The sequence below is a fragment of the Monodon monoceros genome, unplaced genomic scaffold, assembly GCF_005190385.1.
Source record: "Monodon monoceros isolate NGI ecotype Baffin Bay Population unplaced genomic scaffold, NGI_Narwhal_1 Super_Scaffold_10, whole genome shotgun sequence".
In the NCBI taxonomy this organism is placed as follows: Eukaryota; Metazoa; Chordata; class Mammalia; order Artiodactyla; family Monodontidae; genus Monodon; species Monodon monoceros.
Window position 1 is genome coordinate 41223870 of NW_021703766.1, and position 142324 is coordinate 41366193.

The 142324-nt window shown below is 51.2% G+C and overlaps 2 protein-coding genes across 2 annotated transcripts in view; both read left to right on the plus strand.

Annotated features, from left to right (window-relative positions):
- The first annotated feature begins 24894 nt into the window (after positions 1-24894).
- Positions 24895-110853, plus strand: CHST8 (carbohydrate sulfotransferase 8). The gene is made up of 4 exons (XM_029210841.1): positions 24895-24971; positions 44594-44809; positions 108701-108738; positions 109278-110853. The coding sequence occupies exons 2-4, from the start codon at positions 44680-44682 to the stop codon at positions 110382-110384; spliced, it is 1275 nt and encodes a 424-aa protein (XP_029066674.1). The 5' UTR covers positions 24895-24971; positions 44594-44679; the 3' UTR covers positions 110385-110853.
- Positions 110854-137510: 26657 nt separating this feature from the next.
- KCTD15 (potassium channel tetramerization domain containing 15) overlaps positions 137511-142324 on the plus strand; it is a 15098-nt gene continuing 10284 nt past the window's right edge. The window contains exons 1-4 of the mRNA XM_029235147.1: positions 137511-137657; positions 139298-139393; positions 140938-141030; positions 141679-141854. Of these exons, the coding sequence (XP_029090980.1) occupies positions 140965-141030; positions 141679-141854 (242 nt within the window). The 5' untranslated portion in view covers positions 137511-137657; positions 139298-139393; positions 140938-140964. The remainder of the gene's footprint in view (positions 137658-139297; positions 139394-140937; positions 141031-141678; positions 141855-142324) is intronic.

The window sequence follows — 142324 nt, forward strand, 5'->3', positions numbered from 1 at the left end:
CTGAATGGAGACAAGGTGTTGAGGCAAGGAATACGACTTTATTCAGAAAGCTGGCAGACTGAGAAGATGACAGACTAGTGTCTCTGAAAAACCATCTTATCGGGGTCTGGATACCTGCTTCATTAATAGAATCAGAGAGGGAGAGGCGGTGAAGAAGTAAAGTAAAAGGGCCATCAGTCTTGCAAAACATCTGGAATGACCAGCCTCGGTGAGGGGATGTGTTAGTTTCTTTTTTCTTGCAGCCATTCACAGGTGGGAAGGGTTCCCTGAGGCAGGCCATTAGGTATGATTATAATAACAAAAGCAACGAAAAGCAAAGGTTAAAGTCGACCAGATCCAATGTGGAGTCCGATTTACCTCTTCCCTGTTACAATGCCAGTAGAAATTTTCTCCAAGATCATGGGGCAGGGGCAGTGTGAGCTAAATACCAATCACTTTAAAATAGGGCGACAAAGAGTCCATGACACATACATTGTTTATGCCGATGTGGCGGCGGGTGTGCAAAGATGGAAGAGCTAAAAGCAGTTTGGGAAAAACAACACCTTTTTTTTTTTTTTTGTGGAAAGACAGATTAGAAAGGTTTATGCTCTTCTGTGATAACTAATATGAAAAGTTTATCAAAGTTAAAAAAAAAACCTTTGACACTTTCTCCGAATTGATCTGAAGACTTGGCAGATTTGAGGAATCGTTCAGTAACGTTTTATGGGTTGATGCTAATTTGATGCAGCAGACGCATGCATCGTGCCAATTTACTGCCAAACCAACATTAAGCATGGACCTTTCATGCAAGGTTTATAGGCGGACAGCTCATAAAGATGCATGCTTGACAAGGATTCTGCTTCTCTTAGGATGTGCTATATGAAGTGTTTATCAAAACCCAACTAAATCACCCACGCCTTTTACTAATAAACAATCTCTGGGGACTTCAGGCCTGAATTCCATACAGTATTTCATTCAGTGTTTCCTATGCAGTATTTCATGCAATATTCCACCACTCCAGGTCCTGGAACATGGGGAACCTATGTCTCTAAAAGCCACGGGTACTGGGTAGTGGTAGAAAAGGGAGCCCTTTGGGGTGGAGGATGCCTAAGGGACCACTTTGGAAATGACTTGTTACCCAGGTCCTGGGAAAGCTGGTGACACTCTTCCTAATGGGGTCTCCTAAAACGAATCAAGGGCTGCACCTAAACGAGATCTGTGGCCCCAAGGAAATACATTTCATGCTTTCGTTTCTGTTTCCTGGACTGATGTGTGATGGATCATCGCTGCCTGTCTCTCTTCATCCAAATACGCTGTCAGAGCCTCGTCAGTAAGGAGATCGCCGCGCCTTGGCACTTTGTTTTGCCTGTTGGAAAGTGTTTAACAATAAATATTATCAAAACTCCTGTCTTCCACCACTGAAAACCGCTGCTTTTGTTTTCCACAAAGGAAAAGTTGGCTTTCATGGTATTAGTCTAGTCTGCACCACTCCAATCCCTCGGTTCCTCCCATCCAGTGTTAATTACCCAGGTTTAAATGGAGAAGGTGGCTGGAGGGGGGCAGGAAGGCCGACCGCTGTCAGCACAAGGCCTCATGGGGTTTCGCAAGGGGAGATTTGATCTTGGGCAAATGTCAAGGCGTTTTTGAAATCTGTGTTACGGTATCAGCTCATTGCCAGGGTAAGGCTTCATCTGGATTTCATAAATATTGTAGGGGGCTCTCTTCCTGCCACTCGGCCCCCTGAAGACCACAACAGCCATTCCCCCCCCCCCCCCCCCCCCCCCCCCCCCCACAACCCATCGCAGTTGCAGGCTATTGCAGAGTTGTCATGAAAAGCCAAGCCGTGATATTTCAATCACAATATCCCTGTAACAAATTCCATTCACAGTCCGCTGGAAAGGGAGTTCAAGCTTCCTCCTGCTGCTGGGAGAATCATATGCTAAATGTAGCTTCCTGGGGCCCTGGCAGCTAGCCAGGGCTTTGTAATTTATAGTTCTCCTTCCCGGTTCTCCAAGTGACCTTGGAACCTCCCTGCCGGTGGATTCCTTAGGTTCACTCGTTGCCCTCTCTTGTCATCCTCTCTCGTGAGAATGGTCCTTAAGCCAAGCGAGCGCTCCCAGCACCCTTCAGGCTGGAGCTTGAGAGAAAGGATGTGAACAGAGGCGCCCAGGGAGCTCGTGGCAGGTGATTGGAAGATTGCTTGTTGCTGCTGACCTTTCCTCTGAAATTTATGTCAGCCGTGAAACAGTCCAATATTGTGTTTAAAGGCAGCCTGCAGGTGACAGGAGCCTCTCTTGGGCACACAGCAGGTAATCCTTGGAAAAGAAGGGGAGGGACAATCTGCAATTACATTCATCAGCTATTTTTGGTTGAGGAATAAACAAAATGGCCCAAACTGCTGCTGTTACAGATTCTAGCAGAGGAGTGGCGTGTAGGAAAGATTAATGTACAATTAAAACCCGTGTACGGGTAAATTACAGGGTGACAGCTATCTAATGCAAACACTGCAGACGTGTAATTAAGAGGAGTTACGAGCTCTCGAGGGTGGATTTGCTGAGGAAGGTGCTAGGGAGCTGTCGGTGGAGCTGGAAGGGCAGGGACGCATGCTGGGGACAGGTGGGGGCTGTGCAGGTGGTGAAGAGGAGTGCCCCACCCCCCTGCAGCATCTGGGATGTGATGGACCGCAGCTCCTTCAGGTGGCAGCGCCTTCAGGTGGCGCAGCCTGCCTCTCCAGCGTCCCCCGGTTCCTGTTCCAATCTTCCAGCCCTTTCTGGAGCAATCCTGTTCTCCCCTTCCTCACCTTTGGCTTTGGGGCAGTGAGCGCCCCTGGATGTCTTTTTTTACGTTTTTAATTTCTCCTGCTTTGTCAGCTTTTTAAGGAATATGTTACATTATGTAGCAATTGGATGCTAACAAGCTTTGTATGAATAAATTAGACTCTAAACTTTTAATGTTATTACAAAATTGAAATGGACTCTAATGACAGTCAGAATTAATGTTCTGTTTCAAATAAATGCCGGGATGTGACTGAATTCTCAGTGCACTCTCCTCTCACGTCTCTAGCTCTTCCTAGAAGGGCTTGCCTGAGAGAGCACTCAGGCTGGCAGCACCCCTCCAGGGCGCTTCCCTGGCCACTCCCAGGTGCTGCTCTGCCCACAAGCTCCCATGGGGATTGCTGGGAAATTCTGCTACTGATGCTCCCAGCCGTACCCCTCCTCACCAAATAAGAATTGCCCTCGACCTCTGCCCAACCCCATCTGCATCCGATGACTGGCAGTGTCCGTCCCCGCTCCGGAGCCCCCTGTGGGACGGGCTCAGGCCTCAGTTGTGAGGCATTGCGTCAGTTTCTCTGGCTGCCCACTCCTGTCTTCCTCACTTCCTCACAGGGGCCTCTTCCAAGAGCCCTTCCCAATAATCCCCAGAGTTTCCAGGAAACGAAGCCCACAACACTGGCTCTTAGGGATTTTGCTTTTCCTAAACCAGCTGTCTGCCAGGTGAGTATCTTCTGCCAGCATCAGAGTCCCCGAGGACCAAGATCCTTCTTTTTGCTCTGTGTTCCCTTCTTGAGCCCAGGGCTGGGGTGAGGCAGTGACCAGGTCTTGGCCTCAGTCCAGGTCCCCCTGGGGAGGGTTTGAGCAGCAGAAGGGCCAAAGGGCTCCCTCGGATCTGAGCTGCCACACCACGCGGCTCTGGGTGGGGGGCAGACTTGGAGAGGTTTTCTGCAACAAAAACCCTAATGTCCCAAAGGGGCAGGTCAGAACAGGGGCTGAGGGCACTGGTTCCCACAGCCAATGGTAGGAGGGAAAAGAGGCCTGGTAAAGTGGGGAGAGGGCATGATGTAGCCCAGACATGAACAGCCCCGGGTGGAAAATTCAGCCCCCAGTGCAGCCAGGCTTCCTGGAAAGAAGGTGGTGCGGTTTGGGATGCCTGGGGACACTTGCCCCTTCGGAAGTGGGGAGGGGAACTCAGATCCAGCTGTCATCGCAGGCAGGGCTAGGGGTTCGGTATAGCCAGGTATTCGAATATTCAAGAATGGGTAGATTTTTATATGAAATCTCTCCCCTTGTGAAATCTGGAGACTAATTCAGAATTTAAAATCCAAGTCCTACACTGACCAAACAATATGCCTGTGAACTGCATTTGGCTTCTGGGCTGGAGGAATTTGGACCCTAGAGCTTCACTAGCAAGGTGAACAGTTCCCCACTTGGAGGGTGGGGGCCAGAGCCCCAGAAAGGGGCAGTAACCGCCAAGACTGCAGGCCATGCTGAAGAACTGCCGGGCTGCACCAGCTGTGGCCTGCCCAAATATGGCTTCCATCCTGGGACCGCCCCCCCCTTGCCCAATCTGCTAGAAGGGGGTCCTTGCCACTGTGGCTGCGGCCATCGGGCTGCTGCCTGGACCCTGAGTGCAGCTGGATCCTGGCAAGTCCAGCGCTGGCCGGTTGGTCCACTCAGCTTGGGGTTTGGTGGATGAGTGAGTAGCAGAGCGGCCTGTGCAGACTCCCACCCCACTTCTGAGGGACCTCACCTTAGCATTCCTGCCTTCACCTTCACAAATCTTAGTAACTCCCTGCCTTAAGAGCAGAAAGAAGAAAATAAAAGTCTCATCACCCAACCTACCCTCTGGATCTGGGGTTCCCATACATTTTCACAGGGTGGGAAGATCTTACATTTAAATCACTTTATGTACATAAACTCGTAAGTCGTGTTCGTTTTCTAAAAAGTGCAATAATTTTTATGCCTACTGCACATAACCTGTTTAATCACTCTATACATCACGAACGCCTTTGCCTGCTAATGGATCTCTTTCCATCCCGCTTTTGACACCTGCACGGCATTCCTTCCTATGAATTTATCATAATTTATGTAAACCGTTCCCTGTTGGACATTTGGGGGGATTTTCATTGTTGTTTTTCAATTTTAAAGAATGTCAGAGTGAACGTTGTTGCTGTATTCCTTTGTGTCATTTCAGGATAAATTTCTAGAAGTGGAATTGTTGGCTCAAAGAGTATGCCTGATTTTTAAGACTTTTAATACTTCCCTACAGATCACCTTACAGAAAGACCCAGTGGTGCATGAGTGTGCCTTTTTTCATACCAGCAAATCTTCATTTTTAAAATCTTGGTTAACTTGACAGATTAAAGAGGGGCATGCTTATTGCTTTTTTAAAATAACTTTTATTTTCATCAAGGTAATATGTATGTGTCATTTTAAAAGCATAGATAATAAAAGGAGTGTAATAAACCCAGCAATCCCCCGCTTTATCCCCCCCCCACCTCTCCCACTCCTGCTCCCCAGAGGCAACCCCCCAGGACTCTGAGCTATTTCCCTGGCGTGTATTACGACTTCTATATTTATTTCCACATCACATGCATATACTGCAGGTGTAAAATGGCCAACCAGTTGTCCCAGCTTTATTTATTAAGCACTCGCTCTTCGCTTACTTTTTTTTAAAATGCTAGCTTCATCCTTTGCTTAATTCTTGTATTTCCTGGGGCCACTTTGGGACTCCTCTGTTTCAGGCTGTCTATTCTAGCACCAGAACCCACTATTTTAATGATTGTAGCTTACGAATACATTTGTAATATCTTAGAGTGGAAGCAAACCATCTCATTATGCTTGTGTGATATCACATTCTTATTCTTTTAGGTACGCTCGTGGAAATGTTGGGTCAAATTTCAAATACTATTTGATAGTGAGCTGTATTGGGATTGTGTTTCATTTGTAGATAAATTTAGGATAAGTTGGCAGATAAATTGACCTTTTACTTTATTTATTTATTATGTTTTGCCATATTGAGTCTTCTGATTCATTTATGCAACAAATATTTATTGAGAACCAGTTGTGTGTCAGGCGGTATTTGAGGCATTGGGGATACGTCAGGAAACAAAGCAGAGGAAGATCCCAGTCCCCCATGAAGCCAACATGAGAGTTGCTTTGAAGAGCCAAGCAGGGTAAAGGGGATTGGCAGTGGGGGGTGGGGAAGGAGGGAATGTGGGGGTCAGAGTAGGCCTCATTGTCAAGGTGAGATTTGGGGGAACGGAGGGCGTGGGCCATGCAGGTGATCTGGGACAGTGGTTCTCAACCTGGGGCAATTGTGCCCCCCCAGGAGAATTTGGCAACAGCTGGAAGATGCTATTGGTATCTAATGGGTACCGCCAGGCAAGGGATGCTGTTCCACATCCTACAATGCACAGAACAGCCCCCACAGCAAAGAATTGTCTGGCCCCAAATGTTAATGGTGCCAAGGTTGAGAAATCCTGATCTAGGCAAAGGTATTCCTGGCAGAGGGGCACTTAGTGAAAGGTCGTAAGGCAGGAGTGAGGAACGGTAAAACGGTGGAGAGATGCAATGGGAGGGCAGCTGGGAATGAGGTCACTGGTCAGAGGGCAGATGGGAAGAGGGCTGACAATTTGGGTCGTGCAGGGCAGGATAAAGAATTTGACTTTACTCCATATGAGGTAGGGAGCCACTGTGGGATTTTGAACAGAGGAGTGCCGTGATCAAATTACGTTTTGAGAGGATCATTCTTTTCTTGCTGCCATGATAAAGGACAAAGAGAGCTGACAGGCTGTTGCAGTGAGAGATGGTGGTCTGGGCCAAGACAGTGGCAGTGACATGGAGAGAATGGGTCGGATTCCAGATAGATTTTGAAGGCAGAGCCAACAGGATTTCCTTATGGCTTAGATGGGGTGTGAGGAAAAGAAAGCTTTTGTCCGAGCAACTTGAAAGATGGAATTACCCACAACTGAGATGGGAAAGGCAGTGGGCAGAACAGGTGTTGGAGGGAATTCAGTTAAGAACACACTGTATTTGAGGAGATGAGGAGGGACCAGCCAAAGAGACCAAAAAGTGACCAGTGAGGTAGGAAGAAAGCGAGAATGTGGTGTCCTAGAACCAAAGTGAAGGAGGTACCTCCTGAAGGAGCGTGTGGTCCACCTGTGTCAGATGCTGGTGGCAGGTCAGGTAAGATGAGGACCAAGGATTGACTAGTGGATCCACTATGTGCCCTGGCAAGAGGGGCTTTGGTGGAGTGGGGGAAACAACGTTCTGATTTAAGTGGGTCTATGAGACAATGGCAAGAGATGAGATTGTGAATATGGGTAGCATGTTTTTCTGTGAAAGAGAGTAAAGCAATGGAAAGCAAAAAGAGTTGAGAGAGGTTTTTTTGTTGTTGCTTGGTTTTTCTGATGGGAAAAATAACAGGATATTTTTTTAAAATAAATTTATTTATATTTATTTTTGGTTGCGTTGGGCCTTCACTGCTGCGCCCGGGCTTTCTCTAGTTGCAGCGAGCAGGGGCTACTCCCCGTTGCGGTGCATGGGCCTCTCACTGCCGTGGCCTCTCCCGTTGCAGAGCATGGGCTCTAGGCACACGGGCTTTGGTAGTTGTGGCACACGGGCTCAGTAGTTGTGGCCCGCGGGCTCAGCTGCTCCGCGGCATGCGGGATCTTCCCAGACCAGGGCTCGAACCTGTGTCCCCTGCATTGGCAGGCAGATTCTCAACCACTGTGCCACCAGAGAAGTCCATAACAGGATATTTTTATGTCGATGGGAATGATCCAGTAGAATGTGGAAAATTCTATAGGCTGTTTCGAAGTCCCTGAGAAGGTAAGAGAGCATTGGAGCTGGTAGAAGTGGAGGGATTAGCCCTTGGAGTACAGACACGTAACCTCTGGCAAAGCACAGAGAAGACTAAGAAGGCAGAATAGTGGGTGCCAATATGGCGATTGGAATCTGGAAGTTCTCTGTTTCTCTGTCTTGCTGTCTCTGCCCACCTCTCTAGTATAATCACATACTGTACCATTCACCCATTTAAAGTGTACAGTTTAATAGTTTTCAGGACATTCTCTGAAGGTCTACGCTCTCATTGCCGAAGGCCCGGGTTCAATCCCTAGTCTGGGAACTGAGATCCTATGAGCCTCGCAGTGCGGCCAGAAAAAAAAAAAAAAAGTTTTCAGGATGTCCACATAGTTGTGCAACCATCAGCACAGTCAATTCTAGAACATTTCCATCACCTCAAAAAGAAACTGTGTACGTATTAGTGGTCCCTCCTCGTTTATTCCTCCCCAATCCTATGCAACCACTAATCTACTTTCTGTCTCTGTAAGTTTTCCTATTCTGGACACTTCATATAAATTGAGTCGTATAGTATGTGGTCTTTTTTTTTTTTTGGCCTTTCTTCACTTAGCATAATGATTTCAAGTTTCATCCATATTGTGGCACTTCATTCCTTTTTATGGCTGAATAATATTCCCTTGTAATATATATACTACCTTTATTATTTTATCCTTTTATCAGTGATGGGAATTTGGATTGTTTCCACCTTTTGGCTATGATTAATGAAGCTGCTGTGTACACATTATGGGACAAGATTTGTTGTGAACGTGTGTTTTCATTTTGGGGGGCATAGACAGAGGAGTGGAAATCATGGGTCATTTGGTAACTCTATGCTTAACCTTTTGAGAAACTGCCAGGCTGCTTTCCAAAATGGTTGTACCATTTTACATCCCCACTAGCTGTGTATGGGTGTTCTCATTTTTCCACCTCCTTGCCAATTTGTTATTGTCTGTCCTTTTGATTTTAGCCATCCTAGTGGGTATGAAGTAGTATTTGATTTGCATTTAGTATTTGATTTCATTGTAGTTTTGATTTGCATTTCTCTAATGATTAATGATGTTGAGCATCTTTTCATGTGCGTACTGGTCACTTGTACATCCTTGGAAAATGTCTATTTAGATCCTTTGCCCATAAATTAATTTTTTTTAATTATCAAATTGCAAGAGTTCTTTGTATATTCTGGATACAAGTTCCTTATCAGATATATGATTTACAAATATTTTATCCCATTCTGTGGGTTATCTTATCACTTTCTTGATAGTGTCGTTTGCAGCACAAAAGTTTTTAATTTTTATGAAGTCCAGTTTATCTTTTTTTCTCTTTTGTTGCCGTGCTTTGGTATTGTATCTAAAAAGGCCTTGCCTAACTCAAGGTCATGAAGATTTACTCCTTTCTACTTTTTATTTATATATGTTTTAAATTTAATTTTCCTTTCTAATTAAATTGACAAATCTTCCCAGGGCAATATTAAATAGTAGCTGGCTTCCCTTGTTCTATTCCTGACTTTAATGTTTCATTATTAATCATTGATGCTGTCTATGAGATAAGATTTTCAGAATTTAAAAAAACAAAGTATCTCATCTTACTAGTGTTTATATGTAATCAAGGGCTTCCCCCTCCCCTGCAAATGTATTTAATCTATCTATGTAGATAAACACGGTTTTTATCCTTTGACCTATTGATCAATAAGTTATATTATAGATGTCCTAATATTGAGTCATCTGTAATGCATTTCTGGATTAATCCTAATTTGTTGGGGTACATAATTATTTTATTATACTGCTTGTTCGATAGCCAGAAGTTTTATAATTTCCTTTGTGATTCTTTGTCTCATGAGTTATTTAGACTCTTAAGCATTTCCAAGCCATATTTTTCTGTTCTGCTTTCCAATTTTACTGTACTGTAGCCAGAGATTGTGGTTTGTGTGCTATTGATTCTTTAACTTTAGTTGAGAATTGCTTTGTTTCCTGGTTAGTATATGGTCATATTTTGTTCCATTATGTTTGAAATAATACATATCCTCTAATAGTTGGGTGCAGAATTCTATTATCTATAACTATATACATTCTTTAGCTCAATCTTGTTAACTGTATTATTTGTATCTTCTGTATCTTTAAATTTTTGTCTTTTTAATTATCAATTTCAGAATGAGATGTATTAAAATCTCCTAATATGATTATCAATTCATTGATTTTTTCTTTGTAATCTTATCAACTTTTACTCTCAATTTTTTTAAAAGCTATATTATTGGGTGCATACAGGTTCAAGACTTATATCTTCCTAGTGTGTAAGAACTCTTTTAATCCCCATTGATGCTTTTTTGCCTTAAATTTGGTTTAACCTTATATTAATATTGTAAAAAACAACTTTGTCTTTTATATGGTATAGCTTTATAGTATCTTGATTTTCAACATTTCTGAATCATGTTTTGGAAGTTTCTTGTAGCAAGATTAATCTGTGTGTGTGTGTAGTTACTGGTGTATTTGCATTCTTTTTTCTGTTTTGTTTTGTGTTTTCTACTTTCCTTGCTTTTTTATTGTTTCTTTTTAAAAAATCTTTTCTGCTTTCTAAAAGGTTAATTGTATTTTCTTTTTTCTTTTTTGCTCCCTCTATTGATTTGAAAGTTATACATTCTGTTTTTTATTCTTTCAGTGATTACCTTCAAATTTTTAATATGCATACTTGGCTTAACACAGTGTGAATTAAATAAAAGTTTCTCTCTTTTTCCAAAGCAACACAATGACTGTAGAACATTTTAATTCTGATTATATTCCCATCTCATATCTTTTGTCTAATTTTAGCACCATATTGTTGACAAACTCCCCAATTTTTAGATCATTATTACTGTTATTATTATTTACAGTTAGTGATTATTTAGGTTTACAACTGTTTACCAACTTTTTGCTTATTGCATCTTACTCCTTCTCTCTGGGTTCCATTTCTAACTGCCCCCTCATAACCCTTTAGTAGTCCTTTCAGGGAAGACCTGTGTGGAAGACCAAAGACTCTCTGGGACTTTGTTCATTTAAATACGATTTTGCCCTTAATGGTTAAACCGGGTATAGAATTCTTGGATGATAGTTATATTTCTTTAGCTCTTTGAAGACTTAGTCCATTGTTTTCTGGTGTCCACTATTCTTCAGAGAAGCTGGGAGTTAGTCTGTCAGTAATTTGTGGATAATATCTTTATCTCCAGTAGTTTTTGTGATTTTTCTCTTTGTTTTGATATTCCTCAGCTTCATTCGGGTATATCTACTTATATAATTTTATTTCTCCTGCTTGGAAGTTGAAACACTTACTTATTCAATCTGATGACTTTCTTAAATTCGGAAAAATTTTCAGTCATCATCTCTTCCAATAGTTCTTTTCCTTCATTCTCAATGTTAGCCTTTGAAATGCCAACCACATGTATGGGGACAGTATAGCATGGTGGTTAAGAATATGGACTCTGCACATAGCTACATGGATCTGACTCTACTTCAGGGCATAACAGTTGAGGAGAATTATATAAACTCTTTCTCAGTTTTCTCATCTACAAGTTGAGCATAATAGTATTACCAAACTCTTAGTTAGGTTGTTGTGATAATAAATGAGTTAATGTATGTAAAGTGCTTAAAATAGCTCCTGGAACATGGTCATTTCTTTGTAAGTCTTAGTTATTAGTGTTCTCTGGAATGCTCCAGAGACCCTACACTGACACTAACACGTTTGCTTCAAGATCATTATTGTAAGTTTTCCAGAAGGATCTGACTTTCTTTTAGTCCCTGGGGATGCATTTCTGCCAGAGTCTCTATGGTTATTAGTTATGGTTATCAGTATTATCTGGGACCTTCTCATTCTGTTCTCTTCCTTGTAACCTCAGTCTCATATTTTCTATGTATGAATTTTGGGTGATTATGTCAGATTTATTTCCTAGATCACTACATCTCCTGGTTTACTAATTAATCTATTATTAAACTCTTGTACTGTGTTTTTAATTTCAACCATTATATTTTTTATTTCTAGAAATTCTATGGAGACCTTTTAAATCTACGTGCTTGTTTTCGTAGTTTTTGTTCTTTCATTATTTTAAGTCTTTCTTTTACTCACTTAATAATTTAAAACATCATTATAGTATCTTTTGGGGTTTTCCTTATTGCGTCATGGAGTACTAGTCCTTCTGTTTATCAGCTGATTTCACTCACAGTGAATCATTTCCTTGAGCAGATTATAATTTCTATATGATATTCTAGGGAAACAAAAACATTATCCAAGCTAATTTAAGATTGGTGATTTCTTTCTCTTTTTTTTTCAATGGTAGCCCTATGCTTCCTGGGTTGTAAAAGTGTTGCTTCGGTACATTTCAAAAATTGTTTCTGCTGGGAGTTCCATGGATGCACCAGTTGGGACCCATTTTCCCCATTATTTCTACATGCGGGGATTCTAACACCACAGCCATAGTGTAAATTTGGATTTCATGACCATAGTGCAGGGATGGGATTTCCTTTCTTTCTGGAAACTGCCGCCCTACAAGATCTTTTGTATTTCCCCAGACAGAGGTTGAGTGTTCCAGGCCGCATTTCACTGAGGTGAGATCCCCTCTAGAGCAAGAGCTCAGTTTTAGCTCCTCTTCTTATGAGAGGTGAGAGCCAGGCTATATCTCCTGCCCCTTGTGGACACTAACGCCCCAGCTCTGCCCTCTTCTGTCCGCCATCTGCTATTCAGGGCCTCAGGGGCACCAGCTGACAGTTTATCGCTCCAGTTCACACATCTCTCTATTTTTTGCACCCAAGGATTTCCCTTTTTTCCCTTAAGCCTGATTATGTATTTAATTATTTTATATTATATTTTATCCAGCATTTCCATACATTTGGAACTGGGGGTGGTGATGGTGGGGGCTGTGTTTCTCTGTCATGATCTTTTATTTAGGATCTTTACATCTAGAGCGACAAGCAAGATTAATCTATGATTTTATTTTTGTTTCATCTTTGGCAGGTTTTGGTGCCAGGGTTATGCGTTATTCATAAAATTAATTAGGAAGTTTCTCTCCTGTCTTTATCCTCCGGAACATTTTAAATAGCACAGAAAATTTCTGTTCCTTGAAGTTTTGAAATGTTCCAGTGAAATCTGTCTGAGGACAACGCCTCTGGGGGTGGGGATGATTGTTTTCCACACTTACTTTCTATTCAGCTTTTCTACTTCTTAAGTCAGATTGTGTAACTTCTGCTTCCCTAGACTATCATACATTTAATCAAGATTTTAAAATTTATTAGCATAGAATTCCACGTGGTATTCTTATATTTTAATAGCTTTTTTTTCCATCTCTGGTTATAGCTCTTTCTCTTTAATGTTTTTCTCTCTTTCTTTTCTTGATTAGACTTACCAGAGATACGTATATTATATTGACCTTTTCTAAGAAACAGTTTTATTGAATTTATTCATCATTTTAAATAAACATCTATTTATTTAAATTTATTTATTTATTTAAATTTATTTATTTAAATAAATAAAATTTATTCATTCATTTTATTCTTAAAAATCTGTAGTTTCTTCTTTCATCTTTAATCCCCTTTTAAGGTTTATTATCTTGTTCTTTTTCTAATTTTAAGTTGAATGTCCAGTTCGTTTATTACCTTTTTTCTTTAAGAATAAAACACTTAAAGTATTAAAATTTTCCTCTGAGTACAGTTCTGGCCACATTCCATAAGTTTTGGTGTGCATAAGTTGCCATTATCATAATTTTTCATGGTCTAAAAGTGCTGTTTTTATTTTCTCTTTGATATGAGGGAGGTGTTCAGGAGAGTATTTTAAAGCTCTTTATTTTTTCTTCTGTTATTAATTTCTAGTTAGTATTGTATCCCATACATTTTTTAAAAACTACCATATTTACGTGAAATTTAAATTGATGCTGATTTTAATGCATACCACTATTTTATATGCCAATAAGCAGAAAAAAACCCAAAACACTGCTAGTTAAACTCTAACATCCCATCTATTGTAAGATGTATCTTGGTTTCATCAATGTTATGAAAAAGTAAATCTTAGAATGTATGAAATACGGAGTTTATCATTTATTTTATAAAAATTTTTTTTTATTGAGGTATAGTTGATTTACAATGGTGTGCCAATCTCTGCTGTACAGCAAAGTGACTCAGTTATACACATACAGACATTCTTTTTTTATATTCTTTTCTATTATGGTTTATCACAGGATACTGAGTATAGCTCCCAGTGCTATACGTTAGGACCTTGTTGTTTATCCATTCTAAATGTAATAGTTTGCATCTACCAACCTCAAACTCCCAGTCCATTCCTCTCCCTCCCCACCTCCCCCTTAGCAACCACAAGTCTGTTCTCTATGTCTATGAGTCTGTTTTTTGTTTTGTAGATAGGTTCGTTTGTGCCATATTTTAGATTTCACATATAAGTGATATCATATATCATTCATTTTAAATTGAAGTACATTGTGGTCAGAGAATGCGATCTGTAGTATATTAGTTCCTTGCAACACATTGTAACCTGGTATGTGGTAGGTGGTCATTTTTTATATATGTTTACATGTTCTTGAAAATAATGTATCTTCTCTATCTGCTGGCTATAGGAATACACACACACATTTATATTTGCATGTTCCACATATGCACACATTCATACACATGCATATCTAAAATCACTCTTGAAACGGTGCTTTTCAAATTTTCTGTACCCTTGCTAATTTTTTGATTGGTTTGGTCTTTCCGTTTCTGAGTGAGACCTTTTAAAATCTCCCACTCTGGGGGTAGATTTGTTAATTTTCCTTGTGGTTGTCACCTTCTGCTTTATGTATTGTGAGGTTCTGTTGTTAGATGCCTACAAGTACCTAATTGTTACGCCTTCTTTTTCAGATTGTTCTTTTTCTCATTGTGTTGTGCCACTCCTTACCTCTATTAATTCCTTTTTTGCCTTGAATTCACTTTTATTTGATAATAATATCAATAACATCATGTCAGTTTTCCTTTGGTTAGTACTTCCTGGCATTCCACTTTCCAGCCACTTCCAGCCTCTCCGTATTGCTTTTCAAAGGGTTGTACCATCAAGATTGATGGTTTTCATCTGGCTGGCAGTAGGCCAGATGAAAGCACCTGTTTCTGAAGGCAGCGGAGAACATGAGAAAGTGCATAGGCTGGGGATCCTGCGTGTGCACGTCCGTATCCTGGCTCTGCTCTCCAGCAGCGCGGGTGATGCACACATTCCTTTAACCTCTAGGGCCTCAGTTAGCCCATGTATAAAATGTGATCATAACAATACCTAGCTCATGCACTTGTTTGGAGGATTAAATAAGCCAATACAAGTAACAGGTTTAGTTTGGCATATAGTGAGCATCGCTAAATGTTAGATGGGCTTCATCTCTTAATATTTATTGTTATCACTAATATTTTGGATTTATTTCTATCAGCTTATTTGTGGCTTCTGTTTACTTTCCTTTCTTGTTTTCCGTCCAGTCAATACAATTTTCTTTCTTTTTCTTTCTCTCTGTTGATTTGAAAACTATAGATTTTTTTCTATCATTTGAGTACCCTCAAAATGTTAACATACATATTTAACTATAAATTTTTTAGCAAGTCTAAAGTTATTATCTTTGTCGTCCTCCAAAACAATCAAGGATCTTTGCACATAGGGACTGTACACCATACACTTTCTCCCTCCATCTTCCTTGTTGTTATAGTTGAGAATTTTTTGGTACCTTAATGCAAAAATAGTATTTTTAATATGTACGGTTGATAGTTAATTAAATTTGCCAACAAATTTTACCAATGTTCCTGTTTTTTAAATCCCACTCATTCTCTCTGAGTTCATTTTTCTTGCAGAAATGTATCCTTTAGTAATTCTTTTATTTTAGCTGGCACACCCTCAGCTTTGGGTGTCTGAAAATGTCTTTATTTTGCCCTCATTCTTGAATAATTGAATAGAATGACCTTTATTTCCCTACAGCACCTACAAAAAATAATATTCCTCCACTGTTTTCTGGGCATCTCTTGATGCTAAGATGTCTGCTGTGGTCTAACTGTTGGTAGATAATCAGTCTTTTCTTTCTGGTAAACTTTAAGATTTACCTTTTTGGTATTCTGGAGTTTTACCAAGATGGGTGAATTTTAAAAATTTTTGCCCAGATTTTAGCATTGTGTGTACATTTTCAGTACAAAAAAACTATGTTTCTTCCATTCTGGAATATTCTCAGCCATATTCCCTCAATTTATTGCTTTTTCTACCAGTACCCCATTCTCTTCTGCAACTCTGTATTAGATGAATGAGGTGATTCTTTTCAGCAGTTGTATAGGATTCCAGAGTTTGGAAGGACCAAAATTTAATTAAACATTCTTCTACTAATGGGAATTTATATTTTTTGAAATTTTTTATATTGAAAACAATGCTGTAGCCAACATTTTTATCTCTCTTTTTTCGTTAGAGTCTATTTTACTGCATCATGGTAAAGCAATGACTTTTTAAAAAAAAAAAAAAAAAAGATTTATTTATTATTTATTTAATTTATCTTTTGGCTGCCTCAGGTCTTAGTTGCTGCACGCAGGATCTTTCGTTGCAGCACGCGGGCTTCTCTCTAGTAGTGACATGCGGTTTTTCTCTTCTCTAGTTGTGGCGCGTGGGCTCCAGAGCGCATGGGCTCTGTAGTTTGCAGCATGCGGGCTCTCTAGTTAAGGCACGCGAGCTCAGTAGTTGTGGTGCGCGGGCTCAATTGCCCTGCGGCATGTGGGAATCTTAGTTCCCTGAGCGGGGATCAAACCCGCGTCCCCTGCATTGCAAGGCGGATTCTTTACCACTGGACCACCAGGGAAGTCCCAGTAATGACTTCTATTGAGATTTTTTTCTGTAGTCTAATATAAGCCCATATTTCTAAATATTCTAAGAGTGGTTGAGAGAACTGTATCCTGTTTGCTGAGCACAGAGCTGTGAGAGAGAGCGCCAGATTTTATTAGTCAAGCCTTTAATATTCTCACTTAATTTTGTTTGCATAACTTATTCATTTAAAAAGTGTTAAAACCTTTATGACTGGCTATTTGTCAAGTCTCCTTTTGCCTTTAATCGTTTGCTTTATGGACTCTGAAGCTATGTTGTGAGATGTATTGGTGCCCATCTGTGGAGGGCACTCCATGGGGCTGACCCTTGGCGTCCCCCTGAAGCTTTCGTGAACCTCCTTTGTGGCTCTTGGACTCTGCCAGGCACCCTGACCTCCCAGAGGCTGCCCTGTCACCCGTCCTGTGCCCGCTGCACCGGGCTTGCTAGAATTCCTGGCTGTGCCTGATTTCCTGCCCCGATACCTGACCAACTTTCCTCCATGGATACAGGCTCCACCCCCCCACCCCGCCCATTTCTATATTTATTTGATTCTTTCAAAGTAAGCTTGGAAGGAAAGAAGTTAGACAAATGGTGTTTGTTGTCATTCTTAACACAGAAGTCCCTTTCCTTCCGACAACTGCTTTTCCAGGCATGAATGTTCTTTCCTTGCTCAGCTTGACCACCTTCCTTAGCCCCAGCACCCTCAGGTGTCCATCTGTACATGTGTTCATGGCAGGAAGGAAGGTTTCTAACAAACATCCCAGCCCCACGTGAGGGCATGGAAGCTGGGTGGAGCTGGCAGCCTTGTCTTGATTCCAATCAATGAATGAAAAGGGACCCAGGGTTGAGCCCCGTGTGTGTGGTCATCCAGCCGGTCAGTAGTCCAGTGGGGTTTTCACCCGGGTCCTCTATTCCTGGCTGCTTCATGAATTTCAGCTGGAGAGAGCTCAGCACCCCCTGGAGCCCCTCTCTCCTTCCCCAAGGAAGGGTCAGTCTGGCGCCCCATGGTTGGACCAACACGGCTGGACCTTCAGGAGAGAGGCAGTACCCACCTCCCAGCCACAGTCTTCCCTGCAGCCTGCACAGCCCCTGCACAGTGTGCGTGGGACCCCTGCTCCTTTGGCCGATGTTTACCCAGCGCCAGTCAGGCTGCCCTCGGGTGGGTGGAGCAACTCCCTCCCACAGGTCTGTTCTCCATCAGCAGCCGGAGTGCGTCTTCGTAAAGAGAAAATTGCACATATTTGGTGGGAGAGGTTCATACCCCTCCCCCATCCCTTACCTGCCCTGCTCCTCCTTCAGTTCTCACCTTGCACATCCTTTTGCCCAGGCCAGAGCCACATGCCATGGTCCCTTGCCTCAGAACTGTCTTGGCATCACTGGCAACTCTTTGAGGGCAGTATATACAAGCTGGCACATAGCGTGTGCAGTGCTCAGTGAGGGTTTGTGGAACAAAGGGAGGAGATAAAGGTGGGGGGGATGATGAAGGCGGGGGGAGGTGCTCATGAGTCAAGTTCCAGGCTCTGCCTGTTCCCAACGCCCGCCTTTGCTGCACTGTTCCCAGTGGGTGCCAGCTCTGAATGCCTGTTTAAGTCACTCCGCGAAGCTCAGCTTCTCAATCTGTTTTTTATTTGCAAGGGCCAGATTCATCTTCCTTTTTTAAAAGTCAAGCTTCTGAGAAAGTCATTTAAATTCATAGTGATTCTCCTTTCAAATAGCTCGTTCGAGTGGTGTTTTTGGAGTCATGGTTCTTAGGGACTCTGCCAGGAGGGGCTGAGGGTCATGCAAAGACTTCTTGAGGGGGCACAAGTTGTAGACAAGGACCAGGGCCTCCGGGGGTGGGGAGTGCCTTCAAATAGATGGCGGGGGTGTGTGTGTGCCAGGGGCCTGCAGTGCATCAACTGAAAGGTTGCTTTCTGACGTGACCCAAGGACGTTGGCTCCTCTTTCCTGGGAAGAGGGATAGCTGGTTATGCTAAGCTCAGCGGGCACTCCAGACGTTTGTGTGCATTGAGATTAGAGTTTGCAACACCCAACCTTCAGATATTCTAGATGGTTAAAAAGCATGTATGTACTGCCTCGGAAAAATGTCCAAAATGTATTGTTAAATTAAAAAGCAGACTGTGAACAATATGTACTTATATACCATTTATGGCTTAAGAATATGTGCATGCAAAAAAAAGCCACAACTGTATATTCTCTATTTACATAATTGTAAATACATAGCTAGAAAGAAGTCTGTAAGGAATTATGCCAAATTATCCCAGTGTGGAGTGGATTGGATTGGGGTGACTTTCAAAGGGATCTTTAATTGTACTGTTTGAAGTTTTTTCCTATGAGAATATATTCCTGTGTGTATGTGTCATTTTAAGAGATGTATGGATTTAGAATTGAGATTCTATACGGTTTACCTTGAGCTTCTGGGATTTTCATTTTTATATCTTTGAGTGATGGTGTTGAATGGCTTACTCAAAGTTTATTGGACATCCCAAAAGTTTATTTGACTGCTGATTTATAAGTGAATTATATTTGCAGTTCAGGTGAGAGGTCAGCAGACTTTTTCTTAAAGGGCCAGGTAGCAAATATTTTAGGCTCTGTGGGCCGAAAGGTCTCTGCTGAAACCATTCAACTCTGCAGTCGTAACATGAAGCAGCCGTAGATAATAGGAAAACAAATGAGCATGTCTGTGTCCCAATAAAACTTTATTTACAGAAACAGGTTGCCGGTGAGTTTTGGCCTGTGAGCCGTAGTTGGCTGACTCTTAGGGGTTTAAGACACAGATGGGTATGAAAGTAGAGAAAAATATCAAATGGAAATATTTTAGGCATCTAATCAGAACCATCATATCGAAAGAATTGTTTGGGGATCTGCAAAAACTGAAGGAAAAAGAAAAAAACATTGCTTTTCTTAAGCACTGTCCTACAGCTTCTTCCAGGGTGAAGCTAGGCTGCCAGAGCCCAGGAAGGAGAGGCAGGACTTCTCCTCTGTGGCTCTGGGGGAAACAGCCCCTCTGAGAGGTGCTTCCCGACCCTGTGCTGGTCTGGGAGGGACCTGAACTTGCACACGGTGGCACTCAGTAAGCTTTGTTTGCCTGAAGAGGACTCTGAGTGGCCCACCCAGCCCTGGGGAGGTGGTGGACAGGGTCAGATTGGGGCCGAGGAGCCCCTGGACCACCCTCGGCCCTCCTGACTGGGGCCTTTCTCCCGGGCCAGGGGGCTGAAGTTAAAGCACCATGAGCTGCAGGACAGGAAGGACCTATTAGCGCCCAGCTACGTAGGCCACATTAATTAGACACATGGCTTAAGATGGAGCACTTGTTTCCGGGACTGAGCACCTTACACCCCATGGGACCCAAGAGTATGTGTGTCTTCTCTCCTTCATGGTAAGTGAGCATGTGTATGTGTGTGTGTCCCCGCACATACACATGCAGATGCCTGCAGAGGGGTGTGGCTGGGAAACAATCTCTAACAGGCGAGCACTTCAGCCTCCCCTCCTCCCAGCCTCATAAGGAGAATTCTGTCTTCCTGGTGTTTCCCATGCCTTTGTGTAGTCAGGGTAATGAGAAGAAGAAAGACAGATCCCATTGGTCCTGGAAGGAAGAGGGAACAGGGTTACCCAGGAAAGAGCAGAGTTACCACAGCAAAGAAAAGAAGGGAGTGGAAGGTGAGAGGGGCTGGGTGGGCTATGGAGCTCAGAGCTGGGTGTGAGGAGAGAAGGGGTTTGGGGCATTTGGGCAGAGGGAGGAGAGGGACAGGGACAGCTGGTGTGCATACACGCAAGATACCGAAGCAGGATGGGGACAGAGGGCTCTAACAGGCAGCTGGGCGTTACCAATGGGATCCCTTTGTTATCTTAGTGAGCTTTGGGGATAGATTTAATTAGAGGTTGGTTGTAAAGTGGGTATTTTTTTTTTACAAATGTATTTATTTTTGGCTGTGTTGGGTCTCTGTTGCTGCACACGGGCTCTCTCTAGTTGCAGCGAGCGTGGGCTATTCTTCATTGTGGTGCGCAGGCTTCTCATTGCAGTGGCTTCTCTTGTTGCACAGCATGGGCTCTAGGTGTGCAGGCTCAGTAGTTCTGGCTTGTGGGCTCTAGAGCACAGGCTCAGTAGTTGTGGTGCAAGGGCTTAGTTGCTCCGCGGCATGTGGGATCTTCCCGGACCAGGGCTTGAACCCGTGTCCCCTGCATTGGCAGGCGGATTCTTAACCACTGCACCACCAGGGAAGTCCCTAAGTGGCTATTTTTTAAATTCAATTTATTTAAACTAAAAAAAAAAAAAAACCCCACAAAACAGTTCACTATTTCTCCCACCCCCCACCCCCTGCCTCTGGCAACCACCAATCTGTTATCTGTATTTGTGATTTTACTTTTGTTGCTTTGACTTTCAGTGTCAGATTCAAAAAATCATTGCCAAGACCTATGTCAAGGAGCTTACAACTTATGTTTTCTTCTAGTTTTATGGTTTTAGGTGTTACGGTCTTTAATCCATTTTGAGTTAATTTTTGTGTATGGTGTAAGATAGTGGTCCAGTTTCATTGTTTTTACGTGTGGCTGTCTGGTTTTCTCAACACCATTTACTGAAGAGACTTTGATTTCCCCATTATATATTCTTGGCTTCTTTGTAATAAATTGATTGACCAAGTATGCATGGGTTTATTTCTGGACTCTCTATTCTGTCCCATTGATCCATGTGTCTGTTCTTCTGCCAGGCCCACACTGTTTTAATTACTATAGCTTTGTAATATAGCTTGAAATCAGGGATCATGGTGCCTCCAGCTTTGCTCTGCTTTCTACGATTGCTTTGTCTATTTGTTGTCTTTTATGGTGCCATACAAATTTTAGGATTATTCTATTTCTGTGAAAAAGTGTCATTGGAATTTTATTAGGGATTGCCTAGAATCTGTAGATTGCTTTGGGTAGTATTTTAACAATATTAATTCTTCCAATACGTGAACATTGTATATATCTTTCCATTTTTTACCTGTCTTTTTCAATTTCTTTCATTAATATCTTATAAGTTTTCAATATACAGGTCTTTAACCTCTTTGATGAAATTTATTCTTATTCTATTTTTAATGTATTTGTATAGGATTGTTTTTCTTAATTTCTTTTTCTGATTGTTCATTATTAGTGTATAGAAATGCAACAGATTTTTGCATATTGATTTTGTATTCTGCAACTCTGCTGAATTTGTTTATTCGTTCCAACTGTTTTTTGATGGGGTCTTTAGGGTTTTCTATGTAATATGTCATCTGTAAATAGTGACTGTTTTACTTCTTCCTTTCCAGTTTGGATGCCTTTTATTTATTTATTTTTCTTGCCTAATTGCTGTGGCTAGGACTTAATACTATGTTGAATAAAAGTAGCGAGAATGAGCATCCTTGTCTTTTTCCTGATCTTAGAGGAAAAGCTTTCAGCTTTTCACCGTTAAGTATGATGTTAGCTGTGGGTTTGTCATATATGGCCTTTATTATGTTGAGGTATGTTCCCTCTACACTCACTTTGTTGAACGTTTTTGTCGTAAATGGATGCTGAATTTTGTCAAATGCTTTTTCATCTATTGAGATGATCATATGATTTTTATCCTTAATTTTGTTAATGTGGTGTATCACACTAACTTGCAGATGTTGAAACATCCTTGCATCCCTGGAATAAACCCCATTTGATTATGGTATGTGATTCTTTTAACGTCGAATTTGGTATACTAATGTTTTGTTGAGGATATTTGCATCTATGTTCATCAGAGATATTGGCCTGTAGTCTTTTTTTCTTGTGGCATCCGTGTCTGGTTTTTGTATCAGGGTAATGCTGGCCGTGTAAAATGAGTTTGGAAGAGTTCCTTCCTCTTCTGTCTTTTGGAAGAATTTGAGAAGGATTGGTATTAATTCTTCTTTGAATGTTTGGTAGAATTCACCAGTGAGGGTGTCTTGTCCTGGACTCTTGTTTTTCAGAAGGTGTTTGATTACTGATTCAATCTCCTTACTAATAATTAGTCTGTTCAGGTTTTCTATTTCATCATTATTCAGTCTTGATAGGTTGTATATTTCTAGAAATTTATCCATTTTTTTCCCTAGGTTGTCAAATTTGTTCATGCGTAATTGTTCATAATAGTCTCTTCTGACCCTTTGTATTTCTGTGGTATCAGTTGTAATGGTTCCTCTTTCATTTCTGATTTTATTTGAATCTTCTTTTTCTTGGTAAATCTAGCTAAAGGTTTTGTCAATTTTGTTTATCTTTTCAAAGAATTAGCTCTTAGTTTCATTGATCTTTTCTATTGTCTTTTTAGTCCCTGTTTCATTTATTTCTGCTCTAATCTTTCCTATCTCCTTCCCTCTACTAATTTTGGGTTTCATTTGTTCTTTGTCTAGTTCCTTGAGGTGTGAAGTTAGGTTGCTTATTTGAGACTTTTCTTTATTCTTGAGTAGGCATTTATTGCTATGAACTTCCCTCTTAGAACTGTTTTTGGGCATCCCATAAATTTTGATATGTTACATTTCCATTTTCATTTGTCTCAAGTATTTTTTATTTCTTTTTGATGTTTTTCTTTGACCCTTTGGTTGTTCAGTAGCATGTTTTTTAATCTCCACACACTTGTGAATTTTTCAGTTTTCTTCATGTAATGAATTTCTGTTTTCATACCATGATGGTGAGAAAAGATACTTGATATGATTTTAATCCTCTTATTTTTATTAAGACTTGTTTTGTGGCCCAACATATGATCTGTCTTGGAAAATGTTGCATAAGCACTTGAGAAGAATGTGTAATCTGTTGCTTTTGGATGGAATATTCTGTAAGCACACTTAACAAAGTCCATATAATCTAATATGTCATTTAACGCCAATGTTTCCTTATTGATTTTCTGTCTGGATGATCTATCCATTGACGAAAGTAGGGTGTTGAAGTCCCCTGCTATTATTGTATTGCTGTCTATTTCTCCCTTTAGGTCTGTTAATATTTGCTTTATATATTTAGCTGCTTCTATGTTGGGTGCATTAATGCTTACAAATGTTACGTCTTCTTGTTTGATTGACCCCTTTGTCTGTAATGCCCTTCTTTGTCTCTTATTACCGTCTTTGTTTTAAAGTCTATTTTGTCTGATATAAGTATAGCTACTCCAGTTTTCTTTCGGTTTCCATTTGCATGGAGTATCTTTTTCCACCCTTCACTCTCAGTCTGTGTGTGTTCTTGCATCTAAAGTGAGTCTCTTGTAGGCAGCATAGGGTCTTGTTTTTTTTAATCTATCACCTTTCTATGATTGGAGAATTTGGTCCATCTACATTTAAAGCAATTATTGATAGATATGTGCTTATTAATCGTTTTCTGGCTGTTTTTATAGCTCCTCTCTGCTCCTATCTTCTCTTGCTTTCTTCATTTGTGATTTGATGTCTTTCTTTACAGGTATGCTTTTATTCCTCTCTCTTTCTCTTTGTGTATTTACTATAGGTTTTTGCTTTGTGGTTACCATGAGGCTTACACATAACAACTTATATCTATAATGGTCTATTTTAAGTTGATAACAACTTAATTTTGATCCCATTGTAAAGCTCAACATTATTACCCCCCCATCCCCCATGTTTTATGTTTTTGATGTCACATTTTACATCTTTTAATCTGGTGTATCCCTTAACTAATTGTTGTAATCATAGTTACTTTTACTACTCTTGTCTTTTAACCTTCATACTATCTTTATAAGTGATTAAAGTGGGTATTTTTCTGAAAGGGACCTCAGGCATGCCAAAGCCAGCCTCATACGGGCTAGGCCCTATGTGGTCACAGCTGTGTGTGTGCGCACGTGTGTGCACTCCTAGGTTTGTACATACCGAGGCTAGACCACATAGGTGCAGCCAACATCATTTTAGCCTTGAAGAGTAGGGTTTGTAGAAGGAGGGTGAACAGTGCATTCATTTTATCTGTGTCCTGGCAGACAATAGTCAGCCCCATGTGGATGTTGCCCAGAGACCCTTTTCCTGGGTCTGGGCCTGGTTGTGGGAAGGGCAGAGGGAAAAACAACGTAGGAGAAAGCCTTAATGCAGCGCCCAAACGGAATTTCCTCCCCCTGCTGAAAGTTAGATCCAATTCACACCCTCGCACAGCCTGAAGGCTGGTGCTGACTCTGTTTGGTAACATCACAGCAAACGGCCTCCTTGTCTCTATTTTTGTTCTTGCCACTGCTGCTTCTCTCTGCACCTTTCAAGAAGCGTTCCTTCCTTCTGGAAGGCTGGGGTGCCAAGCTCCCCCAGCTCCTTCCCATTTTGGTAAATTAAGGGACAAATCGTGCCAAATTGTTCTCGTCTCTTTCACGAGGTTATTCGTAACCGGCTTATTTTCTTTTCCTCCATTGAGTGAACATATTAAAACTAAAATTAAATCATCACCCGAAGCACAGACAACGATCCCCTTCATAATTACATCCTCTTAATTGGCATCTGAGGACCCAGCTCATTTTTATGCTTGCTGGAAAATGTCTCAGGCACATTTAATTTTTTTAGGTTTAAAGGTCAACAAGAATATCTTACCTTAATTTGACAAGTGTGCAAGAAATAACGCAAGACTGGTTTATGTTCAGGTAATGCACAAAGAAATCCATAAATCAAGCTGGGGGAGTATTAGATGATGCCATATCGGAACCATCTGCCTTCGATCTGAGAAGAATCGATACCACAGAGAAAGCACCAAAGATGTAGTGATTTATGCCTTTGTGTCGGGGGAGAAATATTGGCCATTTTTAGAGTTACTTCATATCATCCTAAAACAACAGGGCCTGAGGGAAAGAATGAGAGTGGCCATAACGCTGCACATGTCAGAGAGCAAATCTGACGCTTGGTTTTTAATTGTCTCTGCTTGAGAAAGGATGATTCTGAGGTCCCTTCATGCCCACCACTCTGCCCCCTCTGCTATTGTATGCAGGAAGGCTGCCATGAGTGCTGAGTCATGCGCAGAGATGGTGTGGAAGGGAATTAACTAAACTGCATCTGAGCGATTGTTGCCAGGGGATAGATAGAGGCTTAGAGCTTGGGGACCCTGGGTTTTCCATGCTAGGCACGCTGCTTAAACCCCTGCCTTCCTTTTGAGAACCTCCACTGGTCTTCATCATGGGGCTGGGAGAACACACAGCCTCGGGGAAGTCCACCCTCTACCGTGCTGGGTGTTGGGGCTTGGTCCTAACCAAGATGGGAAGAGGTGCTGTGGCTTTGTGGGGAGGGAAAGAAAGTCTCTGAGCAATTAGGGCTTGGAAAGCAAGTGGCATTGTTTCACCACCTTCCCCAGAGGTGGTCGTTGACAGCAGCACTTCTCCAGGGAGGTGGGAGGAAGAGGGACAGGCAGATGAAGCTCAGGCAAGTGTATCAGTATCTGGGGAGGGAGAGGAGGATTTGAAATGCTTGAAAAAGGATATTTCATAATTGGAGAGGTGTTTTGTGGGGAGGGTTCAAAGTATAAAATTATATTTTCATAATCAAACTATAGAAAGGAAAGCTTTTTACAATTCTTCTGGTGGGTGGGGCTCTGCAGAATTTCGAACAAAAGAGATTTTGCTCTATGACACTTGTGTATATTGTGGACCGTCATTGTGTGCTTATGTTGCCGTGTGCCCTGTGGTTCCCATTACATGTCATAAACAGAAGCATTTTCTGTTTTAAAGTGAGGATATGCTTTGAGGAAAAGTTTGATTTTTGTATTTACTAGAGAGTAGCACAGAAAAGGGACTGTGAGCTTGTTACATCTTCAGTTTTATCCATTCCAAGAGTTGAAGTTGGTCCTAACACTACACGAGCTGGAAATCAAAGTAAGATCATTTCCATCACCACAGGCGCCACTACACTGTGCTCACGACTTTTTATGTGAAACAAACCACAGCCACGTTCCTGCTTCTTGGAGCCTGGGTGTGGATGGATGCCGGGCCTGCCCCACTACCCTCTGGCTGCTGGCCATGGAGGTCCCAGTGCCATCTGCAAATCAAATTTGAGCATCAGGACTCAGGTTTTGCTTTCTTTGTCCCTTTTGAGGTAGCTGACGATGACGACACATGAGGCTGGTATCAAGGGTAGATTTATGTCTCTTGCAAAGATGGGGTCACCTTCCTTGAGGCACTGGAAAATCTGGGCAGTCAATGCCAAACCACCCTCATATCTTAAAATATTTTGGACCAAGATCACATGAAATTTATTCTAAAACCTGTGGGTCTAATTTTTTTTTCTGCAAAACGTCATTCTCTATGTCACATGAAAGAAACTAGCATCATCAGGATCTTGTCACGAGTCTGTGCAAAACTCTTGCAATCCTAAAGGATACAGAGTCTCACCTTACTGGAAATTCCCATGAAAACTACCTTGACGGCAGCCAGACCTTGCCTTAGTGAAGAAACTGAGAACTTAGCCCGGAGGAATTCATTACAAGGGTGGAAGGCTAAAAGTTTTGCAAAAGGTCAGATCTATTATTTGGCTATTAGCTGTGCTGAATGGGTGATAAAGGAAACCATGCATAGCTACCTAGGTGTGTGTGATCCATGGCTCAGGAGGTGGTCAGAGAGGAAATGCTGTCTTCCTAAGCCTTGGAGGCTACCAATAGAATTGATTATGTCTCTGAACTGGAGTCAAATTTCCTCGAAGTAAATGAGCTGAATTGAAAAATAATATTAGACTTCCATTAAGGGTGTTTTTGCAATGCCAAATTCAAGACAAGGACTGTGTGTGTGTGTGTGTGTGTGTGTGTGTGAATACAAGGGAAAACCTCACAAATATTTTCAGAATATACTCCATCATTCCCTGCCAAGCTTCAGCATTTGCCAGGTTTTTTTAGAAGACTTCAACCTTGCTAGTAAAGTAATTATGTCAAAACAAAAAAAAACAAAACACCTCACAACAACCAAAAACACCCACCCAAACCCAATGCATTGGATGCCATGCTGTTCTCTTAATTCTCTGAATTTGGACTGCATACTGGGTTCTCTTGGTCTGAACTGAAATTGTCCAAAGTGCTTGGTGAGTAAACAGGCTGAAGGTAGACGTTACCATGTTTTTGATCATCAGCGAAAAGAACAACTGCATCAGACTTTTGAAATCGATCATTCTGAAGTGTCCGGCATACTCAGCAGACGTGATTGAAATAGTTTTGCAAACACAGTACTTTGAAATATATACCAACCCCGTTGCTCGTCATGACACACGCAGTAGAGGTAGCCCAAGGCCAGTGCTGGCTGCAGAGGCATAGTGCTTGGAATGGCTGCTCATTTTCCCTTCTTGAAGACATGCTCAAGGGCCAGTTTCATGGAAGCCCTTTCCAGGAGCGTCACATTTTTCTGTGGGTCTGCCTATTAGCCTGAGTCCCTGAGACATTTCTCGTAGACCCCCGTTGGAAGCTTCCACAACTCCCATTTCTTGCTGTCATTCAGGCTTTGCTAGAGGGAGTTGTTTCTCCAGGTCCAGGTTGATGAATTTGCTTGAGAGAGGAATGCTTCGGGGAGCCCTGTTCGTTTTCCCCAAAGCACCTGCTAACATGATGGAGCACTCCCTGTGTGCCAGGCACTTCCCATTTAATCCTTATAACAACTTTGGGAGGTAACCATTATTACCCCCATTTTGCAGATGAGAAAACCAAGCACATAGAGCTTAAGTCACTTGCTCAGGGCTACACAGTTGGTAAGTGATGGAGCTGGGATTTGGACCCAAGCAGCCTGGCCACTCCTTCCAGTCATCACTATGTGTCTCATTATCTCATTTCCATTTCATTCACATATACCAGGCAACTGAGTTTCCTGCACTTCTAGGTATGAAAACCAGCTGGGAGGGCCAGGCTTGACATGAAGAGTAACTTACAGTTTTCTCAGGATCCAGAATATTTACATGAGAAAAGCTCAGCAAGTGGACCTGAGATACACATTAATATCAGAGCATTAAAGTAAAAACATATAATTTTCAACATCATAATAAAGCCCTCTTCTAAGAGTGCCAATTCTCATGAGAATGGCAGACGCAGATTTTCATGTTACAGCTGAAATTTCTCACCTGGATTATTATGGTTGCCTGTTCCCTGACCCACCTGCTTCTGCCCTTGCCTATCTACATGGCCAGAGGGGTCCTGCTGAAATCCAAGTCATAATATCCTTCCACTGTTCCCCATCTCACTCAGAGTCAAAGCCAACATCCTTTCAACAGCCCACATGATTGGCCCCTCATTACTTCTTTTACCTTATCTCATTTCATCTTCCTTATGTTCACTTCTTTGCAACATACTGGGAGTCAGGAATGCTCCCACTCCAGGGCCTTTGCACAGGCTGTTCCCTAGATACCCACATGGTTCAAATGTCACTTCTCAATGAGGCCTCCTCCCACATGCTTAGGTCTTGAGACTGCCTCTAGCCTCCAGCTCTCCCATCCCCATCACCCAGCTGTTATTCTTTTCTCCATAGCGTTTATCACCCTCTAGTGTTATTTGTAATTTACTCATTTATCATGTTCGTAGCACTATCTCTCTCCTGGTTGGAATATAATTCTACAAGGGCAGGATATTTGTTTTGTTCACCAGTAGATCCTAATTGCCTAGAACAGTGCCAGGCACATAGTAGGTGCTCATTAAGTATTTAACACACGTGGTTACCTCTAGGGGGGAGGGAGGGGTTAAGTAGTAGGAAGGGGTACAAAAGAGACTCCAAATATTGGTAATTGTTTTATTCTTTAAGCTAAGGGTAAGTGCACTGGTTGTTCCTTATATTATTTTAATATTTTTTTGTCTATCTGAAATGTTTCACAATGAATTTTAAAGAATCAAACTGGGAGGGACTTCCCTGGTGGCACAGTGATTAAGAATCCACCTGCCAATGAAGGGGACACGGGTTTGAGCCCTGGTCAGGGAAGATCCCACCTGCCGCGGAGCAACTAAGCCCGTGCGCCACAACTACCGAGCCTGTGCTCTAGAGCCCGCGAGCCACAACTACTGAAGCCTGTGAGCCTAGAGCCCGTGCTCCGCAACAAGAGAAGCCACCGCAATGAGAAGCCCACGCACGAAAACAAAGAGTAGCCCCCACTCGCCGCAACTAGAGAAAGCCCGTGTGCAGCAACGAAGACCCAACGCAGCCCAAAAATAAATAAATAAATTTATTTTAAAAAAATCAAATTGGGTCAAAAAGTAAGATTTATATACGGTTTGTATCAGTAGGACAAGTCCCCTTCCCCACCCAAGTGTACTGGCTCACTTTTGTGTACTATCCTGTGTCAGTGGCTGAAAGCGCAGGTTCTTAGGCAGTTGCGTTTGTAACCAGGAAATGTGGAGGGACAGTAAGAGGAAGTGGGCCGAGGGCTCTGACCATCAGGGCAGCTTGGGTTGGAGGGTGAATGAAGTGAAGGGATCCCTGAGCTGACTTGCAGAGCTGACCGTCAAAACATGTTGAGAACAGATGAGGAACAAAAGCCCAGCTGCCCTGGGTCAGCTTCCGAGAACAGCATGCTGGGAGCAGGGTGGGGGGAGGGCGGTGAGGGATGTGTCTGAGGACCCTTGGCAGAAGGGCTCGCATCCCTTCTGTTTGCCAGAGAAGAGGCAGAAGAGAAATGACATTTCCTGAACCACGAGGATGGTGGAAAGGGCTCAGCTCGGGGACCTGGTAGAAGGCTCAGATGGGACCTCCTCTGGGTGGAGACTGACCTGAGCAGGACAGAACTCAGATCTCGGGCTCCATGACTTCCTGTGGACCCATAAGATCCCCAAATCCAAAAAAGGAGAGCCAGTTTTGGCTGTGTGGACACCCGGGCCCAGCACAGGGCCAGTGGTCTGCAGATGAAGTGAGCTGGTCGTGGCCGGGAGGACACATCTTGTCCCCACGCACGCCGGGCAACTTCCCAGGTGTCGATCAATGCTTCTGGCGAGAACAGTTCCTTCAGAGGAGCGCCATTGATCAGGCCAGACGGAAAACAAGTGGCGGCGATCGGGACAAGTGAATATTCATTTGGCAGTGTTAGAGGGCACGTGGAGATTATGCTTGCGGTGAGTGGCAGGGCAGGATCGATTCAGGACAAGAGGTGGACCAGATGTCTACAGGGGCTGAGACTCGGGCTGGGGGATAGGGGGCCAGAGAATGTCTGGAACAGCGAGGCTGCCATGCCACCCCACTCACAGCTGTCTGAAAGCTGACTGAAGCTGGGGCTGATGGAGTGTTTCTGGGGTGTGTGGAGGTATCCTGTCTACGGCCTTTGTCTTCAGGTGGGTCACTTGCTGCACAGCGGCCACCAGGCCTGTGTGCATGGCAGGAGTTGAAGGGACACACAGTTGCTGCGAGAGAGAAGGGATCTGCTGAGCCTGCCTCCATCCGAGGGTCCCGCTTCCCTCCTGGGCACACTGGGGGGTAAGGGGGGTTGAGGATGTCCGACTGGCGCCATCTCTAATCTCTAGCTGAGACCCTTCTCCCGCGTCGTCAGTGCATCCCGCCCTGCACAGATGGGACCCGAGCCAGGGAGACTGTGAGATTTGGGACCAGGGTCCTGTGTCGTGGTCCTCCTTGACCTGGGGGTGGGGGGGTGGGGGTATGAACATGGATCCACCCATTACACTCTGGGAGCCCTAGCCCTTGGCTAGAAGCTTCCTAGATAGAGGTGAGAGGTCATCACTGCTGGCCTGGGAGGTCAGGAGTCTCGTCAGCTCATTGCCAGGTGCACGGTCAGCTAGGTGCAGCCTGCCCCCTCCCCCAGCCCCAATCAACCATCTGTAGGAACTGCTACCGACAGGAGGGAGGGGCTCGGTTCCACTGTTCCGTGCCCGCTGCTCAGCTAATGAGGGGGTTTGTGAAATTTTTAATTATGGCTTCCATGCCTGGCTTAATTACTTGCGTATGACTTTTACAAGTGAGGAGAGGATGCCTGCATGCAGCGCTTCTCCTCAGCCCGACATTTGACTTTAATTAAAGGCAGAACCTGAGGTCTTTCCATCGCTAATGATCATGGAAAATTAGCTTCCAGTTCCCAGGGGTCGCCAGAGTGACGCACCCTGAGGCGGAAAGGGATGGAGTGGGGAGAGTGGGAGGCACAGCACAGATGGCCTTTCTGGGCTGCCACCCCTGAGCACTGCTCCCCGCAGCCCACCCTCCCGCCACCTTCCCTCCGGGCCCTGCAGAAAAGGGAGCCTTGTTCTCCTCTGCCAGGAAGGAGGCCTGACCCCAGGCAGCAGCTGGGGGTGCGGGAGCACCGCTGATCTGGGAGCGAGGGCTGCTGTGGTCTGTGTCCTGGTGGCCAGGAGCTGGGAACGGCCTGGGCTGCAGCTGGACTGCTCCCTGCTGGTGGTCACAGGGCAGAGGGGTGGGAGGTTCTGGAGCCGCCACACAGGGGCAGACACATGCACACGCATCCACTCACACACACATGTCCACTTACACACACGCTCACCCAGGCCAGGCACACATACCCGGCCCTTCACCCACTCCATCCACAGGACGGAATCACAGAGACACGTCTGCACGCTCACACATGTGTGTGCACACATGTAGTTAGAGACACTTCCACACATGAGCTGAGGGCCCTCTTAGGACCTTCCTTGCTCTCACTGTCCCTCAAGCTCTCACCAAGGCCAGTATCTGCTTGGGAGCCAGCAGGCCAGAGCTGCGGGCAGGGTGTGGCTTAGAGAGGGCTCCCGAGAGCGGCAGAGCAGCCCTGACCACCTCCCCACTGACCGACACAGGTCTGGGCTGGCGTGTACCTGGCATGTGGCTTCCTTGGTCACAGTCAGGGTTAGTTCCAGGGCTCAACAGGAGGAGTGGTGGAGAGCACGTCCTTTGGACTTAGACCTGAATTCAAATCTGACTCCACCACTTCCTAGCAGTGTGGCCTTGGGTAAGTTATTCAGCCTCTCTAAGTCTGTTTCCTCATCTGTAAAATGGGGGTTATACTTGTTCATGTGGCTTTTATATGGAGCAAAGGAGATAATTGTGCAGTGAGCTCAGTGGCCAGCTCTGGATCACCCCTCCCCAGCTCGTACCCTAGTGTCTGGGTTTGGGAGGGATTGACCCCACCCTCAGCTCCAGGGAGGCCAGTTCCATCCCACTGGCTCCAGTAACCCAGGCCTGCATCCACCAACAGAAGGCATTCCCCCAGCCCCAGAGGTGCCATTGTCTTGGGATCCAGTTGGGGACAGGGCTCCCTCTGTCCTGCTGGATGTAACGAGGATGCCTGTAAGCTGGACTGTGGCTCAGCCATCGTACAACCGTGAAGGAGCCATCTGAGGATAAAACCTGCCTGAGGACAGAGGAGTAGAGCCACAGGAAGGACCTGGGTCCTGGTGACACCATGAAACTTCGGGATTCCCACCGAGCTGGGTTTTCTATTACTCACCTCCAAACACATGCTGGTTGTCACAGGGCTCATGGCAAATGCTTAGTCTGACACTGCACACAATTGATGGCAACCACCGAACCAGGCAAGAGCTGGTCTCCTGGCAACACCCCAGCTCCTTCCTGTCCCACCGAGGATACTGCCCTATAGGTGGGGGCTGAGCCTTCTGCCACAGGAGCTGTATTCCTTTGCCGGGGCTACCATAACAGAATACCACGATGAGGGGGGCGCTTAAACAACCGAAAAATATTGTCTCACCATTCTGGAGTGTAGACGTCTGCGATCAAGGTATTTGCAGGGTTGGTTCCTTCTGGGCGTGGTGAAGGAGAATCTGTTCCAGACCTCTCCCCGAGCTTCTGAGGGATTTCTGGCAGTCTTTGGCATCTCATGACTTGTAGATCTCTGCCTTTATCCTCCCAGGACATTCTCCTTGTGTGCATGTCTGTGTCCAGATTTCCCCTTTTCATAAGAACATCAGCCCTATTAGATTAGGGGCTCACCTACTCCGGTGTGACCTCATGTTAATTAATTACCTCTGCAATGACCCTGTTTCCAAGTAAGGTCACATTCTGAGGTACTGGGGATTAGGGCTTCAACATATGAATTTGGGGGGACACAATTCAACCCATAACAGGCGCATACAAGTGTGAGTGTGTGCGTGTGTGTGTGTGTGTGTGTGTGACTGCTGGGTTGGGATACTGTGTCACTACTCCCCTGTCCTACCACAGTGACTGTCCTCCAGGTGGAGACAGATGCCCTGGGCTGGAAGGCCCTGTTTCTGCATGAGTGCCATCTGGTTACAGAGCTGTAGGAAGCAGCTCCTTACCAGCGAGGCTGCTGCAGTTTCACTCCACTTCAGCTGACTCACAAGCTTTCTCTCCCCTCAGATGATTTTGCACAAAAATTCCTTGAACTGTTAGGCATCATTTTTATCCAGAGGTTGGGTGCTTTTCCCCAATCCAGGCTATGCTTTTCATGGCAGGACTGGCAATGGGTGGACCCCGGGCCAAATCCAACTTGGACATGAGTTTTTATTGGGTCAGTTCGGTTTTTAAAATGTACATTACTTACCAATTTAAGAATCAGGAAATATCAAGTTAAAAATCCAGGTTTTCAAACCAGAAAATCTGAAGGTCTGGATCTGCTACCAAGGGTTACTTTAAAAGAATTTTCATTTTAAAATGTCTTACGGTTATTATAGGACAGGGCTGCTTTAAACAAGTGTTCACTGAAGACCATCGATTGGCCAGTCTGAGTCTCGTCATAAAAATGTGTATTTGCACCTGTGTCTTCCTGTTTTCAGCAACCATGTAAAAAGTCAAGGCTCAAGTGACCCTTTGCATGCAGAGTGGTATAGGGCATAACGTGGGGCCTGTGTTGATGCCATTCTGTTTTCAGATGCTCCCAGCTCACTGGGTGTTGCCCTCCACTCCAGCCTGGCAAACATGCCATAGAGTGCCATGTCCAGGGATCATAAAGGTTTAGCCCCTTTTCTGCCTGTGTCCTTGAAGCTGAAAGATGAGAACATCCAGGACACAGGGCAGCAGAAAAGAGACTGCAGGCTCAGGGAGAGAAGACCCAGAACCCCTCCCCCTCCCTTGTATGTTGTTCAGGGTAAGCAGAGAAGTCAGCAGAACTGTTTGGAGAGAAGGGCAAGACCAACCATGGAGAGCACGTGCCCTGCAGGGAAGGGACTGGGACTCAGAAGCTCACCCCACCTGCCCTGAGTCTCTTTCCTCCACCCCAGGACAGCATCCCATCACAGCAGGAATCTTCACAAATAGCCCTGTGGTATCAGTCCACCTGGGACTGACTTATTGGTTGGGAAAACTGAAGCTCAGAGATGTAAAATGATGATCCCCAAAGTCTCCCAGGGAGAAAATTTAGTGCTGAGAGTAGCACACACTCAGAGCCCAGTGGTCTTTTCTCTACACTCACTTCTCACTCTTACCTGTGTTGGAGGAAAGCCCAGGGGCTCTTTGGATGCCTCTCACCCAGCCTGGGGGCTGTCAGGGAATGGTGAGAGATGAGACCGGATACTCACTTGCCATGTGGGACATGCTGAGACATTTAAACTTGGACTATTCGGCAACGGGGTGCCCTCAGACGGTTTTGAAAAGGGAGGGACAGCACATGCACTGCCAGAAGTGGTGTGGAGGTGGGGAGCTGTCCAGGACCCCGGTGCTGAATCAGCCACACTGAGGGGCTGGAAAAGATAGACAGGACAGGAGCAGGGGACCAAGTGTACAGTTGGATGTCGGGGGAGAGGGAAGGGAGGGGAGGTTGGTCCTAAATTTATGTCTTTCCAACCCTGTGGTGAAAAGGGGGGAAGGCATTGAGGGGGAGGAGACTTGAAATACAGGAAGTCAAGTGGAAGGAGACATGAGGCAGAGTCTCATGGAGAAGGCAGGCTCCTACCTCATGCATAGCTGCTCATTAGGACTTCCAGGTCACTCACAGCCTTGGCCCCATCCTGATAGCCTGAGAGAGACCCACTTCTCCACGGAACAGTCAGGACAGAGACAACTTGGTTATTCTGCCATATCCTTAGTCTCTGAGCCCTTAGATTGGAAGGAACCAGCAGCCTGTTCTGAGAAGAGCTCCAGGGGAAATCATGCTGGACTAGTAGGAATCATGAATGTGGCGGTCAGCCTTGGCGCCAGTTTAGAAAGGCCAGCCTGCTCCCACAGGACACCCAGGGCACACCTGCTGGGCTCCACATGACCTCACCTCAAAGCACCCAGCCGGCCTTCGTGTGCAAGCATCCTTTCCCTTCCTCCCTCCTCCTCCTAGCCTTTCATCACTCATTACACATTGCCCGAATACCTCCTCTGTGCCAGGCACTCTTGGCAGCTGGGAGCACAAAAGCAAGTCCTCTGGGGCTTCCTTGCGCCAGCTGCAGGGAGAGGGATTCCCTGGAAGGAAGCCAAACCTCCTTGCCATTCTCTACTCCTCTGGAGTCTGTGGATTCAGTTTGCAACTTGGAGGCAGCTGCACTCTGCCAGGGCCCAGGGCATTCTGGGTTTACTCATACACTCCTTTCTGTTCATATTATACCCCAACTTTCAATTTTGAGAAGTAAATATGCAATTTTTTCCTCCCTGTAAATTTTCCCTGCTGTGGCTGTGGATTTCAAAGCAGCTGGAAAGTGTGAGTAGCTCGGTGCTTTCTAAAAGTAAAAGGAGGCCGTGCAGCTTCGTACGTCGTCTGCTGCGCTTCGCAAGATCCAGAGGCTCTACTGTGGGGAGATGCTCTCCAGGCTGTACTGTCAGGGGAACTTTTAACCCAAATAATCCACGTCCCCGCCTACCATTACCAATGAGTTAATTGCCAAGAAGTAAGCGTGTGTGTGCACCCAGACACATGCATGCGTGTTGCAGGGATGTTAGTAGTGCGCGTTGCAGGTGAAACAAAGGTATCTGCTTACGCAGTCAAACTTTCTGCATGTTCCTCTGGAGACTTTCAAACCTTCGTGCCTCAGTAATTGAAGGTCAGGATAATCTGATCTATGCTTTTGTTTGGAAGAAGCAAGACAAACAGATCTGGGATGGCTTATTTACCGTGTAACCTTGACAGTCTCTCTGGGTCTTAATTTTATCATCTGTGAAACAGAGCAGTGGACTTGGAGATGTGCTGCCTGGATCCCCTTCCAGGAAGGACTCACTGACCACCCGCAGGACAGGTGGTCAGCCGTCAGCTCCTTAGGGATCTGCAGCAAACTGCCTTATCCCGGGTCATGCCCTTCCCTGGGCACCCCACATCCAGCTACTGAGTAAGGTAGAGGCATCCAGGCGGAGCCATTTCTGCCTGCTGCAGGGTGCTCTGACAGCCAACACCTACTCCAGAGTTCCCATCCAGGCTGTGTTGGACCTGAATCCCTGACCGACTTCTGCTCACTCCCCCTTCCTCTCTTTTCCAACTTCATAGATGTTGAGCCTTGATAAACATCTTGTACCCCAAACTCCATCACAGCATCTCCTTATAGAAAACCAAAGCCTGTGACAAATAGGGATAAAGATTTTCACTTCAAGAGGTTATTGTGTGAAAGCTAAATGAGATGTTTATGTGGTATCCCACATAGTGCCTGGAACGTTAACAAAGCATGACAAATGTCTATTCCTTTTCCGTTTCCCCTAAAAACTGTGACACTAAGTCCCATTCCAGGCCTTGAGCATTTGTTCATAGCCTGTGCTCTGTAATATCGGTTTGGATAAAGACCAGAGGGGAAAGTGGCCCTGAAAGTTTGTCCCAGCTGCTAAGTTTGAGAACCTGGCAGAGGACTCTGGAGCCAACCTTGTCCCTGTGAAGTTCATTATCCATGGATCACATCAGCCCTCTTCAACGTCCCTCACTGAAAAGAAATCGAGCATGCAAATACTCTTTTATCATTGATTATGATAAAAGAGTATTATCCAGGGGGAGATTCATGAAAGAGCCAGAAATACATTGAAATTCAATATTGTTTTAGTCCAAATCAATATTAATAATTGTTTGCATTTTTAAAGTGCAATTTGCAATTGAAAAATACACAAAGATCAACCAGTAGTTGCTAACACATCAAATTTTCCCGTTAAAGGCATAGTCCCTTACCTTTAAAGTGTTTCTTATTCAACAGAGGATGGCGCTAATCCATGAAAATGGTTGTCTGTTATTTACGTGCATAACATTAGAATGTGCTTCCATTATGCGTGAGCTGAAAGGCCAGTAACTTTTCTTTTTAAGTTCTTGATTTTTTTAACTAAACTTTTTATTTCAAAATAATTATAGATTAACATACAGTTGTAAGAAGTAATACAGAGAAATACTGTGTACCCTTTATCTTGTTTCCCCCAGTAGTAACATCTTGTAAAACTACAGTCCAATATCACAGTGAGAACGTTGACATTGATACAGTCAAGACAGAGGACATTTCCATCACCACAAGGACGCCTCATGCTGCCTCTTTTACATTGTTTAAGAATTAAAGATTTTTAAATGATAAAGTTGACCATGGATACTTTCCAGTGGGGTTTAAATCATTAGCCCTGTTTAGATTTCTGCCTTAAAATGATTTTTATCATTAGGTGAGACACTGTCCCAACTGGGCTCAGTGGGTTCAAACATAGAGCAGTGGTAACCCAGGTAGAGAGTAGACCCAGGAGAGACTCGCCTCAACCAACCAAGCCTCAGGGGTAGATCAGAAAGAACCTGAGAACACATTTTTCAGTTGGACACTTGCATCAGGGTCCCTTGCCCCCTCAAATAAGGACAGAGTTATCTCGAAGAGAAACAGCTTGGCAGCTTTGGTCCATAGAGGCACAGCATTGACCCAGATTTGTGGCAAGGGATAGTCAGCAGGTGTGGGTGAGGGACCTGAAAGTGGCCTCACGCAAATAAAATTCCCAAGGTGCCTTTCTGTTCTCCAGGATAGGTGTTTGTCTCACTCCAGAGCTGCAAGGAATTTGGAAACTCACCTATAGTGCATATTTTGGACGCATCTTGATTTCAAGGTTGGGAAAATCAAGCCCTGAGGGTCAACAGTTAATTGGAGGGGCAGCCAGGCCCAGAACGTGAGCTCCACTCTGAGCCTTCTGTCCATCCCATGACATCTGGTTGCTTTTGCGGGGGCTGCCTGGGTTCGTATACTTAGTTCCTCTATGTCCTGGTCATGTTTCACACAGGTGTGAACTTGACCATTCTGGTCCTCCTCAGCTTCTGGGCCCACACCCAGTCACCTGTGGGATGAGCAAAATGATAACATAGTGATTTCTGCTCAGTTTGCTTTCATTGATTTTTTTTTTATTGCAGTAAAATTACTATCCTTACTATTATTTATATATATAATATAAAACTTATCCTTTTAACCATATTTAAGTCCAGAGGCATTAATTACATTCACATTGTTGTGTAGCCATCACCACTCTGCATCTCCAGGACTTTTTTCATCTTTCCCAACCGAAAGTCTGTACCCATTAATTAATAATGCCCCATTCCTCCCTCCCTCCCCTGCAGCCCCTGGTAACCACTATTCTACTTCCTGTCTCTGAATTTGACTGCATGGAATCGTACAGTATTTGTCCTGTTGTCACTGGCTTCTTTCACATAGCATAATGTCCTCAAGGTTCATCCATGTTACACCATGTGTTGCTTTCATTGGTTTTTGATTAGCACGTTCAACCTCCAATTTTGTCGAGTTTCCTGTCATCATACTGTATTTTAAAGGTTTGGGAATCATCCATTTTACGGCCTCTAGATTACTTGTATATTTGCCTGTGCATGTGTTACGTGTGTTAATATACGTGTATATATAGAAATAGAGTCGTCATGTACCTCTACAAGTATACGAGTCTTCAAGCCCCATGATTTGAAACCTGCCCTACCAACATGAGGATCTTGGTGGTGAGTGTGCCTTGGGTGTTTGGGAGCTGTCAGGTTCCGTTGGTTCCTTGTCTCTTCTTCAGTCATAGGATTGGACTACTCATTGGACCTGATTCCAACCCAGACCTGATCGAAACAAACCCACATCTCCCTGAAACATAAGTGACCTTTTTTAAATTCCAGGTTCATGGAGTGCCTCTCTCCAGATGGCCCAATCACCTCTGTCTATTAACTCATGCTCATTCAACGTGCAGCGAAGTTTATCGATCACCTGTGCCAGGCACTGTGCTAAGTGCTGGGAGTACAGAGATGAGCAAAGAGTCTGAAACAGGCATGTGAATGCTCTCCACACAGTGGGGGAAGGGCTGTAACCGAGGTACACATGCTCACAAGATTGGAGGTACAGCCAGGGCAGGGGTGGGGAGGGACTCAGTTTTTCTACCTGTAGAATTACTACTCCACGACCCTGTTCCATTGTCATAAAACACCCTGAAAATATAAGACGTTCTGGGCAGAGATGATACCCAGAGTAGCAGTGGAAGGCACTGCAGCCTGTGACACCTTGGCCAGGCTCTCCAGGACCCTCTTGCTGTGGCTGTGTGTTTGCAGGCTTCCGTTCATCCTCTTTGTATGCGCAGTGGTGGGAAGCTGGGCTGTGGTGTTCCTAGTGGGGCAGTGGGGATATGGCTTGGGGCTGTTTGAGCCTGATTTATGCCTCGGCCTTCACCTTAGCATCCCCTTTCTCTCCTCCTGCAGAGAGCATGGGGGATTGGAAGGACTCCGTGCCTTGTAACAGGGGGATGCATATCAGGTGAATTGCTTCCCCCAGGAATGGGGTGCTGTCATGCCTACTTGGGTGTGGCAAGGCTGGGCCCTGGCCATTTCAGGACCCAGGTCAGCACACACACACACACACACACACACACACACACACACACACACACACGTGTCAGCGGTGGGGCAGGAGTCTGCAGCCCCGCCTCAGAGTCTCAGCGCTTGCAGCCATTCGTCATCCTCACAGAGCATTGCAACTTTACGCCTAGGCATAAAAACTGGAGGGACTCGTCCCAGAGTTTGCTGCTGCTACCACCGCTGCTGTTAGAGCAGTTATAATTAGCTGCAGGATTTTAAGGACCTGAAATCAAGAAGAACCCCATCTCAGAAGTAAGCAGGAGCCATACACATGGAAGAACTCGTCTGACAAAACAGATGGAGGTGGTATTCTCAGGGGACTGGGCTGTGCGCTTTGTTTCAGCAAAGAGCAAATGAGTTACTGAGGCCAGGAGGCTGAGGAGGGAAGCCGGGAGGTCAGCCCCAGCGCCGGCCTCGGTGCGGGGCAGAGCTGGAGGCGCAGCCCCCTCTGCTGCCCTGGCAGAACGCTTGGTGCCGGATTCAAGGTGACGGCAGTGCCTGGCTCCATTCTCCTCAAGTTGCCATAGCAGCCTGTCTCCTGATGAGCAGCTTCTCCTGGAACCCTCAGCCGGGAGGGACGTCATTCTTCGCTCCTGCTTCACTCCTGCCGGTTAGAGAAGGAGACTGACTAGACAGAGAACTTTCCTGGGCCCGGGGTCTGCACACCAAGTGAGTGCACCTAGTAGGCATGTGGCTGGATGCATCCTGCTGCCTCCAGCGGGACACAGAGTCCTCTGGGTGACTGGGGTGAGTGTCTGGGCCTTGGAGCATCCACAGCCAAGTGTGTCCTTGGAGCTGTCCGTCCGTCTGCCTGCCGGCCCTTCGCCACTGGAGGTGCGTGTGTTTTGTTGGCTGAATTCCCAAGTCCTTGCTTGTGCCCTGAAGTGAATTTTCTAGAGACGAGTTTTTAAATCAGATAAATAAGGAAATAGGAGAAATCCTTGGCCCTGCCCTGTGTCCCAGGAGGTGTTTACAAGATTAATTGGATTTCTTTTTCTTACTGTAAAAATTGGTGATGCCATTCAGGCCTCAGGGAGAGAAGCCGCTGGGAGCGCTAGGAATTGTGAGAAGGGCAGGACCTTCTGAAAACTCAGCGGGCTGTTTATTTTTCTTGCCTCACCCCTCCCCCTTCCACCCCCAGTTATTTGAATTTTCTTATTGTCTGTTGGCCTTGGAAGGGAAGCAGGGAAGCAGGGGAGGGTTTTCCACTTGCCGTCGGAGCCGAGGGTGATGCAGTCCGTGCTGAGGGTGCACCCGTCCTCCCAGCTGGGGGCGGAGGCCTGTGAACGTGTTTATGGGCCCCCGGGCAGCCCGGCCCCAGCCTGTGGTAGAGTGTGGTGTCCCCTTCCCAGGCAGCAGCTCAACTCCCTGGAGAGGGAGACAGCCTTTGGACAGCTCTCCCCACGGCCTTGAAAATAATGTGTGACTTTGAAGACAAGGACCCTCACGGGAACAGTAGTGGATAGGATGTGCATACCCTCTGGAGTGTCTGGTGGTCCGCTGGTGACCTCTCAGCTACCTCCCTTTAAAGGAAGGACGTTCCTATGGATAATGTGATGTTGGCCCCCTCCTGGGGCACTGAAGACCCAGCCAGACTGCGAACTAGTCTCCCAGGAGGGGAGGCATGCTAACCTTTGATTCGTGTTCACGTGGAGCAGGGAGTTAGCCAATCAGATGGTCTCTCAGTGAGAGCCCCCACTGGGAGGAGTGTCGCGGGGGTGGGGAGGGGTGGGGGGGGGGGGGGGGGGGGAAGGCTGGGGTCTTAGGCTTAAGGGCTGGGTCTGGGCAGGGGAAGCCAAGCACAACTCTAACACCAGCTTCCCTGGGCTGGTGGGGGAAGGGGCTTATATTCTCTTGGGGGCCAACAAAAAAAAGAGTCACTGAAATGAGACACTTGAATGGTTGACGCTCCTGCCACAGTGAAGGTGCAGGTCCTGGGGCTGTGTTCTCTTCTCCCCCAGATTTGGGGGCGGGGATGTGGTCCTCATCCCGGCTCCAGGCACATGGGCTGCTGGAGCCTGGCTCCACTGGGTGGACTTGGTTTGGGCAGGTTCAGAAACAAGCGAGGACAGGTCGTGGCTGCAGGACAAGGGGAATCGATACTGGCTTGAACGGCGACGGTGTGACAGATTAGGAAGAAAAAGGGACTGACCAGCTCTCTGTACTCACTTGTGCAGGGCCAGCCACTGTACAGACAGTGCGATGATGATCACATGTGCGTCTGAGTCCCCTTTTCTCATCCAGTAGAGTCTCTGGGTCGAGATGAGGCAGCTCTTTATTAGCTGTTTAACCGGGCCGCTGTGTACACTGGCCATCAATTTGCCATCCTGTCGTCCCGCCTTCCTCTCTCCTTCCCTCTCCCCCTCCTTAGATCAGATCAGCCTCCTGGCCTCGTGTCTGACTCTGCAGGCTGGTGTGGCTGCAGGAGGTGTGCCAACACCATGGCCAGCATAAGCTGGGTGTCCTTACAGCTGCGGCCTTGCTTATAGGCTTACCCGGTGGGTCCTGCACTCAGGGCCTGTCTTCACTGAGGGAAGGGCCTGGGAGACCACAGGGTGCCGGGCATGCTGTGGGCAGCGCTGAGAGTGGCCTCGTCCTTTCCCGGCGCCTGGGGCCTGCGCTCTTGCATCTGTGTCTTTGCAGGATGATGAGCCAGGTCCCCAGGACAGTCCCATCTGGGCCAGCCATGGAGGGGGAGGCCACAGCCCTTCATGAGGGGCTTCAGGGTCTGAGCCTTTGGGGACACGTGGCTACCCATTTTCACCCACCGCAAGCCCAGGGTGGGAGTGTCTCTGGTGATGGCAGGAAGCAGCCATCTTTCTCTGTGGCAGGGGGCCACTGCAGCGAGGTCAGGGCCAGCTGGAACCCCAGAACCAACTCCAGAGGCAAACCGAGCCCGGCTCAGCACTGCCTCCCAGACATAAAAGCTGGGAGGCCGTGGGAAACCCCTGCTCGGGCCAGCCCAGAGAGCCCGGCATTCACGCACGTTCCCGTGCGTGGAGGCCTGGAGCAGGTTAATTAAAGTTAACTGAGTGAAAAAATAATTACAGAGACTGTAGGGGGGAGAAACCTAAACCTGCAATTTAACTCCTCAGCCTCAGAGCTTTGCTGAGCACTGTCTAGTCCTTGGGAATCTGTCTGGGCAGGGGAGGGAGGGGCTTCTCTTAGTATCACTTCCTGCTTCGTGCCCCCCAGGTTGGATGCAGAGGGGAAAAAGTTAGGGTTTCCTCCCCCAGCACCTGGGTGCAAGGTCGGAGATGGGTTCCCTGACCAAGATATCGCACCAAGGAGACCCCGGGCAGGGACCATCCTTGTGCCGAGCAGCACATCTGGTCTGGGGCCCCATCAGCCACCCAGCTGTGCTCTTGGAGGCTGCTGGGATCTGCCCACCTGGGCTCAGCCTCCCTCGGGCGCTGCCCTGTGCCAGGGAGGGACAAGTTCCCAAGGGCTCCTTGGGTGGAAAGAGGGTGGTATCCCTGGGCCCGGGCGGGTAGGACCCAGTGAAGGTAAGGGGACCCAGTGACATCTTACTGGGCGGATTCCCCTTCCGCACCTGTCCCACCCCACCAGGCCCCGCCCCACTGCAGAAATTTACATCCTTCCCTTGGGCAGATGGCCTTGGGGCACCCCCATCTGTTTTTTTCTGGCCACACTGCGCGGCATGTGGGATCCCAGTTCCCTAGGCCAGGGATCGAACCCACGCCCCCTGCAGTGGAAGCACGGAGTCTTAACCACTGGACCACCAGGGAAGTCCTGGGGTACCCCCATCTTGACCCACAGCCTGGCCCAACCGATGTCACTTGGTTGGTACTGGTGTATTTGCAATTTCTTCTACTTCAGGAGGAACGAGGGTTGGGACAAGCCACACAGGCATGCTCTGGGTCTGCAGCGGCCAGAGCAGTGGGGGTCCATCTGCAGGGACACAGCCTCTGAGCCTGGGGTCTGTCAGATCTGGGTCTGGCTGCCCCGTCTCAGCTCCAGGCCCCAGGGCTTTGAGAGCAGGGACAGCCGTGATCTGGCCAGAGCTTCAGCTCCTGCAGGTGTGACTATCCAGTGGAGCCTCGATCCCACCAGCCCATCCTTCAGTCTGTCAGGGAGGGAAAGCTCTGGCTGGTGGGGGTGGGGAGTCACTCAGTCCCTGACATCCTCTGGGCCTGGGAGGCTCCTCCTCAAAGCCTCCAGTTCCATGGAGACCCTTGTCCCCAGCACCCTGTAAACAGGAGCCAGGGCAGAGAGAGACCCAAGAGCTTTTCTGTCCACCAGGCCAGTTGCGAGGGAGAAGGACCCAGATTCCTGCCTGGACATTGCAGGGGTGTGACCGCTGTCCCCAGCTGTGGGTGTTGGGGCTCCATACTGGGCTCCCCTGGGCAGGAACTGGGCAGTGTCTCTCTCCATGGATTTTCTAGGGGTGCAGATACAGGAGACCCTGGCAGGAAGCTGGTGTCTTGGCCACAGGTGGTGACCGGGCTTCCCTTCACCTCCTTGGGCTTGAAAACGTGAAAGGGACGCACCTGAGTAAGGGTGGAGGGATCCAGGATTACGCTGGTCAAGTGCAGCGACTGGGGCCCTGGGCCTCAGTGATGGACCGTCTTTCTCCTCTGCTGCTCCATAGACCGTGGCCTGATGGACACCTGGTGTGGACGATGAGGGAAGAACGCGCCTCCCACACCCGAGAGGTGACCCCAGAGCAAGCCCCGGATGACCCCGCGAGCAGGAACGATGCGGCTGGCCTGCATGTTCTCGTCCATCCTGCTGTTTGGAGCCGCAGGCCTCCTCCTCTTCATCGGCCTGCAGGACCCCACAGAGCTCGCCCTCCAGCAGGTGCCAGGTGAGCCCTCACTCTCCGACCCGCCGTCTGCTGGCCCCGGCTTTCCCGCCCGAGGTGCAGGTCTCCGCGCTGCTCTGGTGCCAAGGCAGGGGTCCTGGCCTCAGGGTGGGCACACAGTGTCTGTTGTCAGACCACCAGCCCCAGGGTTCTGGCCTCTGGCCTCTGGCCTGTGCACTCTTCTGGGGAAGGACAGCCAGGCTGCCCATCACTCAGCTGCTCAATGCCTTTGGTGAAGCCCAGATTCAAGGAGGATTCTGCCACCTCTTGGGGCCTCTTCCACATGGTCTCGGATACCCGAAGATGAATGCCTTCTCCCTGAGCCCGGGCCTCCCAAATGGGACTCTGATTCTCTGCCCAGCCCTGGGGACCCCTCGAATTCAGGGAGGTCGGGGTACCTCCTGGCTTTGTGAAGCTGAGGTGGCTCCTGCTGGCCCCCCACCTGCTTCCTCCTAACGCACTGGAGGGAAGTACCCTCCCTGACTCAGAGGTGGGGTGGCAGTGAGGGGAGAGCAGGAAGGACGGTTCTGGAGCCTCGGGGTGGACAGGATGTGGAGAGGGGAGCTCAGGCCAGGCCCCTCTTGCTGGGACACAGAGAGCACGGCAGGGCTGGAGGGCATCCGGCTCGGGGCCAAGGCCAGGGATCACTCTGCTCTGGGGTGAGAGGAGAGCGTGGTTGCCAGGCCCAAGCACCAGCATTTCCCAGCAGTGGTCCCAGAGGCCCTGTTAGGGGAGGGTCCGTGATGACAGCCCTCTGCTCCAGGACACGAACAGAATGAAAGAGGTGTGGAGGCTGGGGAGTTAGGCAGAGGGATTCCTGTACCATCCTTGCCCGCAGCCCATAGCACAGGAGTGCGGGACATGGCACAGGGGCCCCTGGCCCTGAGTGCGGAGGGCTCTCAGGCCTGCAGCCTCCCCGCCCAGCACCCCCTCAGCCATGGCTCACATGCTCAGGGCAGCCTGCACCCAGGCTCAGACTGGTGGCCTGTAGGCAACACGCGGAAAGGCAGAAGAAGCATAAGGAGGCCAGAGCTGGGGCCCTGGGCCTGGCAGCTGCTATCAGAGGCCCTGGTGGGAGAGGCTGATGAGTTGATTCTCTCATCACAGAGAGTCAGCTAGAGGCAGCCCAGGCGCTGGGTCTGCAGGAGACAGTGGGTGAGTCAGTGGGGCTGACTCACGCTTGGGCCGGACCCTCCTAGCGGGTGGCTGTCGAAAGGGGTCTGGCTGCTTCCTGGCTTCTGGAGAAGCAAAAGCAGGGGCCCATGACCGAGTTGGTCCTCTGCGGAGACTTTGCAGCCTCACGTGAGCCCCAGAGTGGCCGGCTTACTGTGTCAGTGGAACCGGGCTCCACAGGCAGTGCCCGCAGGGACACTAAGAGTTGGTCTCTGCAGTTGTGGGTTATATATGCAGAAGCGAGCTCCCAAAAAAGGGCCCTCAGACAGGGCTTGGGGTTAATGGCACCGTGTATCCTCGGCACAGATCTTGGTGAGTATGTATGGTTGGAGCACACGTGGGCAGAGCATCTGCGTTCTATGGGACGAGCCTGGGAGAGAAGGCATGAGTGTGTCTGTGGTGTCCACCTGTGTATCCCATCCGTGGTGTCCTCTGGAGACAGGCGTTATTTTCCTGGGTGGGCTCAGGGTCTGGTGGCCACGACACCCCCCCCCCCACCGTGCTGTAGCAGCTGGCAACGCAGAGCCCTTGCCCCTCATTCTTCTGCAGACGTGGCTTCCTGTCCCTCCCGCCAGCCAGCACTGCCTTGCACAGCCCCCCCCTGCGCCCAGTGCATGCACGTGCGGATCTCCTTGATTACTGGTGGGGTGGGAGCCCACCGGATGGCTGGGGTTTCTGGGGTGGGCTGGAGTGGTGAGCAGGAGGGGAGCGTGGAGCCTCAGCCGGCAGGGCGTGTAGGATGGCAGGAAGCGGAGGTTCCCCTCCCGCTGCAGCCGGGGATGGCAAAGGCCTGGCAAACCCAGGCAAGGTGCACACCTGGGTCTTGAGCTCCCTTCCTCGGGCTGTAGATGGAGCTGGACCACCCCCTCGCCACATGCCAGGTGACGGGCAACCTGGATGTTCTACGGAAATCACCTCAAACACAGTCATAAAACCTTAAGTAATGCTTACATTACTTTCCCTGAGCTAAGTGTTCCTGACACAGGCTGTTTGTGTTGATTTGTTGCTATTCATTTACTCTTTCCCTGTACTTCTCACAGCAGCCTAATTGTGATTCGGTACCAAGAAAGCAATATCAAAGTAATTTTCCACAACATTAGTTACAATTTTCTTCTGATCTTTCAAGTGAAACAGTCCCATCCTGTTGGCTTCTTTGAGCATATAAACCTTGATTACATTTATCTGTTGGAAACCAGTACTTACAAAGTGTTATGTATCCAGTTGCATGGGTGGGTGGCCCCAAGGGCCCTGGACAAGTCAGGATTTCTACCCACGGGAGGGTGGATGTGTGGGGTCTGCCCTGTCATCTGGATCAGGCAAGGCCGATGGTGGGGGGCACCTTCAGAGGAAATTCCACACAGGCTACTCTGGCTTTCCCAGCAGCAGAAACTTCCCTGGGAATGGAGTGTCTGGTATCCGCTGTTGGTGGCACTGATCAAGGTGGAAGGGGGAGGGTGGGCAGGTGAAGATCCAGAAACAAGCTTGAGAAGGCGGGCAGAGCCTGTAGTTGTTTGTGGTCCCTTGGGGTTGGGGGTGTCCTTCAGATTTCTCCCATGCAGCTACCAGCTGTTAAAAGCACCTGAACTTCTCAGAGACCAGTCAGCAAATCTCACCTGGTTTGTGCATTAGATGCAGTCCTATGGGGCTGCCAGCTTTTGTAAACCAAGCGATATTTTCCAAAATGTTTGCTATATTTTATTTATTTATTTATTTTTTGTGGTACGCGGGCCTCTCACTGTTGTGGCCTCTCCCGTTGCGGAGCACAGGCTCCGGACGCGCAGACTCAGCGGCCATGGCTCACGGGCCCAGCCGCTCCGCAGCATGTGGGATCTTCCCAGACCGGGGTACGAGCCTGCGTCCCCTGCATCGGCAGGTGGACTCTCAACCACTGCACCACCAGGGAAGCCCTGTTTGCTATATTTTAAATCAAACCTCCTGGAACATAAATCACTGCTGGTTAACCTACCTTCATTCTAAGATTAGATTTTCTTGGGTATCAGAATCCACCTATCCTACTATTTTTCAGTCTCCAATATTGCCAGGCCCTGAGGCCTCAGGAAACTCACTTCTTGACCCAGGAGGCTACACTTACCCCTTCCTTAAGTGGAAGAGAGCAGACCAGAACCGGGAATAACACATCCCAATGTACTGGCCCTGCGGGTACAGAAGGTACTCTCCACGTGTGTGTTTGGGCACACTGACTTTTTATGAGCTGCCTGTCTTTATTATGAACGTTGTATTATGGAGAGCTTGGAACACACACAAAGGTAGGTTAGCATAGTGCAATGAACCCCATGCACCCAACACCCAGTAGCCTCAAGAGGGCCCCATCCACAGCCCCATTCACTTCTCTCCTTTTGAAGCGTATACCATATGGCCTGTCAATTCAACCATCAATTTTTTTTTTTAATTTCTATTGGAGTATAGTTGATTTACAATGTGGCGTTAGTTTCTGCTCTACAGCAAAGTGAATCAGTTATACACATACACATATATCCAGTCTTTCTTTTTTTTTTTTTTTTAATTATTTTTGGCCACGCCACACCTCATGCGGGATCTTAGTTCCCCGACCAGGGATCGGACTCGTGCCCCTTGCAGTGGAAGCACAGAGTCTTAACCACTGGACCACCGGGGAGGTCCCTATCCACTCTTTTTTAGATTCTTTTCCCACGTAGGTCATTACAGAGTATTGAGTAGAGTTCCCTGTGCCATACAGTAGGTTCTTATTTTATGTACTTTATATATAGTAGTGTGTATATGTCAATCCCAATCTCCCAATTTATCCCTCCCCCCCTTGCCCCGCTTTACCCCCTGGTAACCATAAAGCCATAACTATTTCAATATATTTCTCAGTTTAAAAGATAAGAACTCTTTTTTTTTTTTTTTTAACATTCAACAGTTCTTTAATCTCACCACATGACCAGCGTTCCCATTTCTATTTGTCCCACAAATACCATAAATACTTTTATTTCCAATTTGTTTTATCCAGTATCCAGATAAGGCCCGCATGTCGCAGTTGGTGGATGAGTCGTTTAGGTCTCTCTCAGTCTATAAGAGGCCCTGCACACCTTTGTTTCTCTCTTGCTGTTTATTGGAGGAAGCTGGGTCGCAGGTCCTGTGAGTTTCCCACAGCTGGGTTTTTGCCGATTGTGCCTGTTCGGTGTAGCTCAGCACAGCCTTCTGCTCTTTGTATTCCCTATAAATTAAGTAAATTTAGCAGCCTGATCAGATGCAGGTTTGGTTTCTTTTTCTTTCTTTCTTTCTTTCTTTTTTTGGCAAGAATTCACGTGTGGTCCTATGTTCTTCCGTTGGGAGACGCACAGCTGCCCGGCTTTCTTTTGGTATGTCAGTTAGCCACTGACCCTGTGCCTAGACTGTCCATTCATTTGGGGCTGTACAACGCGATGTTCTTTTTTTTAAAATTATTTATTTTGGGCTGTGTTGGGTCTTCGTTGCTGCGCGCGGGCTTTCTCTAGCTGCGGCGAGTGGGGGCTACTCTTCGTTCATTGTGGTGCGTGGGCTTCTCATTACGGTGGCTTCTCTTGTTGCGGAGCACGGGCTCTAGGCGCGCAGGCTTCAGTAGTTGTGGCACGTGGGCTCAGTAGTTGTGGCTCGCGGGCTCTAGAGCACAGGCTCAGTAGTTGTGGCGCACGGGCTTAGTTGCTCCGCGGCACGTGGGATCTTCCTGGACCAGGTATCGAACCTGTGTCCCCTGCACGGGCAGGCCGATTCTTAACCACTGTGCCACTAGGCAAGTCCAGCGGTGTTTTTGTTTTGTTTTTTTTAATTTTTTAATTTATTTCTTTAAATTGAAGTATAGTTGATCTTAATTTATTTCTTTAAATTGAAGTACAGTTGATTTACAATGTTGTGTTAATTACTGCCACACAACACAGTGATTCAGTTATACATATATATACCTTCTTTTTTTAAAATATTCTTTTCCGTTATGGTTTATCACAGGATATTGAATATAGTTCTCTGTGCTATACAGGAGGACCGTTCTGTACATAAAAGCTTACATCTGCTAACCCCAACCTCCCACTCCATCCGTCCCCCAGCCCCCTCCCCGGTGATGCTCTAATCATTATCGTTCCTTCTTCATTCTTTTAAGCGGGATGGATTTTGTTTTAATGGAGTGAGGCGAGGCATTGTTAGTGACCCATGAAGCCAAAGTGAACAGTGGATTGATTGGCTTGTTCATTGATATATTTTTAAAATGTGACCTTATGATACAGATTCTGTTGCTGGCACACTACAGATTGGTTTTTTTTTAATGTTTGGTTTTGGCAGAGTGGATTTTCTTAGAGTGAGCCGCCCCACGTTTTAGTGAAATAGCTCTCTACTTTCCCCAAAGCCATGTAGTTGTGATGGGGGGGGTCTCTGGGGACTGAGGCCAGTGCTGGGGTGCCAACGGAAAAAGGCAGCCACAGTGATGGCTCAGCGGCCCCGAGTGCAGACAGGACAGCCTCTGATGACTTGTTAGTCCATAGCCAGGCCCCAGGGCGTTCCTTCCAGGGCATCCAGGAATAATAATAATAACAAAAGTTTACCATGTGCCAGGTCTTGTGCTAAGCCCTTTACGTGTTTTAATGCATGTAATTCTTACAATAAATGAGGTCCTGAGACTTACAGGATGGACACGCAGAAAACACTGATGGGGGCTAACGCTCCCAGCCACTCACTGCGTGCCCACCACTAAGACAAGCACTTCACAAGTACTTAGCACTCATTTAATACTTTTGGGACCCCCTGAGTTAAGTACTATTACACCATTTGACAGACAAGACTCCTGAGGTGAGAGAGGTTACGAGCTGTGCCCAGGGTCATAAAGCTTTGGGCTTCAGAGCCCGGATTCATCCTTAGGCAGCCGGCTGTTGCCCACGGCACCTACTGCCTTCCCAACAGCAGTGATGCTCACTCGGTCTGGCCTGTCTGGTCCCAGAGCAGAACCTGGCAGAGAGAAGAGCGTGGATCAAAGAGGCATGAGAGAATGTGCGTGCGAAGAGCTCCCAGTGCATTAGGGGCTGGAGTGAGACCCGGGGATCGAGACTAGTGGCTGAAGACACAGCCAGGCGCTGGGCCCCCTGAGCCCTTGGAACCCTGCAAAGAGCGAGCCTTTACAGGCTCAGCAGGAAAGCTCTGGGGGTTCTGAGGGTGCAGTGGCCATCGGAGAGCCCACTCCAGTGACTGCATGTCGTGGACCTGTGGGCAGAGGGGGAGAACACAAGTATAAGGAGAGTGGCTGGGAGGGGTTGAGTGAGACTGGAAGAGATGGCAAGGCCTGGGGCAGGCAGGCAGGCACTGGAGAGGGTGGGTCAGGGCCATCGTGGGGCGGCAACCCCAGAGTTGGTAACCACATGGGTGAGAGGACGAGGAGGGTGAGGAAGGCAGCCGTCAGGGTTCAGGGTGACTCTAGCGCAGAGTGTCTGTCTCTGCTAGATGGGGGTTAGGGTGCCACTCACCGAAGCAGACACTTCAGACAGGGAGTGGTCAGAGGAGGGAGCTGGAGACCACATGTTCTATTTTGGGCAGATGGCATCTGAGATGCTGGGCAGGGTGTGTGGAGTTGCACTGTGACTCCTCCACCCAGGGTTCCAGACTCACAGACCACAAGAACAGGCGAGAAAAGCAGGAAGCTCCCACCCTGCCCATCCCTCCTCCACCTGCATCTTCATTCACACAGGTCACACACTCACGCCTTCGCTCTCACACACCCGAGGGCAAGGTCCTGGCTGGAGGAGTCGGGAGGGCTTCCTGGAGGAAGGGAGCTGTGGATTGCTTGTGGGCCTTCTCCAGGGCACAAGAGGTGACAAGATGCTGACCTCCAGCAGAAGCAGTGAAGTGGATTTGGATGAGACTCAGTGGGAGCCCGTGGTCTCTCTCCAGAGTGCATGATGCTAAGTATTATGCCCAATATCTCACAGTTAGAAATTAACAGAGCCAGAATTGACTCCGAAATTGACAGAGCTCCTGCTTTGGTCCCCTGGAGGCAGGACTGTGTTGGCTGGAGAGAGCATGGCCCTCACTCTCGATTCCATGGTTACCAGGGACACATGGCCCTGCCTGTGCCAATGTGCGGGGGTCAATGTCAGAGGGTTTGTCTTGTTCCTACAATGACTGTCTTTGCCCAGGTGTGACGCCTTGTAGCCCTGAGATACCACCAGGCCAAAAGCCCTGGGTGAGCCAGGGCCACAGGGGTAACTGCTGAGACGCTCTCAACAGCTCACCCACGTGAGGGTGATGGAGTAACCAGAAGCGCGGTGGCCGTCCCTCCTCCCCCTTCTCTGGGCAAGGTGGCCTTGGGTTAGGGGCAGCCTGCTGGAGCTGGTGTGCCTAAGCCCACACTCCTTCCCGGGCCAGGGGAGCCAGCCCCTCCAGTTTCCATGGAGCTGTCTGCTTTGCCCGGGCAGGTGGGTTTTACTAGAATCCTCTCGAGTCTGTCTCCTGAAACCTTTTTCGAACAGCACTGTGGAACATCATATATATTTCCTACAACCCTTGTGAAACTGACACCTCCTTATTGTGACTGTGAATATCAGAAGTGACATGTAATTGCAGTGATCCATCCTGTTAAGTAGCTGGCAATATATCATTGCAAAATCAGCAGGGCTGGGACTCTCAGAACCCAGTGTTTCTAAACAACGCACCTGCAAGCGTGTGTGTTCAAGCTGTCTCCACCAAACGCCGCCCAGGGCTCACGAAGGCTGCCTCGCCTGCCTCGCCTCGCCTTTCTATGACCACAGCAAAGAAAACTTAACTCTGGTTAAAGCCACCCAGTGAGTTTTCGGCTCTCTGGAATGCCCACTCCTTGTCACAGAACGCACTGGGCTCTCAAAGTCAGGGCTGCGGTCAGGATGCTTGTAGCAGTGCTCCTTCCAAGCGTGGCCCTGGGGCTTCCTGTCCCCCCCTTTCCTCTACTCCAGAGTGGCTTTGTGGGGGGTTCTTTCTGGTGCCACAGGGTGAGCAGTGTGCTGGGCCGGGCCAGCCATCACTGTGCCAGCCTAGGGAAGGAAACTGGTGGGGTCAGTGTGGACGATTGGATGGTTGGGGACCAGGGGTGGCTAGAGCCCATGGCACGATGGCTGAGCCCTGCCTTGGTCGGGTGGGAGCGTTGAGGCAGGGCCTGCACATTTCGAGGGCACTACTCACACTGCGTTCTATGCTAATTCCAGGGTAGGGTTGATTTCAACTGTGGTGTGAAGGGCGCCCCCTGGAGTTGTTTAGAGGACAGTACTGATGGAGGGGCAGACATGGGACCTCCACGGCAATTGGACAATGAGTGCCAGAAAGGGGGGCCATGTCAGAACACGCAGCCCTCAAGTGTGGGCACCAGAGCCCAGGGGGGCTGGTAGGCCCCAGGGGTGCTGGTTTTAGAGCCTTCTCTGAAGTCTGCTTTGGGGGGAGGACCCTCACAGAGCCCTCCCTGGGACGCCCTGACCTCAGGGGTGTCCACTGCAGGCCCGTCTTCAGTGGAAGTTTCTCTGCCCCCATCCTCTGTCACCTGAGACACCGCCCCGGCCTGCAGCCCCCTGGCATCTGCTTCTCTGCTGTGGCCCCCATTTCCTGGGTTCCTCCCTCCCCACTGCAGAAGACGCCCTGGAGGTCTCCAGCTGGAGCTTCACTTTTCCTTTGGTGCTTTGGAATATGCTAAGTGAAAAATAATGAGCATGTAGGAGCTAATAACAGGAATCACCTAATTAAATTAGGAAACAGACATCTTATCACTGTAATCTGAAAACTGATATTAATAGAAAATGGTCCCAGCATTGTTATGCTAAATGTTCCTAGGGGTGGGGAAATTAAAAAGGAGAGCAGAACGGAAAATGGGGACAATTGTATCCAATAAGAGCAAGACATGTTTTAAAGGAACTAAAGTAAAATGCTAAAAATAGAATACAGGATCACTGTGAGGCTCTAATGAAGTGATGGACAAAGGTGTCTTTGAAAACCACAGAGCTCCACACACGTGTACGATGATAATTTTTTAAATGAGACAATGTAATTAAGCTTCAGTGTGCATGAAACCTAGTAATAGTTATCGTTTATTGGCGCCAGGCACTGTCTCGGGTGCCTTTATTTCATCTTCCTTCACTCAGTGAGACGCAGGCCTCCCTGTCCTCAACTTACATTCAGAGAGGTTAGGTCAGTTGCCCAAAGTCCCACAGCCAGAGTGGCCGGAGCTGGGATTCGAACCCAGATCTGCCTGCTTGCAAAGCCCTTCCGAGGCTCACTTTGCCCTCCTCACCTGTTGCTGCTGGTTAATGTCACGGTCAGCAGTTCCTGTATTTTCTGTTTTTCCACCGTCTCCTCAAAGGGCATTTCTTTGCCAGCACCCAGCAGATTTCTTGGCAGCCAGACTCCCCGCCCCAACCCCAAGGCTCCTCTGGCGTCTTGGTTAATAAAACCCACACAAAGACACCTTCTGAAGTTACAGTGCAGCTGGGAAACTGGGGCTCCCATTGTGTCCGGGTCTGGGCGGGGCTGAGCGGCCTAGCTGGGCTGGCGGTTCCGATGCTCATGCCAACCCCGGAAGCCCCGGTTTCAGGTTGTGTCTCCACAGAAGCTGATTGTTCCCTCCCGCCCCCCGCCAAGCCCCCTCCTGGGAGGTGAATCAGGCTCTGTTCACCTGCGATGTGAGTCACGACTCTGGGAGCCCAGAGCGGGGCTTAGGTGTGGGGTGACCCCTTTCCCATCTGCCCGGCCCAGAATGAATAGGAGGGATCCAGGGAGGAGGACGAGGGCTCAAGATCTGTGTGTGAGATGCCCCAGAAGTACCTCGTCTGGGCCACCGTGGGGAGCGCACCTGGGCCGGCATTAGCAGGGACATGCACCCCGTACCTCCCCACCTCTGTGCCCATGCACCAACCAGGCATCTTCAGTGGGGGGATGGAGGGGGAATCAGTCACCTGACATCAGAGCCAAGCCCCCCACTCAGCCCAGGAGCTCTGCCAGGGAGAGCAGGACAGGGCGAGACTTCAATCCCAAAGTGGCACGGGGCTCTGGGGGTGGCCTCCTGCCTGGCTTGCCTCCCCACTCAGCCCCACTTGGTCTGCAGTCTCAGGGCTCTGGGAGAGAGGCTAGGGAGACAGTGAATCTCACCGCCAGCTTGGGGAAGGCTCCGGTCGGGTCCTAACGTGTGCTTATCTAGGCCCTGCCAACCTTCCAGAAGTCCTAGGTTGCTAACGTGGGCAGCAGAGAAATGGTTCTCTGCCAGAACCTGGTCTAAGGACAAGGCTGTTGCTACGATTGCCATCCTTCTCCATAGCTGGTTCTTGTTTTTTTAAGCCCCAAAAATGTCATGGTTGTAGTTATGACAACAGAAGTGCTGGAGGCTGATTCTGGAGGCCGATGCGGGTCCATGGTGAGGTGGGCCGATCAGGGATGCCCTCGGGCCAGGCCAAGGGGAGCTCTCACCTGGGCACCGACTGCCTGCCAGGTGGGCATGCTGGCCCCTTCTATCATGATGATGCCTTTCTTGTAGGCTTCGGGTCAGTGGGTCTCCTTCCCAAAATCTTTGCAGGAAGTTGGGTGCTCAGGCAGATGCCATCTAAGCCAGAAGCCCATCGTTACCTGTCTGCTGGTATTTGCATTGTAAAGCTTATCTCCCAGGATTTATGGCTCTACAGTTTTAACTTGAATCATGGTAGAACTCAGTGGACAATTCTCGCTTTTAAAAGTTTGTATTTATCTGGGAAAAATAGCTGAACTTAAATGGGTTCCATTGTCCCCAACAGCTGGCTGGCTCCTGCCGGAGGGGTGAAGAGCCCCGGGGCAGGGGGGGTCTTCCCACTCTCCATCTGGGATCCAGGCAGGAAGCTGGGGGCTGCCTCTTACCGAGCCCTGCGGCCTAGCCATGGCATTTCCCAGCCCCCCTCAGCAGTCCTGAAGACCGGCCAACTATAGAGCAGGCTCTGCCCGCCCAGGCTACCTGCTCACCCCAGCTTGGCTGTCCTCAAAGCAGGTCAAGGGTCCAGTCCCTGGCCAGTGGTTCTCAGCCCAGGTGGTTTCCAAGCTAGGTTGGACCGAGGGGGTGATCTGTGAACCCCTCACCACGTTTTGGTTGTGTGTCTGAATGTGCTTAGGTCCTGGGAAGAAAAGGCAGCCTGGAAGGAGTCTGGGACCCCCACCCTACCTCTCCAAAGGCTACAAGCATCTGTGGGTGCTTTCGACCTTTGCCCTCAGGGTCTGGGCCTGCCCCGCAGGGAGGGAGATAGGAAAGAGGAAGGGATGAGGGGGAATGTCAATTAAAAAAAATGGTGTTGAGTCACCAGGCCCATCAGAAAATGTATCAGCGCAGAGCTGCCAGGGCCGGGAGACCCCAGGGAGCGGGGTGGGGGAAGGGAGGGGGGAACAGATGGTCCCTGGCTCCTGGGGCAGGGCCGCCGCTCAGCCTTAGCCAGGAGCGCTGTGTGGAATGCGGGCCCAGCGTGGCCAGATCCTCCTTTTTATTTTTTAGTTTTTCAAAGAAACAAGGAATCTGTAACATATAATTATATAATTTCTTCTGATTTTTAAGTGGCAGCTCAAACTTTAGAAGGTGTTTTCAGAGTTGGTTGGTCACGCTTGTCACCGCCTGTTGGTTGGATGGGTTGGAAGGAGAGGCTGTGTCCACTCTCCCGCCCTCCCTCAGGCTGAGACTTGCCGCCTCCCACCCTCCCTAGCTACTCCCCCCCTCCCCCGCCCCAGGACAGAGAGGTAGTCGGTCTCCCTGGTGGGCAGGGAACTCGTTATCTTTCCAGCCCCGGCAGGACTCACTCCAAGCCAGGCCCCAAGCGAGTGCTGGGCAGAGCTTCTCCAGGTGTCTGCTGACCAACGGTGGCTTCCCAGAGCCCGAGGGGCCCCTGCCCAGTTCAGGGGGCCAGGAGCCCTGCCAGATCACTGTTCACCATTCAGGCCTGGGACCTGGGGGGCCCAGAAGATGACTGGGTAGCGGAGGTGCCAGGGAGGCAAGGGCCAGGGAGTGGCAATGGCCCTGGGGCTGTGAGTGGGACCTGAGAGTCCCCGTAGCACCCAGGGAGGTGGCACCTGGGGGTGTGTTCTGGGCAGTGACGATGGTATGAGTGCCAGGTGCCTCCTGTGTCCCAGGCACTGCACTTTACCTGCCTTATAGATATTTCCACACTGAAGCCTCACAGCCGCTTGTCTCCATTTTATAGGTAGGGAAACTGAAGCACAGAGAGGCAAAGTCACTTGCCCAAGGTTACACAGCCCGGAAGTAGCAGTGCCTAAACTAGAACCCGGGTCTTTGGATCCCAAAGACACAGGGTCTTATGGGTGACTCTGACAGCCGCTCAGAGCTGAGACACACACTGTTGGAGGACCAGCCTGGGAGCCTGCGCACAGTGCCACGCTAATGCGTGGGGTGTACTTCATTCCTGTGTGTTGCAGACACGTTCTGGTTTGTGCCTAGATCGGCTGGTGAAGGACGGGGACCTCTGTGAACGTGTGTGTGTCTGGCTCTCATCCGCGATCCTGTGTACAAGTGTGTATGTGCACAACCATGAGGTGTGTGCGCGCCTCGGGCTCACAGCTCACATGGGGAACGCTTCCCACTGAGGTTTGTGGCCGCCTCCTTGGAGGGCACACTGACGTTCCCACCTGCCACGGGCAGGCGTGGGACACACACAATCAGGGCCTGGGCTGGGACAAGCGACTTGGGCACCAGGGTGGGAGTTGTCTGCGGGTTGTCACCACAGAAGTGGGTGAGGAATGAATTGCCCTTCCAGCAGGAACTTGGCAAAACCAGTTATTGTAACCCCCTGCCCGCGACCGGGGCAGACCAAATAATGAAATTACATTCTTAATAGGTCAGGTCGAGTGACTGCTGCTCGAATTAGTTCCTTCCCAGAGCCCGGCCAGAAGTAGCAGCAGTAATTAAAGGATTTTCTGGGCTTAAACCAAGTCTGCTCGTCAAGCAGGTACAATATACAGGGCTTGCAAAATGTGTGTGGGCCTTGTCCCTTCCTGGGGACTGGGATGAAAGTCGGCGAGAGCAGGAAGGCCACTGGCCCAGAAGGAGGTGGGTTCTTACTGCAGGGGGCACTTTTCCACTTTCATTCATTCATATGAGAAATGTTGAGTCCCAACGTGGCCGGGCACTGGGATTCTGCAGCGAACCGGACCATGAGGTCCCTGCGCTCATGGAACTCAACAGTGAGTAGGGTGATGGGGAATTCCTGGTGTTCCCCGCCTGACTCCTGCCTCCTTCCCAAGCAAGCTGGTCCCAGGAGCCCTGTGATGTCGAGAACTGCCTCCTTCCGCTTGGGGACCTGTAAATTAGGGTCTGAGGCTGAAACTGTGCTGGGACTTTCCACGCACCAGAGAAAGAGAAAGGAAGGTCATTCGCGTGGCATGACCCCCCATCTGACCCATCCTGTGTCCTAGAGAGAGGGATGAGGGAGCCAGATCCAACGCTGGAGGTCAGTTGGAGCTCACACTCAGGCTGGAACATCCCTCCCCCGAGCCAGTTTTTCATTTCCTCCATTTGCTTCACGGAGAGGAGCCCACAGCCCTCCTCGGGGAGCAGAAAATGCCAGAATCCCAAGAAAGCAAACATCGGTAGTGTGGCTGACAGAGGTGATGTGCCCACCCACCCTGGGCAAAGCAGAACCTACAACTTCCTGAAAACTCCAGAAGGAGAGGGAAATCCCAGGAGCCAGAAAATGAGACGGATTAGCGAAGCAGCAGTGAGTGGCAGGGGTCGCCTGCCACCGAGCCTGCGGCTAGAGCCTTTTTCACAAAACACCTTTTTTCAGGTATAATTTACATGCCGTAAAAGTCACGTATTTTAAGTGTACACTTCAGTGGATCTTAATAAATCTACAGAGCTCTGTAATCACCACAATCCAATTTTAGGATATTTCCACTGTCCTCTGCCCCGCCCCCAATTTCCATCCCAAATCTCTCAGGGCTTTGCAGTCACTCCCTGTTGCCCCAGGCAACCACTAATCTACTTTCTGTCTTCATCGATTTGCCCATAAATGTAATCATACAATATGTGGTCTTTTACATGTGGCTTCTTTCACTTAGCATCAGGTTTGTGCTCACTTGTCATCATGTAGCCTGCATCAGTAGTTCATCCCTCTTTATTGTTCAGTAGTATTCCATTCCACGGATTCTTGGTTTACCCATTCACCAGTGGATGGACTCTTGGATTGTTTATACTTTGGGGCTGTTATGAGTAATAGTGCTATGAACGTTCACATGCTGGTTTTTTATTTCTCTTGGGCAGATACTTAGGAGTAGAATTGCTAGATTGTTTAGTAACTTTATGTTGAATTTTTAAAGCCACTGTTGCCAGAATGGCTACACTGTTTACATTCCTGCCAACAATGTATGAGGGTTCCAATTTCTCAACATTCTCATCAACACTTGTTATTATCTGTCTTTCTAATTATAGGCGTTCTAGTGAGTGTGCGGTGGTATCTCACTGTGGTTCTAATCTGCGTCCTCTAATGACTAGTGCTATTGAGCATATTTTCATGTGCTTAATAGTCATTTGAATATATTCTTTAGTGAAATATCTATTCAAATCTTTTGCCCATCTTTTAAATTGAGTTGTCTTTTTGTTGAGTTGTTATTTTTATTTTGTAGATACAAGTACTTATTAGATTTGCAAATGATTTCTCCCGTCTGTGTTTTGTCTTCATTTTCTTAATGGTGTCTTTTAAAGTGCAAAAGTTTTTAACTTTGAAAACTACAGTTCATTTTTTTTTTCTTTTATGGATCATTCTTTTGGCCTTGTATCTAAGAAATCTCTGCTTAACTTAAAGTCATAAAGATTTTCCCCAATGTTTTCCTTTAACAGTTTTATCGTTTTAGCTCTTCCATCTATGTCCATGATCCATTTTGAGTTAATTTTTGTTTTTTTTTGTGAGGTAATGGTCTTTTGCACGTGGATATCCAATTGTCCCAGCACTGTTTATTGAAGGCTATCTTTTCCCCATTGAATTATCTTGCCACTCTGGTCAAAATAAATTGGCCTTGAATGTAAAGGTTTGTTTCTGGTGTCTTAATTCTATTCCATTGATCTATTTGTGGATCCTTACACCAACAGGACAATGTCTAAATTACTATGGGTTTGTAATAAGTTGTGAAATCAGGAAGTATAAGTCCTCCAGCTTTGTTCATCTTTTTCAAGATTGTTTTGACTATTCTGAGTCTCCGTAAAGACAGTGTAAGTTCCCATGTAAATTTTAGGATCAGCCTATCCTGCCAACAAAAAGCCTGCTGAGATTTTGATAGGTATTGCATTGAATCTAACAGTCAACTTGGGAAGAACTGCACCCTTAGCAATATTGAGTCTTCCAATCCGTGAATGTGGAATGCCTCTCCATTTATTTAGATCTTCTTTAGTTCCTATTAGCAATATTCTATAGCTTTCAGTATACAAGTGTTACCCTTCTTTTGTTAAATTTATTCCTAAGTATTTTATCCTTTTTGATGCTATAGTGAATGAAATTGTTTTTCTTTTCTTTTTTTTTTTTTTTTGGGCTGCGTTGGGTCTTCGTTGCTGCGCGTGGGCTTTCTCTAGTTGCAGCGAGCAGGGGCTACAATTCATTGCGGTGGGCGGGCTTCTCCTTGCGGTGGCTTCTCTTGTTGCAGAGCATGGGCTCTAGGCGTGCGGGCTTCAGTAGTTGTGGCACGCGGGCTCAGTAGTTGTGGCTCGTGGGCCCTAGATCACGTGGGCTTCTGTAGTTGTGGTGCATGGGCTTAGTTGCTCTGCGGCATGTGGGATCCTCCCGGACCAGGGCTCAAACCCGTGTCCCCTGCAATTGGCAGGCGGACTTTTAACCACTGCGCCACCAGGGAATTCCCTGAAATTGTTTTTCTTAATTTCATTTCTGGACTGTTCATCACTAATATAAAGAGATAAAATTGATTTTTCTATATTGATCTTGTACCTTGCAACTTGGTGATTAATTCTAGTTCTTTTTGTGAAAATTCCCTGGAATTTGCTAAATACAGGGCCATGTTGTCTGCAAATAAAGAGCGTTTTACTTCATTTCCAATCTAAATGCCTTTTTTTCCCCCTTGCCTGATTGTACTGGCTAGAACCTCTAGTACAATATGAAATAGAAGTGGTGAAAGTGGACGTCTTTGCCTTATTCCTGATCTTAAAGGCGTTCATTCAGCCTTTGACCATTAAGTATAATGGTAGCTGTAGGATTTCTGTAGATCACCTTTACCAGTCTGAGGAAGTTTCCTTCTATTGCTAGTTTGTTGAAAAAAAATTTTTTTTACCCTAAATGGGTGTTGGATTTTGTCAAATGCTCGTTCTACATCTATTGAGATGTTTTATGTTTTTATCCTTTATTCTGTAAATATAATATATTACATTAATACATCAACCTTGCATTCCTAAGGTAAATCCCTCTTGGTCATAGTACATAATCTTTTTTTATTTGTTACTGGATTCATTTTGCTAGGATTGTGTTGTGGAATTTTTTTTTTTAATATTTATTTATTTGGCTGCACCGGGTCTTAGTTGTGGTGTGGGGGATCTTCATTGCCGCGTGCAGGATCTTTAGTTGCGGCATGTGAGATCTTTTAATTGTAGCATGTGAGATCTAGTTCCCTGACCTGGGATAGAACGTGGGCCCCCTGCATTGGGAGTGCAGAGTCTTAGCCACTGGACCACCAGGGAAGTCCCTGTGTTGTGGAATTTTTTAAGGGATAGTTGTCCGTAGTTTTCTTTTCTTGTGATGTTTTTTGTCTGGCTTTGGTACTGGATTAACATAGGTCTTAGAATTAGTTGAGAGTATTTCCTCCTCCTCCTTCTTTATTTTTCTGGAAGAGTTTGTGAAGGATTGGCATTATTTCTTTTTTAAATGTTTAGAAGAATTTGCTAATGAAGCCATCTGGAGCTGGAAGATTTTTAAATTACTAACTCAATTTCTTTGCTATAGGTCTATTCAGATTTTCTGTTTCTTCTGGAGTCAGCTTCAGTAATTTATGTCTTTCTAGGGCTTTGTTTATTTCACTCAAGTTGTCTCATTTGTTAGCATAAAAGTGTTGATAGTATTTCTTTATATTCGTTAGTGATGGCCTCTCTTTTGTTCCTGATTGTCAATTTTGTAGATCTTTTCAAAGAACCAGCTTTTAGTTTCACTGTTTTTGTCTTTTTGTTTTTTCTGTTTTCCATTTCATTGATTTCTACTCTGATATTTATTATTTCCTTTTATCTCCTTGCTTTGAGTTTAGTTTGCTCTTCTTTTCTCTTTCTAGTTCCTTAAGGCAGAAGCTTAGGTCATTAATTTGAGATCCTTCTTTTCTAATATAGATATTACACCTATAAATTTCCCTCTAAGCATGGTTTTATCTGTAGTCCACTTTAGTTGTCTCATTTCCTAGATCTCACTTTAAATTTCTGCATGGTCTATTGCTTCCCTCAACCCATATCACAACCTTGGCCTAGCTGAGAATTTGGAATTATTATTTTCAGCAACATTCCTGGGCATGGAATGTTTCAATCTTCTTGGCCTGCTCTACCTTGGTAGGACTTCAACCACCAGGGAACTGAGTCGGGGTGATGGAAGCAGCCCCAGGCTAAAATGCCATAGGCTTACCTTATTCTTCCTAGAGTTCAGTAGAAGTTCTTGAATAAATGTTTCCTAATATGTTGTATACCGTTGGTCAATTTCCAGAGTTCTTAAACGGTTGTTTTGATTTTTTTTTTTCCTGTTCTGTCATTTCTTTGAGGGAAGGAATTTGCCGAGCTCCTCACTCAGTCATTCTAGACGTCCCACCTCCAGGACTGGGGTCTTGATGTCTACAAAGACAGGAGGTGAGGTCTCTGGCCTGACTAAGGTGCTGAGCTGGAGTGCAGCCTCTCTATAAATAGCACCCTCAGAAGGCATCAAACCCTCTCCCCATGGGTCCAGTTTGCTTGGGACAGCCCCGATTTATACCTGTGGCCTGGTGTAATTATCACCAGCTTTCCCCTCACTCCCAGAAGTGGCTTTATTTTGATGACAAGTCACTGTATAAGTGTAATTCTGTAAGAAGAAAATTTAACCAGAAAGAATGGGGTGCAAGAAATAATGGTAAGGAAATAAGTTGTAGGTATGTAGATAAATGTGAATATTTCCTGTAAAAAAAAATAAGCACTCATTTTGCAAGTTTAGGAACTGCAATAACATGGAAGTGTGTATGGGGACAGTAATTGGATTTAAGCATTCTAAGATCTTAATCTTGTTAGGGAGGAAAATAGGGATAGTAATAAACTTTGGACTTTATTTTCAAATGTGGCTCAGCTCTGGAAGTATAATGTGTATCTTCTGAGTCTCTGCACTGGCCCCTCTCAGTGTAGCCCCACTCTTAGAGCTGGGCACCTGTTTAATCACCTCCTGTTCACCTCACTGGTAAAAGAGGATTCCCAGCCTATGGTTATGGGGATGGTGAACCCTCAACACTGGACAGATGAGCTCCACAGCCATTGATTAGTCACTCACAGCCTGGGGAAGAAGGACACTGCACACCTTGCCCCTATGGTCACATGGAGAGAGAACAAGCAGGGGCTGTGGGAGGCAAGCTAGTAGTATCAAGAGGGTGGGGTGCCGCCTGGTTCCCATGGGAGGATGTCATTGATCTGTTTGAATAATTCCATGGGCTGGTAGGGCACTGAAACCTGCTACTCAGGGAAAGCAGAAACTGTGCCTGGTCCCCTTGGTAGGTGGTTGTTTAGCTAGGGGACCTCATCTGCAGGAGCAGAGTGGGGAGGGGACTTGCAGTTGGGCTATTGGAGGCCCTCCTGATTTCACCAGGTGTCAAGGCAACATGTGATATTGGGCCTTAATTTTAGACCTTACTTTAGGCAGATTGTCCCACAGAAGCCTAAGAGTAGAAACACCTCACCCTGAGTGGGGGCAGCCCCGAGCCAAAAGCTGGAGAGAGGACTTCCTTGCTGTAGTCTCAGGACCCCCCGCACACCAGCTAAGGTGCTGGAACCCTGCTTAGCTCCTGCCCTGGTCACCCTCTGCCCTTGCATCCTGCCTATCTGTATATCCATCTCTCTCTCCACCATCTGTCCAACCTCATTTATAGGAACATGCTATAAAACCCCATAGCCCCCTAGTTTGTGATTCCTTCAGAAATGATGTAGATGGAGACTGTCCAACCAGTGTGGGCCCTCACCCCATGGACAGCAGCCACGCACCAGCAATGAGGCCCTGAGCCCAGCATTGGGGTTTCTGGTACTCACAGCCCCTACCTGCCATAGGTAACCCCAGCATCACCTGGCGCAGGTCCCTCCATCCCTGACACACGTGAAGGGTCTGTAGCCTGGCCACGCTCGCCGCTGTTTCAGGAACCAGTGTAGCTCAGTGGGTGGGTGAAATGAGGTTCCACTTGCCACCTGTGGCTCCTCCTGGTCCATGGGGATCTGTGGAGGTGCCACATCTTCCAGTATCTTCTCTCCAAGCAGAAGAACAAGGATTGGTGACCCTGGCAGGTACCGTCGCAGCAGTAGTGAAGTGACAGGCTCCCTCCTCAGCTGTCTTTGAGGCACCATCTCAAATGCCACCGGGGCATGCTCACCAGCACAACCCTCTTTCCCTCCCCAGGGTCTTCATTCTTTGAGGCATGTAGCTACCAGGCAAAACCCGAGCATTTCAAACTGTTATTGCCGGAGAGGATGAGATTGGGGTTTGGAATCTGCCAGGTTTTTTTGAGCCACGGGTTCTAGACAGAGCCTGGCTGAGGACTGCAGGGCGGGGTGAGGGCAGCCTGCATGCCACGGCTTCCATCTACCTTGGCACCGGGAGGGGCAGCCACAACTTAGAATAACAGTTCTCAGCCTGGGCTCCGTGTTAGAGTTACCTGTGGAGATGTTAAAAAGCTGATGCCCAAGCTGCTGCCCCATGCCTAAGACCAATCAAATCTGAATCTCTGGGGGAAGAGATCCAAGCAGTGGAAGTTTGCAGAGCTCCCCAGGCAACTCCGCCGTGCAAGCGATTTTGAAAGCCATTGGATTCAGAATAGCGTTTCTCAGAATTTAACATAACTACAGATCATTTGGACAACCTGCTAAAATGCAGATTCTGATTCTCTGGGTCTAGGTGGGGCTCAAGATTCTGCATTGCCAGCAGCAAGGGTTCATAATTGGAATCGTGCTACTTAAAGTGTGGCTGTGGACCTGCAGCAGCCGCAAAGCTTGGGAGCTTCCTAAAGATGCAGACTCTAGGGCCTGCCGCCAGATCTACTGAATTAGAATCTGCGTGTTGATAAGATTCCCAGGTGGTTTGAATGCGCTTTGAGGTTGAGACACACTGGTTTAGGAGACTTTTATGGCCCAGCAAGCCTTAGAGAGAGGGGCAGGCTGCTTCCAGGCCTCATCAGAGGTCACAGGCAAACATCTCTTCATCGTCAGATGACAAAGCCCAGGCTTGGGTCCTTCCAGAATCTTGACAGCTCTTTCATCTCTTGCTCTCCTACTCTGGGACCTGACCCAGCTGGGTGTGGCCCTCGCTTTGCCTTCCTCATGGCCCCTGCTCCAGCCCCTCCTTCCCTATCCCGCCTGGGGTGGGATCCTGACACCAGGCTTGCTTACACTGCCCGAAGCCTCAGAACTTGCTCCGGCTTCGCAGAGCAGCCTTGCCCGTCAGGGGGAAGGCACAGCCCGCTGACACACAACACTCTCTCCAACACAGTGTCCCCACTGCACCCTCCCTGCAAACCCAGCCAGCCCCTCCCTCCACAGGCCCCTAACCCCAGCGCCAAAGACGCCGGCTGCCACCTTCTCCCACACACCCACTTCTCTCTAGACGGCTTATCCAGGATGCTCACCCTGCTGTTTTCATGTTTGCCCTGTTGCCAATCTGAGCTGCCCCTCTGCTCCAGCCAGTAGAGAACTCCAGCGCTGTCTTCAAACAAGTCACTGGCTCACCCTTGGTCCTCCTCTCCCTCTCCCAGCGCTGCTGTTTGGTCCAAGCCATGGGTGTTCTGTGAATGGCCTGCAGCTCCCAATTCACTCTCTGGCTGTGCCATCCCATGCCTTGTCCCCTGCATGATCTGAGCTCTTTCGGGAGCTGGGACTCCCATTCCCAGGGGTGGGGAACCTAGGGGCCTTGGCTGGCGTCTCGTAACTTCTCCTGGAACTGGGGTCAAGGAGGGAAAGCAGACCCAGAGGTCTGGTTTCTGAACTGATAGGGACAGGCCTTGAGGTAGGGCTGATAGGGCTGTGATTTAAGAAATAGAAGATAAGACTTCCTGGGACTGTCAGCTCTGCATCCAGCATGCTTGTGGTTGCCTTGGCAACTCAACAGGTTCAACCTCTTCTCTGGGCATCGCTGTCTGCTCAGACGGGAAGTGACAGGAGTCCTAGAGGTGTGCAGGTCTTCAGCAGGCAGACAGCTCAGCGCCCAGGATGCCCCTCACCTCCTTGCTGGGTTAGCTGACCTCAGTTGTCCTCTAGCTACCTGCATGATCCTGTGATCGTGTCCAACCAGCCAGCCATCCTCCCATCCATCCATCCATCCATCCATCTGTTTATCCAGTAAGCAGTCACTGAGCGTCTGCTGTGTGCCTGGCCTCATGCTGGCCTCTTCAGGCAGGTATATGAGTTCCTGGGCCTCCAGGTCAAACACGAATGCCTCTATGGGTCCAGAGGTAACTGGGCAAGCCTGGAGGTCAGGAAAGCCATAGACATGTGTGAGTCCATTTAGAAGATACTCTCAACCCATAAACACTGCAAGCCTGCCTACCACCCTCGGCCAGGCCCTTCTTATGTACGTGTAATTTGCATAAACTCAGTCACATTCTGCACACTGTAATCTATTTTCTTTCACCTAATGCTACATGGTGGACCTCTTTCCACACAGACACATAAAGATTATTTTCACCCTTTTTAACAGCCTTATGGTATTCATTGTAAAGATGTGCCATTGGTTTATTTAAACACGAAATGGTGTTTGCAGTCTTTGGCTGGTTCATGAATTATTTCCGTTTCCTCTAGGGTCATCTTTATCTGTTTGCTTCTTTTGGTCTCTCTCGTGTTGGACGCTGTCCTCAGATGCTTGATGACCCTTAGATATCGATTCATAGTTGAGAGCAGGTCACCAAACACCTGATCGTTTGAAGTAAGGTCGGGGGCAGGCTTTACTTCATGAAGTGTGGGGAGGAATCAGCCATCTACCTGGAGTCTTCCAAGGGAGAGCGTCTTATCTGCTAGGGCTGCCACAAACTACCACAGACTGGGGGGCGTAAACAACAGAAATTTATTCTATCACAGTCTTGGAGGTTAGAAATCCAAGATCAAGGTGTCAGCAGGATTGCTTTCTTCTGAGGTCTCTCTCCTTGGCTTACAGATGGCCGTCTCCTCCCTGTGTCTTCACATGATCTGTCTTTATCTGTATTTGAATTTCTTCTTCTTATAAGGACACCAGTTATATTGGATTAGAATCTACCCGCATGACCTCATTTTAACTTCATTGCCTCTTTAAAGTCCCTGTCAGTCACATTCTGAAGTACTGAGGGTTAGGACTTCAACATACGAATTATGGGAGGACAAAACTCAACCCATAACAGAGAGATTTGCAATCTCCAGCCTGAGGGGGAGACCCCTGGTATGTGCAGTTAATCCTCTTGTTTCAGAGCTGCCCTGCTCCCCTCCCAGCCTGGAGTCCTCAGGCCCTTTGCAGTCTCATCAGAGGTGAGATCTTCCATCTCCTGCCGGGTGGGCTCAGGGTGGGGGTGGTGATCAAGGGACAGTTTTCGGGGCTGCTGGGCTTTCAAGCCTACACGTCAACCCTTGCAGCTGTGCTTCTCCAAGTCCTGGCTTCCGTGACACAGATCAGCCCTCCACCCGCACCTCTGCAAGCTCAGCTACACATCTCCTTCACCTTGTGGAATCTGTTACCACCCTCCAGCCACTTTCCAACTTCCAAAAATCTGTTGGAATTTGTCATCTGCTGCTGTCCCCCTCCAGGTCTCTGCTCCCATGGGCCTCTATCTGTTTTATTCCTTGGCTGTCATTACACTAGAATCTTGGGAGGACGATGAGATAAATGTATACGTTCAATCCACTGTGTCCACCCAGAAACCCCCTGGTCTGCAGGGGAGGGCACAGAAGCAGCGCAGACTCAGCCAAGGGCTCTCGGGCCCCATTGGACCCAATGGGGAGGAGCTATAGCCACCTGGGGCTTGGGGGGGTGGGTTTGGGGTGAGAGCACGGCTGTGGGTGAGGCCTATGGAGCTGCCCTTTGAATCCTGAATCCCTGTTGCTGCTGGGAGAGAGGGAAGGAGATTCCCAGCTCCTGCTGTGCGTGACGGCGGTCTCTGGACCCCAGGCTTGGTTCCAGGGCCTGGAACTGCCCTGCCTGCCGGCCCCTCTCCCCCTGGTGGTGTCACAGGTGTGACACTCTAGAGCCAGAGACGGTGGAGGGCGGGCTCTGACACCTCCAAAATAATACATGTTTTCCAAACTGTTGCTGAAGCTGCTAAAATGTTTTTTTTAAACCGTTTACACTTCCCTTGATATAAGGCAAATACCTTCTGTCAGCCGGATGTGGGTCGGGAGGTGGGGGGCCTTAAACTGGAGAAGCTGGATCAGAGCAAGGCCTCTCCACGGGGGAAAAGGACAGGCTTGGAGGGAGACACAGGCCTGGGGTAGGGGGCCCTGTGTCTGTGAGGGAGGGGGACCTGCAGGGCAGGCAGGAAGGGGCTGTGCTGGGTTGCCGGATAAGCCATGGTGACAGTCATCTGTGTTTAGTCCCAGTTGAATTTTTCCTTCCGAGTCTCTGTGTGTCCTTGTGAGGGAGCGGGTTTGTATCTGAGGAGACGCCTACCCCTACTTTTGGCTTCTGTTTTGGAAATCCTGAGCTTACTGAGGAATTGTTCTAGGGAAAAGGAACGGGGAATGTCTTTGAAAGATGTGAGGCAGATTCAGTGTCCAAAGCTGAGAGGGATGGAGTTTGCCCAAGGTTAGGAAGGGGTAGGTGTTTGGGGGTCCAAGGAAGTGGCAGGACAATGGGGGACACCTGAGGAGACTGGACAGTGCCTGAGGGTTAGACCTCCACCTGCCTGCAATGACCAAGGAGGACAGAAGGCAAAGGGCCTTCCCTGGACGCCCCAGACTGTGTAGGCCTGGGGGCTTCTCAGGACCCTCGAGAGGAAGAGAGGGGACAGGCGTGGCTGAGCCCGAGCCTCCCCTCAGCAGAGTGGGGCCTAGAGCAATTTATTTTGAGTTACAAGAAATAAAGAAACTTGTGCAGGGGGACCAGAACCACGCACAACAAGCCGGGCTTTACACGGCCTGTGACTGTCTCCGGCAAACATCTCTCCAGCCAACCAGAGAGGCTGCCGGCCTGTGTCGTGACAGTGCCACTGCGCACTCAGCGTGTCAGCTGCTGGGTGACGATGGGAAGGCTTAGGGCCACAAGGAGACACTTGGGCTCCGGCTTCCCCGCTGCGAGAGCTTCAGCACTGATTGCTCCACGGGCAGCGTTTGGGAGGTGGGGCAGCCCCGCTGTGTGCCTCGGTGGCTCTCTCCTGCAGAGGCTGGAGTTACCCCTCTGAGCGGTGGGAACTCCCGGCCAGACCTTCCCGACCAGAGAACCGGCCTGACAGAGGAAGGAAAGGACCTGAGGTTCCTGGTACCTTGGGAGGGGCAGGGAGGAGCCATGTGGGCCCTGCGGTCCACACACCCCCACACGTGTACACACGCACACACACCCCGCATCACACAGTACATCACACACACACATACATACACACCGCACTCCATCCCGTTGGCTGAGGTTCTCCAGCCAAAATCGCGCCCAACCGCAGCTCTGCTGCCGGTCCTGGTGTCTGCTCGCTGCAGGGGGCAACCTTTTCCCTCTTTTAACCCTCTGGGGCTCCCATGTGGACTCCAGCACCTGCCCTGATGAGAGCTGGGCAACGTCTCCACTCCAAAGCCATGAGGGTGCAGCAGGCAGGGAGCTGGGCAGGCAAAGGTGTGCAGGGCCAGAGCTACCAAGGGCAGGACCTTGCCTGCCTATCCTAAATGCCACCCCTTGGTTCCTTTCCCCCTGCAGGGTCAGCCTAGCCTGGGAACTGGGGTCAGAAGTGGGGGAGCCCACAACAGGGATGGCCGTGCTCTGGCCGTTGCTGTGCTCTGGCTCAGCCTGGACACAGGGAGGAATGGTGCTTGGACCTGGCCCAAGCAAGGGCGGCCGAAGCCTGGTCGGACCAGACATGTTCTGTTTATCCTTGGCCTGTGCCTATGGCCATCCCCAGATTCAAAGCCATTTGTCCCAGATGTGACTGGCATGTAGCACCAGGAAGCCCAAAGTCCACATATCCACAAATGAAAACTTTGTGGGAACACTGGTGGTCCCTCAGGACCCTTTCTGGGAGCCCTGTGACCACCCGCTGAAGCCCAGTTCCAAGGTCCCTAGAGCCCCCGTTGGCTTTAGAGCTGTGCATGTGCCTTGCCACCAGCAGAGGGCGCCCTGAGCCTGCTCACAACAGTCTAGTCTACCCTCAGTTCTCTGTCCTCTGTCCTCCAAGACTGGGCACCCTCAGGACAGGGCCCAGGTCTGTTCCTGTCTCTGTCCACCTCCAGCCACCTTCTCACCTCCCATCACCATAAAGGATGCAGGACTTAGCACCTGCTAAGTGCTTAATAATAACTGTTGAATGGATGGAAGGATGGATAGATGGACAGATGAAAGAAGGAAGGGAGAGAGGGAGGGAGGGAAGAAGGAAGGACCTATGGATGGATGGACAGATGGGTGGGTGGGTGGACATATGGGTAGGTAGGTGGATGGATGAACAAATGGATGGACAGATGGACAGATCAACAGTTGGATGGATGGATGGGTTGGGCAGGTCGGTGAGTGGATAGATGGATGGATGGACAGACAGACAGATGGATGGATAGGTAAATGCACCGTAAGAAGGAAGTCAGAGGGAGGTCAATAAAGGCTAATTGATAGACTGAAGCTATGGCCCTGGCTGTGGACTGAATTCTTTCAGGAAAAAGAGAGAAAGCTTAATGTCTCCAGTATCTCCAGGGAAAAGGCCCAGATGCTGACATTTCCTCACACCCAGTGTTCCTGTGGTCTTGTCATCAAGTTTCCCTCTGTTCGCTGGTTACGGCCCTTCCCCTCTCCAACCTGGGCTGGGCCCTCACGACTGGGACACAAACCTGGAAGGGGCGTGACTGCTGAGATGAGGTTTCTGGAGAGAAAGGACTGTTCCCCACCCAAGCGTAACTGCTGACCCAGCACCCCGCCCCTCACCCCCACGCGGCCCTTTCCTTCCCTGCTCCTTGAATTCTGTAGCTCACCCCGGCGCGGCTGCTGGTATGAGTACACTAAGTGGATCAATAACGTGTCAGCTCTTTGTCAAGAGCAAGAGGCATCAACCAAGTGCTGAGTGACAGCTAGTCATTTTTCACCCGGCACTCACCCTTCCCGAGATCCACGGCTCTCCTCCGAGGCCTGCTGGCGACCAGGAGGCAGTGTCAGGCTCTGTCCCACTCCCCTGCAGCCCGAGAGTGCTCAGCCAGGTCACACTTCCACTCCCAACACGCAATCCCACCGTGGCTTAGTGGGAACGTGAGCATGCCCTGGGCTCGTGAGTACACATGTGCGTGTGAGCAGCCTAGAGGGTGAACGCCTGGCCTTTGGGGTGTGCCTGAGGGCTTATCTGTAAGTGTGTGCATATGACTATGAACATCTGTTTGAGAATGTGTGTGTCTGTATGTGTGTGTGTGTCTCTGGGTGCGTATCTCTTGAGTGTCCGTGTGTGTGCGTGCACAGGCATTTAGAAGCCCGTGTCTGTGCACGTATGTATCTACACATGTGTGTGTCTACATGAAGGTGTGTGCCAGGTGCCTCTGTTTGTCATCAGGGTGCTGCTGTACGTGCCAGAGGCTGAAGCCCCCTTGGGTACCCCTTTTGAGTCCTCCCTCCGGGAGAGGGGTGCCTGCAGGATGCCCTACCCTGGGCCATCTCAGTGTCGCTCCCCCCTTAGCTGGTGCCTAGAAGGGAGGAGTGGTGGCTGGAGCTCTGTTCTCACCCATTGTACCTCTCCTGCTGGAGAAAGCAGGTGCCAGAGAGAGGAGGAGAATCCGTTGGGAGAAGGGTCCTGGGTTGACAGGGACATCTCAGTTGAAATGGACGGCATCAGGTAGGGCTGTGTTCAGGTGCTGTCTCCGTCATCCGAACTCAGCTTCTCCATTCTTCGCCTCTGCTTTCCCTTCATGGGCTTCACTCCCGGGCAGCCTCTGCCCAGGGGGGTGGCCCTGGCGTCTCCAGGCCTCCATTGCCGCCTGGCTTTGTCACTAAGCCGGTCGGTCCAGCTGGATCACGCGTCCCTCTGTGTGTGGCGTTGCCCTGTCCAAACTGCAGGCACTGAGAGTGTGGAGGGGATAAAGTGGGTGTTGATGGGATGGGAACGGGGAGGCTGGGTGGGCAGGAACAGGGTGTGGGCACTTTTCTCCCTGGTGTAGGGCTCACATTCCGGGCATGAACAGGTGCAGACCCTTCCTCGTCAGTGCCCCAGCCCTTCATGGGGGCTCACAACAGCCACTCTGCAGGCCCTGGGTGAGGCCAGCTCCTCTGGCTTCAGGCTTTCCATGACCCTGGCCTTTGGCCACATACCCTTGACCAAGTTCCCCTGGTTACCAGCCACCCAGGCCCTAAACTGGCTCCTGCCCATGAAACCCAAACCCTACCCCAGACTCCCTGGCCCGGTCCCGTCTTGCCTCCTGCTTTGTTGCCTCCCCCTCCTCCCTAGAGACCCTGACCCACAGGTAGTATCTGCACCCTGGCGTGGGACCCCTAACCCCATGCAGCCTTTCAGAAGGGGAAGATGCTGGGCCAGCCCCTCTCTCCCCGTGGACAGCATGGGGGGCCTCGCCTTCACAGTGGTCCTCCCATCCTGGATAGAGACACCCAGGACCCCTCTGGCGTCCCGCCAGAGGAGGCGGAAGCCGTCCTCCGCGGATGGCTGCCGGGTTCCAGCAGGCAGGCAGCTCTTCCAAGTGTCTATGAATAATTGAAGACACCTTAAAATGTGCGCCTGCAGCCTGGAGGACGCCCCTCCCCCACTGCGTGCAGGAGCGGGCCCAGAGGGTGCTGCTGCGTGGGCCCCATCTGCCGGGGATGGCCCTGGAGAGGGTGGAGGCCAGGCCTGGGCCTGCCCCCTGCACCAGTCTCCTTCCCGCCTGCTGCCCTTGGAACCCTCAGGGCAGAAGAGGGTCTGCTGAGGGCCCGCTGCCTATGGCAGGCCTAGCAAGCCTGGAGTTGCCCAGAGTGGCCGCTTGGGGCAGGGGGAGGGGAAGGGGCCCAGGCCATCCCCAGCAGCCCCTCCTCTCCACGGCTGTTCCAGGGGGCCCAGAGGGAGGGGCCCCACCCAGGCCAACCCCAGCTAGGGGCCAGGCTGGAGCAGAGCCAGCCTGCAGCTGCTCCAAGGCAGATCCCTGGAGAAGGGACCCAGCAGGTGATGCGGAAAGGGGGCCGGTAGTGATTTCTCCAAGCTCTGGGGAGCCGTCCAACTCAGCTGTGCGTGTGACGTGCCTGGGGTGGGGAGGCAGATGTTACAAGGGCCGTGAGTGTGTGTGTGTGTGTGCGCGCGCAGGTGTGTCATACTGTGTGGATGTGTCAGGAGCTGGGTGGCTGTGGGTGTGATTGAGGGGTCGCAGCTGGGTCTCTAGGTCTACAGCTCTGCATGTCACAGAGCCTTGATCAGAGCTAAGAGGTCCCGAGCCTGGCAGGGCATCTCCCTTTAGCTCCAGGCTGAGCCCTCAAAGCCCCAGAGACAACCCCAGGGCGTCCCGTCCTGGAGCGCGTCGCCTGGCCACTGTCGGGGCTCCTCCAGGACCCTCATTCTGAGAGCTGAGCCTGAAGTTCTAATCCTTCAAACCTGAAATTTTCGGTAATGAAATTTGTGAAAGGTGAAAATTAGAAACCAAGGGGCACATTCCTTGGTCACTGCACCAGCCCGGGCTCCCTGCTGGGCCCTGGATGGGGTCTTAGAGGTAGTGCATGCCCTTCTCTGACAGCTCCTCCCCCCTGGCACCTTGTTGTCCTCCTTAGTAGAAAGCAGTGACTCTTCCCTCCTTCCCTTCCACATCTGTTCCAAATGCCACATGAGTGAGAGGTCGGATTTCTCTGTGGCTCTTCCTGCCCCTGACCCCCGACCTGGTCCTCACCTGGGACTCTGGGGGGTCTCTGTAGAGAGGTGTGAGCAGGGAAGGGGTTGGGTGGGAGGAGAAGCCAGGAGAGCCATGCTGGGGCGTCCAGCCACAGGTGACCTCTGGCCCCAGCATTCCCTGTCCCTTTGTGTCCCTTCTTCCGGTCATGGTAGACGCTTTGGGGAGACTCGGCTCAGGGTGGGCTGGGCAGGGGCCTGGGCTCAGCTGGACTTGCCACTTGGGACGCTTGGAATGGGGTCCCTCGGGACTCTCTCCTGCAGGGGGTCCTGCTCTCCTGCCAGTCCAGAGAGAAGCAGCCGGGATGGGGCAGGAGGGTCACTGCTCAGGGGGTGGGGACATCCTGCACAATCCCTCTTATTCCCTCCCTGGACCTGGGAGAGAGGGTGGTCAGCTGGGGACTAGAGTTGACCTGACTCTGTCCTGAGGCCTTCTTGGACCTGGGCGGAGGGTCCTCAGGCCACTGATCTCTTGAGATGACCGTGCTGTGCACTGGGAGTGCAAGGTGGAGCTGTGAGTAGGGCAGAGGACAGAGCCAGGTCACGCGGGCCTGGCCACACTGGGCCTTGGGCCGCCTAAATGGGAGGCATCAGCCTAGGGGTGGTGGCAACGTCTCGGGCCTCAGATCTCCCTGCTGGGTGGGAAATAGGATGGAGCTGGGTCCGTTTCCCCAGAGCAGAGAGACCCACCAAATACTTGCCTCTCCACAACGGCATCCATCCCCACTCTTGGCAAGGGCGGCTCTGGGTTTGCATCTTCATCCCAACTGCCACAAAGGAGGGGCTCCCCTGGCAAGGGGCGAGGGAGACGTGGGCCGAGGGTCGTGAGCAAAGGGAGCCAGAAGAAAAAGTGACAGCTGGCCCCGCATTCGGGCCTCCCATCTGCCCAGCCTCAGCGCTGCTCCCAACGCACACCAGCATCAGACCTGGCCGCACTCCCCGATTGTTCCTGACCTGACGGGTCCCCCTCCCAGCATGTGCACCTGCTGGGACGATGCACTCTGTCCAGAGTCACGTGGGAACCATTGACGGCCAAGTGTCCAGCTCCCCAGCCGCGCCTAAGTTATGATGCTCCCACATCACCTCCCTTTCTTCAGAACCGTGTGTTTCCTTGCTCTGAGGCTGTCTGTGTTCCTGCCAGGGGAGAGGCCTGGTACTGTGGGCATCCCCTCCTGGAAGTCCTCAATCTTAAGGCAGGGCCACACCACAGTCTCGTGCTAACCTGGGAGGCTGGACCAGCTCCCATAGCAGCTCTTAGCACCACCCGAGGAGTCCTGCCTGTGAGACCCGAGGACGGTGGGTGGGGCTGGGAGCCTGCAGGCCTGTGGGCAGGTGCATCCATGCACATGAGTATCAGTGCACATGTGTGTGCCACGTGGTCCTGGAGTGGGCCTCAGGGGAGCTGAGAGTCTGCGGCTGACTGGGCTCCTGCCCCCAGCCCGAGGAGTGGCGCTGGGGGCAGGGGGCTGCCACTTGCCGGGGGTCGTGCATCTTGTCTCGGCTGGCTTCTTTATTAACCCATTTTGTGAGCAGACTCGGAGTTCATGTTGTGAATCCGGCCATTTGCTCCTGTTTCCTCCGTGCCTCCTGGGGGGAGGAGCACATGTTAAATATTTGCGGTTTTGCTGCGTTAGGTTTTAAAGTTCAGCTGTAATTACCGTGACCAGGTGCCAAGTGAATCTGCTCCCTGGGGATGCCTTCCGCTGTAGCGGGCTGGTGGCTGCATTCCAGGCCAGCCTCTGTGTGCTGTTTGCAAAAACCTATGTGCCTCCCCTTGCCTTTCCTTCCAGAGTCCCGCTGCCCTGGCCCCACTGAGCCCCGAAACCAGCCAGGCTCTACCACCTGTGGTGGGTCATGGATGGGTGTGTCCTCAAAGGGTCAAGGGCAGGGCCGTGGGCAGCCGAGTACCAACGTGGGCCTGCTGTGAGCAGAGCCTGGAGGCTCCAGCCAGCCTTAGCCTCATGGCAGGGTCACAGCCCCACCTGCGGCAGTCAACAGGAATTCTGGCTTAATAGGCAGAACTTTATTTCCAGAAGAGATTTGAATTGTTTTGTTCTAGATCCCCCAGCCCACCTCGTGCAGACCGCTTAGCTACTCTTTCAGATAAATGCAGCCCAACCCATGATTTCCTGGACAAATTTGGGATAATAAACACGACCCCATCCCTTTCAGAAACCTCTCCTGGCTCCGGCCGGGCCAAGGGTGGTGTCTACGGCCTCCATCTGGTCGTATGCACATGCTGCTTTGGGGGTGGCTCCTATTACAGGGGTGGTGGTGCCCCTCAGATTTCTGGGTAGTGTCTGCTTCTTCCCCTGGCTTTCCCAGGACTACACATCACAGTTCCCAACAATGGATGTCTTTCAGAGTAGCTGCCAGATCCAAAGAAGGCAGGTGGAGAAGTAGTGCCAACTGGTGCATCTGGGCTGGACCTCATATAACCATGCCTCATGCAGTCTCAGGAGAGAGCTCCCAGCCTATCTCCTGATACTTGGGTTTGGCTCAGTCAGCATCCTGGTCTCTCCTCTGGCCATGCCTGGGCTGGCTACAGGTACCCAGACGTGCACCTGCCCTCAAGAGGCTTGCCGCCCACTGGGCAGAGAGATGTGGGGGAGCACAGAACGGGGGTGGGGTGGGAGGGCGGCAGACCCCATCCCTTCCAGCTGCCTGGGAGACTGTGAGCTGAGGTCAAGAGGAGCTGGGGCCCCCCAGGGAAGAAATGCATTCTAAGGCAGGCTTGCCCCCTGAGGGAGCTTTGGGCCTTGGGATGGAGACAAGCTCACACGCCCATGGTGTCAGCTGCTCTAGTCCATCTTCCGGCCCCACCCTCTGTGGACCACATCTTGTCCTGTGGGAGGGGCTGGGAACAGGCAGGAAGAGCAACTGACCAAGTGCTGACAAAGCACAGGGAACTGGTCTGCTGGCATCTAACAGGGGTGAGATGGAGGGGAGATGGGCCCGACCCTGTTTTGTACCAGAGTGCCCTGCTTTGTGGGCATCCCAGGAGCTCCAGACCTCAGTTACCAGGGGAGCTTAGAGGGAAATCCAGCGGACGCTCAGAGCGAAACAGGCCACAGTCAAGGTGTAGCTGGGGCAGCAGTCTCACCTGAAGGTTTGACTAAGGGTGGATGTTTCCAAGCTCAGCCATTGGCAGGAGGCATTCCTCGCAGGCCTGAGAACTCCCTCAGTTCCCTGCTTGTGGGCCTCTCCATAGGACAGCTCACAGCACAGGAGCTGGGTTCTTTCCGAGCAAGGAAGCAGGACAGAGCAGATCACACAGGCATCTCAGTGTCTCTGTAACTTACCCTCAGAAGTGACATCCATCACATTAGCTGTCTCCTGTGTGTTGTGTGTTAGAGGCTGGTCTCTCACGTGTGGGGAGAGGGGATTGCAAGGGAAGTTACCAGGCAGGGATATCTGTGGGTACCGCCGCGGGGTCTGGAGGTGCTTTCATAGGAAAATGACATGTTCTGATTTACTTTGTAAAGGATCACTCTGGCTGCTGTGTGGAGAAACAGTTGGGACGGGGCAAGGATGAAGCAGGGAGACTTGACTTCTCTGAGATTCGTTTCCCTATATGTAAATTGGCTGTAAAGTTAATCACAGAGCCTCCCTCACAGGTCATTGTGAGAATTAAATGAGATAATATGGGGACCAAGCTCAGCACGGGGCGATGCAGACGTGTAATCTTTTTCCTTCGGACGTGTTTTTGCCCCTGACCCTCCCAGGGTCTGGCATTTGCCGCCGCCCCCTTTGCTGTAGAACCCAAGTTCGTGTGCCCGACACACAGTGAAGCCAAACAAGCCGAGTCATCAGAGTTTGGAGGAGAGAAATATTTCTTGACTGAGAGCACCAACTGAGAAGATGGGACACATAGGCTTGTTTCAAATCCATCTTCCTCGCTGGTCAGGGCATATGGTTTTTAAAGGTATGATGGGGGTGAGGGCTGCAAGGGGCATGAATTTCTTCTGATTGGTTGGTAGTGTTTCAGAAATCTTAATCATCGACCTCTGGCTCCAACCAGTCTGGGGTCTACATGCTTGTCCTCAGCATGTGGTCACCACCCTCCACCTGGTGGGAGGGGGGGGGGTTAGTTCCTGCAGAACAAGCATATAGCCTTTGAGGAGGAACTAGGACTCTGTTACTGCTGAACTGTTGTTTCTTAACTGCTTTTCCTTTGTTCCTGCCTTCCCTCATTTCCCTAATTAGTAACTGCTTGAATCTGCTCTTTGGAACTCAGGGAAGGCCTTGGAGACTAAAGCCTTTTTCTACAAACAAGAAACAGAGGACACAGAAAGGCCTCTGTACACAGGAGGGCCCCACAGCGTCTTGCTCAGCTTCCATCCCCCTTTTCTTTGATATTCCTCAATCCGGAGGGGAACAGGTGCAAGGCCAGAAGGGGAATGAAGTTTTGGATAGAGAGGTTAATTATAAACTCAGCAGGGGAACTCAGTTTTAGGGGGACTCGGTTTCACCTTCATCTCACAGGATGTGTCTTTATGTGTCTAGATGTCTGCAAACAATGATTGGAGACAAGTTCAAGTTCTTCCCCTGGAGCTCTGGGCCCTGTGCAGCCAAGGGTGGCCCAAGTTCCTCGTTTGCCCAAGAAGACCCTGGGCAGAGGAGAGGTGCGAGGATGTTCTGTTTTCCTTGCTGGCTGCCTCAGGCCCCATTTCCACCTGAACCAGCTCACAGTCTCAGGAAACCAGGAGAGGCATCTCAGCACCTTGATCACATGGAAGAGATCGGGGTGCGGGTGTGGGGAGGGCCCTTCATCCACACGCTGGGGCCGCAGAGCCTCCACTTCAACCCGGCCGGGGCTGCCACCACACTGATCGTTGCCCTGTGAGTCCAGCTGGATGTCCTGGGGGTGCTCCCTGTGATGCTGCCTCTTTCTTTGGAGGGTCTGGAAAAGAGCCCCCTGAAGTTCATGATTGCCTTTAAGTTAAGGATGGGTTCAGCAAGAATCTTTGTTCTGTGTTGGCTTTTGAGAAGCTCATGCCCATGTTCTGTTTCTCCCGCCACTAGGAGTGGGGTGGCTTCTACAGCACAGTTCTGACTCTGACACCCAGAGTTGGTGTCAGACCCCACAAGTGGAGGGCAGAGTCCTGCACACGACTGAGCTTCCTGCAAACACCAGCCACAAGTGGGATCCCCAGGCCACCCGCACTGCTCACCAATGGGCTACAAATTCAGGGCTTCCACGATCCCCTCAAGTTTGATAACTAGTTAGAAAGACTCACAGAACCCAGGGAAGTGCTATATTCACAATTACAGTTTCATTATAAAGAATGCACATAGAGCAGGTCCGGGAGGGTCTTGAACCCAGAGCTTCCATGTCCTTCCCCATGGAGTCAGGGCACATCACCCTCCTGACACATCATTGTGTTTAACTAGGAGCTCCCCTGAACCTCGGTGTCCAGAGTTTTTACGGAGGTTTTGGAACAGAGGCAGGATCAATTAATCATGGACCAAACGATGGAACTCAGTCTCCAGGCCCCCACCCCCCCTCCATCAGGCACTGAAATTTCCAACCCTCTAACCGCGGGTGGTTGACCTTTCTGGTGACCAGCTCCCATCCTGAAGCTCTCAAGGGGCCCAGCAAGAGTCACCTCGTTAGCACAACAGAGACCCCTACCACTCAGGAAATTCCAAGGGAGTCTGAAGCTCTGTGCCAGGAACCCCAGGACAAAGACCGGTTATATTGTTTATTATATCACAGCCTGTTCCCGAGTGAATGCGTCATTGTGAAATGCAACTCTGCGCTTTGCTTCTGAATCCATTTATAGCCCCTCACTCGTTTTTCCTTTGTCAGTCCCACTTTTAATTTATGCTGTCATTTCTTGTATGCCATCTTCAACCCTCTCTGCACAAGATGGAGTAGAATAGAGAAATCATCCCTGGTTCTAGCTTCAGCTCCAGAAGAACATGTGACCTAAGAGTGGAAGCTTCCTACGTGTATCGCACCTGACACCTAGGAGCACGGTGCTCAGGGGGCCCCCCATCCACCCCCGTGCCTGTTGCTGAGACCTCAGTTGGTGATCTTGTAAATTCTTCTAGTCAAGGCTCATTGCTCTGTGAGCAGACAGCAGCAGGGTGTGTCTGCTGGGGTGTGCCCCCAGAGCGTGACTCGGGGTGCTGCCCTCAGGTGGGGTGGAGAGGAAGGGGTGGTGGCTAGCCAGGCCAGACCCCAGGCTCCTAACTCCAAGGAGTGTGCCCTTCCTTTGTCACCCCAACTGCAGGAGCGCAGTGAGGGGAGAAGGAGGGAGGGCACTTGTGCCCAGGCAGAAGGAAAACAGGACCAGAGTCCGCTGGGAGTGGGGACCCAGCTTCCTGTTCCCAGAGCTGCCCCTCCCACCATGCCCAGTCCCCCTCCCTGGGAGCTCAGACTTAGCCGGGGTATCCTTCCTGCCCAGGGTGTGAGGGAGTGGGTACAAACCCTGCACGGTGAGTCGGGGATGAGGTCCCAGTGACGACCGCGAATCCTCCCGAGTTGGTCCCCGAAACATTCTCCGCTCCCCTCATCAAACTGAGCAGAGGGTGAGTGGGGTCTCTGTCCGAGGGTCCTCCACGCCGTGGCCTAGAGGCTGTAGCACATTTCAGGTGAGGAAGTCTGTGGCCCGGGGTGGGGGGCGGGGGCAGCCTCTAAAGGCATGTGCTCTCTGGCAGGCAGCAGTACCAGACCTGGCTTTCCTTTAGAAACATCCCAGCTGTTGGCAGAGATGAAGACAATCCCTGGACACAGCCTGGCTGGGGAGAAGTGGAAGAGAGGCGGGGGCAGCTTTGGGCCCCCTCCCCCCGCTGGCACTCATCCCACCACAGAGGCCCCTCGCTTCTCAGCAGGGGGTGGGGGGGCACATCCAGGTGAGGCTTCAAACACCTCACATGCAGAATAAGCAATTGAGCTGGAGAAGAGAACTCACAGACTGATGGGGAAAGGCACCAAGTGTGCCCCTGGCAGCGTGAGACTGTGGCTGTGAGAGGGGGCGGTGCCTGCCTCCCGCTGAGTGCTGTCCACCTCCTGGTTCCCCAGCCTATGGACGGCCAGGCGGTCTTACCTAGTCCGTCTCCCTCTGTCCCTCCCTCCGTCCCTCCTCTCTCTCTCCCTCTCCCTCTCTCTCTCTCTCTCTCTCTCTCTCTCAAGGACGGCTCCTTGCTGAGGGGCCACAAGTGACCTTAGCTCAACCAAGCCAAGAACTTGTGGTGACCAAGACAGACACCTGAGCCCCAGCCTTCTCTCAGAAAGACCTCTAGCCTCGCTCCCCTGCATGGACTCTCAGCGTGGGGACAGTCTTGGAGGCCTTCTGGGTGGAGGCAGTCTCGGGAATCCCTTCCTAAGCCTGTGTTCCTCTGAGTTCCTAGCAGCAGCCCAAACTCTGCCCTCAGGCTGAATGATTTGCTTTCATTCCTGTCCTGTCAGCTGTGCTTACTGAACTGAGAATTGGACCCCTCAAGGGCAAGAGAGGAGGCTGGAGGATGGATTAGAGAGTGCTTCCAAGTCCAGGTACTTTTTGGAAACCAGCAGTGAAGCACTAGCCAGGAACTGATGAAGCCAGACTCAGTACTGCCCTGGGGTCCTGCCTGCCTTCCCGGGTGCCCTCCAGGACTCCACTCCCAGCTGCTGTGGAAACCGCCTTTCTTCATCAACTATGAGCATGATGGGGTTGGGGGTGGGGGGAGGAGACATTGGTGGAACTGGGGGCTCTCAACCCTGGATGCACATCGGGATCACAAGGGCCTCTCCCAGAAGGTGAGGGATTGGGGGGTGGCGCTTCCTACGGGCACTTAGGCTCCCCTGCTTCCTCTCCCCTGTGCCTGGCTGTTTCTTTAGCCGGGCACTGCCATCTCCAGAGAGCGGGGCTTCACTTTTACAGAGAAGGGATCCCTCTGAGGACCCTTCTGAGGCACTCTGTGGGGTCTGCTTGAGCTCAGACTAGATGCACAGTCTGTGCCTGTCAGGCCAATCTGGGTGACCGCTTCCTTGGCAGGTAAGTGTGTATGGGCAGTCTGGGGACCTGGGACACTGCAGAGGTCCCATGTCCTTGGGGCTGTCCAGACTCCCTTCCTGTTCCTGAAGAGATGGTCTAGCACCAGCAGACACACTACCCTGCCCCCCACCTCCTTACCCCACACCACAGAAGTTGGGGGTCTGTGGCCATGTAGGATACAGCCCACAGCCCTGTCCCCAACATACATGAAAGAAAGAATGTGTGGTGTGTCATTGTCATTCTACATCCAAGTGCAGGGCCAGTGGGACATCCATTCAGAGCTGTCCCCTGCAGTGGAAATCGACTGCCTGGTGACCAGGGATAAAGGTGGACTTGATTAGAGCTGAGACAAATGGGGGAGGCAGTTCACTTCCCCTTGCCATTCGGTCCTTACCTTCAGCTTTTCAAGATTCAGAAAAAGGACATGGGCTTCCCTGGTGGCGCAGGGGTTGAGAGTCCGCCTGCCGATGCAGGGGACACGGGTTCGTGCCCTGGTCCGGGAGGATCCCACGTGCCGCGGAGCGGCTGGGCCCGTGGGCTATGGTCGCTGAGCCTGCGCGTCCGGAGCCTGTGCTCCGCAACGGGAGAGGCCACAGCAGTGAGAGGCCCGTGTACTGCAAAAAAAAAAAGACCACAGGACAGAACTCCAAGAAGGAATTAGTGCCAGGGAGTGCTTGGGCCTGTCACGCCCTCCTTCCAGGATGGGTGTCCTAGCCATCTCTTCCCCTGGGGCTCCCCCTGGGCCTTCTCCACTTTGTTCTCCGCCCAGCCTATCCCCTTGCCTAATCCTGGGTTCTCCCTCTTCCCTGGACCACCAGTCAAATGACCTCTGCATTTGATAGCCAGGCACCTGGCCCCTGGGCTGTGACTCAGCACTTATCCCCGAGTCCTGGAGAATTTTCTGTCATCTTCAGCAACAAGTGGTTGCAGTTTTCATTATCATAAGACCCCAAAAAAAAAATGTAGCTGAGAAAATAGAGATGTGCTTTTCCACACTACACTGGGAACATCTTGACATTTAAATCCAATTACCCTTTTCCCATTCTTGATGAGGATATGACATGCAGCTAGAGAACATTCTGCTAGATAAATGTATCATAGTCTCTGCCTGCTTATAATTTCCCAGGGCTGATCTGGGGACTCTGTGTCCCCTGGCCACCCTCGGCCTGTGTGAGAGGATGGGGTCACGAGCTGGGTACTTCAAAAGGCCCTGAAAATGTATGTTTGGAAAATTTGGGCAGCATTTGATCTCTGCCCTTCCCTGTCATTAAAATTAATTGGGGAAATGGCACAATTGCAGAGGCAGGAGGACTCGTGTCAACCTTTGTAAAGATTCTGCGGTCATTCTGAGCTCGCCATCCCCCGGCTTTTGACAAAACGCCGCAACCCAGGTGGCTGTAGCAGAGTGGAATTTACCAAACACATTCCCGTATTACTTCAAAACTTCAGTTCTGTCAGATGCAGGGAGTCGTGGACTCCAAATGAGCCAGAAAGCCAGTATGGACTTGTGTGCTGTTATTCTGATGTCCACATTAGTTCTCTTGGACATCTGGAGAGATGAGGCACAAGTCCTTTGGCAAGGGCACAGATGGTTCCACAGAGGGAATTGCCGGGATTAATTAAGGCTGTGAGAGTCCTGTCTCCTCTCCCAGCCAGACTCCCCGGGATGGGCTGTGTCCAAGGAGATCGGACACAGCTCCCCACCCAACCCTGCCCCCTTCAGAAATCCATTTACCACTTAAACTCACAGGGCATGCCTTGACTCTCCTCTCTCCATTTCCATCTGCAGAGAGAGAGGGAGAGAGCAAGGAAAATGTAAGTTCATGGAGATTTAGAGTCTACTTTTAACTTCGTTCCAACCACCTAATCTCTTCCCCAGCCCACTCCCAGCCATGGCTATTACCAGCCCGAGCTGATTCTTCTCCCACTCCCACAAGATGGAGCAATAAAAAGTAGAAAAAGGTAATCCCCACCCCGATGCCACCCATCCCCCCAGAAGTCATGGAAGCAGAAAACCTTCCCTCCCCTTCCTTCAGAGCTGGGTGACCAGTTGTCTTCCTCCCCTGAGGCTCTGATCATCCTCAGACACCTCACACGGTGTCTGGACTTGTTCATCCCAAATTACACTGTTTTCTCCTGTGTGCTCAGGGCTGGTTAATAAATAGAAATTAAGTCATTTATTTACTTTTTGCTGCAAATCACAGTGTGAGACTCGAGTGGTACTTGCATTTGTGAATGCAGAGGTGTGAAATTTTGTGTCTGCTTGCGTGTTAAATGGAATTCAAGGCTCATTCCATCAGCCCCAAAACATTGTTCCCAAGAGTTCACGTGTATTACATATTTTTACAAACACACTTTTGTCTCTTCTAATATTCCCTGAATGCTTAGGTAAGAGTTGAAAATGAGATCTCTCTTCTCTGACATCCAGGCTCTGGGCACCTCTCAGAAAGAGAAGGTCAAGGGATCTAATGGGATTTGGGGCTGATAAACAAGGAGCCATAGAGAACTAGACAAGCCTCCATCCTGGCAAGTGGTACCACACGCTCGAGGCTTTGGTCAGGTGCAGCCTGGTTAGGGGAGGTTAACTCTCAGAAAGAAGGAGGGGCAAGAATGAGGACCCTGTCACTTTCCTTATAAGTCCTTCCATACTACTTTTTAAAAGAAATATGTGCTTTAAAATATTTTCTAAATCAGTTTGTAATAAATGCCGACCACTTGTCCTGGAATTAGATGCAAATATGAGGCTGTGCTGGGACCATCCACCAACCACAGGAGCCCTGAGTAGAGAAAGTCAAACCAGGTCATAGAGCAGACCTCTCGCAGCTCCCTCCAACAGTGCCTCACAATGGTTTGTGGGGTTCCTTGGTAGAAATTCCCAATCTCTGAAGGTGAGGGGACCTCTCCAATGACCCTCAAGGGTGAGGGTATGTTTGCAGAACTGTGTCATGAAAACCATGTGCCGTACTAAGTTCAAAGTCAGCAGTTACCAAACTGAGAAGTCACAGGTTTTCCCCGCACAGCACAGGCTGTGTGGCCATGTACCATGGGAAGGTGAGTCTGGGACAAAGACACTGCTGGACTATGTCACTTTAGGGAATTAGTGGAAACACCCTTTCCAGGGAGAGGAGAATCTCTCTGAAACAGGCCTAGGCTGGCAGTTTAAGACATACTGTTAGACTCTCGCGATTAAACCACAGCATGGAGTTTCAGCCAGACGAGTGGATCCTAACATTTTGGGGCCTCCCTCCTCCTCTCCTCTCCTGTTTGTTCTCTCTCTCTCTCTCTCTCTCTCTCTCTCTCTCTCTCTCTCTCATCTCAGGAGGTTCAAGGACCCATAAAGGGGATTATAAGTTGACCTACGTGTCTGTCCCACTGGACAGTGAACCCCTCTGGAGATAAATGATTTATTTTTGTATCAGCCCCCAGAACTGGTATTATGTGCATGTGCAAATCTTGGCTTCTGAGTTTGAGGAACTGTCCGTGGTGTTGACACTGAGTTCCAGTCCTTTCACTTGATTATGCTGATGGCCAGGGCCTCACCTGGTTATGCATAGTGATGTTTTGACAGACTTCACACTGTACATTTTCAGGGGCTCCTGGGACCAGAGACCAGAACACGACCTGGGGCCAAACCTTGGAGGCGGAATAGCATTTGCAGCTGTCCGTGGTCCTGAAAACAGCCACCCTTCTTCCAGTTGGCTGAGTTGCCACCACAGGGGCCCATTTTCAGGAACGTCTTAGTGCCAGGCCTCAGCCTGATTTCAGTCACCTAATTGCTGGTTGCTGTGTTTCTTGGTGCAGCTTAGATTCTGGCAAGAATCTGGCCTTCTGCTTCAGTCATGCTCCCAGTCCTTGCAGCTGTTGACGTGATCCTGTCTGAATCAGCTCTGCCTGTGACTTCAGTCTTGCCAGTCCCTGAACCAGGGTTTGGCCTCTGATTGCAAAGCTGTGTTTCCATTTCATCCTACTGCATGCTTGGTTCCTTGGGAAAGCAGACTCTGAGACAGAGACTCACGTACAGGAAGTTTATTGGGACTCTATTATGACAGAGGACAGGAGAGTTAAAATAGCTTTGGAGCAAACTAAGCGTCTACTGTTGTCCATTCCAAGTCAATGTGAACTGTTTCTGATACTTTTTTTTGACAGAGATGGAAAAGAATCTATTTGTCAAACCATGGTCGTATACCATGTACCCAAGGCCACGTAAATCTAGCAGATACCACACGACACAGTGATTACAATTAGGGCTACAACTTGATAGAGTTTGCAGCAATCTCCTTTCTTCCTTCAGGTCTCATTTGTCATTTGTAGGGACTAGACTAGTGAATTACATGGTGATTTGATGGTTTGACTACTCCTGCATCTTTTAGGTCTTTAAAGGTAGCACTCATCTCTGCCATTTCCCCAGGAATGGCAAAATGGAAAATTAAATATTACCTTTGATTTAATATCTTGGCTCAGGGGATATGGTAACTTCCAAAGGCTTCCTAGGTATTCCTTACTGTGGTAGCTCTTATCCCATGGGTCAAGGACATAGGGGTTCTGCCAACTATCACATATGTCCATTTCAATTGTACATTCAGAGATGGAGAAAATGATCACTGGGGTGGGGGAGTCTGCCAGATATGGACCATTTATTACCTGGTCCCTATATTCCCTCACTCTACCTGAAAGGCTACATGTCCGGTTCCCAAGAGCCAAGTCCCTAGGTGTAAATGTCAACTCAGACAAAAATCTAGAAAAGTTTAGATGTCATTCCCCCCAACCCCTGCAGTGTACATTTATCCAAGTAAATGGCTACCGGTCACTTTGAGGAAGGACTACTGTGTACACTTGCCATGATGACGTAAGGTTCTTCCTCTTGGGGACCCAACCTCCCCTCAGTCATTGAGTTCTGGATTTGAAAACTGGTCCAGCGATTGTGCCATTTTATTGGATCAGCGGCCCTCAACCTCCTGATCGTCCATCCTTGGTTTCTTTTGGTTGTATATATTGGTCAATGTCCTTGTTGGCTGCCCATCTTTCTTGCCCTTGGGATGACGTGTTCTATTAACCTTCCTCATAGCTTTCTGCAGGCCAGCTTCTCTTGGCTGAGGCTCTGACATTGCTGCTCATTAAGATTCATTTATGGTGGCTAAGCACCGCCACGAGGGTTGTATTATTTCAGGAGCCTGTCGTCTCCCATTGATATCAGGGAGTCCTGATCTAGAATGGCATCTCTTTATTCAGCCCTGTCCTACACAGGAGAGCCACCACTGAGCTTCTCATTGATGCTGGTGCCTGTCTCACCAGTGCATTCTCTATTGCTTTAGACAAGGGAGTACCCTTCAGGTCCTCCTACAAAACTCAAGTCATGTGGTGAGTTCTCTAGCCTTTCATAGATCAGCTGGCATGATCACCTTTGTGAGCCTTTTGATCTCTTCCTCCACTGTCTGTCACAGCAGTTCTATCATTTTTGCTTCATTTGTGTGGGCCATCGCCTTCTCTGTGTTTCTAAGAGCCATCCTAGCAGCATGTTAACATCATCACCTGGGGCCCTCGCCATACTCTTAAATCCTGTATCCCAAGAGAACGCTCCCCTATAAATTCTTCCTCCTTATCCAACTTGATGTTCTGCTTTCTTGTCTAACACCCGCAGAATCTATGTATACTCCTGGCTCCTGCCGGTGCCTGTTTTATGGATCCTTCACCTCTCTCAGGAGTATAGTCCCTTTTCTCCTCACATACATCAATCCAGATGTCCCCATCCCATTCCTCAGGCTCCAATTCCTTCTCCATCAGGTGCCTGACATTGCTGAGAACGAACTGTCTCTGCAGCTCTGCTGCTCCTACTATGAAGTCCTGGGGCTGGTCCTCCTGCTACAGAAGATGAGGGTCTCTTGATAGGCTGCCAAAGAGGCAATAGCCAACCAACTCCATTGTCCCTAAATTACTGTTTGCCCCACATTTCTCAAACTTCTCATACATTTTTGTATACACCAGTGCATTTCCTTCCACTGCTATGCCATCCTAGCTCACCACCAGTAAAAATTTTAACAATTGTATTACTGCCTCTTGCCAGGGACACTCTGTTGCTCCACCTACCACCAGGTCCGGGGTCCTCGTTGCTGGCTGGCCAGCAGGTGATTCAACTCTAACACTTCATCTTCGCATCTGCTTTCTCAGACCACCGGCACCAACTGCCTGATTCCTTTGGAGCAGACTCTGAGGAAGTGCAGGGAATGTGTGGTGGAAGGTGTTCTCTCGGATCAACACCTGTGCGGGAAGGGAGAGAAGCAGGAATGGGCAGAGGAAGAAGAGTCAGACTGTGATTTAGTCAGCCAGTCCCGTATGGAGCTCTGGAGCAGGGATGGCCCTGAATGGATGCAAGGAGCTGGAGCCTTCATACTCAGCATCAGCCAGTTACTGGATGCAGGCAGCCCCAGGGAAGATGTGACCTTGGGTGAGGCGACTTTCTGCAGCCGGGAGTAATCTCTGGAGGGAAACTCGGGGAGCAGTTTTTCCAAATTGCTTTGCTTACTCAAGTATCATTGAAAATTAGCCATAGCTAATGTTACTGAGTTCACTTCTTTTTTTCAGTTTTATAAAAGCCTTTTCCTTCCAGGAACTGCCATTTGGTTCCTGAGATACAAGCATGATCTCTAAAATGGAAATGACAGGTTTTCTTAACATGGCACTTCCGAGTTCTAAAATATGTTTACACAATTTTTTATCAATTTAACTGAGGAATAATTTATACACAGGAAAACACATTCATTGTGCGTTCTGACAAATGTATACCATCATCCCAATCGAAATATACAACATTTCTTTCATCCCAGAACGTGCTTCCATACACCTGATCACTCAACCTCCGCGCCCCCATCCCCCGGGCAACCACCGATCTTATTCTGACTCTAGAGATTAGTTTTGCCTGTTGTAGAATTTCATGTAAGTGCAATCCTGCAGTACGCACAGTGTGGCTTCTTTCGTTCAGCGTGAGGTCTGTGAGCTCACCCATGTTGCCATGTGTATCAGTAGTTTGTTTCTTTTTACAGACAGTAGCATTCCATTGTATGGATATGCCACAATTTGTTTATCCATTCATCTGTTGGTAGGCATGTTCTTAGAGTTTACTGTCACGGCATACCTGGACACAGGCAATGCGGTCCTTAGTGAAGTTCAGTAAAGGGGTGTGACCTTACACAGCCGTGCAGCCTTGAGTAGCTAGGAGGGGGCCTCCATGAGCCAGGAGACTGGACATCACTTCACTCCAGCATCACTTAACCAAAGAGCCCTAGGAAACAATGCTCTGGCCAAATAACTGGTGCATTTTGTAACTTCTTCCAAGGCATGTATTTTTCTAGAAGATGCTCTAGGCATTTTCTTTGGATACTACTTGAGTTAGTGTCCTGCCAAGCAATATTAATTCTCGTTTTTTAATTCAGGGTAATAGTAATTGAGGGGCAGACCTGCAGAGCAATGGGTTTGGGCACATGCATGTCAAACGGACTATATATCATGACATCAGACATTTCGAGAAAATTGCTTTTCCTCCCTGAATGCCAAGTCATAAATAATTTCAGGTTGGGAAGAGCTCTGGTAAGCATGTGCTTCACTCCAGGGAGTGGCCTGTAAATATTGTGAGCCGTAGAATAAAAAAATGAGGGGACAGATTTGCGGGGTCACTTCTAGTCTGCATCTTGCTGTAGCTCTTTGCCCCGCCCAGATCTGCTTTCCCAGTGATGAACCCGTCACCCACCCCCATAAGTGTGATGGCTCACAGCTGCACCCTTAATTCAGAGACTTGACTTCGGCTGACAGGAGCCTCATCTGGAAGGTGATACCTTCCTCCTGGAGGTGGCCTACGACCAGACACACTCCGGTTAACGTGCTTTGGGTGCAGGGGACAAACCGAGAAAGCCCTGATGTGTAGCACTCTCCAATGTCTGTGGTGTGACTACTCCCACTGTGGCCAATGCCAGGCTACCTTGCAAAAATAAATAAGTTGTTTAGGAGTGTAAGCACGTGCCAAAAAAACACAAATGACATTTAAAAGCATGGGAATGATAAACACAGAATTCAGTGTAGTGGCTCTCCTGGCTGGGTGGGATAGGGATGTCAGAGGGGCTGAAGGAGTCTGGGTGGCACTGATACTATCAATAAAGCTCTGTTTCTTAAGCTTGGTTGGAGATACCTGAATGTTCGTGCTCTTTTTCTTTGTACTGTGTACATTATATGGTATACATCTTCTTTTGCGTGAATGAAATGTTTCATGACAAAAGCAATTGTAAAGAAGCCTTTTAAGCTTTGAACTCGTCTTCACCTACACACATAAGGCGTGGCTTTCTGGTAGAGACTGTGGAAGCAGCTTGAAGGCTGGTCTTGACTCTCCCTCCGTCTGCCTGCTGGGTGCAGCTACAAAGTTTACACCCCTGACAAGCTCTAAGCGTGGTCCCGTGGAGGGAGATGCCCATTTGTCTCAGGATGGGCAGCAGAAGGAGATGAGTGAGGGCCTGTGGACAGAACTGCGCCGTGCAGCACCTCCTCCCATCGGGGACCAAAGCCGTGCTGCCCTCAGGCCCGAGGCTAGATCTGCGCCCCGCACCCAACTCAGTTCTTCTTTTGACCCGGAGGGGCTATTAGAGCCAGACCATCCCACTGTGTGATACTTAGCATTCCGCATCTAAATTTGCCCCAAGCACTTAGCAGCCTTGGGCACTCTGCTTTTCATCTCCCATGGATGAGCCCCTGCCGCCCTCCCCAGAGTCCCCCTCATAATCCCATTTTCCACGTAAGGAGATGCAGGACCGGAGCGAGTCTAGAACCTGGCAAGGCAAGAAGTGGAAGCCACAGCTTCCGGCAGGAGGGCTTGCTCTTGCAGCCACGTGGTGCCACCTGCAATTCTGGTGCCAGCGCCACTGAGCGACTGTGGCCCTGTCCCCTCCAGCAGCCCAGGTTCCCTTCACCAGGGCCTTCCTTCCCCGGGGTTCACTTGTGCTTGCAGCCTGGGTGGGGCTCCCAGCTGAGGAGGGGAAGATGGAGGGTCTGGTCCACACCTGGGCACCCAGGGGCTCCTACCATCTGAACACAGTGGCTGCATGCTCCTTCACCAGGTTGTTCATGTCGCCCTTTCCTCTGGGAGACACATTCGTCTGTGGGTACAAAGCCCCTGATTTCCCATTATAGAGTTGGTGAAACTGAGGCTGCAGGCCAGTGAACTGCCGTTGCTCATGGGCTCCGTGGGGACTCTCACAGCTCAGACCCTTGGGGCCAGGCCACCTTCATTAATGCAGAAGCCGGTGTAGTGAGGTAGCAGGGACCACAGCCCAGGGGGAGGCAGCCAGGACTGAAGGCAGACAGCCAAGGAGAGTCTAAAGAAGAAACTCAGGCTGGGAAGCTCACGTCCTACAATTGCACACAGATGCCTGAGGGTGTCAGAGAAGTTCCAGAAGCTGTTTCAGATACGGCCCAGGCTGAAGCTGGAGGGAGGCAGCAAGGAAAATCCCCACCCTTAGTCAACCCCCTGAGAGGCCGGGCAGACTGGGAGTGGAATGGGGGAGCTGGGTGCTGAGGAGACATAGCAAGGGCACCCTGTGTCCCGTGCTCAGCAAGACCCTGAGAAAGCAGTAGGTGGGGAGGAGAGCAGACCCTGGGGCCAAGGACCACCGGGTTTAAATCCCAGCTCAGCCACTGACCAGCTGTGCGCCCTTGGGTGGCTTAACATGTGTGCATCTCTGTCTCTTCGTGGGTCAAGTTGGGTCAAAATAACACCGACCTTGTGGGCTTCTGTAAGGGTCCAGAGCTTCTACAAGGGTACCTGGAATCAACAAATACCCTCACTGACAAGGACAACAGGGTCGGTGTGGGAGCAGAGTGGTCTCTTCCCTGGGTGGTCTCTGGGTGCGGTGGGTGGGCCGCTGAGGTGGGAGACCCAGCCTTCTAGGATCAGAGCCCCAGGGAAAGGAGGCAGGGGCCCCTTGCAGAGGGTGGGCACATGCAGTGGGCTCACACAGTGCTGGGGTCTTGAGAAGATTGGGGTCATTGCACACATCAGGCGAGGAGGGGCCGTGCCAGGCGCTCAGAGGGGTGGCTCCTGCCCTTCCTCTGTCCACAGGCGGCATCGCCTGAGTCCTGCGGGGCCCAAGGGCCTCTGTGAAGCCAGAGCCTGGGTTAAGGGTGATCCCAGGCAGCTGACGTGACTGAGGGGCCACAGCACCCAGGCGCAGGCCTGAGGGGTCAGGCCTGGAAGGACCCAGACCCTGCACCAGGGTGGTCTATCAGGCCTGCCTGGGAAGTGGGGTCTCTCCCCAGGGAGGAAAGGCCAGGGGTCTGGAAGCTGAGAGAGAGAGAGATGAGGCCTGAGAAGGGTATCCTGAGCAGGGTGGTGACAGCACGGGGGCACTAAGGAGACCCTGATGGGGTCAGGGAGTCTGTGACTAGGGGAGGTTACCGAGTGGGGTCAGTGGGGGTCGGAAGGATGTGTTCTTGGGCAGGGGCCTGTCACATGTCCACAGCTGGTCACAGCTGAACTCAGCTCTTCCAGCTGCACACAAAACTAGATGCCCTCACCGGGGGCTCTGGTCCCCAGCAAGGGCATGTACTGAGACAGACCCTTTCTCCTTAGTCTCTTGTTCATTCCTCTCCAGAGCTACCTGGGCCACCCCTCCCTCCACAACCCCCTCCCCCAGCCTTGGGCCAGGCCATCCAGACTGCAGAGACTCTGCCAGAGAAGAGTGTCACAGCCCCACTCCGCCAGCAGCCAGGCTCCTGGGGCCCACCTTCTCAGCTCCCTGTCAGGGGCCCAGAACTATTGATTCCCTTAATTGGTTGCTCATAGAGGACCGAAGGAAAAACAATAAGCAAAGCAAAATAAAACATTCCTTTTAGCTTTCCACAAGTGTGGGCACCAAAACCTCAAGGTTCTCCTATGAGACCCTGGACACCGGGTGCCCACCCCCAGAGGAGGGAGAGGCAGCCATGGGCACTGGCCCAAGCCCCTCAGATGAGCTTCCCGTCCAGGACAGCCCTTATGTCCCTCAGCCGCAGGTAAGTGCACCCCCTGCCAGCCCCCGACCCTCCCAGCCATGCCAGGGAGGGCCTGAGGATTTCATTATGAGCACAGATTATTATCAAGTACAAGGGGGAGTGAAGGGGACGTTATAAGCTCTCCTTTTAATAATGAATCCCATTTCCTCTTGCAGTTGGTTTTCTTGCAACAGATGCTGTTGCAGAAAATGGAACAAAATGGAAAAGACGAAAAGGCGAGTAACTCGGCCCCAAAGCCTTCCCAGCAGATGTCAGGGACAGCAGGGCAGGGTGCCCGAGGCCCGCCCACCGCACCCTCGCCTGGCACAGAGGCACGGCTGCTGCCACGGCGACCCATATGTTTGGATGATTCGCAGCTTGGCTCGGTATTGGGGAAGCTCGATACTGGGGAAGCGCGGAGCCGCCCTCCCGCTGTTCAATAACTGATGACCATTTTTCTCCAATTAAACTGAAATTGAAGGATCCTCAGACTTAGACACCCAAGTAAAATAATTAGTGCTTAAAATGTTAATTGTGTTCAGATGTGCCTTTGCCTCTGGAAGCTGTCTGCAAGCGAGCATGCAGGAAGGCAGTCTTTGGTGGAGAGAGCTCTGCCCCCGTACACCCCCTGCCACTGCCCAGCAGGCTGGCCTCCCCAGGAAGTCCAGGGTGCGCAGCACAAGTGCTCATTCTGTCCATGTGATGCCAGTGTGATGGCTCTGTGAGACCTGCTGTGACCCCCTGCCTGGCCAGCCCACTGTCCCCAGACACAGACCGGCAGTGTGGTATAATGGTTGGAACAAGGGCACAGAGTCAGACAGGTCTGGCCTGGACCCCAGCTCTGCCACCCACAGGGCCAGCAGTGTGGACGCAGGCAGCATACGTGACCTCTCTGAGATTCATGCTCTCATTCATGCAAAACGGGAGCAAGACCTCCCCTGCTGAAGTGCTTGAGACACGCCTGGGTCCTCAGCACCCACCAGGTCCCAGATGATTCATTCCAGAAGCAATGGACCCCTTTCACCAGGACCAGGAGGGTTGGGGGTCGAGGGCAGGGCCATTGTGTTCTCTCCTTGAGGGCTGTGCAGCCTGCTTCCCCTGGGAACGGCTATTCTGAGAGGAAGGGGTGTGAGGGCCGCCCACACCCTCCACGGTCCCACCAACCTGCTCGCCAACTAGGGGAAACATCTCCCTGCCTCTGGAGAGGATTCACCCTGCCCCAGGCATTTCCTGCTCCTGACTCTGCCCACTAGTGCGCCCTAGTTCTATTCTCTGCGGAGACGACACGTGTAAGAGGCTTAGGCTCCTTCATGCTGTGTGTCCCAAAGAAATCCACTTAGATATTCCGTGTTCCCTGATCCCCCACATAATAAGATTCCTTTATCTCTTGTTGTCATGGGAAGTATATATTAACCGATTAATATTAATACCGAACCGGTTCATACTTCACAAGGCAGGGATGTCGATGAGCACTGCAGAGCCCAGACAGCTGTTGGGTTTTGGCAGATCCCGGGGGAGATGCTGACCCTCTCCGCCGCACCTCATTATGGACACCATGTCATTAGCGGTGTTTGTCAGAGCTGGCTTAGAAGTGTGTTTGGACTCTGAGTGTGGCAATTAAAATCCTTGCCATCCAAGACAGAATATTTTATCATTTAAATAGCGTTTTTACATTCTCCTAACAGTTTCCCGGTAACGTTGTTAAATTAGGTGATAAAAGGTTATTTCTTGCTTCTGAAGTTGAAATACGTTACCATTATTCCTTATCTAGCTGGAATTAGAAAAGTTTTGGTATTATATGTCCTGAAGGTTTCATTATCAAAATTTGCCAGACTTTATTAAAAAAAAACATTTTTTGGGGGGGAGGCCCTTGGTTTAATCAAAGATGGACAGAAGCTTTGTCTTCTGACATATTGGAGATTGCGCTCAGCATTTGGTGGAAAGGGAAGTGCCATCTTTTGAAGCGGCCAGGATGTACACTCAGGGCTCAAGGGGGGTCAGAGGGGGTGCTGGCTTACCTTTGACTTGGAGCTGTTACCTAAGCCACCTCCTGACCATCAAGGAAGCCAAAGATGGTCAGGGACTGAGCTTCCCGTCCATCTTGCCCACAGGGAAGCCACGACCAGAGGCTGCATCTTTGGCCAGTGGGGCTGGACTGGAGCCTGCCTGTGTCTGTGCAGCCTCTTCATCCCTCCGTCACCCCTCCAGCTACCCACCTGTCCAGTCCTCACCCAGCATCCATCTCAAATCCCTTCCCTGACTGACATATACACAGTACTATACATAAAATAGATAACTAGTAAGGACCTACTGTACAGCACAGGGAACTCTACTCAGTACTCTGTAATGACCTATATAGAAAAGAATCTAAAAAAGAGTGAATATATGTATATGTGTAACTTTCACTTTGATATACAGCAGAAACTAACACAATATGATAAACCAGCTATACTCCAATAGAAAAAAATTTTTTTTGAAATCCCTTCCCTGGACCTCAACCCATCCATCCACTATCCACTTTCCATCCACACCCCCATCCACCAACCATCTACCCACCATCCATCACCACCCACATGCCATCCTCTTCCCTTCCCACCCACTATCCCCTGTACTGTCAGTGCGCCACTCACGTGCCCTCTCCCAGCCACCACCTGTGCTGCATCTCGTCTGATGTGGAAGACGCCCTCTGTGCACCACATGAGCCTCACCCCACCCTGATTTCCCCGCCCACACCTCCCAGTTAAATGTGCCATGAGCAACGGCTGGGGCCAATACCTCGTCATGCATCACTTTCCCCCAGCGCCCAGCATCCCTGAGTCACCCCGTCCCATGACCTCCAGTGGGCACACTGTCTTTGGTGTGGCATTTAAGGCCATGGGGCTCCTCCGAGAACACATCTCTTTGCCTAGGAAGAGAGTGCCAGAAGAGCTGCTGTGTTCCCGTGGGATAGGAGACCTCCCCCCAGAGCTTGACCCCAGTCCTGCCTCCTCCCATTGCCTTTCTCCCAGTTTGATGCCAGGGACAGGATTCATTTTACCAACAAAAAGGCTTGGACTCTCACAGACTTCCAGCCAGAATGGAGCGTCAGCTGGTCTGGTGGGAACTGTCCAGGTTGCTCTGTGGCAGCCCCTCAAGTGTTCGCCCTCCTTGCATGCCAACTCCAGCCTCTGCCCTGCCTCACAGGGACAGCCATTCCCAGTCACTGGGGGCATGGGTGACAGCGTCTCTGACAGAAGACTTCAGCGAAGGATGGGGGCTGGGGAAGCAGGGCTGTGGGTTTCTTCCTGAGCCCAGGCTGGGGTCCCATCTAAATCCTTGGCCAACCTTGAGGTTAACTTCAGTTCCTCTGAGCTCTGCTCTGCAGGGTGATGTCTCGGGGGAAAGAGATCACTCTCTGTTGACCATCTGAGTGAGAAATGCCAGCCCAGGGGCACCTGTCTGCAGCCCAGTTGGTCCTCATTCTTCCCAGAAGGTCAGCCCTGCAGAGCCATTCAGCCTGGCCCATCCAGGTCCTCTCCCCACCCAAGACAAGGCTGCAGACGGGCACATGGCCCCAGTGTGCTGCAGAAGCTGTCCAGTGCACAGAGGAACGGCATACATGGGTTCCTGGGCCCTGACATCAGCCGGCTTGTGCCCTCTGTCGGGGATGCAGCAGGGGAGACAGTGGTAGAAAGCTGGAAATGATATTCTCAGGATGTCCACCCCCCGTGAGCCTCCTCCAGCGCCCGGAATAGTGCCTTCCTGCAGATCTCCAGTTCTTCTGAAACCCCTGCCATCTCCAACCACAAATTCGCACAAAAGCCTCAGGCATTCAAGCATCCCTCTGCCTGATGCCACGTGTGTCCTGGGCACTCCCTGCCCCATATGAGCTATTACACAGCAGCCCCTCGTTCTCTAATCACCTCCCTAACAAACAGAAAACACTCCAGTCGCCGTTGTAAACATCCCTGGTGTGATTTATTGCCATCATCACAGTATTTTGTTTGGAGCTGTAAACCTCCAGACATAAATCAAGTCATTAGAAGGAATGATGTTTAATCCTGCAGAAGAAGCCTCGGTGGGCTGAGCCGCTCTCACCCAGCCAGAGAACCATTCCTTCTAGAGAGGATGGCCCCCAAGACACCAACATGGGCAGCCCCTCATCTCCACCGCACACAGGCATAGAAGGACAAGGCACGAGCCAGGTTGCTTTTGTTTTGTGGGATGGCACATTCTCAACTGCAAAGAGGTGCCCCAAACGCATGCCCAGTAATCCAGACAGGAGTCTTCATTCCGAAGGAAATGCACATAGCCGGGAGGGGCTGCGTCTGTGCCTGTGATCCGTGCTCGTCGTCCTGAGAGCAGCTGCCGGTTGGACTTCAAAGGAAGCAGAAAGACAGCTCAGAATATCTTCAGCTTTCTGTCCACAGTGGCCCTCGCCACCCTGTGAGCAGCTGGGTGGACCGTGTTCTATCTGCAACGCAGGCGGGTCTAACTTCCAGAGATTTGCTGCCAATGTGCAGGCCATGAAGGGAACATCCGGTCACCTCAGAGAGTGCCTGCTAGGAACCCAGCAGCCCCCGTGCCCCAGCCAGGCATTTCCCTGTGAAGGGTGCCTCTCAGAGTTAAGGTGACATCCCCCAAATGCTGCTGGCCAGAGGGGCACTGGGGTCTCTGCTGCTCTGGCAAATTCTAAATACACGTGGCAATTGTGAAAATGCTGGGTGATATTTCCGGTGTGTCGTTCTACTTAATATTCTCGGGCTCAGAGCTAAGAGGGTATTGTTATGCAGTGTTACGTTGGCTCGTGTTTCAGGGATGTTGGAAGTTTGGGCTGGGTTGTGTCTAGACACAGTTTCCAGCTTCTATCTGCAGGCCTTACTCAAGTCTTGGGCCTCTGGTTCAAGATGAACAAACCCAGGGTGTTGTCTTCCCCCGCCGGCTCCTCCCTCCCCCTGGACCTCCCCCGGACAGCATTATGCGGGGCACCCCAGACACTTCCCTCATATCCTCAGCCCTGACTCACCAAGCCTCCCCCCACCCCCCCACCGGCGGTTCTCCAGAATCTACCCTCCCCTTTCATCTCCCTGCCCTGCCTGAGTTCAGGCCCGGCATTGCTCATCTACATTAGGGTTTAAGAGTCCTGATCAGTTTTTCCTCTTCCTTTAGGCCTTCGGTTTCTGCAGGCCGTTACCTTTCGTGAGCTGGGGGCTGGGAACACAGGGCCTGTGGGTCTTTGCATGATTGCGTGATGTGGGTGTAGAGCCCAGCTCCAGCATGCTGTGAGGGAGCAGTGGGAGGATAGGTTTTCTGCGCTCCCCGGCCCCCAGCCAGCCAGGTCCACTGCTGGCTGGACCCCAGGGTGATGAGCTGGGCAGACAGAAGGGAGAGTGAGTGGGTCTTAGCCAGATGTCCAGGGAAGGTGACGTCTCCACAGCCAGCCACTGCCAAGGCCAGGATTAATGCCTCACCTCTTGGAGGACCCGGCCAAATCCCCAGGCCGAAGACTTCCTGAGCTGCAGGTGGCCCGGTCCTCGGCCGGACCGACTCCGCTTTCAAGGCCCTGCCTTGGGGTTAGGGTTAGCTGTGGACCACAGCTCTCCAGACCCGTGGTAGAGAACAGCTGGATTGACTGCCAGGGGCCCCTGCCTTGCCCTTGCCAGCTGTGAGTCACCAGGGCCTCAGTTCTGCTCAGGGGCACACAGGATGATCCCTGAAATGCCACTGCCCCTCGGGGAGGCGGTGGGGGGGTCCCAATGGTGCTGGAGGAGACACTGGAGAGAGGATGGGCCTGGGAGGTGCTGGAGTCGGGGCCAGGGGCCCCTCCGGGCACGATCAGTGCACAGCGTAACTGCCGATGCACGGCCATCTGGGGCGGCCCTCTAAGGATCAGTGCATCCATCCCTGAGCCCCTGGGCAGCCCTTTGCAGTCTCAGTTGCAGGAGCCCGACTCCCCCCTGGGAGCCTGTGATGGCTCCCTCACCGAGCGGCCCCTGCAGCAGGTGGGGGGCCCTTCAAGGAAGCATCAGCTACGACGGATTTACTGTTGTGGCTCTTCAGGGTATCGCAGGCAGCAGCTGTGACGGGTCTGACAGCCACAGGCCAGCTCAGTAATTGATGCTGCGGTCGGCACGTCACATCCTTAAGCCGGCTTGAGCCGGCCCGATCATTATCTTGTGGCCAGGCCGTCGCGGTAATGAGGCTGCCCCGCCGGCGGCCTCTGATGGCCTGACTCGGCTCCAGAGAAGCAGAGTCTGTCACAGGCCTGGGCCAGTCGGTGTTGTTGGCATTTTCCCTGCAAACAGGCAGCCCCTCAGTGGGGCCATCTCGGCCTCGGGCTCCAGCATGACTCACTCGTTTTTATTTTCTGGCAACCCCCAGCAGGAACTCACCAATATTCAAGCCAAATTAGGCCCCTTCCTGCAGAGCTGGCTGGAGAGCAGTCACCAGGGGCCCCTGACAGCCAAACAGGAAGAACGTTACATCCATCCCATTCAAGCTGGTCACAGTGACTCGGAGCCGGAGCCGTGGCTCCCCGGGGGCTGTGGACAAGGGCAGGACTCAGGCCAGGCCCACTGCCTGTGCTTCAGGTAACTGGCTGCGTCTGCCCTGCTTTCTGTCCTCTGGAAAGTGCTGGTCGCACACCGTCACCGACCCCAGAGAGCCACAGGCCATGGAATGTGCCCCAGCTCATACACCTGCCCCCATCGTCCCTCCTTCAGCCGCCCTCTGGACATGTGCACTTGGGAGACCCATAGGCGTCTCAGACTCAGTGAGGATCTGCCCCCCTTCGCAGGAAGTGCCACCAGCACACCCCTACTGCTGAAGCCAGAAGCCAGGGTCCCTGACTCTGCTCCCAGTCAGCCCCCAGGTCCTGCTGATCCAGGGGCCCACTGGTACCAGTCCACGAGGGCTCAGCTCCACAGTTACATCAGCAGCTTGGAATCTGCCACAGTAGGAGTATTTACACGCCAGAAATCAGCAAACACTACAAGTTAGGCTCCTCCCCCACCCCGCCACCCACGGAGCCAGTTGTTAAACATTTACCAGCACACCTCCTACTGCTGACTGTTCCTCCTGAAATACTCTTCGCACGTTTCCCCACTTTCTACCATCATCACCTGGGGCCAGGCCTCAGACATGTCCTGCCCGGACAACGGCAACATGCACGGACCAGCCTTTCCGCTCTGTCTTCAGCTCTTCATCTCAGAATCACTCAAATTCAAAATAACTCACAGCTTAAAGCCCTTCTAGGCTCCCCTTGGGGCCTTAGGAGAGAAGTTAAGGATCTGCTACCTTTGCTGGGACCAGACGGCCCCTTTCTCGCTGGGCCTCCCTGCAGCCACCATGGTCCTGCCATTTCTGGACACCCTTCAGTCTCTGCCTCTCTGCATCCCATGAGCCCTGCTGTCATGGTCAAGGCCATCGACCTCTGCCAGGAATGCCCTCATCACCTTCAGATGTCAATTGATTGTCACTACCTAAGGGAGACCTCACCTGATGCCCCGGACTTGCTGGTGTCCCCCACCACTTGCTGCCTGCCACGTCCTCCGTGACTGCCATCACACGTGGAACCACTGTTCAGTGGCTCACCTCCTGTGAACGCCATGAGGGCAGGGCCACGACTGTCCCGTTCATGGCCAAGATGCCGTCACTGGCGCCTAAGACACTGCCGGGCACACACAGTGCTCAGTCAGCGTGGAATGAATGGACAGGCCGTGGAGGCCTGCATGACTGTTCTGCCACCAGCTCCCACGCTGCAGGTGCCGCCGGGGGCACCGTGACTTTGCTGGCGAGCGTCACGAGCTTGCTTCTATCTCACCTGCAGCAGCACTCACTAGCTCCCGCTTATCCTGGAAAGGCCTGTGTGTGTTGAAGGAATACATAAAGGGAAGGAAAGGCATGGCTTGCTCTAAAGCATGTGCCACGTGCTCTCAGAAACCGTACACGGACATGAACGTAGCCTCCCCGCCCAGCGCAGGCCGCAGCACACAGCAGGAAGCATGCGTGTGCGCGGCACAGAGATGTGGTGTGATGCATCCCCTTGGCACACATGGTGTAGCAGCACGACGTACCAGGTCCTGTTCCATGCAACGTGCATATGTGGGCGCAGAGCAGTGCATGGCACGTGTGCTGGGGCCACACGCACCCCCTGAACGTGGTGGAGTCACCCCCAGGCTCTGACACAGGAGAGCCTCGAGGTGGGAGCTGGGGACCCCTCCCCTGTGGACAGGCGGGCACACGGAGGATGCTCAGAGACACCCCCCACCCAACCAAGTGATGGGCAGATGGGTAGGGGTGGAACGGCAGGACAGCTGTTGGCTTTGCAGACCCTCTAACTGGCTGGCTGGTTGACTGACGGGCAGCTCCAGTGCCCCACTCTGACAGCTCCGAGGGGATTCACAGCCAAGGCTGAGCGGACAAGGAGCTACCCAGTTGAAATGCGGATCCTAATCTCAGAGGCGAGGGAATGGAATCGCTAACCAAAACAAGTAGCGGTCCGAGCTATCAGGTGCCCATCAGCCCAAGACGGGAAGATTCCCGCTTCCCTCCCCGGCAGACAGGTCCCAGAGGTCCTGCGATCGTGCGGGAGCTGGGCTCAGGGAAACTCAGCCGGGGCGAAGGTATCCATTTGATGGGAATACCAGGGGCCGGTGGCTTCTATCCTGTGTGCGCTCTCTATGCCCACCGCTGTGCATCGTTTCATTTACACATTTGTGGAACTGGGAGATGGGTATTTTTATCCCATCTTCCTGGTGAGGAGACTAAAGTTTAGTGAGGTTATGTTCACACAGCCGTGTTCTCATTTTCTCTTTTCCTTCTTTTTAAATATGCTGACCCCTTGTTAAAAGCTATGACTCAGTGGAGTCTCTAGGTTAAGGGAGAGGAAGCCCTTGCTCTGGTCTGGGGCCGAAGGTGACCCCACTGTGAGTTTGGTTGTCTCAGAGCAACTTGAAGAAGTTCTCCCCACTCCCCAGAGGCTGAGGCAAGAGGACAGAGCCCTGCAGGGCCACCTGCTGTCCCGCCCAGGAGCATGTGTGGCCTCACCCCCACCTTTCCCCAAGGTCCACACTGACTACAGAGCCACCTTTTGGTTCCAGGAGCAGCCAGCACCTTCGTCTGGGGCCCCCAGCTGCCTGGAGCCCCATTTGCGTGCCCTGGGCCCTGGGGGCAGCAGAGGTGGCATGGCTGTGAGCTGAGTCCCTAGCAGAGAATTTAATGAGTTGAATTTTCCAGTGAACACAAGTGAGAATTTAAGGCCCTTTGGTGAGGCTTCTTCCATCTGAGTTCTGTGCCTTGAGTCCAGGCTGCCCTCTAATTGCTGAGTTTTGCATCAAATCTGCATAAATTAACAATCTGCCCAGAGGAAAGGAGCAGCTCACAATGAGGCAGACAGAGGCCGAGGGGGCGGTCGGGAGGGCTTGCCCCTCAAAAGGGCAGAGCCTGAGCTGGTGGGAGAAGAGCCGAAGGAGATACAGCCACTGCGAGGACCCAGGAGCAGGCCCTGGCCAGGTGACCCCCAGGTGGCAATGGGAGGGAGCCAGCTGGGTGTGTCTTAGTTCCGACCACACAGACCCCACACAGCCGGGGTGGGCTGGACAAACCCTCGGCCGGCGCAGCTCCTGTCTGCATCCGGCTACTCGGCTGGCACCTGCCACCCAGACACACAGACGCTTCTCAGGCTGCCAGGCCGAGCCAGAGAAGCTCAGCCGGGGGCTGGTGGACTCCAGCCAGAACCCTAGGCTGCAGAGAGAAGCCCGACACCCATCCCCCCTCCAGGGCCAGCTCTCAGTCCAGGCAGCCTTGGCTTTTTCACAAGCGTTTACTGAGCTCCTGCTGTGTGCCAGGCCTTGTGCCAGACTCTGTCTGACACAGTTTCTGCCCCAAGAACACGGAGAACTAACACAATCCTTCATTACTAATTGGACCACCCAACCCAGCAAGGGAAGTGTTTTCTCACCTCCTCCAGGTTATCCCTGCCCAGTGCTCTGAAAGCCCTCTGAAGTCGCTTCCCCCCTGTTAGGAATTGAATTGTCCCCCCCCCCCCCCGCCAAATAGGTTGAAGTCTCAGCCTCTAGTACCTGTGAATGTGACCATATTTATAGGCTCTTTGCAGATGTCATCAAGATGAGGTCATTAGGGTGGGCCCTAATTCAAAACGACCAGAGGAGAAGGGACAGGTACATAAGACAGCCGTGTGAGGACAGAGGCAGAGGTTGGATCTAAATTGCCACAGCCAAGGAGCATCTGGGGCAGCCAGAAGCTAGATGAGGCAAGGAAGGATCCTCCCCTTGAGGCTCCAGAGGGAGCAGGGCCCTGCTGACGCCTTCATTTCAGACATCTGGCCTCCAGAACTGTGAAAGAATACATTTTTGTTATTTTTACACCAGCCCATTTTGTGGTACTCTGTTACAGCAGCCCTAGGAAACTTCTACACCCTCTGTGAGGGTTAAGTTTATATGTCAGCTTGACTAGGCTGTGGTGCCCAGATGTGTGGTCAAACACCAGTCTAGATGTTACTGTGAAGGTATTTTTTAGATGTGATTACCTTTATTTTTTTATTTTTTGATGTGGATCCTTTTTAAAAGGCTTTATTGAATTTTTGTTACAATATTGCTTCTGTTTTATGTTTTTGGTTTCTTGGCCCCGAGGCGTGTGGGATCTTAGCTCCCCGACCAGGGATCGAACACGCACCGCCCCCTGCGTCGGAAGGTGAAGTCTTTAACCACTGGACCGCCAGGGAAGTCCCTAGATATGATTACCTTTGAATCAATAGACTTTGAATAAAGAGATTACCCTCCATAATGTGGGTGGGCCTCATCCAATCAGTTAAGGCCTTAGGAGAAAAGAAGGAAAGAATTCTGCCTCCAGACGGCCCTCAGACCCGAGCTGCACCGTCAGTTCTTCCCTGGGTCTCTAGGCCGTGGCCTGCCCTGCAGATTTCACCCATCCTCCACAACTGCAAGAGCCACTCGCTTAAACTAAACCCTCCTCTACATACATATATCCTGTTGGTGGTTTCTCTGGGGGACCGTCATTCAGAAACCTTTCAGACTCCCTGCAGAGTGGGGCCTTGCAGCTCCCTCAGGGTCTCTCCCCTGACCCGAGCAACCAGCACATGCACCGTGGCTGCCGTTTCTCCTGCCAGCATCCCAGTCTCACACCTTGTAGCTCATCACCGCTTGCGTGAGGTCCTGCACACTGGCCAGCCAGGCAGGGCTGCCCCAGGGCGTGAAGGCCTTTCTCCCAGTACACGTGGCAGGTACAGGATCAACTTCTTTCTAATTGGGATATGGAAACAGCAGAGCAGGGCAACGGTGTTCATCCCACCGGATGCAGCTGCCAGGGAATCTGGGGTGGGACCGATGCTTGGATGCAGGATCTCGCACGTGGGGCACCCAGGGTGCAGTGGGGGACTTGCCTTTGGTGTCTCTCCTGGCTCCGCCCAGCCTGAAACCCCTGGAGTCTCCTGGCCTGATGGGCAGCATAAGTGGACATGTGGGTGGACAGCACAGATGGGTGCAGGGACATCCATCATGCAGACTCAGCCGCCGGAAGAGCCAGGCTGTGGAACAGGAACCAGGGAAACCCAGCTCAGTGCAGGAAACTGGGGAATCCAAGGACCACAAGTCTGAAACTCCGGACAGGGCAGGGACTTTGCACTTGCACCCATAGCCTGGGGCCCCTCCTGGCCCCTCCAGCTCTCTCCCATCTCTGTCCCTGTTTGTGGGCCTGACTCCTCCAGGACAGCCATGCCTTCCCCAAGGCTGCAGCGTTTAGAGTGGCAGGACCCTCTCCCCACTGCCCATCAGGGCCTAGGGCTGGAATTTGAGCAGCTAGAACAGCAGTCACTCTCCTCAAATGACCAACCTGGGGCCAGGGGGTCAAGGGCTCAGGAGGCAGCCCTTTCTAGGCACTTGAGTCCTATTTTGACCCACATCAGTGTCACCTGTCTACACAGCCAGACCGAAAGGCTGGTCCCCGGCCCCCACCCCCAGTGGGTCCTGGGCATCCAGGATTGGGACTTCTGAACTGAACACGGCAGGTCTCCCTCCTGTGATTCAGAGAGGAGTGGTGGGCTAGGGACCGTCCTCCCCAGCAGCCCACATGCCAGTGACCCCCCCCAGCTCTGCTGCAGACCCAGAGCTAATTGCGTGGCCTAACTATAGGGCTGGCCTCTCACTCATCAATCTCTGCACCCCCTTGGCAGGCAGCCAGGAAGCTTCTTCAGCCAAACGCTCCGAAGAAAACCTCCAGCCAATGAAGGGCTCACAGTGTGGAGGGCACTTGGCAGCCCCAATAGCTCACACCTTGTTTACTCCCACCGATGCTCACTGCCATCATACTGCATGGGTTTCAACCACTCTGCCAATCTCCTCTGTCCAGAAAGAGAAAGTGGTCGTTTATTTCTTTCCGTACAGGGGGATAGGGCTCCCTTACAGGTTATTAATGTTACGCTGAAGGGAGAGGACAGGTGACTCAGACTCTGAAAGCAGAGGGTGTACATGACTGGCATCGGGGGTTCCTGTCGCAGGGTAGGCATGAGGGAGACAGGTGAGGTGAGACGCAGCATGGTGATATTGGATGGAAGAGAAGGCTGGGGGGCATGGCTTTTATCTACCTCTTAGACTTATTTGGGGGCTGGGCATGTGGTGTTATGTTGAGGCCAAGTCCCCCATGGCATGGGTTCCGGGGGCTCCCGGTGACAATACCTTCCTGGTGGTGCAGCAGAGGCAGGGCCCTTCCCGGGCTGCGCCCTGGAGCTGTCCAGGGTCCTGAGTGCAGCTCCTTAGGGAATGCGCAGGCCCTAGGCTCAAGATGCCCAAGGCTCCTCCTGGCCGTCACCTGCTCAGAGCTGGGGGTGGTTTTTGCTTCAGCCTTTATCTGAACAGTGTGTGAAAGAGCAGCTTCCTCCAAGAAAAAAGTAGGGACACCGGGACCCTGGCCAGCGGGGCCATTTGCGGCCATTTCTGTTACATTTCCTTCCTTAAGTTTCTTTATTCCAAAGTGGCCATGTGGGATAGGCTCACGGTCTGCAAACAAGCTGCCATAAGTTTAAGGGTCACGAATATGCAACCTGTGGCCAACTCAGGCTCCACATAAGATCTGTTGTTGGGTTTTCCACAAGATAATTGTTTTTTTCAAAGGGGACAGTTGCAACCAGGTTGGCTTTGTTGGACAAAAGTGGCCAATAGCTCAGGAGACTCACCCAGCCCTGGGCTCTGTCCAGCAAGGACTTTCTCTCCAGGCTGTGCTCAGAGCTCTGGCCTGGCCTGCCTTGGAAACCCTTCAGGCTCAGAGCCCTCCTGTCCGGTCTGCACAGATGAGAATGGGTCAGACCTCACAGCCCACCACCCTCCAGGCTGTGGGGACAGAGCCGATGGGAGGTCGCAGCCGTCGGGGCTGTGACTCTGTGAGCACACCCTCATCTGACTCACCTGACGGCAAGAGGCCTTTTATAAGTGGCTCCTCCACCCCGCTCTCGGCCAAATCTGGCACGACTCATTTGCTCCAGAAAAGGAATATCAATAAGCACCATCGCACCTTGACAAGTTAACAGGATTGACAAGCAGAGTAAATTCCTGTGTCTGAGGCTCTGAAGAGGAAAGGTGATTTAGCAGAGCCAGCTGCCATCAGAAAATAATTAAGGAAACCCGGCAGCATGAAGGGAAACTGACTGTGCAGAGGGTCCCTTCTGGTGAAGGGATCTGTGATCATTGGCTGCAAGAGGGAACTTGCACGTATCAGAGGGAAATGAGCCCAGGAAGCTCATGCTGGGGACTGCCACCTGAAGAGATGTGGAAGGACGCGGGGACGGGGCGGCGGCAGAGGGAAGGAGGCTCTGGGCTGAGAGGGGGACCCTTTGAGGGGCTTAATTCTAAGAGGCTCCTGCCTCAAGGTCAGGCACCCACTGCTGACACCCCACCCCCTGAGGGGTGCAGCCAGTTCTACATGGAGCTTCCCCCTCTCCATGGAAGAGTCTGGAAGGCCTGTTTCAGGGCTCAGCCACGTGCACACACACATAATGCACATAAGCTGGGGGATGCCCAGGAAGGTGTGGACACTCTGCCCTTTGCCCAGGGAAGGGTCATCCTCTGGGAAAAGAGGTCAAAGCATAGTATTGCAGAGAAGAAAGATGCAACATAAGTTGTGCCTTCACCTCCACCTCTCTTGGGACTCGGAAAAGGTCCAGCCAGGCTCAGGGAATTTAGGTTTTCCAGCCCGGGGGTGGCCTCACGTTCCCCCACTCTCACTTGCACATGAATGAAAGAGAATTGCGGGCACATCCTCAGACTGACCAGTATAAGGCCAGGGGCATAGCAGTGGCTGAACCTGTAAAAATGGATCTCACAAGGAATCAGCGGAGTCCCTGGGTCAGGGACAGAGGACCCGGATGTCCCCTCGTCAGCTGGGCTCCAGCCGCTGGACCTCTGCCGTGTACACAGAGACAGCAGGGGAAGTGCCTTCAGAACAATCCCCACCCCAGCAGCAGGCAGAACTCAGTCAGGCGTCCCACTGTGCCAGCTGGAAGTTGGAGCTTTCCGCTTATTTAAAGGATGCCCAGTTCTGACTGTGACTGTGGCTTTTGGCAAAGCCTCAGAGCAGAAATGTCCACTCGCCTGGCACAGGGGCAGGAAGAACCCCGATGCCTCAGAGGCCAGGCTGGGATGGGGAAGGAAGCCAAGGCTCCTAAATAGGCTCCCCCAAAGGAAATCCTTCGTTCCCCTAGGACCTCCCCTGAAAAGGACCAAACTGGGACCAAACAGACCAAAGCAAAACCCTCTCCTCTGGTCAAAGATTCGACTCCCCAGAGCTTATCCTGAGTGATAAGCGCAGGCAAAGCACCTCCTTGGTGGGCAGCACGAACAGTCTGGAGTGTGGCCAGTGATGCGCTGATCTCTCTCCATTCTCCCCCTAGTCGCCAATAAAGGCTCACCAGGCAATCAGTCATTGTGCGGGCCTCTCTTCAGCCCTTTGGAGAAAACCAGGGTGAGCAGGATGAAGCCAGCTCAGCCAGGAACCCCAAGACCAGCTGAGATGGCCAAAACCGCAAAGCAGATGCCGAGGTGAAGGAACTTTCTGGAGCCAGTGGGGAGGCCCAAATCGGAGGGGAAAGAGTGTGTTCCACTCCCAGGCCTGTGTGCCAAGGTATGAGTACGAGTGTGTCATCTTCAGGCACAGAAAGGCTACAGCTAGGACAGGGTATAAAGAGAAGATGGACAGATCTTCCCGGAGGGCCCTTCCCCATGACTTAATGAAAGTGTGAGGTGGGGGCAGGCTGTAAGGTTCCTGGGTGCTCCACTGGGCAGGTATGCGGGCACCCTGGGGCAGGGCGCCTCTGGACCCTCGTGATGGTCACATCAGGAGGTGGGACACCCAGCAGTAAGCATCAGCTGGGAGCCAGTGGGACCAAGTCTCTGCTGCCCACTCTCTGCATGGGTATGAGAGTGGAGGGGCACTTGCACCGTGCCACGCCTCTCCTCCCATCCCCCCGAGCTGCCTTTTCCAGCCCGGGCACCCACAATCAAGAGCCTGTAAGCAGGTGGTCCCTGTGGACCACGTGATACTTCCACTGCTAACACTATCCTCTCTGTTTGCTTTTCAGGAATAAAGTTCAACATCAAGCCACAGGAGCCCCACAGCGTGAGTTCTGAGAGTCTGATGAATCTCATGGGCAACCTGGGGGAAGTTGGGGAGGGCAGGGGAGAAAACTCAGAGCTCACAGTAAACCCATGCTTGGAAAGAAAAATGTGTCCTGTCTTTCCCAGGAGCCTTGGGAACAAAGCCTGGGACCTTGGCCCCATGAATTTCCCTTTCCCTTTGGACGGCGGCCTTGGCCTGTGCTGATAGAAGCATTACCTCTGAGCCTGGCTCCCCCGGGCCACCAGCTCCCCCTGCCCCTCGTCACCAGGAGGCTATTCCTGGGAGACCTGCGCCATCTTGTGGCCTAAATGACACTTGCACCTCACACCACGGCCTCTTGAGGGGAGAGGGGATTGTGGGGGCTCAGACCAAAGGGGTCGCGTCCTGCAGGGCCAGCCTGTCCCCCTCTCCCTCACCTGGGAAAAAACGCAGTCTACAGAGGGGTCAGGGACCCCGGCCGTGGCGAGGGCCTGACCTGTGTGACCCCCAGTGCCCAGCTGACCTGTCCACCCTGCTAACCAGTTCTCTTCTTGCCCCAGGACCTCCCATCAGGCAGTTCCCAGGATGGTGACCTTAAGGCACCCACAGAGAGTGTCACCCGAGACTTGTCCAGCCGGGGCCCGAGGGGCCCGAACCTACAGGTGTCCCAGCAGTCTCAAGCCCACCTAAACGTGGGGGCCCGTCTGCGACCGCGGCAGCGCCGCCGGCGACTGCTTATCAAGAAAATGCCAACTGCGGCGGCCATCCCGGCCAACAGCTCGGCTGGTACGTTCGTCCGGCCAGCACCCCGGGCCCTGGACGGCCGTTGGGTCAGCCTGCACCAGAGCCAGCAGGAGCGCAAGCGGGTGATGCGGGAGGCGTGCGCCAAGTACAGGGCGAGCAGCAGCCGCAGGGCGGTCACGCCCCGCCACGTGTCCCGCATCTTCGTGGAGGACCGCCACCGCGTGCTGTACTGCGAGGTGCCCAAGGCGGGCTGCTCCAACTGGAAGCGGGTACTCATGGTGCTGGCCGGGCTGGCCTCGTCCACCACCGACATCCAGCACAACACCGTCCACTACGGCAGCGCCCTCAAGCGGCTGGACACCTTCGACCGCCAGGGCATCCTTCACCGCCTCAGCACCTACACCAAGATGCTCTTCGTCCGCGAGCCCTTCGAGAGGCTGGTCTCTGCCTTCCGCGACAAGTTTGAGCACCCCAATAGCTACTATCACCCCGTCTTCGGCAAGGCCATCCTGGCCCGATACCGGGCCAACGCCTCTCGGGAGGCCCTGCGGACGGGCTCTGGCGTGCGGTTCCCCGAGTTCATCCAGTACCTACTGGACGTGCACCGGCCCGTGGGTATGGACATCCACTGGGACCACGTCAGCCGGCTGTGCAGCCCCTGCCTCATCGACTATGACTTTGTGGGCAAGTTTGAGAGCATGGAGGACGACGCCGACTTCTTCCTGAGCCTCATCCACGCGCCGCGGAACCTGACCTTCCCGCGGTTCAAGGACCGGCACTCGCAGGAGGCGCGGACCACCGCACAGATCGCCCACCAGTACTTCGCCCAGCTCTCGACCCCGCAGCGGCAGCGCACCTACGACTTCTACTATATGGACTACCTGATGTTCAACTACTCCAAGCCCTTCGCAGACCTGTACTGAGGGGCGGGGCCAACCGGCCGTGGGCGGCCCGGCCCCACCCACTCACCTGTCCGCAGGGGCATCCCACGCTCCGTGGGTTCTCACCTGGGAGCTGAGATGTACCCAGAGCAACAGGGCTCTGAGGAGCCGTGCCTGCTGGGTGGTGCAGGCCCTTCAGGGGGGCACAGAGGCCCAGGCCTTGGATGGGGACCCTGGCCTCTGTCCCATACCCACTTCCATACTCCTCAAACAAGGAAGATGCTGGGGTGTGAGCTGGACACCCCAGGAGTCCCAGCTGCCCATACCCAGCTCTACCGTCAGGATGACCAGGGAAGTCTGAGGCCCAGAGGATGAAGGCCCCGGCTGTAAGGGATTTCCCGCATCACTTAGCCATTGCCTTGTACCAAACCACAGGGTTTGCAGCTTTTCTAAGACCCAGGGGGGAGGTTCCCTTGGAATGAGGTTCCAAATAAAGCACATGGTTTCCAGAGCAGCCGTGTCCATACTCTGTGCGTTGGTGTGGAAACACAGGGGCCCTTCCCCGTGCTTTCTGGGGCTCCTTCTCTCTCCTGAGGACAGCCTGAGCCCCGCGCCTGCAGACCCCACCCAGGCAAGCCCAGGGCACAAGCAGAAGGAGCAGAGCACCCAGCAGCTAACTTTCAGGATGCCAGCAGCATCTCGCCTCAGATTCCCGAGGCCAGGTCTCCATCAGTAGGGTCCTCCCGTCTTGGTACCGGCACATTCATCCCCAAAGAAGATAGACCTGTCCCCGTGGAGGACCATCAAGGTCCCTTTTTGTCAGTGCACTTTGTGGGGGGCCCTCTGGGGACTGCCAGAGCAGTGACAAGCTCTCTGGGCAAGCTGCTATTTGGGGGCTGCCCCTGGGGTCAATGGGACACTGCACACAGGTCTCAGGGGGTGTGGCATTTCCAGGCAGGGAGTGATGCCATCCTTGGCTTTCTGAACCCTGGGATAAGCAGGGCTTTGGCCGGAAGATGTCATCTGCAGACCCACTGACCTGGCCTTGATCCCTGACTGCATTCCCTGACGGAACCACTTCAAAGCTACCAGGATTGCCTGCCCACATGTGAACCAGCTCTGGGGCGGGCGGTGGGGGGGGAGGAGCTGTAGAGGAAACTTCTCCCCCAAAAGCATACATTTTCACACGCAGAAATGGTCTGAAATTGTCAAAAGTCAGGGTGATTCTTGAAAGGCCTCAGAGAAAGTGTTTGCTGGAGCTTTGAGTTTGGGTGTGACTGTGGCTGTTTTGGGGTCTTGTCTGTAATGGGAAGTGCTGTCTGGATGTTTCTAGGGGCCTGTTTGTCTGTCTGCCACCGTTGGGTCTCATCTCTCTGTCAGTCTGTCTGCCCGCAGTCTGCTGCATGCCCTCCTGAATCCTTCTGTGGCCTTTCTCTCCCGAGCTGGCTCTCAGTCTGCTCCCACTTGCTAAGGGAGATGCTGCCAGACCCTGAGGGGGCGCTGTGCTCCCCAAGGTGGGACATCCCAGCCAGGTTCACACTAGCATGATTGGCTCCATCTTTCTTTCTGGGCTCTGGAAAGGTATAAAGGCAGAACAAGGGGGTTGAGGCTGCCCACTACCTGCTCAGGGCCACATGTATCCAAGAACCCTGAGCAGGGTGAGGTCTCCGCTCGGGTTCCAGCTGAAAGTGGCCTGGGCCATTGGACAGAAGGAACCCAGAGGGGCAGGGAGGAGGCTGGGGTCAGGGCCTGAGGGATTCACAGGTGTGGAAGGCAGGAAGGCAGATGGTGAGAGGCTCAGAGATGCCTCAACACCTCACCCACTGCTGCTGCTTGGAGGCGATCAGGATTGCCCAGGGACCATCCTTCCATGGTGTGAATGAGTGCGTGTGTGTGTGTGTGTGTGTGTGTATTTGAGGGTAGGAAAAGATATCTTGTGTCATCTCTCAGAGACAACCAGGCCTGGGTTGGGCAGATGTACACAAACACATCCATCAAAGAGGGGCTTTCCTTCTGGGTGGCGACGGCAGAAGCACAGTCCAGGCAATGACCATGATCACCGCTTGATGGTCCCCAGTGTGAGCTCCAGAAGCCCAGCCCTGAGACCTCACCCTGAATCCACTGAGATGGTGCTGGACCAAGCTCCAGCCCCCAGGCCCAGCCTCATATAGCCCTAAGGACAGTGGACTTAACTGCCAACAAAGGAAAGTGTGTGTGTGTGTGTGTGTGTGTGTGTTTCTGGGGGGCGCATGGTGAGCATGTGAATCTATGTGTACGTGTATAAGTGTGTGTGAGTGGTGTGGTAGGTGTCTTATGGGCATCTGTGTCTGGGGTGAGGGGGCGTGTACACGTGTGTGAGCCCGTATATGTGTTGGGAGGATGGGGGGAATGTGGACCTTCCTCCCTCCTCTCTGGGACCATCTCCCCTGCCCCTCCCTGCCCCATTTAACCTGCTTACCACTTTGTGGTGAAGGAGGGGGCCCTCTGGGTCAGGGACCCAAGAAGGGGTCATAGCCTCCTCCCAGGGGCCAAGCCGGCCCATCAAGTTGGGAAAATAACCACTGAACTCCCAGTGCCCTTTGCCAACTTGGTCCTCCAAATTGGCCCTCTCTGGGGCAGCCCACAATGAAGTCCCTGCAGCTGAGCCCTCCCTAGACATGAGACCTGCTCTCTAAGTGGTGAAGAGAATAAACATCCCAAAAGCCCTGGAGTCCCCTGGGGAGATGAGATGTGAGGTCCAGCCAGACGGTCAGACATGAGTTTCAGTTACCTCTGGCCTCCCAGACATGACCAAACCATCCTATCTGCTGTCACCATGGGCCTGGCCACCCACAAAAGGGCTCAAGACAGAGGTGGGCAGGCAGCGGATGGAGGGACAGTCATCCAGGACCCCTATCCCCTCTCAGGCAGGGCCTGTTTACCAATTTCATCCTCAGGGTTGAGACCCCTCAGTGGGGGAATGGGAGCCCCAGTAGAGCCCTGAGGGCAGAAGGTGGTCTCCCCTCACTCTCCCCATCCTCTTAGCCCTTTCCTCTCTGGGAAGCACCCATGGCTAATCGTGGGAATTTTGTCCTGGTATCTCCCCCGATCTCACCTAGAACTGGGCACAAGGGGATTACTGCTGACCTATGGGCCCAGGAGTGGACCAGGGTGGTCTCCAGGAACTGGGGGTGGGCAGTCTGGGGCTGAGCAGGGCTGAAATAATCCTACCCCCGTCTCCGGGCCCTATGCTTGTGGGTACAATGACCCTGGATGAGGCTGGGGGAGCTGCCCCTGGCATGGGGAGTGTGCTAGCCCCGGATGATCTTGCTGGATGGAGGGGGCTCCGTGGTCCACGGTCCCAGGCTCAGGGGAGGGCACGTGACAGCCCTGAGCTTTGGTTCTTCGGGGTGGCCTGGCCTGGCGGTGAGGCCTGCGCTGCTCCCTGACTCTTCCTGCGGCCCAGAAGGGCCCTTTGCACAGGAGGCTCGGCTGTAAGAAGACAGCAGAGGGTGGCCAAGGGGGTCGCTGGGGTTGGGGCCACGTGGGAACAGACGCTCCTGCCCCCTCCCCATCTCTGGGCCGGCCTCCAGGAGGGGAGACGGAGAGAGTGGGCTGGAGGTCAGCTCCCAAGATCATTTGAAGCCTAGGGCAAGGGTCAGGTGTCAGAGGTCAGAAGTAATTCCAAACCATGGGGCCTAGGGTTTGCCACCGCGAATCAAGCGCTCCTGATGGGCCAGTGCCGTGATGCCCTCTCCCATGTGCTGCCTGATACACCCTCCCAGCAGCCCTGACCATGCCTTACCCTACTTTATAGGTGAGGAGACTGAGGCACAGAGAGGCCTGCCCAGAGCTACACAGCGGCAGGACCTGGAGCCGAAAGAAATCCCACCCAAGCAGTCAGGCTGAGACCCCTCACTTTTGGGCCCGCCTACCGCCCCTCTCCTGGGCATCTATAACTGTTGAGGAGTGGGGGAGCGAGGGAGGGCGCACATTTTCTCAAGCAGAGACAGTACTGGGACACCAGAGGGCGCTAAGCCCTCACTCCTGAGCAGAGGCCTGAGCATCCCCGGCAGGCCCACGAGGTGGCAGCGACACCCCGATTGTGTGCAGCTCACGCGGGTCGGAGCATCCCCCAGAATCACTGGAGGCTGCGACGGTCTTCGGCCCTCTGTCCCTCTCATCTATAAGGTCACGGGAACCCTGCCTCTCCAGGTCTGTCTCCGGGCAGACCCTGGAGGTCAATCTCAAACCCTCCAGCTCCAGAGGACACATCTGCCCTAACACCAAACATCCCCAGTGCCCCTCCTGGGCCTAATGGGGCCAGAAGGTTTCAGGAGGTCCTGGAAAGCACAGACTGGTCAACACGAAGGACACAGAGAGCAGAAGGGCCAAGTGTCACCAGGAGTGTTGGCAGGGGGGTCTGCCATCACCCCTGCTGCCTTCACTCTCTTCTTTGGCAAGCTTAGATTTGGGGTACATCCTGACCCATCTTGTCCACTCTTCCTTCTGTCTCCTGCCCCTGGCAAACCCCAGAGCAGCCACCCCCCTCCAGCCTGCCCCCTCCACTGCAGGAGGAGAGGACTCATTGGGCTGTCCTTACAGGCACCATCACAAACCTCTCAGGGCCACCAAAAACCTGCCGGCGTTTGTCCTCCACTCTCCACGAGGGTGACGCAGGCCCTTTGCGACTTCAGCCACATCACACACACATGCTCACATGGGCACAGACATACACAGACATGCACACACACACACACACACACACCCCTTCTCACAAATACATACACATCCAGACCTGGGGACACATCCGCAGAGGCATAGGTACAAACACACATGCAGACACACACACAGACATATAAGCATGCACAGAGACCCAGGTGCACAGGGACACAGAGAGATACACATCCACACACTTACACAGACATGCACATGCACGCACACACACACACACACACACAATGTGCACAGCTCACGGTGTGCCTCTTACTGCAGTGAAAGGAAAGGGGAGGACCAGAAAGGCCTTCACTGTCTCACGTCAAATTGATGCTGTGTGTGCACTGACCCCGCTTCTCACTCCCCCCTGCCCTACCAGGGTCAGCCCTCCACCGCCTCTTGGATCCCAGCCCTTTGTCTCCTCCGCAAAGACACGGCCCTCTCTCTGCCGGCTCATTAGGCTTCAGCCCCTCTTCAGAAGTTCACTTCCCCTCCAGCCCTTGCCCCATTTCTGTCCTCTCCTTCCCAGCAAAACATATCCTGCTGCCTCACGCCTCCACTAGCCTTTTGCTCTTGAACCCACCGTGGTCTGCCTTCCAGTGCACCCCCCCCCACCCAGAAATGGCTCGCTTCAGAGTCTCCAACTACCCCAGGTTCTGAATTCGACAGACACCCCTTGGTCGACACACTCCCTGGGCCAGCTCAGCCAGCCGCACTCCATTGTACAGCTGGTGCCCAAACCTGCACCTCCAGCCCTGACCTCAGACCCCACTCCACACCTCTGTCGGCATATCTCAGGGCACCTCACGTCTCACGTCCCCACCAAGCCTCCCAACTCTCCCGATCGGCCCTGGACTCCTCCTTTTCACACATGTCGTTCTCTCTGTCCCCTAAGCGTATCCTCAATCCATGTACTTCGCTCTCTGTCCAGTGCCTTCACCTTAACCCAAGCTGCTTCTCTCCCTCCCAGGCCCCTGAGCAATATTAAGAATTCTGGTTTTACTGCTTTACCGGACATTACTCTAAGCATTTCGTATATACTAGCTTATGTAATCCTCTCTACAACCCTGTAAGGTAGATACAGTCCTTATTCTCCCAATTTTTACAGAAGAGAGTGACACACAGAGAGGTTAAGTAATTTGCTCAAGCTCACACCGTTATTAAAAGGATGTTCCAGGATTCAAACCCTGGCATTTTGGCCCTGGTGTCCCCCAGTGTGGTGTCTCGCTTCTCTAGCAGCACAGAAAAGGTTAGAGCTGGGCTCCTCCTAGGCACGTGGGGTGGAAAGAGGGGAGGGGAGAGAGAAACGGTGGCCCGAGGGATCTGGGGTGGACAAGGTGGGACATGAGGACAAGAAGGGCTGATGGCAGAGGGAAGGTGGGAGTTGGAGATCTGTAACCCTGGGGATGGTGTGGTTTCTGTGTGACAGGGACAGACTGTGGCAGGAGGTGTATGTAGGGCAGGGTGGGCAGAAGGAAAGGTTGCCGGACAGAGGCGACCTCAGTTCCAGAGCTTGGAAACAAGTCCTGTCCCATAGACATACCTTCTTCAGCCTCCTCTTGGGTCTAAAGATGCCACCATTCCACACGGGTGTCTGCACCCAGCCCCATCGCGTGACCGCGGGCTACGTGGCAGTTGCCTGGGCTATGAGCCGGGCCTCTATTTGGGGAGATGGTGGGAGAGGCTGTTGAGGGGTAGAGCCAGCACCAGCTCGAGGGGAGACACAGGCGCGCCAAGGGCAGCCCCGGCAGACGCGGGGAAGAGGACCCAGCCTGGCAGGAAGGGCCGGGGCAGCGAATGCAGGTCAGCAGGGAAAGCGCGCGTTCTCACCCTCCAAGCCGATGTGCTGAATTTTACTTTTCCTTTTATTTACTTCTTCTGTTTAAATCCTGTTTCTCTCCCCGAGGCATCTAATCTATTATTTAACATTGGGTTGTGCGATTGAACTCCCAGGCAAATTGGAAATTATTTGTGTTTGAGGTTTCAGGCATGAAGCCGAGGCAGCATTTCTGGGAGATCCTGGGAACCTGGGTGAAGGTGAAGAGCCCGCAGCCCTCCTCCTTGAAGGGGCGGGCGCGGGGCGGGGGGGGGGGGAAGGGGGTTGTCCAGGCCACGGAGCTCCCCCACCAGCTCCACCCAGGCCTTGCGCGCCCAGAGCCCACAACTCAGGGGTCATTCATCTCCACGCGGCATTTCACTTGGGAATCTCCATCCACACCACCCACTGGCAAAGTCCTGGCAGGCTGAGCAGGTGCCATCCGCCCCCCAGCCCCGCACCCACCCTGGGGGGAGGCCTCAGTCACAGGAGAATTAATGGCACAGGGACAAATTCGCCATCATTTTTCAGGGCTTGGGCTTTGCGTGGGGTTGCAGCCGGGGTTGGCGGCCTGATGGGGGTCTGTGCGGAGTGAACTAAGGTGGGAGGAGCCAGGGTGGAGCTGAGGGCCCGGCCCCGGCAGGGTTGCAGGGCGCAGTCACAGGCCTCTGGAGCCCGAGGGCTGAGAGGGCATGTGACCCCGCAGGGCTGCCCCAAAGGACAGGAATTGGGGCCACCCCCGCGGCAGAGAGCGCTTGAGTCCGGGCAGGGTGCACGCCTTCAGCACGTGTGCGGGGTGCGGAGGGCAGAACCTCTTGGCCGCGAGAAGGAGATTGGATTTTGTGCTGGAAACAACGGGGAGCCAGGCTTTGAGACAGGGAGATGCGACAGGTTTTCTGTGTCAAAAAAAAGATCCATGATAAGGCAAAGGCCGTCGGCGCCCATCCACTCCACGTTTCCTGAATGGTCACATGTGCCAGGCGCCATGCTAGGTACACGTGGTGATGGCACCCGTGTGCTCCCGCCCGGAACCAGGGCCCAGCGTGTGGGATGACAGTGGGAGTGGGGATCCCCACATAGATCCTCAGCCACTCAGACGGGTCACTCGAGCTTCCGCTGCCCCTGCAGGAACACTGCGGGGGGCGGCCCACGGGGCATAAAAGAATCTCCCGGACCAGCCTGCTGCCAGCCCCTGCCACAAACCCCAGAAGCTGCTCAGACTCTGATGTAGCTCCCCCTCAGCCCCTCACCCCAGGCCCCTACCCCGCCGTAGCCGCTGACACCGCAGGCCCTGCACACAGGATCTGGCACCAGGTCTGAGAGTGTGCTTGGCCATGTCACCCTCCTTCCACCCCTGACCCACAGCCAGGCCCAGAGACCCAGCCCGGCCCCCTGCCAGGGCCAACAAGGGGCTCACGCTGACATGCCCATAGTTAGTATAAATATAACTTTGCACCCCCCAGAGAATGCATCACCTTTTCAGAGACCTCTGGAATATATACAAAAGTTTATCACAGATCCCTCCGTGTGTGTGTGTGTCTCTCTCTCTCTCACACACACACACACACACACACACACACACACACTCCTCATTTCCCAAGGAAGGAATGTAAGACGTAAAGCCACATATTTAGACAACAGTGACAAGAGTTGGATCTTATAACAGCTGGGGCCTTTTGGCAGCAAGTATAAGAACTCTGTTGGCACCAATATCAGGTGAAGGAGGACTGATGAGGGGTCCAGTAAGATGGGGACTTAACAGCAGGACTGCAGGAGCCCAGGGCCTGGGACCCTGAGTGCCACCAAGGCTCTCTCTGTCGGGCTTACCTCCACTCCCTCGGTGGGCTGTTTCATGCTTCTCTGTCCCATTGTGAACCCACTTCCCCTGCTCTTTCTGTGCCCATGGCAGAAACTCAAGCAGGGGACTCACCAGGGGAGGGACTGCTGCCCAGGGAGGGACAGGCCCCTTGACTCCCAGTCCCAGCCTCAGGGACACTCTGATGGGCCCAGCAGTTCCATCTCTAGAAATCTGTCCTGCAGGAACTCCAGGCAGGGAGATGAGAATATGCGTGAAAAATGTTCATTGCAGCATGATGGGAACTACCAAAGGACTGGAAACAGCCTGAAAATTCATCAGTAGGGAAGTAGAAGGACCAAATGCGATCCACTCGTGTTGCCAAATATGATGGATCCACCTAACGAAGAAAGCAGTAGGTCCTCTCATTCACCTATTCAATAGATACCTTCTGAGCACTTGTTACATGAGGCCCACTGCGCTCAGTGAAGGGGACACAATAGTGAGCAAAAGCAAACCCCATCCTTGCCTTGCAGAGCTTGCTCTACCTGGGGAGTCTGATGCTAACGAAGGAGTAATGCTGCAGGTGTAGCATCATGAGCTTCGGAGGGCTACGGTGGAGATGACCTAGACAGAGAAGTCAGGGAAGGCTTCCTGGAGGAAGTGGTGATGGAGCCAAGATCAAGACAGGTGGCATAGCAAGGAAAGAGCACGTGCAAATGTCCTGGGGTGAAAGACTGTGTGGCCAGGTGAGGGAGGGAAGACGGTTGCTGGGGCTGGAGCAGAGGGGCTGTGGTGGATGCCATGATGAACCCCCCAGATCCCCTTCAGGAGTAAAGACCCTCCAATGTCAGCAGTGCTGCTGGCAGGCAGCCCTCTTAAGGGATTGTCTAGGCTAAAGACAGCTGCTTGCCTGAGGTCACAGCGCACCCAATATCTAAGCAACATGGAAATAGAAAGGCCCAGCGTCCTCACCCAACAATTATGAAGGGTCATCCAGACTCAAAGCTCCACATGCCTGGACAGAATAACAGCCCCCAGAGATGTCCACGTGGTAATCCCCAAAACTTGTGAATATGTTAGCTTACAGGGCAAAAGGGATTTTTTCCACTACGATTAAGGATCATGAGATGGGGAGAAGATCCTGGCTCATCCAGGTGGGCACAATGTCGTCACAAGTGTCCTTATAAAGTGAGGCAGAGGGTCAGAGTCAGGGAGGAGAGGAAACGATGGAATCAGCGGTCAGAGTGATGGAAGGAAGAAACCACGAACCAAGGAATGCAGGAAGCCTCCAGAAACTGGGAAAGGCAAGGATACACGTACTTCCTAAAGCCTACGGAAGGAATACAGCCCTGTTGACCCATTTTCAACTTCTGAACTCTGGAACTGCAAGCTAATACATTTGTGTTGCTTTAAGGCACAATATTTGTGGCAATTTCTCGTAACAGCAAGAGGAAACTGACACAGCGTGAGAGCCCAACTTCTCCCTCCATCTAATCCTGCTTTCTTCCCCTCCATTCCACAAGTGCTGATCCCAGGAGCTGTCCCTTATAAACCTCTTGCATGCTAACGAGTTCTGCTTCGTGGAGAACCCCGCCTACAGCAGCGAGGGCTGAGAAGGCTGAGGAAGCACATGTTGGGGTGGGATTCGGGAGCAGACTCGCCCACCTCGCCTGCCTGGTGACAGTGGTAGGGGGGTAGCTCCTCTTACAACAAGGTGACAGTGCAACTGTTATCACTTTCACCTTTGATGAATTGAGATCGTTTACCTGTGGAAGGAAATGCAACAGCTGAGGGCAACTATTCAGACACCTGAGAAATATCAGGGGAAAGCAAATTCGGTGGAATTAGGGGGCTGTTGCCAAACTTGACTAACACTTTGAAAAAGCCAAAGGCTGAGAGCAATTAAGAGTTAAGCGTGGGGGCTGCCCTGGTGGCGCAGTGGTTGAGAATCTGCCTGCTAATGCAGGGGACGCGGGTTCGTGCCCCGGTCCGGGAGGATCCCACATGCCGTGGAGCGGCTGGGCCCGTGAGCCACAACTAATGAGCCTGCGCGTCTGGAGCCTGTGCTCTGCAACAAGAGAGGCCGCGATAGTGAGAGGCCCGCGCACCGCGATGAAGAGTGGCTCCCGCTTGCCACAGCTAGAGAAAGCCCTCGCACAGAAACGAAGACCCAACACAGCCAAAAATAAATAAATTAATTAATTCATAAACTCCTACCCCCAACATCTTTAGAAAAAAAAAAAAAAGAGTTAAGTGTGAAATAATTGAAGTATAGTTGATTTACAATGTTGTGCTGAAAGGAGGTCCCTGAGTCCTGTAGCAGGAAGGCAGACAAGGTGGAGAACCTCAGAGCAGCCAAGTTCCAAAGAAGATTAAACTTGGGGAATTCCCAGGCGATCCAGTGGTTAGGACTCCGCGCTTTCACTGCCAAGGGCCCGGGTTCAATCCCCGGTTGATCCCTGGTCGGGGAACTAGGATCCCACAAGCCGCATGGCGCTACCAAAAAAAAAAAAGCCTTGAAATGATCAAGGCTACAGCAAAGAAGATTAAACTCAACCTAAGTAGCTCTGTGTCAAGATCATACTCTGATGGGGAGAGGATGGCACCCTGACGTTTCAGATGGGACATCTGAGTTGATGCACCCCGAATCTGAAATCCCTAGATTGTCTTGAACGCTCTGAGCCTGCAGAAGTGACCCATTCTTCCCTATTAAGAACTAATGCTCCACTATTACTTGAAGAAATGCAGAGATCTCTGCTCTGCAAGACATTATACAACCCCTCCAGGATCTGCCCCCACCTCCCTTTCCGACCACTAGACCTATTAATTAGGGGTCGTCACACCATGACTGGGCCAAGGCACTGCTGGACTTGATAAGGAAGGAAAGGAACTATAGCCCTTGGGTCCTGGCAGGAGCCAGGAGAGCACAGGTGGGACTGGATTTTGAAGGTGCATCATCCAAAGTCCATGGGGGAGCAGGGAGAGACACGTGAGGTTGGAATGATTGGAGAGCTTATCAATGTGAGAGCACTTTCCTGGGATGCAAGATTCCCTAGCAAGGACCACAAGAGATGGTTTAAAAATTCTGCTAGAAGCATGGAAAAAGTCATGGTGGAAAGGGGACTTAAAGGGCTCTGCAAAGTGGGCGAGCTAGAGTGAACGTGCTAAAGCCCCAAGGCAGGGAAAACTGGTGGAGGACTATGTTGGGTAAGGGGCGGACACACCACTTACCCAAGCAGCAGGGAATGTGTGCATGAGAGGAGCTCCAGCATCACTGAGATGATGGGTGAGGCTCCCCTCTGGGCGCTGGGCTGCTGGTAGGATCAGCTCTTGTAGCACAAGGGTTACTGACGGCAATGAGGGCAAGAGAACCCAAAAGAAATAGAGGTCTAGTGGTGACATTTACCCATCTGAAGAGAGGTGGATGCACTCGTTATAACGGGTGGTCCGGTCAGAGTGGCCCCAGGTGACCTGGCCTACAGCAGGTCCTCGAGAACAAGGGGTTCCCTGGAGGCAAAATAGATGGGCAGCCAACAAATGTTACACTCAATCTGTACAATCAAAGAAATCAAGAATGGATAATCAGGAGCCTAAGGGCAATCCTCCCAACCAAAAAAAATGTCATGATTCCTTGCCCAGTTTCTGGAGGTAAGTCAGTTTTTAGACCAGGAACCCAATGACTGAAGGAGAAATCAAGCCTCCAGGATGAGCCTGTAACATAAAGCAAGAATATCTAGTAATCATCCCCCCAGTCCTTCTCCAAAGATACCGTGGGGGAAGAGGCTACCCAAGTAAGTCTAAGACATTGGCCTGGGTCCACCTTGATATAGATATGCTGAGCTCTGATGTGTCATGGCGGCCCTCCATTAGAGTGGGGACATACAGGCCAGGTAACAGATGGAATGCTGGCCCAAGCCTGGCTTACAGTGGATCCACTGGATCCAGATTCACCCAGTGGTCATTTCCCCACTCCCCACAGTGTAATTAGAGACTTAGTAATTGTCACAAGCCCCACTTTGACTCCTTGGCCTGTGGGGTGAGAGCTTTTGTAGTGGGGCAGGCAAAGAGGAAGCCTCTGAAACTGCCCTCTGTCTGCTTCCAAGACAGTATATAAAAAACAATATTGCATGCAAGAGGGAGGAGATATGGGGATATATGTATATGTATAGCTGATTCGCTTTGTTATAGAGCAGAAACTAACACACCATTGTAAAGCAACTATGCTCCAATAATGATGTTAAAAAAAAAAGCAAAAAACAAAAACAATATCGCATCCCGATTGGGGGAGGGGGAGGAGGGTGGCGGAAGATATTGGAGCTACCTTTTTTTTGGCCGCACTGTGGGGCTTACAAGAGTTCCCCGACTAGGGATTGAACCCAGGCCCTCGGCAATGAAAGCGCAGAGTCCTAACCACTGGACCGCCAGGGAATTCCCATGGTGCTACCTTTTAAAAGCTAAAGGATCTAAGGGTAGTGGTCCTCATTATAGCTCTGTTCAACTGACCAGTTTGCTCCTGCAAAAACGAGACAGTTGGAATGGATAACAGTGTACATTCACAGTCTTGCCCCAGAAATACATTAACTCTCCAGGCCTCTGTCCAACTATAGGCCCCAAAGATCTGGATTGGCCCCACATCCTGCAAAATATATTGGTCTGCCATATCAATAACCCTCGTGCTCATCAGAATGAATGAACAAGAAGTGGCTAGTACATTGTGGGCCTGAGTAAGACCCATGCACTCCAAAGATTAGGAGGGTGAACCCAGTGAGGTTTGAGGAGCCTGTCATAACAATAAAACTTTTAGGAGCTGCAATGGTCTGGAGCATGCCAGGGCAACCAAAGCATAGGACAAATAATGGCATCTTGCACCTTCCACCTCAAAGAAGGAAGTATAATTCTTGGTAGGCCTCCTTGGGTTCTGAAGGCACCGTCCACATACATGTGGTCTGGACTACTCCAGACCACATACCAGGAGACATGAAAAGCTGCTGGCTTTGATTCAGTTCAGAGATGGAAAGGACTTTGCAGCAGGTCCAGGCTATGATGCAAGAGGTGCCAACTCAGGCTGTACGACCCAGAGGATCCTATGGTATTGGAGGTATCAGCACTGGGAAAAGATACCATGTAGAGTTTTTGGCAAGCCCCAAGGGAAGGATTACAATGCAGACTCTTAAGGTTCTGTCACAAGGCAATGCCATATGGAAAATTATAAATCCTTTGAAAAGCTGTTCCTAGCATGCTATGGGCCCTGGTATAGACCGACCATGGGACACCAAGTGAAAATGCAGCCATAACTGCCTGTCTTAGTCTGTCCGGGTTGCTATAATAAAATACCATAAACTGGATAGTTTATAAACAGCAAATATTTATTTCTTACAGTGCTAGAAGCTGGGAAGTCCAAGATCATGGCACCAGCATGCCTGGGTGAAGACACTCTTTCTAGTTCATAACCAGCATTTTCTCACCATGTCCTTATGTGGTGGAAGGGGCCAGGGATCTTTCTGGAGCCTCTTTTATAAGGCACTAATCTCATTCATGAGGGCCCCACCCTTATGACTTAAGAATCTCCCAGAGGTCCCACCTCCTAATGACATCATGTTTGGGGGTCAAGGTTTCAACATATGAATTTGGTGGGACATAAACATTCAGACTGTAGCGCTGCCCATCATGAGCTGAGTTCTGTCAGACCCACCAAGTCAGAAGGTCAAGCGGACCCAGCAGCCTCCATCGTAAGACAAAAGTGGAACATCTAAGACCAAGTATGAGCAGGCTGAGAAGCCATAAGCAAGGTGTGCGAGCAGGTAGCCTAGACTACCTTGTTATCCACTGCTGTTGCACCGAGGCCTCTCCATTGATTCACACCTACGGCCACATGGTGAGGGGTATGACCAGCTGATGAAAGACCAGCTTTGTTCACAGAGGTGTTGGCTTGGTATGTGGAAGCAAGTTAAGAAAATAAGTCATGCCTACACTGCAGCCCCACTCAGGATTGACCTTGAGAGAGCATGGTAGACTGAAATTCTTCCAGTGGGTAGAGCTGCAGACCTTTGAGCAGAGCACCTGCGATCCTCTTTGATGGAAAGAGAAGCCCAATAGAAACCTAATAGGGTTTCTAGTTGGGAGACTAGAAGGAGATTGATTAGAAGCTAGGCTATCTGGGGCAATCATGTGGATGGGACATGGCACAAAGTGTGAAGCTTTCTTTCTCACTGGAGAGCATCCATCATAGAAGAGGCACTAAACAACCAAGTCAACAGAATGACTTGGCCAAGTGACATCAACCAGCTCCTGTCATTGACCTCTTCACTGCCGGCACAAGTGGCAGGGTGGAGGCTATGAAGAAGTCTAACAGCATGGGATCTCACCCAGCAAGGCTAAGTCCTACACACAGTGCCATTCCTTGAGGACACCAACCTACAGATCCAAGTTGACCACAATGCAACCCTTTCATCCTGAAAGGAGCAGTGGTTCATTTTCTTAGGAGTAAACATATATTCTGGGTACAGATTTGCTTTTCCTGCCCACAGGGCCTAAGCCAGACAACTATACAAGGGCTTACAGAGTATTTGACGCACCCACACAGGGTCCCACAAAACATTGTGTCAGCAATGGAGGTATGAGGGGAAGCAAATGACTGTAATTTGCACTGGTCATAACACTTCCTATATCACCCTGAATCTGCCAATCTGATAAAGCAATGGAAGGGCCTGTTACAAGCACAGCTAAAGCACCAGCTCGGAGTTAATATTTTGCAAAGATGGGGTGCCATTTTCCAGAGCAAAGCATACACTTTAAATCAACAATAGGTCGACATGGGTCTACTTGTGTGTGGTCGGCAGAATAACAACCCGTTCCCCCAGAGACGTCCATGTCTTAATTCCCAGAACCTGTGAATATGTTCCCTTTACTTGGCAAAAGGGACTTTGCAGGTGTGATTAAATTAAGGATCTTGAGATGGGGAGATTATCCTGAATTATCTGGGTGGGGACAATGTCCTTCTAAGTGAAAGAGGGAAGCAAGAGAGCATCAGAGCGATGCAGTGTGAGGAAGATTCAACCAGGCACAGCTGGCTTTGATAATGGAAAGAACCATGAGACTAGGAATGAGCCAGGCTCTAGGGGCTGGAAAAAGCAAGGAGATGGCTTTTCCCCTAGAATCTCCAGAAAGAATGCAGCTTGATTTTTAGCCCAATGAGATACGTTTCAGACTCTGACATCCTGAACTGTAAGATAATAAATTAATTTTGTTCTAACTCACCAAGTTTGGGGTAATTTATTACAACAGCGATTGGAAATGAATACACTGTGTAGCAGGTCAGATGGGTCTGGGAACCAAGGAGTGGAAGTAAGAGTGTCCTGCTTGCCATCACTCCTAGCCACCCACTTGGGAAATTTGTGCTTCCCACAATCTTGGGCTCTAAGGGTTTAGAGAGCCTGGTTCTAATAAAGAATGCTTCTGTCAAGGACCACAGTAAGAGTTCTGTGAATTATGGCTATAGATGCTCCTTGGACACTTGAGGACACTTGAGGCTCCTCGTGCCAAGGGACCAGCAAGAAAGAAGATTCACCATCTTGGCAGGGGTAATGGACCCTGATCATAAGAAAGAGGTAGCATTTTTCTTATACAGTAGGGAGCAGGGAGAGATAGATTTGGTGCCTGGCTAATCCACTTGCTTGTTGGTATTTCCCAGCCCAGTTTTGACAGTAAATGGGCAAGGGCAGCAACTCTGGCCTGAGAAGGCCACGTTTGCCAGGGTCTCAGACCCCTCAGGGATGAGGGTCTGGTTACTCCACCAGGTAAGCCACTGAGACCAGAACAGTCGTGGAGGGAATCCAGAACTGATAACGAAGGCAAGGGAAGATGAGTATCGATTGTAGCCTCAAGACCAACTGCAGCAGTGGAGGCTGTAGTTAACCTCACTAACCCTCTCTTCTAAATTCCCCCAGGCAGAGGCACACCAGAATCCTGGAGGAGCTGCTCCCTGCATGTTTATGAAAAAGTAGAGCCTGGTCATGCAAGGGATGGACTGTGTCGGACATTTCTTGCACCACCAAATCCCCCTTCAGTAGGAAAGAACTTATTCCCCCAACTTCTGGGAGTGTTGCCTGCAGAAAGCCTTTAGCCATCAGCTCCCTTCAGAGAATGCCTCGGGTGAAAAGAGACGCCTTGCCCAAGGTTGCACCCCACATCCAAAGACACATCCAGCCGCCAATATGGCGGCACAGAAGTACAGCACACTTGCCCCATGTGGGGGACAACTCTGAGCTCCTTGTGGGGTCAGCTGAGACCTCTGTAGAGACTGATAAGAGCTCAGCTTCTCCCTCTGCCCACTCCTTCCTTGCCCTCCCTTTCACAAATGTTGATGCAAAAGCACTCTGTAAGAAACCTCCTTTGATCATCTCCACCTCAGAGCCTGCTTCCAGGGAGGAGCCCTCCCTGAGGGGGAGCAGGGAAGTGGGACCCTGAGGTGGGCCAGTCCACATGCACCACTGAGGGTGGTGTTATCTTCTCTTAGAGCAAGGGAAGACTTGGCAAGGTTTAAGCAAGCGGTTACATGATCTTTTGAAAAGATCCTTCTGGCTGGCATGAGGAAAATAAATTGTGAGGGCAAGACTGACAGCAATGAGGACAGAAAGATAGTCCTTCAAGCATCCAGATGAGACGAGAAGGCGGCTGGACCAGGGTGGTGCAGGTGGTGATAGAGAAACGTGGATGGATAATTAGATAGTCCCTGGTGATGGACGGGGATGGGAAATGGAGAAGAGGATCAAGGAGAAGGAGGTTCCTGGATGACTCCCAGGTTCTGGCTTGCACAAGTGAGTGGCAGGGAAGATGGGGAAACCAGGGGGAGGCCAGGTTTGAAGTGGGGGGGCAAGATCATGAGTCTGAGTCAGGATATGTTGAGTCTGAGGAACCTCTGAGACATCCCCCGGGAGGCATCAAGTGGGCAGGCAGCGGGACCTGCAGGTGGGAGGAGGTGTAAATCTGTGAGTCATTGTCATGCAGAACTGCTGTGAGGAGATCACGGAGGGATAACCTGTGAGAGGAGAGGAGGAGGAGGCCTGGGAATGGCCAGATAGGGAGGCTGAGCCAGCAAACAAAACTGAAAAGCAGTGGGCTGAGTAAGAGGGGAAAGAAACACGTGCGTGGTTTGCTCTGCAGATGTCAAGTGCAGCAGCCAGTCCAGGGGCAGTTATGCTGCATAAACGAATATCCCTAAGATCTCAAAGGCTGCAAAAGACTAACGTTTATTTCTCCCTCACTCTATGGGGCCAACGTGGGTTAGCAGGGTCTCTGCTCATCATGGTCACTTGGGAACTGGGTTGATAGAGGCTCCATCTCAAAACCAGCTTCCACAACTGCCCAGGCAGGGAAGGCGTGTGGTGTGGCACACAGCTCCTCGGGCTTGTTTTGGGGGCCTCCCCTAACCTCAGAGGGGGCAGGGAGGGAGTTCACAGACGAAGAGAGCTGGGAGCTCTTGGGCGGCACGGATCACCATCAAGCTGAGGAAGGGGAGGAGTGGCTGGCTGAGCGAAAGGCTGCTGAGAGGTGGAGAGACGTGAGGGCTGAGAAATGGAGGTGATGTAGGTCCTTGGTGACCCGAGAAAGAGCTCTGTGGTGGCTTTAAGGGATTAAAGGCCAGAAGCATCCCACTCCTGGGCATATATCTGGAGAAAACCATAATCCGAAAAGATACATGCATCCCAATGTTCATTGCAGTGCTGTTTACAATAGCCAGGACATGGAAGCAACCTAAATGTCCATAGATGGATGAATGGGTAAAGAAGATGTGGTACATACATACAATGGAATATTACTCAGCCATAAAAAAAAGAATGAAATAAGGCCGTTTGCAGCAACATGGATGGACCTAGAGATTATCATACTAACTGACGTAAGTCAGACAGAGAAAGACAAATATCATATGTTATCGCTTGTATGTGGACTCTAAAAAAATGGTACAAATGAACTTATTTACAAAACAGAAACAGAATCACAGATGTAGAAAACAAATTTATGATTACCGGGGGTAAGAGGGGGGCGATAAACTGAGAGATTGGGATTGATATATACACACTACTATATATAAAATAGATAACTAATAAGAACCTACCGTATAGCACAGGGAACTCTACTCAAAACTCTGTAATGACTTATATGGGAAAAAGATCTAAGAAAGAATGGATATGTGTATATGTATAACTGATTCACTTTGCTGTACAGCAGAAACTAACACAACATTTTTAATCAACTATTCTCTAATAAAAAATTAATAAAATTAATAAAAAAGGTGGATCTCCATTTATGCTCTTGTTCTGGTCCCTGCAAATGTTAGGGGTGGGCCAAGGTGTATAAGCATATATAATATACACACATATATAATTTTATATACTATCTATGTTATATATAATCTATAATAAATATATAATTATAAATCATAGAATAAAATGTATCATATATATGTATAGTATATACATTCCCACTCAAATTGGATTGGGATTGTACACACACACACACACACACACACAAAAGGATACAGTTTGTATCAGTCAGCTTTTGCTGTGTGACAAAGAAACACATAATATCAGTGGCATACAACAATAAGCATTTATTTCTCACGTGTCATGGTTGCTGGTGCAGCCCCACCCCATGTGTCTCATTCTGGGGCTCAACCTGGAGGGTCAGCAGTTGCCTGGGGCATTTTCTTCCTACTGCAATGGCAGAAGCTCGAGAGGCAAGCTCAGCTGCAGGAGTATACTTCAAGCCCCTGCTCCTTGTGCTGCATCTGCTAACTTCCCTTTGGTGAAGCCCAGGAATGGGGAGTGGAGGAGTACGTTCTGCCGAGCATGGTGCCATGGCAAGGGTATAGATGTCTAAAGCCACTACAGGGCAGGGAAAACTTGGTATCAATAATTTAATCTATCACATACCAAACTGAGGTTCTCTAGGAAGAGGAATATGAGATTGCCAGGGTGTGTGTGGAGGGGAGGGGGGCTAATTTGTAACTAATTCTAATTACGAAAATAACAAATGTTTTAATTTTTTACAATTTACCTGTAATCCCACATTCCTCTATTAGAAAGCAAAAATAAGACCTCGATTCTCCCCAGTCCCAGTCAAAAGCCTAATATAAAATTTTTACTAGTTGATTCACCCGAAAGACTGGCTAGACATTTTGAAAAACAAATTCTTTTTTAGATCCTGACCTCAAACCACAAACAAAAGTTAATTCTAAAAGGGTAAGAGACCTGAATGCAGAAACAGAACTGTCAAAATTAGTCTGGAGATAATATTTTGAGATATATCAAGATGCCTTTTCTTTTTGCACTTCCTTGGGTGACCTTCCAGCTTTTCAGCCAGAGGCTTGCATCGCCTAGAGGTGGAAGGAGATGGAGGAAGAGAGGGAGAGAGAGAGGTGGAGGGAGGGGGAGAAGGGGGGGGGAGAGGAGAGGGGGAGGAGGAGGATGGGGAAAGGGAGGAGGGGGAGGGAGGAGGATCCAAACAGCAAACACCACATCCAAACACCTCTTCCAAAAGCAGCCTGCTGGGAGGTGGGAGCTGGAGGTGGGGCCGTTCCTTACCTCTGACACCACAGTGGCCAGAAACCACTGTTTTCAGCAAACGCATCAAAAGACCCAATTCCAATGGGAGAGGCCTTTGGGGGCCCTTGGCCTATATACACAGGAGAGCTGGCTGAGGGACGGGGGCCAGGGCAGGAGGCAGAGGCCACTGCATGGATCAGAGGGGTGACAAGGAAGGGCACCTACCAGGCCCAGGGATGTGAGAAGAGCAAGTGGCCAAAACACAATGCAAGAGGAGGCACCCGTTGGATACCAGTTATGTGAAAGTTTAAAGCAGACACAAATGTCATCATTGTTTATGAATACATTCATGTGTCACAAAAAGTATAAAAAGGTACGCAGGAATGTGGCAACTTCTGGGTAGCAATTACAGGGTGGGGGAAGAAGGGAGGGGGTTTAACTGGTCTGTATCGTTTCATCTGATTTTTAAATAGGAATCTGAAGCAAATATTTGAGCTGTTAATATTTGCCATGCCTGGGTGGTGCGTGTATAGATATTTGTTAGATTATTTTCTATAGTTTGAAATACACAGAAGGGGTAAGACAGACTACGGAGTAGTATGAGCAGTTTGATGCCATAGTTTAAAAACCATGTGCACGTGTGCATGTTTGCATACCTGCTTGGACGGTGTGCACACGACGTGACTGTGGTTCTATGAGGCTCCATGTGTATCTGTGCCTGTGCAACATTACGTGTGTGTGCGTGTCCCTTTGGTTTGCCACTAGCATGTGATCGTGTGTGTACCTGCATATCCGTGTGTGTGTCTCTGTGCAACTGTGTGTGTATCTGTGGCTGTATGTGTCTGTGTTTGTGTGTCCTTGAGTGTGTGTACGTGTGTGCATATCTGTGCTAGTCTGTGTAATTGTGTCTGTGTGTGTGTACATGAACAGGAAGACGAATGGCTGGACAAACACCAAATTACTGACTCAATGCTCTCGGGGAAGGAGAAACCAATTTTTGTTTCTCCTTTGTACATTTCACTGTGTGTGTGTGTTTTACAATGATCATGCAGTGTTTACTGAAACTTAAAATTACTTTTAAAAAGACAGTAAAGAGTTTCACAGTTTGAAAAATGAGAAGAATTTATCAGCAGACCCTTGTTGGCCTCTGGTGCTCCTCTTTGCCCCCTGGGTCCCAACCTGTGATTCCATCCACCCCCAAGCGCCCTGAGCTCAGAGGAGCCTGAGGACACTTCCTAGCCCCACCCCAGAGGCATGGCCCAAAGCAAGCATGAGATTTCTCTGAAGTTTTGTGTTTTATCTTTAAATGTTAGGCAACTTTTACATTCTCCCCTTTAACGTCTACATGTTTGTCTTAATTATACAATCACAAGGTTTCAACCCCCAAATCTTGGAGTCAAGGGGCCTCCGTCTCTCTCATCTTCCCCAGCTTCTGTGTGTCTCCTGTAGGTGGGTGTTGGGCCAACAGCACCTGGAGTAGGATCCGGGGGTGTAACTACAGCCCCACCAGAGATTCTAGGAAGGTCAGTTGGAAGGAAGCAACCATCACCCTTCCAAGAGCTCTCACACTGGCCTGAGCCGAGTTCTCTGCATCTGCTCTCACCGTGAATCCTCCCAGCGAGGGCATCAGCTCCTCGTCATTACCATTCTCACGTTACACGGGAGGATACTGGGACTCTGCGAGATGAAACCCAAGGTCACCCAGTTGTACTCAGACTTCCAAGATCATGCCACGCGTAGACTGTCTCCCTAAAGCCTAGGCCCAAGGCAAATGAATTGCCTGTGACATGGAAGAGGGTCAGTGTACGGACCTTTGGCCAGAGGAAGGAGCCCTGGGCAGGGTTGATGACTGATCAAAGGCTGCCTCACTGTCTCAACTCCTGCTCTCCCTCAGGCCCATGTAAATGCATCTGCAGGGCCCCTAGTCCTGTGACCCCAGGGCCACTAAGATGGTCACCTGGAGCCAGAGTGGCAGCCACACAGTCATTTAGGGACAGGACTTGGTATTGAAGGCTGTCCTCCCAGGGATCCGAGGCAGCCTGACATTGATTGAGAGACCTGGAGGACCCTAGAGAGGGCCTCACCGGCCCCCAGCAACTGCAATAGCCTCACCTTTCTGGAATTCTTTTCTGTGTGTTGCATGGGGAGAGCAGCACGTGTTGATTGCCCTGATGAACGCCAGGTGATTTGCAGGGAGCAGCCTCATCTCCATACCTTGAAGGGCTGCTGGGAGGACCTTGGGACTTCACTGACGCAGCTCAAGAGAAGGAGCCCTGAGAAGAAGCCAGAGGTGAGGAGGTCAGAGGGCCTGGGGTCAGTGGCCTGGCTTGGTTGCCTGAGGGCAGCCATACTCTGCCAGGTCAGGGGTCTCCTGGGACCCTAGAAGGATCTGGAGCATCGTCTCTGTTGCAGCCTCTCTGGAAGTGCCCTTTGGGGTTTGGGGACTCTCTTTCCTGTTTAGCTTCTACCTTCCTTCCAGCTCAGGGTTCTGGTCAACAGCTCTTCACCTTTGGGGCCCCCAGCACGAAGCCCATCCTCTCCTCCTTCCCCCAAGGCAGATCCTGACTGTGCCCAGGTTCTACCTTCCACCCCACGGCCCAGGGCAGCAACCCCAGCTCCTCACAGGCCAGGGCTAGACCTGATTGGTCCACGCTTTCCCCGGGACTGGCTTGCAAGTTGGCCAGGGGTGTGCCAAAGAGGGCTGTGAGGGCCACTGGATCACTTCCCTGGTCTCCACTCATGTCCAGGGAGCTAGCAAGGTTTGAGCTACAATATCTTGAGACCAGAGAGGACCTGGCGTAAGGACAGGAGAACATGCAGAGGGTGGCAGGGGAAAGTGGAGAGAGCCTGGGTCCTTGGATCCTCCGCTGAGTCTCTGAACGGACTCCAGGACCACTCTGCCTCCCACTTGCCATTATGCAAAAGAATCCACCTTCCTTATCATGAAGCCCATTGTGAGGTAGGTTTTGTTACTTGCACCCAAACTCACACAGACTCTGAAAATCTGGTAAACGTGCTGAAACTTCTCTTGGGAAGAAGGCTGAGATGCAGAATATTGATCAAGTTGGGGGAGGGGGCCCTGGTCCCCCAGAGGTCATCCACAGGCCACCACCATGTTAGGATTCCTGGTCAGGAGATCTCAGTCTTGTCTCATTGCTGTCACCCTGATGCTGGCTCCCGGGGAGGGCAGGTTGGTTTGGTTCTGAGCAGCATACCTGGGCTGCAGGCAGAAGGCAAGAAGGAGGGGGTGGTCTGTAGCCCCTGGAGACAGGCCCTGCTTTCCCTCCCATCGGAAACCAGAAATCCCACTGAGCATAGTGCTGGGGACTGAGCAGAGCTCCGTGAGAGCCGGCTGGTCTTGTTTTATTAACTTCAAGGACAGGCAGTTGGCCCCCACCTGCCATCCCTCAGTCAGGTTTGGACCGCTGCTCTCCAGGGAGCCGGTCACCTGGCTGACAGTCAGGAGGCCCTGTTTGCAGGGCGCGGCGCTAACAGTCCCACATTTTACCACTCCCTTTAGTTTCCAGATTCACTGGGGTCCTACGGGGAAGGCTGGGGGATTCCTGGAATGGAGGCAGAGGCCAAGCGGATGTCAGACTGTGATCTCTGGGCCAGGCTGGCTCTGTCCTAGCCTGGTCAGGGGCCATCTCTGCGTCTGGAGGTGGGCGCAGACCTGGGAGGGCCTGGCTTTCACCCCAGCAAGCCTGGGGGTGGCGGAGCAGACAGCCCTAACACCCCAGCCTCTCCCCATCCCCCTACCCTCACACTCTCCCCTCTCGGAGGGCAGCAGCTGTGTCTCAGTCTGTATATCTGCTATCTGGTCACAGACTTCCTGAGAAGGTTGAGTTCAGCAGACTTTGGGACCTCATCTTCTTACTAAGGTCTTGATCTTAAAATATAGTCTGCACACAGCAACAACAAAATACAAAGTCACACTGGAAGCCGCTTTGAAACATCCGGAGACTGAGGTCTTGTCCACAACACCTTGATGCAGGGCCTGACCCACATCAGCTTCATGTGAGCTCATGCAGAGCAGCCTCAAAGCGAGCTCAGGTTTGAACCCACTTTTTAAAATATGTGAACCATAATGGATCAAGTGCTAGTCAAATCTACTGCTAAAGCAAGTTCCATTCTGATTAGACTCACATCCAATTTCATCTCTTGGACTATAGTAATGAAACCAGATGTATTTCACAAGATGTTTCAGTATGCTTTCAGTCCTAATTATACATCTTCAATTAAAAAAAACAAAACCTCACCACTGCATTATATACCACAGATCATTAAATGCCTATCACAGCCCACGTCCAAGTCTCTCAATGTAAAAGATGGTTGACATTTAGCCGGGAACTTTTAAAACACTTGAGAATAAATTATGGCCCAAACTTACTCTTCTTAATGACACGTATAAAGTTCAGCTCTTTAATAAAAGGAGTCAGGAATATGAAAACAAAGTTTCCAGCAATATTAAGGAAATAAAGGTCTTTCAAAATGGTCAGTTCTTGTTTCAATTAAATTGTGCATTTTTAATATAGTTGGTATAAAGTGAAACTCTTAAAAAAAACATCGAGGAATTTAAAATGAAATGGAACATCCTCTTTGCAGGGTCACCAGTACCACAGTGAGATTTGTCTCTTAAACAATGACACTTAGTATCTCTGTAGTTCCATGAATACTTTTGAAGTGTCATATTAAAACCAATCTCATGGCCTTGAGGCAAAGAGAAGCAATTAGTCTTGGAGTTGTGAATAAATAAAAATCCATTTATACACCCGTCCTTGACATGTACCTTGCAAATCTTAGAAACTTCACCTAGTGGGAAAAGAAATGTTAAATCATGAATACCAATACTAATCACATCGCCATGTGGCTTCCTAAAACAGTTTAGTTTATACCCATCTAAGTATTAATTTATATGTATATATTCATCCATATTGAACACAAAACAAAGAAGCTCTAGCAGGCACCTAGCGGGTGAGGGGAGAGGGGTGAGGGGCGATGGGGTCACAGGGGTGGCCCCATGACAAGCAAGTTTTCAGTGGGTCTCTGCTCAAATGGGAGCCTGGAGCATTCTTCCTCATGCCTCCCTCTTCCCTGCCCCCACCCCCAAAAACTCCAAGGCTTGAGAAGGGGGAAGTTTCTTTCCCTGAAGAAGTTTGGGGTATCCACACACTCCTTCCTCCATTTGTGATCCCAGCCAGCATTTAAGGGAGGACACAGGAGATCAAAGTATTTGGATACTTGTTTCACTTCTTATTTGGGCCCATCCCTTCAGCTGTGCCGGGTGGGGTGGGTGTAGATGGGAGCTTTGCTGCTCCTTGGCCTTGCGTAGCCCTGGAGAGACTGGGACAGTCACCAAGGAGCAAAGCAGATCTGCTGGGCTTGGCGAGATGTAGAGAGCAGACAGTGGTGCTGTCAGGCCCGAGCTGGGAGCCAAAAGCCCGGGGGCGCCAGGGCGTGGGGAGCTGAGTGGGCAGCCCATGGGCCGTGCGGGAGCCGCTGCACAGATCCCTGACCTACTTCCAGGGCCCCTTTCTCTTCAAGGAGCTGCTAAGAATCCATAAATTAAGGAAATTAACTGATGGGGCCTGCGGCATCTTTGTAAGCTATTTAAATCTATAAATTAACAACATCTTCTGCATATATCAAGTAATTGAACTAACTGCAGGGATGTAACTTTAATGAGAAAATTTCCCCCTTCTCCTGTAGTTCGAGCTCTAAAGTAAATAAATAAATAAAACCTTCCCTTAGGAGGAAAGTTCCTCCTTATTCCCGCGTGGAGAAGTTACTGTACGGCGGTGCGGGCCCTCTTTCCACGCGCGAGGTCTCCTGGTCAAGGGAGGCAGGCCCCCACCTTGTCCTCTTTTCACCAGCGCCCCTCCCGTGAGTGAAGCCGCTAGAGGGCGTCCAGGTCCGGCTGGAGCTCGGGGTAGGGGCCCCCGCGCCGTTCCCGGCCGGAGCGCACCGGTCCTCCAGCTCGAGCCTGGCTCTGGCCCGGGCGTCCCCGGAGCCGGACGGGGGCGCAGTGCAGGCCGGGCGCAGTGCACCGGAGGCTCCGCGCTCCGTTTCCTAGGAGCCGGGAAATGGTCCAGGAGGAGGAGGGGGGACGGGCGGGGCGCAAGGGAAACAGGAGAAAGAGGAAGGGGAGGAGGAGGTAGAAGAGGAGGAGGAAGGGGCAGCCGACTCGAGGACCAGGAGGGACGCCCCGGGCGCAGGCCTCAGCGCCGCGGGGAGTCTTGGCGGTAGACGTCTCCATCGCGCCGCGCGCGTAAAGGAAATGGCGCGTCTGGCGGCGGGGGGCCGGCCGGGCACCCCCCGTGCGCCCCTCCCCCGCGGTGGCCGACCGCGTGTCCGCAGACGTCACGGGCGGCGCTGCTCCCCGGTAGAGGGGCAGCCGGGGCAGAGACCCGGGGAGGAAGGCCAGGGAGGGGGAGGGGCGGCACCGGCCCCCGGCTCCTCTGCAGCCCCGGCCGACTCGCAGCCCAGTTTCTTCCCAAGTCCCGCCCCTACCCTCGGGCGCCGCGGCGGCGGCTGCTCTTCTCTTTGTAATCGAGGAGTCAAGAAATGTGAGAAACGTGCCCTGTGTTACTTATTTGGGAGCCGAAAATTTATGCCCAGCTGAAAGCGCCCGGGGAAATATTACATCAGATGAAATGACAATGATTAAAATCAGCTTCTCCCCCGCCCCCTCCCGAGCCCGGAGGAGTCCCGGGCGCCGCGTGGCTGGCCGGCGGGGGGCGGGGGGCTGGGCGGCGGAGGGCGCGGGGACCTGGGCGCACCACTCCCGGGAGGGTCCTGGCGGAGGCCCCGGCGGGAAGGCGCGGACTCCGGGGGAGGCGGGTGGTGATCGTCCGGCTGAAGGAAGGGAAACGGCGCGTTTTTGTCGCCGAGCGCGGCAGGCGCGGGCGCGCGGAGCTAATTGCGACTCTAATCCTCTGCCCCGCGGCGCAGCCGAGCCCCGAGCCAGGAGTCGCCGCGCGCTCCCGCTCGCGCTCGCAGCGCTGGGTAATTTGGAGCCGGATCGCTGCCCTTTGCGTCCGGGCTCGGCCGCGACGGGACGCGGGCTACGGGCTAAGGTGGGGGGCTGGCTTTCTCGCCAGCAATCGGGGAAGGCCGCTGGAGAGAGAGGAGGGAGGAGAGGAGGTGGGAGCGGCGGGAGGGCAGCCGGAGAGCGGCGCGAAGAGGAGGCGGCGGCGGCGGCCGCGAGGAGGGGAGGAGGCGAGGGGAGGGCGGGGAGGGGAGGCCCCGGCGCGCCGCGCCGCGAGGGGCCGCGCGAAGCGGGGGCCGGGGCGGGAGGGGTGGGTGGGGGGAGGGTTGGGGGCGAGAGAGAAAGTAACTCCAGGACGAGACCGGAGCGACCCGCGCAGCAAGCAGAGGCGGCGAGGCTGCGCCCGGCGCCCGAGACCAGCGGCTGCGCGGGGCGGGGGCTGCGCCCGAGTCCGATCCGCCGCTCCGGCTCCGAGGTAAGCCTCGCGCGGGCGGCCACCGCTCAGCGACGCGCACCCCTGTCCCTAAAGTGGCTGCGATACCCAGAAAGTCGCCCGGCCGTGATTCGGACGTGGGAGGGGCGGCTGCTTTGTCCCGGTGCAGGGCGGCGGGGGCTGGCGGCACGGGGGCACCCAGCACAAAGGCCTGGTGCGGGAGGGGGGGACTGCCCACGTGGGCCGGCCCTGGCCCCGGGTGGACCCTCCCCACGCGGGCGGACACCGAGCTTCCTGCCGCACGGGGAGGTGGGGGTGAGGGGGTGTTCACGTCCCGGCACTCGGGCCTCAGTGCCGGGCCGAGCGCCCTGCAGGGCCGGCGTGTTTCCGGGGTCAGAACCCGGCTCACGCAGCCGGGGCTTCGGCTGACTGGGCCCGGCTTGGTGTCCAAATCAGAGAGAGAAAAAGTCTCCAGCGGGACAGATGTGTGTCCTCTGACGCCCACCCGCGAGTCCGAAACGGAGCGGGAGGGGCTGGCGGTCTGGTGGTCGTCCCAAGCGCGCGGGATCTGGAGCCCCAGGCGGGCCGCGCGGAGATGCGATCGCCGCCTCCGGATCCCCGATTCCCGCCGGTACCCCCTGACCTGGACGCGCGCACCGGCACACTCTCAAACAGCCCCCCTCCCCCGTAGCTGGAGCGCGTTTCAGTCCTCCCGCGCCCCCCACCTCCGGCTGCAGAAAGATCAGCTTCAAGTTTTCACTCTGCGTCTCAAATGTGCATGAAGGAATTTAAGTGCACGAGTGAATAACAGCATTAGTTTCAATTAATTTTTTTTTAAATCCCGGCAATAATAAACTTTGAGAACAAAAGCGCTTTTACGTTCTTAATTAGGCGAGCTTCCCATCTGTGGTCTCTAAGTATCTGCCTCTTGATTTAACTTTGTCTTCCGCCCCGCCCGTGCCGCACACCCTCGCGGTCCTGCCAGGCGCTTTGGGTGCCGCGGCCACCGCCGCCCGCGGCGCCGCCGGCCTGCACCCAGCCGGCTCCGGCCGCCCCGAACGAAGTTCACACCGGCCGGCGGGCTCCTTGGCCGGGCTGGCGCGCGCCAGGTGGCCCGCCTGCCTCCCTTCCGGCCCGCCCCCTGGACAATTCTGCAGGCCCCTGGCCCTCTTGCCCGGGGCTGGCGCCCTGGGCGCAGACCTGAAGGGAGTTCTCGAGCCGCCTTCTGTTTACCTTTTATGGTTAAAATAACAGCTTAGCAAAGAAGCGACTTCATGAAGAAGCGATTTAGTGAAATCGTCTCAAGCTGCCGCAGCTCAGCCAGTTTAATCACCCCCGGAGAGCTGAACGACTGCGAGCACAATGGGACACAAAATCATTTTGTGTGTAAATGAGCGTGGCATTCTGCTCGCTTCCCTCTGCTCGGGCGGGCGGGGCTCGGTGGCGGGCGGGCGCGGGACCCCGGGCTCCCGCCGCAGCTTGGAGAAGTGGGTCAGTACCCAGCCAGTTTGGAAACCCGCGGGCCGTGCAGCACACTACCGCCGAGGCCCCTGCAACAGGCGGTTTGGCTGAGCCTCGGGAGGGGCGTGGCGAGCTGGGGCTGGTCGTGGGTTTGGTGCTGGTGCTGGCGGAATGAACTTGTGTCTCTTCCTGCACCCACTTTATGCTTCTGACCTTGGCAGTGGTCTCGGGGAAAGGGTCGTTGTCCAGCACAGATGCGTTTGTCGGAGGGAGCAGTGGAGGTTCGCGGCAAGGCGTACAGCCTGGGGCTTCCAATGGTGAGTTTCTGGTGTGCCATGAACATCAGGTGGTGCTTGCGATGGGAAAGTCTGGGTGAGAACAGGATGGGGCAGCTTTTGTGATGGGTACTTGGTGTTAAATGTCACTTCTGAGTAGCGTCCTGGCAGTAGGGCCGGCACTGTGCAGTCTGCTTTGATAGACGTTCCATCGGAATTCCTTCCAGCACAGTTTATCCTCAGTGTGGCTTTCCTTCTGACTCCTCCCTAGCAGAGCCTCCCAGGGCAGGATAGCCCATTCCTGAGATATGTTTTGGTTTCTCAGAACTTCCTTGAGATAAATGACCTCGTTTTCTTTTTGAAGCTTGCGGGAACTCAGGAATGCCCAAAGCAGCAGACCCTGGACAGCTAGAAGTTAAACATGACTGTCTGCTAATAGCCACCCCCCACCGGTTTCCTGTCAGAGGACTTGCCAGGACACTGAGGGCAGGACAAATCCTGGGAGAGTGGCCCGGCTTAAATTTGCAGGATTTGATTCTCATTGGACCTTGGTTCATGTATTAAAACTGGATGTTGAATTTCAAGGCACAAAGTCAATCCTTGAGAGAGGTTCGGGTTAAACCTGCAACGGATAAGTCCAGGTTTAGGTATATGGAAGCCAGTGGGGGCGGGGGGGGTGATAGTCACTGTGCACGTCTCCCCCAGCCCCGCGTCAGTGGAAGGGGTCTGCTTAAACCTGCTCTCCTCCAGCTCTCCTGCATAGGGCCTGCATCTCAGACAGCTTCTAGAGACTGTGGGACAGGCTTATTTCAGGTGGTTGCGGCCGAGAGGAGAGGCAGGAGAGAGTGTTCATTAACTGAGCTGGCTGTCTCCTTCTGGCCAGCTTTCTCTAATGCCTTGGGGCTGTGATCCCAAAGGGATCTGGAATATATTAGGCACAGACAAGACCATTCCCGGGGTCTGGGGAGAAACTGCAGAGGTGCAGGCTGGGCAAACAAAGAGAAGTTTTCTTCTCTAAGGAGCCACAGGGGGAGCGGTGGCTTCCTAAGTGACTTTCGCTCTTCCCTGGCTTCTCTGTGTCCAGTCAGTTGCAAACTGCATCTTAACACTGCAGAGATGGTGTTCAAAGAGGTCCTGGGGCTCCGCAGCCCATGGAGGGTGGGGGGGATCCTCTCTGAGCTGTGGTTCCCAGGGTTCTCTCTGAAGTAAGAGGAGACATGCTTGGTAACGTGTCTCAAAACCAAAATACCAAGAAAATCAGATTTGTTCTGAAACATTTTGGGGGCAATAATGGTGAGCATATGTTTCAGTACTGTCATTAGCTGAATTAGCAGACATGGAGCTGCCCTGAAAACACATGTGTGAGTGTGTGTGTGTGTGTGTGTGTGTGTGTGTAAGTAATCTCCTATGGCCCGGAGGCTTGCTTTGGGGTGTGGGGACAGGATAGTAGCGGGCAGTGTGGTAGGGCATGGGGTCCTGGGACGCATGTTCATAAAGGACAATTGTAAGCATCTTTGACTGGGAGACACGGCGCCCAGGACCACTAAGGAGTAAGTCCTGTCTGGTTGTGTTGGTGCTTCCCACAGATACTCTGGGCAGCGATGGAAGCCTAGATGCCTCACCGCAAGGAGCGGCCGAGCGGGTCCTCGCTTCACGCCCACGGCAGCACTGGCCCCGCGGTGAGAGCCAGCAGGGTGGGCTGGGTCAAGGGCTGGTGTCCTCCTCTTTGCCATCTTCCCAAGCGCCAGCTCACTGGCTGCCCTTCCTCGCAGCTGCAGCCATAGCTGTGGCATTCAAGAGATGGCTGTTGACTGGCCGTACGATTATGTATTTTTTTTTGAAACAAAAATGCTCTTAATTTGATGTGAAATTTACTACATGTATAAAACTCAATGCCTTAGGTGCTGAGGAAGTCCCTAATTTAGAGGTGTCTCGTTACTGAGACAAACTTGCAAAAACCCCTGAATCCCAATTCACAAATTGGTGATTCGTTTGTCAGGGGATATTTCACATCTAACACATAAGCCCACGACCTTTAATTAGAATTTTGCAGTTTGTTTTATGCCCCTGGAGGCTGACACCTTGAAAAAAATTTTTTTTCTTGATTTCTTATTGCTAATAAGCATCTTTCTTTTTTCCCTCTGGTACTTTGAAGAAAATGATGCAAATACACTTAATTACAGTGGTGGCCACAATTTGTCAGCTGAATATGTGGTCAGGCACAGGCAGAAGTGATCTGATTAGATCTGTGATCACATTGGCAATAAAAGGAGTGCATAGCTCCGTCGTGGAGAAACCCTTGTTTTGTGCCTTGTTTCCATCTCCAGGAGGGAGGAAGCATGTCTCGGTTGTCTCTCACCCGGTCGCCTGTGTCTCCCCTGGCCGCCCAGGGCATCCCACTGCCAGCCCAGCTCACTAAGTCCAACGCGCCTGTGCACATCGACGTGGGCGGCCACATGTACACCAGCAGCCTGGCCACGCTCACCAAGTACCCTGACTCCAGGTAAGAGCCGAGCCCCTCATGGCACAGGGGCGTGCAGTGGTGACAGGCAGCATCTGTAGCCTGCTACCAGCCAACATGCAGGGCTCTCCAAGGCCCCCCTGCTCCTAGACCTGGGGAGCTAGGGTTCAGGAAGCTGAGTGCCCCTGTCAATGGCTGCTTTGCACAGGGACTTGTGACCCTGAGCTGGTGGCATTGGTAGTGTTAGGGGGAGTTCCTGACTCACTGGCAGAGGCCACTTTTCAGAGCCAGCCCCACCTGCAGCTGGCCAGCAGCTGGCTGGGGAATCTCATGTTCCTTCAGGTTACTCTTGACTGAGACTCAAGCCTGGCCTTTGCAGGGGACTATTCGTGAGCAATGCTGTGTACTTCTTGGGGTCATGCTGGGGAGAAATAGTTCATCCTATTTCCGAGTCTAACCCTTGGGATAGAGCATAAGGGGAAGGGTGAGGGGCAGCTGCAATTTGTCATCTT

Bases quoted from the DNA above. Each gene is read 5' to 3' on its own strand.
- CHST8 (XM_029210841.1), top strand. From the start codon at position 44,680: ATGACCCCGCGAGCAGGAACGATGCGGCTGGCCTGCATGTTCTCGTCC. The intron at 44,810-108,700 runs GTGAGCCCTCAC...TTTGCTTTTCAG, and splicing joins CGCCCTCCAGCAGGTGCCAG to GAATAAAGTTCAACATCAAG. The intron at 108,739-109,277 runs GTGAGTTCTGAG...TTCTTGCCCCAG, and splicing joins AGCCACAGGAGCCCCACAGC to GACCTCCCATCAGGCAGTTC.